This window comes from Necator americanus, chromosome IV, assembly GCF_031761385.1.
Source record: "Necator americanus strain Aroian chromosome IV, whole genome shotgun sequence".
Lineage (NCBI taxonomy): Eukaryota > Metazoa > Nematoda > Chromadorea > Rhabditida > Ancylostomatidae > Necator > Necator americanus.
Genome location: NC_087374.1, coordinates 25,884,661 through 26,028,839, shown reverse-complemented (window position 1 = coordinate 26,028,839; position 144,179 = coordinate 25,884,661). Strand labels below are relative to the sequence as shown.

The window sequence follows — 144,179 nt, the reverse complement described above, 5'->3', positions numbered from 1 at the left end:
GCACGAATTCGATAGAGAACAATGAGCTGCATGTGTGAATACGTAGTTATTATCCACATACCCTTATTTTTCCGTCATGTTGTTTCTACGTACAACTTTTACAATGCGCACTATCCTCCATTGGACGTCTCTAATGTGTTTTCGATTGTAGTATTTTTGATACGATACTATAACATTTTTTGGATGAGAATATTTTGTTGTACTAATATGTTACTTCCTAAAATATTTTGGTGTCAAAATTCCGGCCTTTGTGAGTTAAAAATATATTAAAACACTTTTGAAGGACTTCAAAATTTAATTTTGGCCACTTCCAAGAATTCCACAATGAACTTGATGAATATCTTCATATAACGTTTACTCGCAATCAATGTAGTACTGTGAGTAGTGTGAAACAATGTCAATATTCGTTTTCACATAGATTTTTTTTTGCAGTTTAGACGCTTTTTTTTACAAGGAACCGTTATCTTGGACTAGGCTTAAGTATTTTCGAAGCACTATGTGACTTGTTAAATAATGGAAAGTAGTGCGCTGCCAAAAGTTTGCAAAAAAAAAGAAACAATTAGAAATTTCGATCGAACCACTATGAAGAGATCTAAAAAGAAAACAACTCTTTTGAGGGTTCTTGTTGTTCCAGAAAAAGTGCCAATTTTGTCGTGGCTTCCATAGAAATATTACAAGTGAGTTCTGCCTGTTTCGCAGTGCAACGCAATCCAGTAAAGTTAGCTCTTTTTTGATAATATTTTGCAGAACTGCTCAAAAATTACGGAAAATTTGAGAACAGCATACGTGCAGACCTGGTCATCCGTTTCCCGCCGCAGGAGCGTTTACAAGTGAATTTGCTTCAAATTTTGTGATTCTGGGACTATTTGACATTATTTGGTAGTCTCGCTAATTTATTCTGCGTTGTTTTCTCTACTCTTTCAGCTGATAGTAATAGAAAAATCAGTTTCTAAACGACTCTTAACATTTGAAGTTGTAGCTGAGCTATCGTTAGTACACATCTTCTGAATTTCTGCTTTAATGTCAGTGTATGTTGCAAATTGAGAAATATCTTCAAGGCATAACCCCACGAATCTGGAGTGGTATGGATTTTCCATGGATTTTACCTAAATCGGGTCGTAGATTATGAATACGTGGGTGGTTCCACTCATTTCTACCTATATCTCTGGCAGCGCAAGGGTGGCACGCTGTAATTGAACACGTCGTAAGAAACAGCGTTCCGGGGTTGCCCGTTTCCACTGATACATGAAGAAATGGGGGGGGGGTTTAACCTTCCCCACAATCTACGACCCCGTATAGGCATAACCCACCTGAAATCCGCAACACTCCAGATTATATGGTGTGATGCCTTTAAAACAAGCCCTCGCTACTGCCGTTTTTGTTGAATGACAATAGAAGAAAACTTAAGAGTGAGGAAGTAAATACGAAGCTAAGTAGTCAGAGACTATCTGCTACAATATAACTAACATTTCTTTCACAATAATGTTTTCTTTTTAATATGCTATGTTAATATGCTGTCGGACAAACAAAATATATGTTGGAGTCAGCAATATTCGTAGCATCTTGTGTTGTTGCTGTCCGAGATACTACCTACTTTATCGGCAATTTAACCAAAACTTGGGTAGTTAAACCATTAACAACAGCCTCGTCACTAGCAATGGGAATTACATACACTACCGAAGAGTGTAGGGGTAAGCGAACAAGGGATATAAGAAAGGAAAAGGCACTTTGATGTAACAGAAGCGGAGCGAACTACGATGAAGCCCACGAGAAGCACATGTGAGAATATAAAGAAACTTCTGATCGGTCACCAGACAGCATTGTCTGAAATGAGTCGTGGTTTCGAGGCTGAAACGTACTGATCGGCACTGAACAGGGTTAACTGAAGGTAAAAAGAGTCATCTTTACGACTCGAGAGATAAAAAAAGCGAATAAAAAACTTATAGGAAGTGACAATTGAACAAAGTAAGACTTATTAAAGTTTAAAGGAAAAAGTTCCTGGCATTAATCAATCCGCTTGGGATGCATCCCCACGTTCACTTCAATTCTGAATCGTTTGAGGTTTACAAACGTGTGACTGGTCTATACAATGACTTGCGGTGGCTAGCCGATGTGTCAAGTCAGTGCTTTTATCCTCCCAGACAGGTCTGGTACCAATTTATCGACCCATTCGAATGAAGACTTAAACGTTAAAATATATTTTCACAGTGATATCTTCTTTGCAATCCGTTCGGGGACCATTAATTTTGTGGTGTGCGAATATGTACTGTTAAATGAAAAAAAAGAGGTAAGACTGTTTCAGTCTAATTGGAAACAGCAGGATCAATAGATGCACAGCTTGGTCTCTAATTGTCCACCAAGCTGGCTTTTTATTGCGTTCCTAAAGACTTCCGGTACGCGTGTGTGCTTCTGCTCTTAGGGGCGAAGACGAAAGCTTGCTCCCCCTAGTAGTATCCTTACACCTTTTCTCCGTACGTTCACATGCAAAAGTCATGTTTCTTGTTGAGAAGCTGCGTTCACAACTATCTGAGGTATAGTTACGAAGGTTTTCTCATAATTATTTGATATGTTCGTTTAATTTTGTGAGGACTCCTTTCAATTCAATTTTCAGGCATCGACTGTTGCTGTGCACATCGCTCTCATTCTTGGTGTAAGTGTCTATACGCTGTTTGGTGCAGTTACAATGCTAACACTGGAATCTCCAGAGAGAGTGTAAGTTTTTTTCATTTTCTTCGACATTTTTTTTTAGTACGTTTAATAAGAAAGGTTTATTCTTGGTGCTCTCCGTTTTTTTGTTCCTGCCATTTCGGGAGGTAATGCCTTAAGATCATTAGCTGTAGCTGCTGATCATTCTGTAATCAGTGTAGCGCTTAGAAGATTTGAATACTATCACCACATTCAACTCCATTTGAAAACCGTAGAACATTTTAGAAAGTGTTCTTCATGCTATATTACATCTTTCATTTTTCGAATCCTCACCGTTTTAATAAATTATTCTCCAGTGTGAGAGTTTATAGTCTCAAGCGTATTTCCAAAAATATGCGGCTGATAAATGGATTATTTTATTTGTATACATGCAAATTGCATTCCTCCTTATTCTTTCGCGTTGTTTTTGAAAGTAATAGAATTGAATTGTTCAGAAAATGGAGGGGAAAGTTCGAGGCGAAATCTAAGGGAATGCAATTTGATTCTATTCATTCCTTCTATAAACCCTTACATATGTATGCTGATGTGCTTCGGTTTAGATATTATTTATTTCTTCCTTATTTATGTACAGATATTCCGCAAGGAAAATGGGATGAATACGTGCATATGCATTCATTTAACGAGCAAAATCTGCTATCTTAATTATTAAATCCAAACTTTTCAATATGTTTGGTGATTAATCATTATTGTAATCATATGAACTAAGGTCACTGTTCAGATGAAACTCACATTTAGGAGAGCACAAAACAGACGAGATGTGAAAGGAGAGGAACGAGATGTCTTCACACGTGTCTACCTTGGTTCCGAAATCGCCGCAATGGATCCAGGGGTGAGAAAGACGCTATGCTTGTATGCAGTATCTCTCGATACCGATCTCGATCTCTCCACTGCCCATTAAAAATGAGGTTGTCGTCTTTTCAAGCAGTATTCTAAACTCTCTACCAATGACTAGATTCCAGCTCCCATAATAGATTCCGTCCGGACGAAATATATCTGCGCAAGTTTGACTTATGTGTTCCTCGTAATTGAACTCAGAGACCCTGTAAGAAGGTGCTGCTCCTGTAAAACTACTAAGGTCATGGTTCTTTAAACTCAATTCTTCCTTATCCTGCAAAGCAGCGCAGTCTTAGTAGTTGTATTTTCTAGTTTGATCGTTCCAGAATTCCCTCCAGGATCCTTCCCACGAGGCTAAAATTGTTAGTTTTACCAGCATATAAATAACATCATGGGATGCAACCAGAGTAGCAATATCTCGTAGCAATTTACGAGCAATGCAGCTTCTCCTCAGTTGCATAAAAGGATGAGTAGGAAGAAAGAACCGAAAGAGAAAGATGAAACGTATTGCAGAAATAGCTAACTTTTTTGAAAGATATTTGTCCCAGAAATGTTATATCTTGGCGATTAATGAAGTGTTCTGGAGACTTTATAATTATACTATAGTGAACTACTTGACTTTATCGGCGAGCTGGTATTATTACCTGACGTAGTTTCCGGTCGCTCGCTCAGAATCCATCCATGCATCGCTGTTCCATATCTCGTGATCTGAGTGCCTTAAACGCATCACCCCACGAATCTGGGTGGTATGGGTTTCCGATGGCTAAAGATTGCAGAAATGGATGGAATGATGCTCATTTCTTCCTAATCGCCGTAAAAAAAGGCCCGGAAGATGCGGCGCGTGCACAAGGCTGGCGCGCTCCAATAGGAACGCTCCCTCGTGGAAAACAGCGTCCTCGAACCCTCGAGGTTCGTTTGGAGCGCGCCACCCTTGTGCACGCGCCGCATCCTCCGGGCCGTCTTTTACCGCAATTAGGAAGAAATGGACGGAATCACCCTCTTCCCCATAGTCTACGACCCTGCATAGGCATAACCAACCTGAAACCCGCACAAGCCCAGATTCGTCGGGTGATGCCTTTAACAATATCCAGCAGTCCAGCGCAACGAAACAGGGAGTTTTTTTAAATCAAAGATTCCATGCTCCCCTAGATATTTGACCTATTCAGGTTGGGCTTTGACAGCGTGCTGGACAACAGCATATTCTTGCAATATCTGGGTAACTTCTCCCATATAACAGCAAGTTATATAACTCACATGTAACCAGGGCGTATACTCAATTTACTACTACTGATTTCATTTAGTATAAGAAGGCCACCGCAGTCAGGCTCACACGCATCAATAGCAGCCAGGCTCTTATTCGCGGAACTGGTACTGTACTCTTTATATTATAATACCGGAAGGCTTACGTTATTACTGTATAATGAAAGGTTAGGCGTGGACGTGATTTCTATGGTTAGCAATGCATACTGGTAGGAAGGAAGGACTAATAAGACCTATTCTGTATCAGAAGGTTTCGGAACATCCTTGAAGTTTCCAAACAGAAGCATCACACGTGCTTCACTTTGCCCCTACTACCCCGATTTTCATCACTTGATTAATGATAGCCCTCTATTATCCAGGTGCACAACTGCTTGATGTACGCTCTTGAAGAAATAATGGAGAAAACGAAATGTGACGATCATGAGCTCGAGCATCTATCCATCGCCAGTATTGACAATTGCTACCAAAATTTAAACCTATCTCCAAATTTAGAGATAGCTTCTGTGCCTGTCACGTCAGAAGTAAAGGAACTTGACGGTATGTTGTGATTTCTTGTCTTGAAGCTCCTTCAAAATTATTACAGAACATGTAGGATTTAGTTCCAACAGTGGAGCAGGAAATTAAAGCAGACGTGGAGAAATGGTCTTTTGGGAATTCACTTATCTTCGCATTCACCGTCATTACTACAATTGGTGAGTAGATCTGAAGAAGAAACTAAACGTGTGTGAAAACCAAAGTGAAGCTGGACACTTGATTTCTTTGTCAGGAACGACTGGTTAGATAAGAAGGGTTTTTTCCTCAAAGTCACCGAGAAAAGAAACATTTGAAGTTTGGCTATTCTGTGTGCTGTTGAGGTTTGAAAAGACGCTACACGATTATGGACCTCGACTCCCATGAATCTATTTGGCTTCAAGTTTACTCGAATATCATGGGGCTGCACTGAATGCAAACGTGCAGGCAGAGCAGAGTCTACTCAGTTCAGCCAGTTCAACACAGGTCATCTGCACATCTAGCATTGGCGATAGAAACATTCTCCTATTCCATATGTGTAGTATTATTTGGAGATAATGAATATATTGAGTACAAAAGAACTTTCCTGTCACAAAAAAAAAACAAAAAAAAAACTTAGAAAATTAGTAAAAAAAAACATGACAAATTACCGCTGAAAAATGTGCGGCTCATTGATGAACGTTCGGGTGTAGCCCAGTCGGTAAGAGGTTCCGCTGTCTGCACGATTGATCAGAGGTTCGAATCCGTCCTAGTGCTCACCAAGCCTTTCACCACTTCGGGGTCGATAAATTGGTATCAGACTTGTCTGGGAGGATAAAAACGCTGTCTTGACTCATCGGCTAGCCCCCGCAAGCCATTTTAAAAGACCAGTTACACGTTCGTAAACCTCAAACGATTCTGAATTGAAGTGAACGTGCAGGCGCGTCCCAAGCGGATTGATTAACGCCAGGCACTATACACTTTATCCTTTGTATATACATAAGTGTTCAAGAAGAAAAACAGTAGTTATTCTAACTAACTTCTGTCGATTTTAACTAGAATACTAGAATACTATTCTGGTATTCTAGTTAAAATCGAAGAAACAATCTAGCCACATAAACTAGAATACCAGAATAGTATGACTAACTACAAATTTCCAGGGTACGGCCACATTGCGCCAGAAACATTTTACGGCCGCTTGTTCTGTATTGTATATGGGTTAATTGGAGTTCCTTTCACTCTTCTTACTGTAGCTGATTTGGGCATGTTCCTCTCAGTAGTGCTCAGGAAAGCGACGAACCTTATTTATGATGGGCTTCGCTCTTGCACTGGATTCTTTTGGAAGGTGAGAAATACTCTTGCAATACTCGAATAGGCAGTAAAAAAGTTATCGCCAAATCTTCTTTAGCTACGACCTGTTAAAAGCGATGAAAAGGATGTCATCTTAGTCACAGCGAGAGAAATGAAAACAGTCGAAGAAGACACGGAGAGAGAAAAGGGTGGGCATGACTCGAGGTAAGTGCGGAATGCGGAACATATATTCACAATGATTTAACAAAATTGACAGTTCTTTGGTCCCTTTCTCCTTACTACTCTTCATATTATTGAACTTGAACCAATGCACACCATTTTATGACCCCATCTTTTGAAAAGGTCAGGACCAATTTTCAGTTTTTTTCCATGTTCGAAGTGCGATTGCGCGTCTCGGATGTGAAAATAGCTTAGTAAAAATATCCAGAGAATAAGAGGCTGGAAAAGAACGGTACATAGCACCGTTACTGCAAGGTCAGTACGTAACGTTACATGGGATCGGCAACCGGACCCTGTTACGACTTTAGAACCAGGGTTGTTCTGGCCTCGGCTACTCTGTTAGTCTGGCGACTCGATCTATGCACACGTGCGTGCAAGGGTCCCGAATCACGCTTACCATGCTCCATCTTTGGAAGTTTCAGAGTTAACCTTTTCCCTAACCTCCTCTTCTTTTCGCTAAGTGAATGGCTGCTGCAGATATCGATTTCGAAGGCTTCATCATGAACAGGATCTAGATAAATCGAGTTATACATTGATGGACAGACACTACGCGATTGAAAAAAAGTTGTAACTGTAAAAAAAAGTGCTGTGGTGTAAACTTGGCCGTCGAAAGCTGCAAGGACAAACAAATCATGCGGGCTGGCTGCGGATGAGTTTTGAAAGAGAACACAATTTTGACATGAGCATTCTTGAAATCTTAAGGCTCAGTCAAAATTCTCTGTAGGAGTGTACACTGGTCCAGTTCTATTTGAGGTTCTATAATTATTTTTTTCTTGCTGGAATGTGTTAGTTCACCTCCTAAAATGCTCTTCACTGTGAATAGTGTGCTAGGATTTTCTAGAGGAAAAAAGCGCAAGCTATTGACATTATTTCTCTAGTTCTGCAATCTTCTTCCCTTTTTTAGGGAAGAGAAATTTACCCCTGTTCCAAAAAAAAGTATATGATCTTTGTATTTTTTTGAGTGCACTTTTAAACTAGAAACGTGAACGATAATAATCGCCCCGTGCATGCAGATCAACCACAGACATGATGCTGTTATCGACACATTTCTCATTTTTATATTCCACCGAGTACAATTTTAGGCACGGCCAGTTGTTAGTACTTGGCAAATTTAAATTTTTATCCCAGTACAGGGAGGAATGACATTACATTTATTTTCGTTGTTAAGGAAGACAGCTGAAGCAATAGCACTTGGTCTCACCTTTGCTGTTTATCTACTCCTTGGCGCAAAAGTTCTGTCCGTTTACGAGCCGGAAATGGACTTCTTCAAGGCCTTCTATTTCAACTTCGTGACGTTAACCACAATTGGGTTGGGGGATTTCGTCCCAAGGAGGTATGTTTTGAACTTATTAATTATTAATTTCTCTATTCTCAAGGAAATGTTATGTTATATGTCATAGTTTTTCTTTTCCTTGGAAGCTCATTTATGATTTCAGTTTCGACTACCTTTTCGTGACACTTTGTTACATTGGCATCGGATTAGCGCTGACCACAATGGCCATTGAAATGGCAGCAGATCTGCTCCGCAGACTTCACTACGTTGGGCGTAAAATGGAAAATATGGCAAATGCTGTGGTTTGGTTCGGAGGAAAAAAGTTGGTGAAGCTGAGTAGATAATACAATACTAAGCTTTTATTGAAATCCTAATTTTTCTTAGGATGACAATGAAACGGCTTGTAAAAAATCTCGGAGACCAGTTCAACATTCCCGAAGAACAATTGGCTCAATTCAACTTAGACGAATTTGTTGAAGCCGCAATGAAAGTGGAAGCAGGCGAAATCAAAACGTTAAGGGTAAATACGTTAAAAGTTTCGTTAAAGGAGCTTCAAAAAATGGAGGTAGGGTTGTTGCTGGCTATATCGATGGACGGGGCTTTCGTTTCAAGTGACTCCATGATCATGGCCTGTAACTCCATTATCCTGAACTGCTTTCTGATCATAGAAAACATTAGTGCATTTTAGAAGGCGGCCTCACCTGTTGTATTCCGTGATGACGGTGTTTTGAGCTACAGTAAGCTGCGCAAATCCAGTGAGAGTGACATTCGCTTTGCCGATGAACGTTTCAGCAAAAACCGCGGTGAGTTCCCTCCAGTGAAGACGTTGTGTTAATGTGAACAGTAAAGCCCCATTTTCTGGGAAATCTAGTTTTCTTGAAAAGATCTTCTATCATATGATAAAGATATAGTCATAACTTACTAAAGGGGCACAGTCGCTCAGTGGTAAAACGATCCGACTAAACGTTCCGACCTTATTTCTAGTACTTACCCCACTTTAAAGGGAGCATACCACGAATCTGGGGTGGTACGGATTTCGGGTGGAGTATCCGTATATGGAGTCGTAGATTATGGAGACCGGGGTGGTTCCGCTCATCTCTTCCTGAATCACTCATCATCACTGCAACCAGCTCCTGAATGCTGTTTTGTACGATGCAGTTTTTTTCTACTGCAGCGCGCCACCCTTGCACGCGTAACGTCCCTTACTGCCTATCGGGGCAGTTCAAATTGATTTTCGACGAATCGCAGGGCGGAGGCGGTGCAAGGGGTGGAGCGTTGCAATAGATGGCGTCGTACAAAACAGCATTCTGGAGACTGCTGTTTGCAATGATGCAGGGAGAGACGAGCGGAACTACCCCCGTCTCCATAATCCACGACCCCCTACACGGATACTCCACCTGAAATCTGCACCACCTCAGATTCGTGGGATGATGCCATTAAACCCACATGATTTGTTGATCTCGAAGCAAAGCAAGACGACCATGGCACACCGCAAAGGAATTGATTAGGGCCGAGTACTTCTTGTTACAAGGAATCACTGAATCAATTCATAATGCCTTATTTCTAGTACCTATCCCCACTTTAAGCTTAACATTCACATCGATGTGCAACAGCTATTAGGTTCTTCGGGTAGTGTTGCATCAAAAATTTCAAAAATCTTTCTTGTAACTCTATCTAAAACAAGATTCAGTCATAGCACCATGAACATCCATTAGCTTCCCCTATCAAGAGGACAAATCATTGATGCTCTCCACTACAATTCATGAACTTGCAAAACGTTCCAGCGCTGCAGTTCAACAAACCATTCAGAGTTGATTCGAAACTTCTCTGTGTAGCTTATTGTTAATGTATTCAAATATGAATTATTAATTACCAGTCTGGACGTCCGGAAAAGGTCCTTCAGACTTCTTCTTTTTATTAATAGGGTGTGGCGCAGTCGGTTAGAGGTCCGCTGTAGCCACACGGTCCAGCCTATTGCTCACCCAGTCCTTCGTCCCGGGATCGATGAATTGGTACCAGACTTGTCTGGCAGGATAAAAACACTGACTTGACACATCGCCTAGCCCCCGCAAGTCATCGTATAGGCGGCCACACATTCGTGAACTTCAGACAATTCTGAATTGAAGTGAACGTGGTGGCGCATCCCAAGCGGATTGATTAACGCAAGGCGCTCTATCCTTTATCCTTTATCTACGAGTACTAATGCCAACATGTTATTGACCATTGCATCTACAATTAGTGAATCATTTTAGTGCTTGATGATTTTTCAGACTTGTTGACTCTTCAAGAAGATACTTTTCGCACAATGGAAACACTGCCAATTAGTCACGGATTAGACGCTCAAGTGTGTTTTTTTTTCAATTTTATTACAGTGAGTACGACTGAGTGTCACCTAGAAAACCACCAAAAAATACTGCGTGATTACTTGACATACATCTTGTTTCGTGACCAAACTTACGTCAACTTTACGTGTTCAGAAGTGGTCCACATTTTAGAGGTCTTTTTATCCATTTGTTGAGATAGAACGTTTAATCGTACTCGAAGATAATAGGATCCCTGATACCTACACCTTCTAATGGATAAATTTGAGCCGAATATTGAAAAACGACGTTTCTCCGGTTATGCTACATTCCATGAAGCAGAAACGCTCTGAGAGATAATACAAATATGATGCATTATCATGTTTTGTTCAAAATTGAAGACATGAAGCAGGCGCTAAAATCAAACTTCGAAAATGGTCGACTGCAGGTCGCCCTCAAATCAAATAAGATGCGTACTTGGGGGTGTACTGGTCATTCCTTCCATTGTTTTTTCGAACTTGAACTTGAATCGGAATTGATTTCAAGGAAGGGTCTCTACAGGGGAGCGCATTTTCATCGAAGTTCTTGTCTAAGTAAGTGCAAAAATCGAAAGCAAACCACTACCTGAGAAGTAACTACTGATCCTGTTTTTCAGGTTCCTCGCCTAGACCTTGACTATCCAAACTTGACCGATTCTTCATTGCCGACCTCCTTTGATGAGGAGTATATGAAGACGATGTCAATGACGAAAAGAGGAACTTAGTTTCTACATTTGGTATGCGCAACTGAATCATCACCATGTTCACTCGCATATCTTTTGAATTTGGGGAACGAAATTGTGAGCATGTTGGATTTGCCATCACTTTAAGATCCGCACGTTGTCAACAACGAAGTTTTCAGTGGCGATTGCAAACACGTCCAGTATTTCTGTACATTGCCATGAGTGAATAAATATTTCGTCCATCCTTGAAACAACTAAAATGAATCGGGTGCGCGACAGTTGCACTTTGACCCACGTAGAATCCTGAAAATGAATACAATCGAATTGATGAGCTGATCAATGACGCCGTGCAAGTCATAGTCTAGGTGCGGGAAGAGGTAGAACTAACGTGAGGACTTAAACTTAAAGTCTTTAAACGACTCCATGCGATCTGTTGCGGATAATTATCAGTAAAGTAGCTAACAATCGTCACCAGAGAAAGACAGAAAATTATAATTCTGGTTTCTTTCTGTCTGCGGTGTTGTTTCCAGCCATGGCAGTGGAAGCGCAAAACATCTGTAAATTTGAGAGTCTAAGAGGCGTTCATTTGCCAAATGAGCCAACCCTTTGCACTTATAAAATTGACGGGAAGAAACTGGATAGAGTGGGTTATTGGTGAAACTAGTCGATAATGCCATACCTCACAAATGTGAGTATGAGTAACGAAGTCCATCTTATGAGGTTTCGTTTTATCAATGCTTTAGATAATAAGAGTTGCCTCATTGAGTACTCACTTGCATGAAATCCTCCATTTCTTTCTCGTTCCTGGATTCGCGGGTGATGTTTTTTTTGTTTCTCTATAATACTTGCAAACTACGTCACAACCCTACCTGCTCGTGGAAAGAACGCAACAACTAAAAATTCACAAGAAATAGCCTTCAACGACATCTGCCATGACCGAGACTATCCATATATTTATTAGGACATAGAAATTCATTTATCCTCTTTTTTTGACAAGCGTACCGTTGTTAATGAAGGGTTTCGAAGAGACTGTCGATGATTGAAAACCGCCTCGGGTCAACCAAAACTTTCATGCTACCGGAATCGATAAGTAGATCTTACAAGATATAATTGCTGGCTTATTCTGTATCCTGACCCCACAGGTCATTCCCAAGGCCGCATATGGGTTCCCAAACCTCGAATGATTCCGAATTTAATTTGAACGCTTAAGGCCTTTTTTTTAAAAGATTGTAATAAATTGCAACCACACTGCCTTTTAATCCTTTCATTGTTTATTTTCAGACGACGAAAAACCTCCGTAAAGGGGTAAAACACCTCAATCAGGAGAATACAGCATTGATGCTGCAGATTTTTCAGTCAAAAGGGTGAATAAAACGCCAGAATGTCGTCGCTTCAAAACTTCAGGTGTCCACAGAAAGCAGAAACACGACGGAGCCGATTTTGGAATCATGGTCCAAATCTTAGCGCACAAATCTGAAACGTTGGCTCGAAAATCGCTGAAGGCATTTTGGACCCAAGGCAAAAACTCTAAAATGAACCCTAAAGGCGAATGCCTCTTGGCTACGCAGGGACTCGCACCATAACTCGGACGGCTATTCTGATCCGAATGAGACATTCGAATCATTCGCTCCCGCGACTGATTAATCAGCTATCCCTGCTGGGCGTCTCCGATCCAAGGTGAGCAGTCGCTACGTCAGTGGTTGAAAAAGTAGGCATAGGATTTGCCTGTTTAGTTGTGGAGAGATTTGGTCGCGAACAAAATTGACCATTTCAGGCTTTGAAGAAGGCAATTTTGCCGAAACATTAGTCATTGAAAATCATTTAACAACATCGTGTATAGCTCATCAAAAATCAGTACGACATCTCACTTTGCCGAGATTCATTGAAAGCAGAACATTTTAGTATGAACACCATTAACGCATCGAGCATTAACACTGTCTGTTTTTATGATTGAATTTTAGAAACTCGGTCGCTCAATGCGTAAAAAAAACTGCGTTAAAGGTATGTTTGAAGAGAAAAACAACTCAGCTGCTTGACCTATTCTAAAAAGTAGAAGGAATAAATAAAGCAGGTATTGCGCAGAATTCCACACATTATTGCTTTGATCACGAGTCTCACATTGTGACACAAAAATCAAACGATGCGATCGTGAATAAGTCGTTCGGATAAAGAGAGAAGCAGCGGAAAAATAGGTGTCATGTTGGCGGCAGGTGTTCGTGCAAATCTGGTACCGCAGAGATGTCCGTGAGCATCATTGTGTATAATCGTTCGTTGCAACCATCGTATCGACAACATGTTCCTTTCTGAAACTACATCCACCTTCATCTCCGACGGTATTGTTTAGAATGGTCAAGTTTTAAATGGAGAGAAATTTTCCTTCTTCCTGTCAGTGGAAAGTCCCAAGTTCTAGGTCGGTGGATCAAGGAACATTTTAGACAACAGAGATCTGTATAACTAGCTTCACCTTTGCTCGTTTCACAAAGTTAATTTTCTATCCTGTGTTAATTTTTTTCTGAATAAACGAGAAACAACAAGTTATAGCAAGAATCGGTTTTCCTCAAAAAAAAAACGCACCAGGAAAAAGTGCAGAAGAGACCGACCTTTGAATCTTAATCTCAGTTCAGTGGAAAAGGAGTAAAAGTCGGCATCAGAGCGTCGAAAACTACTCTCAGATAAAGAAGGTAAGAGGAAAGAAAATTCCTAATTTTGCTAGCAGATAACTGTGGTGAAGTAAAGAATTTCCGATCAGAAGGAACTAAAGTATTTACCACTCCTAAGGACTTCTATCACTATCTCTAGTGTCAACTTGCTATTCTGAAACAATGTGAAAGTAATCTTCTGCCGAGTAAATAAATAAAAGAGACGAAACAATCAGTTGTTCACTTCGATTGTCAATGACTTGAATTGAATAAGTGCCCATATACTTATAGTCGACTCAAAACGACATGAATCACGAGTGTAGGAGGCAGCAGTTGGGACCTAGTTGGGACCTCCGCAAACTGCAGCGAGGGATGGTGCTAGCAAGGGCTTCACAACGCTCCCAAGCGCTACGCCTCACCGAATCGCCTCGACAGACGTCACGTACGCAACTGCGTAGGTGTTCCGTGTCGTTTTGACCCTACTATAAGTAATAAAATGTTGCCAAAGCATTGCTAAGACTCGCCGAAGCATTGAAAATTTGGTGACCCCAAATCCTAGATCCTTGGTCCTAGATATTAGTACACCTGTCAGGTATGCAATGGTTTTTGAAAAAGAATGTGGGACAGGACACAGTTAGAACATCCAGGAAAATATGATACTGACATGCAAAGGTCGCTTGAAAACAAAGTTGAAATTGAGGACAACATGAATGACGAAACTATGACATATGGGTTGAAATGATCGCAGCGTATTCAGTTTATGAATTCAAATCAAACGCTGACGTAAGTGCACTAACAAGCGACCTATGTTTACGTGGATGAAATCCCTCAGTTCCCGTCGTTCTGATATAGTGGGATGTTCCAATCAAACCATCAGCTCTGACTTTCTTATAGTAGAGTCAAAAGGACAAGAAAAAAGTGCAGTTGTGTAAGCGTGAATGCTCGAAGCAGTACTGTGCTGATGGCAGTTAGAATCGAGATGGGACCACTGCGATCTACAACGAGAAATGGTGTCAACAAGGGTGCCCCTAGGTTCTAACCACTACGCTCCGCCGCGCTGTTTCGAGCGCAGCCTCCTACGCAACTGCACCGTCCTTCATGCCGTTTTGACCCTACTATAAACAGGTTTACTATGACAACTGACATCCGTCGTTGTCTCAGAGCGAAAAGCTGAACATGTCAAAGAAGGCTTACCAAACAACTCTTCGCTTTTTCGCAACCAGTCCTATAAATTGTGATGGAATCCACACCAACATGTTGTTGAATGACTCTCTTTAATCTGAAAGTATGGAGTGAAATTCGTTGAGCCGAAACGCCACGTGAAGATGTTTGAATGGCTGGATTCGAAGTGTAGATGCAGGCTTTATATATAGTTTGGGGATTCCAAGTTTTTTGAGAAAAAGGAGCGGACCAGGCTATAGATAGCGGCAGTGTAATGCTGTCTTACATGGGCTTATCCAAGATGCAAAATATGAAGATTTTTTGTTCCGTATTTTTTTACTACCCTAATCCTGTATACAACTGCAGGAAGAGTTTACTTCAGTAAAGAAGTGCTCTGGCAAAAATCTTTGGATACGCTGACATTTTCGAGCAAGCGCATCGAAAGACAAAAGACATCTAAGAGCCGATTTCTTCCAAAGATTAGAAAGATTCCATTAAAACAGCGTTCTGTGCTACTAGGAAAATGTTTAGAGCTGGACACCTTCGAAAGTTGAACGATCACCGAATCGGAAGTGATCCAGTTTAATCCGTTTACCTACATGTTAACTGGGAGTTGAGACAACTACATCATGACAACTGGTTGAAAATTCGCTGGTTTTTCAAGTCGCGATGATAAAGTTAGTGTAATAATGAATAGAGAGTGAATATTGGATGTATTGAATTAAACATAAAGTGACCGTCAAAAATAACGAAACTCGAAAATCTCTTGCCGTAAAAATTCCGTTGATAAATAAAAGCAGCAGTTCTTCCTTTCTACAAAGACTTTCTTCTCGATGCTTAGCTACCGATATTTCTAGTGTGGTAGGAAATGATCATTAAATGATTGTTGCCAGACTTTTCTGTGCAGCGAAGTCGGTAAGAAGTCAGTTGTGACTCGATGATCGCTGGTTCGAAACCGCCCTACTGCGCCTCAAGTCCTTTATCCCTCCGTGACAGATGAATTAGTACGAGACTTCTCTGAGAGTATAACAACACCGTCTTGATACATAGATTAGTCCCCGCAAGTAGTTGTAAGGTTGTATGACTCAAACAATTCTGAAATGAAGTGAACATCCTAAGTGGATTGGTTAACGCCGGCCACTTCTAAGGATAAGGTTTTACTCGGAAATGAACTGTCCTTGCATGATTTTATATGATGAAAATCACATGCATCGCAGAGGCAAACTTCGTTTCGAGTGTTTTTGCTTCAATACAGATTCGGTTCCGATCCACTTGTTTGTTTCTTCGTTCGTCATCTTCCGAAATACTCGCCTCTTCTATTAGATTCTAATTTGAATTAATAAAAAAAAGTGTTATAGAACGTCTTTCTTGTATAGAAATATTTTTCTATACGATTCCTTCCTATAACTATTTGGAGCGAAGAATTACTCTTTGGACGATTTCGTCTTCCAATCCGTCTACGGTAAATTAACGCTAGAATTTGAGCCATTATCGACAAGTCAGTGAATATTGGAAGGTGCCCCTAGAGAATATTCCAGTTTATTTTAACAAAAGTAATGCAATTCTTACACCTTAGAAGTGAGTCACTCCAGAGTATTACAATCTTCAAAACTCATCAGTATCGAGTCAACGCAATCATTCCGTAACAACCTTATGAGAGACCTACATTTTCATCATCAACCTCCGATCGATTGTATGGGCAGCGGAACCTCTAACTGACTGTGCTACACCCGCAGTCTACACACAATTACTAGATCACTCCATCTTTAATTCTTAGACTTCTGGTGACCCCGGCAAGATACATTTGTTCTAATAAACTAACGCAAAGAACCCTTACGTATTTGACGATTCAAAGTACGGTCTTTCCCGAAAATAATTCAAGCAAACTGTATACATTTCAACTGCTTATAACAGCATAATTTTCTTCTAATTGCTATCTTTGAAGAAGTAGCAGTGTTCTGCAGGCCACCTCATAGCTGACTTTTAGGTATTCCAATTTACAACCTGCAAAAGCGAACAATTTGGTCTGGCGCACTCGGGTAGAGGTCCGCTTCAGCTACACGATAGACGGTTCCAAACCGTCCTAGTGCGAACCAACTCTTTCATCTCTCCGAGGTAGATAAATCAGTACAAGACTTGTCTTGCAGGCGGACCACAAGCAGGCTGATACAGCAGAGACTTTATCCTTTGTATTAAAGGCAACATATCACAAAACTGAAGCGGTACGGAAACCCCGTGGAAGTTGGGGTTGTAGATTACGAAAGTTGGTTGGTTCCGCGGATCTTCCTCTAATTATAAAAGAACGGCGCGTAAGACGGCGTACTTTCCTACGAGGTAAGTGGGAGCCCAGCCCTGTGCACGCGCCGCATTCACGGGCGATCTCTCGAAGATCAATGATACGTCCTCATTAACCTACTCAAGTGAAACCCATGAATAGGTTACTGAGGAGGCCAGAAGGTGTGCAAGATGTACGTGTTCTAACGTTCCTCGTAGGAGAAAACGCCGTTCCCACGCCGTTTTTTTAGGACTACTAGAGGATGTTGAGTGAGGCCACGACTGGGTTCCATAATAATCCATAATCTACAACCCGAACCCTGCGGGTTCCCTGGCGTTTCCGTACAACGTCAATTTCGTGATACGCTGTCTTTAAAACCTGTCTTTAGCTACGTCGAGTTGGGTTTTCTTTATCACTTTCTGACAAGTTTCGAATTCTGGAATTTCTCTTACGTGAAACAAACATCCTGTTCCGGTTTGCATGGCAAGATTGAGTGGTCATATCTTTCCGTATCAAGTCCTTTTATGTCTACACCGTAGTCTGAAAAATCAACAAGGTAACGACATAAAATAAGCAGCCAAAGGAAAACAAAGTTTTGTTTTGTAGTGACACCCGAGAAAAATGGCATTTTTCACGGGTGTTGCCACATTTCTGGATTTGAAGGCAGCATATTACAAAATTGACGATGCCTTGAGTTCAGTTTGTAGACAACGGCAATGAGAGTGGGTCGTAGATGCAGTGCTCTGAGCCTGTGTAGAGAAGGCGCGAAGATGCCGGGTACATGAAGATGTGTATCCAAATCACCCTATTTTGACAGAGAGATCTAGCAATGCCTTCAAGATGAGTTGCGCAGCTAACTACAAGTTTCTGAAGATCCTTAAGTTCGACTCTTTTGAAATCACTTGCGTTTCCACCTATTACTGCTGTTCAGGGACATAAGAAAGTAATAAGGGACATACGGCTCATGTAACAGAGCTCATCCACAAGGCAAGTCTGGCAAGGTGGCCGTCTACTATGATACCCAGCAACAGATACTGCAGGTTTTACGAATACCCCCGTTTGCTTACACTTATTAGAGCGAAGATTATTATAATATTATTGTTAGATTATTATTATTATTATATTAGATTATTATTAGACGTAATCATAGGTTACAGCAACCTTCGACACAAGATTGACACGATGTTGAATTTTCGTATTGGTTGGATCGAATATGACAACATCGCTGTCGTACTCGAGTTCTGTCAGGGACAACCTTGATGGTGCTAAGACGATGTCAGCTGGACACAATCAACTGTTCTCCGCATGAGGTTATCGATGCTGAAATTGAAGAGGAAGTTTTCTCACAATGGCCTTTGTCTTCCTTCAGTTACCGCTTAAGATTAAGAGATATGTCCGGATGATGTTCTGACTGCATCAGTTTGCCGCTTAATGTCACTGAAGGCGGATAAACTTTCTTGTTTTTCTGTCGGCCCAAACCGCAAAAGCGGCTTCGAGGTCCAAAAAACCTTGCACACCGGCTAGTACGACGAAGCAAGACTCACTGATCCAACGTTATTTCTTTGGCAATGCTTGGCAAGTCCGAAATAATCAGTCTAGAACTATGTGAGTAGCAAATTCCTCGATAGTTCTAAATATCCGTGACGGATAACTTCTTGTGGAAGGGAATTATGAGTGTATCAGCGCCGCTAGTTGTTTCTACGATGTGTATACCGGAAATAGGCAAACATCAATAGTGTCGAAAATTTCCTGAAGGCTTCCCAAGACACACCGTTATCCGGAATCAAAACCAATCGGGGATCGAATCGGACATCTCTAACTCGGAACTCCTGTAAGACATAACATACTGATGCACACAATGATGCAGTTTGAAAACCAACGGGGTGCACATGGTATACGTGACACGGTGCGCGACGAAAAAAAATCTTTTTTGGGTCTTAGCCTAATTTTAATTATTAAAAAAGCCAAAGATTTAAGATAACCCTCAAACCCCGGCTCCAGAGCCATCAGGATGGTCCTGAGGCGAAAAAGGTTTGCCGTGGGTGACACCTTCGCGAGTTTTGTACTGGGTTGGCCTAATTAAAGAAGTTAGGGGGTCCTCGAGAATCTTCAAGAATCAGTAGGAATTAGCGTTGGACGGACGGAGAGACAATTTTGCATTTTATACTATAGTGGATAGGAATTAAATAGAACTAGTATCACATCTAACTTTAAAAAAACTACTGCAAAATATTAATTTGCCGTGATAGGAGTAACTTGTTTCATTTTGTTTTGCAAGTAGAAACCGTCCTTAATAATGGTTCCAAACGACTAGAAGACAGTTGCGTTGATTCTGATTACTCTGCAAGGGTATGTGGAATTAATTTTAGTGACTCGATGATTCAATCCACCGCACTGATAAACTTGTTCGGACTTTGAAGAAAGATTTTCTACTTTTGAGACGTATGAGGGGACTAGTGGAACCTGTGTTTGAAGAGAAAAGGAGATATAAATTTAGAATGAAAAGAACTTTCCTAACTTAGAAGTTGATGTGAAGTAAGTGAGTGGACAGAAAACATAAAATTTCCACTAACTTTCTGAATTACTCACTAATCTACACAGACCTCCTATCTTAATGTACACCTGTTTCACACATTTTAGAGAGAAGATACTAAGGCATTTAGACGTCTTAACACTTTTAATCGATCTGAATTCACAAGCAAGAGAAAAAAGTGATATTGAGCACTCACATGTCCAGCACTGCAGTGTCATTACTGCTGGAGTAATCACTGCCACTGCAACTAACACAAGCATGATTGCAGGAACTGAAACTCCAGATGTATCAACAAAATCCTTTAGTATGCATGAAAATATATCTGAAAAGCTGAAAGTACACGAATGAGAATGCACGGCCAGGTTGAGCATTCAAATGTATGAGTGAGACAAAGAAGTGTGTAAGGTAGAAACAAAATTTCAACCAAACCGTGACTAGCTAGTGTACCTCGTTATTGCGTCGTAGAAGAATAAAACCAAAGCCAGCTCTCTTAACAAAGGCTGTTTTCCAGTGCATCATGGATACTAAAATTTACGAAGCGGTTAAAGGAAAATGTGCATTATCCTTTTCTGGATTGATGTACTTCTGAGCAAAGAAACCTTCTGGATTGTGGATAATCGAGAAAATTTGCTGTCTTTGGACCTCCACGGCCACACTTCTTTATAGCAATGGAATGTTTCTTGATTAAAAAGAAAAAATAAAGGATAAAAAAGGATAGAGTTTCTGGCGTCAATCAATCCGCTGCGCCCCCACGTTCACTACAATTCAGAATCGTTTTGGGTTTACGAACGTGAAGCTGGCCTATACAATGACTTGCGGTGGCTACCCTAATCAAGTCAGTGTTTTTATCCTCCCAGATAAGTTTGATACCAATTTATCGACCCCGGAGGGATGAAAGGCTTGGTGAGCACTAGGGCGGATTCGAACCTCCGATCGATCGTGCAGGAATCGGAACCTCTGACCGTTACACTACACCCGCCCTATAAAGAAAAGAAAAGAAGTAGAGAATTATAAATACCAGTCGTCTCACTAGTTAGATGGTGATTAGTTGCAATGAGAAAAAATGAATTAGGACTACTAGAGCTTCATTTGTGAGTATTTCTCTCACAAATACGAATATTCGAACTTTCAAACATACCTGTTCTCTGAATAATTGGATATACGAATTCACGCAGTTACATACATCGCCGTTGTCTTTTCTTTTGATGGGTTAAGGAACGTCAAAAGGCTTTGCAGTATCTCATTCTGCAGTTTTTGCCCAAATCTCTCTCCGATTTTCTAAGCATTCTGCTATCTTCTTCTTTGTCTTTTTTGTTTTTTTTTTCAGCATAGTTCGTGTACAAAAACCAAAGGGAACATGTTAAGCACAAAACTAACTGAGAATTATTTCACGCAGAGATTCTTAGATATCACAAGCGAGCGGTAGCACTTTCAAAAGTTACAATTGCACTGCAAGGTTAGGTTGTGCTAGATTGGTGTGAAATTTGCCGTAATATTTTGGTAATGCATAAAACTCTTATGATACGAACAGTAGGGGAGCATCAGGACGAGAGCTGTAGTTGCCGTTGATAGGATTAGAGATATCTTGCAGCTGTAATGAGAGTACAGAAAGATTGTATCGGTAGCATCTCGCGAGGAAACTTTGTTAAACGACGTTTTCTTTCTTTTCAAGTACGCCTTGCAACGGTGTAACGCACTCGGTAAGAAGTTCCGCTGTGGCTTCAGCATGATCGATCGGAGGCTCGATTCTGCCCTACTGCCAACCAAGCCTTTCGTCCTTCCAGGTTGATAAAATGGTATCGGAGTGGACTGGGAGAATAAAACACTGCCCTGATACATTGTCTAGCCTCCGCAAGTCAGTGTACAGACTAGTTACGTGTTCGTCAAACTGAACTGAAGTGAACGCGGTGGCACATTCCGAGCGGATTGTTTAACGCTAGACCACTGTACTTTATCCTGGTCGATACAATATACCTCCTCGTTTTTTCGACAAAAAAAAAACAAAACAGTTTCACTTATCACCAAAGTAAGACCCAAGAAAAATACCAAGAAAAGTCCTGCAACGGAAAATTTTTGTAACATTTTTCTTGGAGCACTATTCTGTATCGGGAATAATATTCGTAACATATTGATCATAAAACGCGCCTTGATTTTTGCGCAATTGGCACCAGAAGTTATTTTACGTTTCTCGCATAGGAACCACCGTGGCTGTATTGTATCCAGTGCAGTGCTCCTGTATTATATTTACGTCAGGTATAAGTTTTATTTTCCTACGTATATGCTGTGTTTTATACACGTAATGATGGGCGGATGTAGCGCAGTTGGTATGTGATTACGCTGCGACTGTGTGTCAGATCGACGGATCCAAATCGTCAGCCAAGCCTTTCATTATTTCGGGGTCGATGAATTGGTGTTGGACTTGTTCGGGAGGATAAAAATACTGAGTTGGCACATCGGCTCGCCCCCGCAAGTTATTGTTTTGGACACGAGACACGAGTTCGTAAACCTCAAGCGATTGATTCTGTATTGAAGTGAATGCGTTGGCGCGTCCGTAACGGATTGACAACGCCAGACACCTTATCCCTCATTCTTTTATACGCAATAATTGATACCTCTCAACGGTGTCGCCAATGTATTAACAGTGACGTGCTATTCCGGAATAATCATGCGTGCTATGAGAGAATTGTAAAAAAAATTCTGCTTAGCTTAGTTGATTCAGAAAGGAAAAAAATCGCAAAGATAACTGAAGCATTCGAGATGATTACAAAGATGAAGTGCTTCCAACACAAATCTTTTTTGACTTCATACTGACGTCATAGTATTCGATGTCACGTGTTCTTTTCTTGTGTGCACAGAACGTGGAAAAAGGTTTGCTTCCGGATTCCTACTACTCACATCATCCTTACAATAGAAAAAACAATTAGCTATTGACAACGTTTTGCTGACTTCATCGAGTTTTTCATTCCGCACTATCTTTTTTTTTGAAACAAACCAAATTTTCTCCATCGATCTAAAGGTTTTTATAGCACTGTTTGCACTGATAAGAATAACTTTTATGAAGGACTAAGCTTCCTCTTCCAGGGAAGTACGGGAAGAAAAAAACTTCTACGACTTTTAGTCGAAACACCAGTGAATCTGCTGCTCTCCACATGAAAAATTTCCAGAATTTTGCCACCACTGCGGGAACAAGTAACAGAAAGTAATTAAATGATGTGGAGGGGATGCATAGATTTCCTTAATTTTCAAATTTACCGAGATTATTTCAGGTTCGATTGAGTTATAAAGCATCAGCGCAAATGCTCAATTATGAACTGATAACGCATTTGCCTATCGACGCGTGATTACACATGTCCGCACTTTAAACAATTCCTAGCAAATTTTTCTTATGCTCTTAACGTTGCTTCATTTGTGAATATTGAATTGAGATAAGGTTTCCACGAGTTAGCCACCAACGTCATGCAGGGTTTATCGTGCCCAACTAGAAAGACCACTTAAAAACATGCTTAGAATCTTCTGGTGAATCAAATTTTTATCAGCATTTTCGGTTATGCCTTACTGCTGTTTCCAATTTTGAAGAGACTCAAAAGGCCTTGAGCCGTGCTTCAGAACTACTATAACTTATAAAATTTGTTCCTGGATGAGTAAGGATGCATAACCATGCAATAAATTTTGTGGAGTGCATAGTCTGTGTTTGGTTATCTCTTCCTCTATGAGTCAACTAAGGTGCAGCGTTTCGAAATGTGTGAACAAACAGAAGAAATTGGCCTTTGGACTTATTCTGACTATTTTTCTTGAGGAGCGCATTGTCGTAGGTCAGATAAGAAAAAGAATGACCACTCCACAACCTGCACCAGCACCTCCGTCTTATAACGTGGGTTTTTATTAGGATTTCTGTACTTCTAGGATTCTGAAAGTACATTGCTGAACGTATTTAGGAGGCACTATCTGCTCCTTCAGCACCTCCACCAACACAAGCAGGTGGGTCGAAAAGTGTGGAGAGTTAACTGCTCCCACTTCTACACCTTTTATTTTATAATTTTATAATTTTTCACAATTTACAACTGCAATGCCTTCTTTGCGTGCTTTTCTTAGACGCGACGCAGAGTGATTATTGGAGGTCTAACTATCAGATTCCGCTTTTTTTACCATATTCGTTCTTCCGGAATCTCTTCTGAATTCAGCCAGGATTATCTTTTCTAGTTCCAATTCATTTTATCTGTGCGTCAGTGTTTGCATTCGCTTATATACATTTCACTATGTTCACATTTCGTTCTCGATATAATTGCAAAATCGTTGAAGTGCGCTGCCATTCATTGATAGCGTGAAGATATTATTCAATTTTTTTGCAGGAATTATGAGACGTTCTCGTTATCTCCACTAACTGCCATCACCTGTCCATATCTGTAATTTTTCTGCTAATTTTTTTTCTCTCTTTTTCTTTTTAACGAACATTTTATTCTGTCCATGCGATATTGAAAATCCCTCTACTCGACACTTGGCTGTTCATGAGACTCCAATAATTTTTGTTGGTTTCTTTTCCACTCATTATTTCTGTTCAAAAATTTGGCTAGCAACCCAGAACATCACATACTCATGTCGTAAACTACAACTAAAATAGGAATACAAAAGGTCGTTTTGAAACCTACCGTTTATATCAACACTATTTATTATTTACTCAATGTTATATAATATTACATATTCAGTATTATTTAACACTAATACTAGCTATTGCTAATTTATTTGTTGACATTTTTATTATTTTAGCTTTTATAGATTAGTGTTGCTAAGAGAACTGGTGCTCAAGAAAGGCAATAATTTTTAAGAACAAAAACGGTAGGGTAGCTGCTCCTTGATAGAATCTTGGATGGGTCTTGATAGAATGTGTTTATTGAAACCTCCCGATCCTCTTTAATCTCCTTGAAGTGAAAGATAAACAGCATATCCTCATGCTAGAAACGATCATTTTCCCCCGAAACCACGTTTTTCTGCACCGGATTCGATTTCGTCTTTTACGAACTGTTTCTGCCCGGCCATAGTCCCTCCAAAGTAGAAATTTCCTCAATTTTTACATAGCGACTTTTGGGAAATAGTTGACATAGCTTCCTGAGCTGTTTCCTAATTACAGATCACCAGCTTTATGTACTCTCCAGATTAAGTACTGTGTCCGTAATGATTTCTCCTAAATAAGGATCGTCGCGTTTATAACTCCAGTGTACGTGAAAACCTTATAAGTGCAGATTAAGTCTAGAAACTTGCGAAAGAAAAACCACAAATTTATGAAAATAATACTTCGACTCAAAGTAACTGTCACATTCGTCATCAAAGTTTACATCCATACATTTGCTTTAAAAGAAAAATAAATAGGTAGAATAAGTAGGATAAGGGAGACAATTACGATGACAATGAAACCATCGCCAGCTTATTTTTTCAACCGTGCCATCGAATGTAAAGTCAATGATTCCTGCATATTTATACTGGATAAAAATACATCCATCCAATCGCCATTTATTCACCAGAACGTATCCATCAGGATGAATTATATCCGATACAATTCTGATCGGTCGTAGGCTACTTCAAAAACCCATTCAGCAAGGGTTTACAAGACTCAGACTTTGTGCAGTGTTCATTCGTTGCGATATGCACAGTACACATAGTCGTTCTTTAACAAATCACCAAAAATATCTCTTTAAAAAATAAAATAAACCAAACTGAAAATAAATTCACCTATATGTAAATAGTTAAAGGCATCACCCCACGAATCTGAGGTGGTGCAGATTTCAGGTGGAGTATTCGTATACAGGATGGGAGACTATAGCGAGGGAGGTGATTCCGTCAATTTCTTGTTAATTGCCATAAAAAACGGCCTGGAAGATGCGGCGCCGCACAAGACTGGCGCCCTCCAATCGAACCTCTTGTACAAAATGGTGCGCCAAAACGAATGAAGCCGTATCTTCCGGGCCGTTTTTTGCGGCAATTAGGAAGAAATGGACGGAATCACCTCCCTCTCCGTAGTTTCCCTTCCTGTATACGAATACACCACCTGAAATCTGCACCACCTCAGATTCGTGGGGTGATGCCTTTAAATATCTAGATCAGTCGTTGCTGCAGATGTATGGGATGTTATTATCCGTTCACAAATCTATACTGTACAAAAATGTATCAAACCAACCGCTATTTATTCACTAGAGAGCACCCTTCTGGGTGAATTATATCTGATACGGTCCTAGGGTACGTCAAAAACGCAGTCGGCAATGGATTACAAAATCAACTGCTTGCATTTCAATAGATCGATGAAATAAACATCTTGGGAGGAGTAATAGCTATTCGTGACCTGCATATCCGAAATCATAATGGAAATGTATACATTAGCATATACATGCTGGAAGTTCTTACAAATACGATGTTTTACACCAAATTGATATCGCGGCACCGGTGCTGTTATTATTTTGAACTATGAACAGCATGAGAATGCAACTGTTCTACAAGCTGACTGAAATTGACTGAAACTTTTTCGATAACAATGCTCCTGTTTGGGCGGATTTTCATCGAATATAGGCATGTAAGCCTTGTAGTACCAACTCATGTGTTCACTACAGTAGCGTACCGTAACAACAAGGATGAAATACAGAAGTCATGAATTTCTAAGACCACTCTTATACTTGTAATCAGCATAATCGTCCGTCGTCTCCATTGCTGCAACGACTTCGAACGGTTGTACGATGGAAACTTCTATTTATCTGGTAAATACGAGGGTCATGCGCAGAATATGCGTTGAACTCAAATCAACGAATGAGGAAGAAAAAAGTGTGCAAAAATGGCTGGTCATTTGTTTTAAAAGACTGTTCCTTACTTTACTTTTAGTAAAAAAAATGTCGTGGATATTAGTTTAGTGGATTTCCACGAAATCCAATAAATTAGTGTATTTTTCTCTACAACTATAGGTATAAGTACATGGAAGCCAAAGAGCGTAAACCATTGACTCATCAAAAGTTTATGATTGGGAGGATTGATTGCCTTTGTTTTATCGTTTTATATGTACACATGTGCATTTTATTATCGTCACCTATTCGGATTACTCAGAATATGTAGTTAGAAGCACAGCTAGAAAGTCATAGAAATGTTCAAGAAGCTTCCTTGAGTGATTTTTCTTCAAAAATTTCTGACCATGGTATCTTTTTAACCAATGATATATTTCTAATTACATAATATAACTACATCTTCAACTATCTGTTCAGCAATCCTTTGTGTGTGAATCCTGGGAGCATTTTCATCCTTACTTTCACCCTCGTAATCATTTTCTCGATGAGTTTCACTTTGACGACCCAGCGCCCTCGCATTATCTTTGCTCTGCTCCTGCTTCCTTCTGCTAAGGGAGTGCTCCGTATAACTTCTCCATCGCAAAGACGCTTCCAATTCAGCTCAGCCGGTACCACAGCCGCAGATCGTGTACACCCAAGCGGGAGTCGCATACAACGTGCACCCACAGCCAATAATAGTCACGCCACACGTAATTGTGATCAAAGATGCCTACACATTTCATCCGTACCCGGAGTACTGCCCAAAATGTCAGGTACGTGTTTTTGATGCAATATTTCTTTCCTGATTGCAACGTTTTTAACCTCACTCGTCATTGCAGACGATCGCCACCACTCGTCGAGTCTGGGTCTCAGGTTCGTGTGCTTGCACAGTGCTGATCCTATCCTTATGCATACCTTTCCTGTGGCCAATGTTATTCTTCTTGTGCACACCTGCTTTCAAAGACGCTCATCATTACTGCCCGAGATGTCTTACATTACTTGCGATTAGGCGACGATGAAAATTCATGGCTTCTTTACACTTTTGTATAGATTGATTATCCTCTTCACCATTTCCTACTCTCCAATCATTCCTTATAAAGCTTTTCAAACTTTGCTCAAAACTGTTTTCTCGTGTATTCTTGATCCACAGACTTTGTTCGGACATAGTTTATCACTATTCGAATCGGTTCAACGAATAAATTCGTGTTTCGATAGATACCGTGTTCTCCCTGTATGTCTCTGTCTCCATACTTCCTTCTCAACCTGAAGCATTGCTCTGAACTGTACAAAAATACGACATTGCTGACTTTTCCATAAAACTCATAAATCCCATGTTTTCAACCCACTAGTGGATAAAAAGTTGCAAATGAAAATATTTGCTAATTCAGCCGCTATGCGCAGAAAGTTTGGAGTAGTATGAAGAGAGCATGTTCCAACCCGAAAAAATGAATGTAATGCGGTCACCCGAGAAAAGAAAGTTACGAGAGCAGAGTTAATGTGAAATTTGAAACATTTTCGCACACAAAACAGAGCTGACGGTTGATTTTAGACATATAACGGAATTCTGGTAGTGAGGAATATGCATACTACATATTAACTTTAAAATATTCGCCTACCAAAAAAGGAAATTATATTCTTATGGAGGAGCAAAGGAGTATCCATCCGGAGTTTTCACAATGATGATGTTGCTCTTTCTGCTCATTCTCACAGTGAGAGCGGGCCCCTTCTAGACCTTTGTCTAGTACTCTTGTCTTTTACAAGTACATAGATCCCAAGAAATCTGAGAATATTCTATTTTCAGCACATAATTCGAAACACTGCAACAAACACCACGCCACACTTTTCATGAGCTTCCACATTGTGATTCAAGTGGTTCCGACCCTGCGCTCTAGCAGGGCGGATGTGGCTTCTATACTTTTTGTCGTCGACCTCTGTATAGGTAGGTGTCCAGTTTTCAGAGTAGGCAAATGGATACTAAAGATTCACTCCCGGTATCCTTGTCTGCCGAAAAATACCTGATACTTGTAAGATCTGAGAACATGAACATTCTGAACATTGAATCGAGGACGTCAGCAACACATTTCATTCTCACCACCAGTTTTTTCAGCGCAATGTTGGTCCACCAACGCAGTTTGTTAGTAGAAATAGGGTTAGTTCCATGTGTTTTGAGTTGTCGTAGGTCTTATTGAACATTGTTCAGTGTTCTATTTTCGGCATTGCAGTTCATGATATCATGAGTATTCGAGCTGTCGAGGAAGACTTTGAGCGATGTCTTCACTCTGTCTTCGAAGTTGCGCTCAGTAGCACTTAGGCGTGCTCTCTTGAAATAATTTATTTCGAATTTGTTATGACTGCTCTGTCGCTTATTCCTATTGGCGTGCATGCGTGGACGTGTCCTCTTCCACCTGAGGTTACCGGTACGTTCAAAGATGCTCGCATTCTATCGAAGATCAAATAGCCTGCCAGTAATGAATTTAACGTGAGCAGTTCGCGAATGTGGAGAGAAACTACTATTCAAAGTAAAACCTTTCTGTCAGAACTCAACCACTGAATTACTCTCGGGTTGAAATGAAGACCTAACAAACCATGGATCTGATCATGTCTCAAGTCCAAAAATTTGATTGGGTACATATTAATTAATAGTAGTAAGTGCCATTATCAACTTAAACTCATTAAAAAGTTACTGAAAAAACTAGCGCTCCCAAGGGTCAGGTATTTTGCGGCAGAAAAGGATACTGGGAGTGAATTATTAGTAACTATTTGCTTACTCTGAAAACTGGGCACCTACCTATACATACACCACGCTGCCAGATAACACGTTGATATTTTCTTTGCATCAAAAATACGATGCATGATGCAAAAACTTTCAAATCATTACTGAATTGCGGAATGTTTTCAGATTTCTGAAAATTCACATATTTTTGGTACACAGAAGTCGAAGACAAGAAGTATAGAAGCCACATGTCCATATCCTTAGATTTCTTGAGATTTATGTATTTGTGAAACACAAAATTATTAGACAAAGGTCTAGGAGGAGCACATTTTCACAGAATGAGTGAGAATGAGCAAAAAGAGCAATATCATCATTGTGAAATCCGGATGGATGGACCCGTTTCGTGATGTTAGCTCCAAGGTGAGTTAAAGTAAGTTTTTTTTGAGATGGGAGAAAATGTGAAAATTGGAAAAATGTACCTTTCCTTATCTCTCCAAATAAAACTGTCTGCGTGAGGCAAAAGAACAAGATAAGCAGGCTTAGGTTTAAACACTGTTCTTCGCACTTCTAGAAATTGCTGTGAATGTTCCACGAGTTGGAGAGATATCTCGACACAACAGTAAAGGAGAATCTCCCTCCTTTTTTTAGTAGAACTGCGAACAGCTTCAGATGTTACAAATTTGGAAAAACTGAACCGAATTTGAGTCACCCTTGTAAGCTATTCTTGTACACGATAGATTCGAGATACATATTGAAAAAGATTTCATTTTGAGAGTGTTTTTCAATTATATTCGCGCACTATGAAAACTTTGTTGTTCTAATTCCTTCTGCGTTCTTTCGTTGACATTAATTCTACTGCTAGAGGGGTTCTCTCACGTCCTCTTTCTTCTGTATTCTGTTGTCAAAATTTTTATTCTGATTTTGCATATTTTGTTAGTCTGATATTCCAGGTAGTGTGCTCGGGAATTCCGTGGAGAATGCCTCTGAAGAAATGTTTGGAGCATTCTGTCCCTATATTTCTCATTTTTCGTATTGGTAAAGTTTAGAATTTTGTGGTAGCCACGCGAATTCCAGAAATTCTGCAGGCACATAGTTGAATAAACTCGGACTTTCAGGAATGTTTAAGCTTTGTTTCTAAAGCCGCCTTGGAACGAGCGAAGCGATTGTCTTGGAAAGCCAGAGAGAACTACCTAAGCAGTGTGATTAGAATGGCGTCTTATATTCTGCAACAACGGTGATCGCGAATTAGGAAAAAAAGGACCAATGCGAAGGTGAAAACTTTGGGAAATATATCATGACTTGAGCTACTTATCAGAATGATAAAATGATGGGCTAAGTTGGTAGTTCGGACGAAAAAAAAAACGTCATGCCGTGTGAGTGGAGCAGTGCAGATCAGCAATGCTGTCGGCGACATTGTAGATCCGAATCGAACTTCAAAATGGGATCAGAGTTAATCGCAAAGCTGATACAATGCGCTTGCGGTAGCGATCAAATTACCATCAACTGTAGGTCTCTGAAGAAACATTATTGTTCAATTGACGTGTGAGGGCCGTCTATGACCGGACCGTTTTCGTACACTGACATACGCTCATTTTAAACCGACTCTATTCTAAGAGTATGTAAGAGTTTCATATCGAAGTCGCTAAAGAAGGATTATTAGCGCTCAAAGCATGATCATTTGAATCGGAGACGAAGGCAGTTGACTACAGGCGGACGAGAAATGGAACCGCGTTTGCAACAAAGAACGAACACGCAACGATCAGGATGTACGTGCTTCTCATATCCTCGAACCCTCACGCTCCCACATTTCGGACCTTGTAGACCACAGCGTCTGCTTTCGTTTATGCTTGATGTTTAAATAAACATATAATTCATTCTGTTTTTATTGCACACGAAACCGATTGCCGGAAGAACGCAACCGTATACATGCCTAAAATCTTACTTTTCCGACTTCGAGTTTCGCACGGGCAAAATCCTGAGAGCTTATTAACGTGGTACATCTGACGTACACCAGGATTAGATGTGAACTTGAACATTATACAATGTCCGCCTTGCTTACGCGTATGTAACACATACCTCACCAGGTATCCCTCACCATTTTCTCAAGAATTATGCAGGTGACGGTTGAATTTTCTAGTACTGTCGTAAAGCTTGAAGTGAGTTTGATCACCAGTTTTTACTTTTGATATAACATACATATACACTTTGATATAACGGGAATGTTATTGAAGAGAAACTGATAATCTTCGAAAGAAGCATCTTCCTTATGACCGTTTCTTTAGGTCAACGAGGAGCTAAGGTTGAGCAGCTTAGTTATGGTCGCCTTTTTGAAGCTTAATATTTCTGAGTCACCAGAAGAATTCAATATTCTTAAAGGCGACAGAGTTTTGAATTTAAACAGGGAGAAAACACTGAAGGTTTCTTACTTGACGAGGACGAGGGTTTTCATTCTGTCTCGTTCCATATACGAACAATAGCCTACTACTCGTTCCAGGAGCTCAATATCTGCGATGGTGACACGCTCGTAATGTCAAAGATAACATATGTAAATGAGCCATTATCCTCTCATTCAGAGGACTCAGGACAGTTGAAGATATGTTCAATATTAAGCCGGAAAATATAAGTGAAAGTGTCGTATTAATGTAACTTTTACACCAGCGCCTTAACAATCTCATCAAAAGCATACGAGTGTCAGCAAATAAAACGATCACACCATACGAATCTGAAATTTCGCGACGTGCCAGCACGGTTAGTTGTCATGCACGGCTGATTTCTTTCATTTTGAAGGTTAAAATAGTGTCACCTGATTATCCGCGTAACGAATAAAAATTGCTTGTGGTGGCTGTACTCTCCCTGTACTATTTAGAATAGTGAGTTTGTACTTTTTCATATTTTCGCTCCACTGCAGTCAGTGCACCTTTTCTTTGCAAAGAGCAGGCTTCCGTCATGTGGCTAAACGGACCTCTAACCCACTGCGCCACATCCCCCACCCCGGCGGCAATTGTGCAGGGAAAATTCTTTTTCAAAACTGCACTTGGAGCGGCAATAAGATAGGTATAGAATGTAGGATAACGATTAAACCTATTCTATTCAATCTTAATTTGAGCAGGGAGTACCAGTTTAGCTGCTTCCAACAGTTAGGGGAATGACAGGGGACGAAAGATTTGTGCTGAGTTTGGTATGCTCAAATAAGTTGGACTTCGATTCAAAATTGCTCTAAAGGTTTCTGGACGAGTGTGCGGCTTTTACAACAAATTGTAGGGCGAGCAGATCTATAGAGTTCCTTTCCTCCTAGAAAAGTCTGGAAATAATTGGTTGACCACAGATGAATGAAAGACTTTATTGGCTTAGGGCAATTTTGAGAAGACAGTCGCAGCGGAAACTTTTTCTGCAACCGTCCCAATCATTGTGTGCAATGTAGAAAAATCCATGCACAGAAGTTTGCAGTTATAAATTGACGCGAATTTCTAGTTGTACAATAATATGAAGAAGAGGAATCTCCATGACGAGGTAATGGTGCATTTTCCAAGACTAGCAGAAACTTACGACGGAAATCCTGAAGACTTGGGTCAGTGATACCCGATGGCATTGTTCATACATACATTTTCAGAAAACACAGTTCATGTTTCTCTGATTTAACTTCCAGGCGGATTTGTAACAGCGTTTCGGGAGCATGCTCTAAAGCAGAGATCACTGAAAAAGTGGAGGGAACGACTACTGGACAAGTAAGACTACAGAGTTTGCCCATCTTTTTGTAGGCAATAAACCAGTGCATAGGCGTCTAGAAAAAGCAACGGTCTCTTTTCCGGAGTGCTTTGCGAAAACCCCTATGTTGTATCTGCAAGCGAAATTGAACGAAACTGACGTTATTGCGTTGGTGGATACTGGTAGTTTTGATATTTGTGAAGAAGTGCACTTTAGCTCCAGAAGGAGAATGTATTTTAGTTTAGGTGCTCAAGCTTCTATCATCACTGATGAAGCTGTTAAAAAGTGCAGCATGCTGGAATTTGTCGATAACCGCTTTTGTGTGTTTGCAAATGGAGTAGGAGGCACGCGATCGACATTAGGACGAATTTTTGCTTGTTAGTTAATCAATTTTACGTAAAGGTTTACAGAATATTTAGAATGGAACTGGAGGAAGCAGTCGATAAAATACCGTTATGTAAAATCTAATTGTTTTCAAGCTTGTTTTTCTGATTGCAATCTCCCAACGACTTTCTTAATTCCTGCCATACAACCCCAGTTTGTATTATAGTGTTAGTTGTTTTTCTAAATTATTAGGTTGTTCGGATATAAACGAGACTTTCGACTCAAACTTTCAAACATCACAAAATTTTTTAAAACAAGTCTTTATTCCAAACAATATTCTCCACAACTATCAACAACGCTTCGCCATCGATCATGCAGGTTGTGGATGCCGTCCTCAAAGAATTTGGTTGGCTGTGAGTCGAAGTATGATGCGACCCAAGATCGGACTTCATCGATATTGTTGAACTCTTTCTCCGACAATCCGTGATGCATCGATCGAAATAGATGGTAGTCCGAAGGAGCCAAGTCCGGACTATACGGCGGATGCGGCAAAACTTTCCAGCCCAACTCTTCGATTTTTTTTTCGATTTACGGACAGCTTTATTTTCATCACTCATCTTTTGAAGAACCATTTGCCGCACTGATTTGTCTTCCCGATTGTATGTAAATGCTCGTCAATTGTCGAATTCGAACATCCGAACTCCAGGGCAAGTTTTCTTGTAGTTTGTGTCGGATCATACTCGAACGCCTTCTTCAGTAATTCGTCGTCTACCACTTGAGGACGACGTCGGTGTTCTTCTTCTTCTAAGCTCTCATTTCCATTTTCAAAGCGTTGAAACCATTTGTAGCATTGACTTCGCGAAATCACATCTTCAATAAAATAAATAAACAAAAAGTAAACAAACAAATAAATAAATTTTTATTTTTATGAAATAAAAAATTTCTATGAAGTAAAAAAATATTACAGAAATCAAAAATAAACAAAAAAGTAAAATATACAGGAAAACGCCAGGAATAAAATGGAACCAAAACTGTCCAAATTGCTGTTCGAAATTCGTAAGGTTTCGAAAGTCTCGTTTATATCCGAACAACCTAATATTTCTCTTCAATAGATGCCCCACTCAAGAAGGAATTCATTGTCTCACTGTGCGACTGTGTTCTATTTTAGAGCACATTCATGAAGCCTAAATTGGCCCTTTTCTTATGAAGAGGAAGATAATGATAATAAGATAAGATGAAGAATCTACTTGTTAAACAGCTTGACAATGCTGTGAACATACTCAAATGGAAAAAAAAACAAAGTCGAAGTCGGAGTTTCAGACTTCCGAACCTTTTAGCCACATGGGGGAGGGAGAGGAGGGAAGCGAGGTCAAATTTTCTACATCCCTTTGTTTCAAAGTGAGGTTACCACATTTTTAACTGCTCGCCACGACGCAACGGGAACGATTTCCAAACACGCAGGCCTCTGAGACAGAGCTCTCTGGTGACAGTCTGTTCATGTCATGTCAATCAGTGAGATTTTGTTACTAAATGAAAGCACCACCCGTGTCATCGACGTTACGTTACGCTTCTGATTGAGAAATATCGTGAACACAAACACCGTTGCACATCGCCTTAAAGCCAGCATGCCACGATCTAGGTTGGCACGGATTTCAGGTGGAGTATCCGTATTCGGGGTCGTAGATTATGAAGACCGGGGTGGTTCCGCTCATCTCTCCCTGCATCACTGCAAGCAGCCAGCCCCTGAATGCTGATTCGTACGAAGCCTTCTATTGCAGCGCGCCACCCTTGCACACGTAGCGTCCCTTTCTGCCTATCGGGGCAGTCTGAAATGATTTTCGACGAATCGCAGGGGGGAGGCGGCGCAAGGGGTTGAGCGTTGCAATAGATGCCGTCGTACAAAACAGCATTCTGGAGGTGGCTGTTTGCAGTGATACAGGGAGAGATGAGCGAAACAATCCCCTTCTCCGTAATCTACGACCCTGTATACGGGTACTCCACCGGATATCCGCACCAGCTCAGATTCGTGGTATGCTGCCTTTAAAAGACCAGACTTTTTGCTCTAAAATCGACTAGACAACAAAATCCAGAAAATTGAGAACCGTTTGATCCTGCTTCCTGGGGATATTCTTGCGTCTAAAATTAGCTTTAGAAGATGTGAGTGATCTTTCTGTTAAAGATATGCTGCGTTTAGCTTCTATATCTTCGCGGCTGACATCAACACATCGAAATAGAATTTATGTAAAGCTACGTAACCTTCCGAAAAAGATTTTCTTCTACTTCGTCAGCATTTGTCCTGCTAAGTAGTGAGCCCAGCATTTCTGGTTAGACGATGACATTTCACCGTGTGTTTGTTTTTCAGAATGCATGCTCTGCTTCATATAAGCGTGAACGAGGTATTTTCGTTGCGATGGTGACGAAGGAAGCAATTTTCAGCCAAATCACTTTCATTTCGGTCATTTCGAGATGACGTTCCATTTCTTTGGTCGCGGTAGATCTGTTGTTGTACAGAATTCACCTTACCTATGTGCTACTTTCTCTCTCTGCTACGATTAGCACTATTAGTAACTCTTTGGATGTGTTTTAAGCATCTATATGGCTTCACGACAGTGACGTTATGGAATAATACGAGCATAGCCTGTTTGTGACCTGAGAAACGCGACAGTTTTTTCACTTTGGAAACTGAAGTCGTCAACTGTCGTAGTTTGCTAATTTCTACGTCAAGAAATAGAGAGAATAGAGAGTTTGAAAAATAAACCAAGTTATTAACAAGGACAAAAAAAGCATATCTACGTTTTTATCGTTCTTATTACCCTCATAACGAAACGTTGGAAGGTCTGTATATTTCAGGCGACATTCTGGTGGCGGGCATGACTCTGCTGTGTGCGTTCGACGTTCTTCCCGGTGATGCGTGCAATGTTGATGTAATCATTGGGGTTGATGTGCTCAGCAAGAATCAAGCCATAATTGATGTAACGGTTTGTGAAATTAACGAATTGAGTCCTTTTAAACGCTAAAACAGTTGCATACCAAAGTATGTTGTATTTTTGAAATAAAAAAAAACATTTACAGTCAGGGGAGAAAAAGGACGAGATTTTTGGAAGTTTTCAGAATCGAACGATTCGATTTGGAGATCGTGGATCCGCTAACTTCATTCAGCTGGAAGACGCCGAGAAATTAGAACCTTTCGGAGGTATGATTACCGATGGCAGACCAAGACCAATGGAGAACACAACTAACTTGAATGATGTTGCAAAGAAATGACGCATAAAGTTTTATCTGGTCTGAAAAAAAGTTCTGAACAACACAATCTGCTTTAGTAGAATGAAACACGTATGCATTTGAACCTGCGTTAGTGCACAGATATGTAGTAAAAGCCAAAGTTAAAGGCATCACCCCCATGAATCTGGCGTGGTATGGATTTCCGGTTGGTGTATACCTATTATTATTATAAATCGAGTCGTAGATTATGAATCCAGAGGTGGTTCCGGTCATCCCTCCCTGCATCACTGTAAACAGACGGCTTCGGAATGCGGCTCCTTACGACATCCTCTATTGCAATGCGCCACCCTTGAGCTCCACCCCGCCTGCGATTCGTCGAATAAAATGAATTGCCTATCGGAGCGTCCTAATGGATTTCCGACGAACAGCAGCCGGGGGTGGAGCGCAAGGGTGGCGCGTTGCAATAGAGGACGTCGTAAGGAACCGCATCCCCAAGAATCTGTTTTCAGTGATGCAGGGAGTGATGTGCGGAACCACCTCTGTATTCATAATTGACGACTCGATATAGGTATACTCCAACGAAAATCCGCACCACGCCAGATGCGTGGGATGATACCTTTAAAGGAAAACCGACTTTCTTTAAGAAATGTTTTTAAACAGCAAGAGGAACGTTTCACACCGGGTATCTCAGAAATGCGTGTGGTGTTTTCTGCATAAAATATTTCAGAAATGAAACTCTTTCTTCTTTATTTAGACATAAGTTACAACGTTCCTCCTGATATCTTCTCAAGAGCATCCCAAAAATTGAAGATTGCACCCCGTCCAAAGCACATATCAGCACTCTTTAAAATTTTCCGATGCTGTGCTTAGTCCAACCACTCTTACTTCTCTTGACAGCGCTGTTTTCTGCATCGTATAGTCTTCTGGGACAAATCGCTCAACGTCGGGCCGCTAGTTATCGTGGTATTAACGGTACTTCTTCGCAAGTATACGGAAAAAAACGCTGATCCGGTTTTTTTTCTTGCTTTTTTCCTCTGTAATTAATCCATTCTGCTTCACACGTGTGAAAATGAATCGACTCGTAATGACGAGATCCATCAACCCTACTTACTTTCGACTTTGAAAGCCGTCTACAAATGCACTAATTTTCTCAGTTACCAGTAGCTGCAAACTACGTATAAAGGTGACTGACCCTTGAGGATATATCACATTCAGTGCAAAATGCAAGAAAAGTGAAGTTTCTTTGCAGGATTCTGAATTCACTCAGTAAAAGTGTCAGCATTATACTCTCCCTTCTTGGTCTGTAATCCAGTATTGATGGACACCAGTTATCTCAACTTCCTTCTGTATACATCGTCTTTTAGACCTACCGAGGTTCGGTAGGTTCGTTCGGTAACTCTGCGACATCTCCTTGGAAACCGTACCGTTAAGCTGAGAAGAACTGGGGCTGATTGGCGAATGTAGCACAGCTCTACATTTTGGGGGATTTCTAACAGAGGGATGTCTTTCGTCAAGATGTAATCGATCTGAAGCTTAAGAGTCGACGTAAGTCCACTTGCGCTGCTCTTCGAGTTTGGAAGGTCTCTTTCCAGGTAAGCTCTCACAGCGTCAATAAAGCATTTAAGCGTAGACAAAACGATAATATGCGTCTGCTTCTAAAAGTCTATTAGATGACTTTCGTTATCCAATGCTTGCTTCGTTCTATAATACCATTTTCTGTGCACATGGGATTGTTGTTCGCCCCATCCGTTCATTCGCATCAATTTAGACAACTGCAGCCAGTTGGCTTGGTATCTTGCGTGCCAACACATTGAGTTTATTATAATGACGTTATTATTTATTTTATTATGACGTTGTTATAGTTCCTAGTGGTTTTCGCAAGTGCGTGAGCGCTAACGAACACAGCAAACAGTGCATGCGGATATGGCAGTATCGTGGCCTAGTAAGGTTCAGTTGACAGTGAGCGGCGATTCAACGTTACGAGACGGCTGTGTGTTGTCAAATATTCCATGTTCACCTCAGGAATTTGAGCTATCAATATATGGATTTTTGTTGCACGACAGCACCTTTTTGCAAAGTAGAGGAAATGTTTGTCATATAACAGTGCGGGTAACATGGCAAGACGTATACTCAGATGCCTTATTTTGTTAAGTGAAAGCAGAGCCACCGCATGCTGCTAACAATCAGACTTGCACATGCGGCCTTAAACTTGACTGTTTTCCTTCGATAGCTCACCCCAACTACCAATACAAGCATTAGAATCGTTGAGATAAAATGAAGTAAGCACCATCATATATGCGATAGATTCCACCATGATTTTAACTCTTAACTGTGGAGTGCTCTAACTGTTGTAATTACTATTGTAGACAATATAAATGATGCGTAAACTTCTAGATAACGAGAAGTTCGACTTTCAATGACCTCAGCATTTCGAGATGTGTTGATTTTTAATAAGCTTTACACGAGGTTGTTAACAAATTTGAGCGTTAATGGGTTGAACTAAACTACTAAAAACTTGTGATGTGTTAAATAAATGATAAAGGTGAGAACGGCAAATTGTAAACTGTCGAAACCGCTGGAACAGAAGTGATACATCGATGTGTGTAATGTGTACCATCAACCTGATCCTTCTCCGGCATTTCTGCCATATTTCTCAATTATTGATCCGATCATTTCAACACTTTCGAAAACGACTGTTGAATCGTTCATCACGTGATTTTCTTAGAAAGCACACTTATACTAATAAGTTGCTGTGTTATTTTTTGCATTTTCAAGCAGTTTCTACTTTCCCTTCCAATGTGTGTCGTTTTTTAATATATTAATATTACTATATTATTGTTTTGATATTTGATATTATATTTACGGTTTATAGGTGCTCCATTAACCTTTAATAAAAGGAGAACCTTATACTTGGAGTGGGCCAAGTGAAACACAAAGCCAAAGATACGAACGAAGGCGCGCTGCCACACTACCGAGGAATTGAATTTGTTCAGTCCTAATGGAATGATCCTCAGAGTCACGTCTTTTGTGCACCAGCAGCATAACTGGATAATTTTCTCTCTATAGAACAATCATACTGCGGATCACTATAACAATCAATAGAATTTTATTAGTGGCTTTTTATGTGTTATCTGTATTTAAGCCACCTCTGGCTAAATTTCTTTTACTTTGGAGAGATCTTTGATACACAGTTGTAGAATCTATAAGAAAGAAACCCTGAAATGATGCTAAGACCTTTATTACCAAAATTTGTCTAAGTCGATGTCAGAAACTCTATTGCCAAAAATTTGCATCCAATCGTTAAAATTGTTTCACTCAGAATTGCTGCTAATTCAGAGCACGCAACCACTGGGCATATACGGGAGAAATAAATGCTAGTACTTGGGCTGGGAGAAGTCGCAGCACTCCTTTGCGCTGTGCTCTATTTCGTCTACAAGTTCTACTCAATCACACTTGCCTTCAGCCTATTATGCTTATTTCTGGGAGTTTCGTTCAGGTGAGTCGCTACATATCGCACTTGACTTACTTCACTTAATCGGCGGGTAGGTGTGACGGCCTAACGCAGCTATCCGCATCTTCGCCAGGGTGTGTCGGATATGTTCATACTTCACTATTAGGGAAAAGCTCTCGAAAAAATCGTTTTTTTGTGCCTCTGGTGTAGACTCCTATTTGTCTACACAGCAACAAAGATGTAACGTAGAGCTAAATGAATTTGAAGTCAATGACGGCAACTTCCGATCTTATTCCATCAACAACGTTATTGATCTTTTTCTGAGTAGTTCCATCAACTCATGGAAAGTCATCTTCTTTTCGTGGGTTTGAAAAATAAATAAAAATAAGATGATCAGTAAAAAATAAAGTGAAATGGATGGAAAAGTTACCTATTCAACATGTAAAGATTTAAGGACAGTCGAACATGGAGACTACTGATCACCTCATTATTTGTTCTGCACATGTTGGGTATTTTACTTATGTTTAGTTGATAAAGAAAAAAGAGTATATTAAGAATCTATGTAAGAAAACGAAAGTTGGGTTCTGGAAGCGACTTGACCTTATGAACCCACGTTTCCACTATTGTATTGTTGTCTCTAGAATATAAATAAACAATATAAATGTTCCAGATGTGTAATGGTCTTATTAATGAAACAGTTGACGAGTACAAATACTTTGTTTGACAACTCATTCCGTGAAGAAGGTTGTAATACGAAAAGTGGCTAATTAGTACCTTTGTACGTGTATGGGCAGAGCGACGAGAAGAGCATGCTTAAGCTGTGAACGTATGCGAATTTATTTGCAGGTTTTTTGCCCAGATAATAAAAATAAATAAAATAATAGAAAAATAATAAGTAATAGTAATAGAAACGAATAGAATAAATATGGACTAATTCAAATTTGCTCGAATCGCTCGAGAACGAGTTCAAAAACTTCATGCTTCAGCTACCTAGCTTATGGAAAGACCTACTGGCGCAGACAAGCGATTCCCGGTCCAGCCGCTAATATTCTTACCGGGAATGCTAAAGAATACGCGAAAGGACTTCACACCATAGATGAGAGATGGATTGCAAAATACGGGAAAACCTACGGGTAAAAACACAAGCCAATTTTATTTTGCTTTACTTCTTCGAGTAAACTTTTCAGGATGTTTCTAATGTCTTCACCTGAACTCGTATCTATTGATCTCGACATACTTCGCACCGTGCTGGTCAAGGAATTTGATCATTTTACGGACAGAACTGTTAGTCAGTTTGTACAACTTTTTAAATTATGGACAAATTATTGCCATACTTAATTCTTTCCTACTAATTCGAGGTACTAATGGAGGAGTATTAACGAGGTGTAGGGAGGAATACGAAGGAGTAATAGGTTGAAATCCTGATTTCCTGTAATGAGAAGTAGCAAAACTGCCCGTTTCCAACACACCCTCGCCTTTCCTCGGACTCTTAGAAGTAGAGCAGAATTACCGTTCCTCAAAAATAGCAGAAAAGAATGTGAAATTGTTCAGAGAATGAGATACTATTGACTGGTCAGCCTGGCTCCTTTGGTGGCCCTATAATTTGTATTGCGCTGCGACCAGGAGCAACAATAAACGTACTTTGTTCACCTCCCTAACGAAAACCATAGTAAAAAGTGCAAGCAGTTCTTACCATTGGAAAAAAGAGTCTCTTTTAAGAAGAGGTAAGAACAAACAATGAAGATTTTAAGTCGAAAAGAAACGATTTTCATGACAGAATCAAGTGAGAACTACTCTGCTCTATAATATTTTTTTTGTTGAGAAACAAGCACTGGTTCATTATCAACTGAACTACCATCATTTGTGACTGATTTTTTTCGGAAAAATCTAGATTAAACAACAAAAAAACTGTCTCTTACTGTCCAAACTCAGAAAAAATCTAAAGTTTTTTAGTACGATGATGATCACGTTAGAAAAGGGAGATAGTTAAGTTGAGATGAGATGAATAGAACATCTTGAATCTACTTTCGGATTTCTGTAAATGCTTTTGTGCTTAATATACAGGAGGAATTTCTTAAAATGCCTATGATGTGAGTTTCTTTCTTTAATTTTGACTGCAAATTTTTGGGATTTCAAAATTCAATTTTTAGGGGTTTTTCAAGGTTTTGAAGGAAATTTTCATTAAGAACTTGCTCAATGTGGATCCGTCAGATCAGAAATCTCTACTGGCCACTTCGCTGGTTTCATTGAAAGGATTGTACTGGTCGAATGTACGCAGCCACGTGGCTCCAGCTTTCTCTACGGGGAAGATAAAAATGGTTGTGGTTTATTATGTATTTTATATTTATTACCTATTATTTTTCATTTATTTGTTTATTTTATCTTTTATTATTTATTTGATAACTAACTACAGCGTCAGAAAACTGACCATTTTATAATGTTCATCTATGCACTCATGGAAATCAGGCCTTAGATTCGGTACTTTCAGATGACACCAATTTTTAATGAGTGCGCAGAAATTTGTCTAAAAATTCTGGACGAATACGAGGCAAATGGACAACCAGTTCCAGTACGAGAGTGAGTTTCATTCCACCTCGAGCGAATCGTTTGATTTGATTAATAGATCGTCTCTTTGTCACTTCTTATTTTACTTATTTTCTATTTCGGCTAATATAGTGTATCATTTAGTGTCATAACTCGTCTCACACTTGATATGACTGCAAAATGCGCTTTCGGGTACGATTTCAACGTCCAACATAACTCATCATCGCCTTTCATTCAGTTTGCCAGAAAATTCTCCGAGTTTGATCTTCGCTCACCCGAAGTGACATTTGTTAGTGAGTTAACCTACTTGCTTACGTCGTTATCTTTATCTGTTAACGGTGAGGCGGTATACTTGTATCATTGCTGAGTTTAAAGGCACCATACCACGAATCTGAGGTGGTGCGGATTTCAGGTGGAGTATTTGTACACGAGATAGTAGATCATGGAGAGAGGCGTGATTCCGTGCATTTCTTCTTAATTGCCTAAAAAAACGGCCCGGAAGATGCTCGCGTGCACAAAGCTGGCGCGCTCCAATCGAACTCCTTGTGGAAAATAGCGCCGGAACGTTCGAAGCCGTACCTTCCGGCCCGTTTTCTACGGCAATTAGGTAGAAATGGGCGGAATCACCCTTCCCTCAATAATCTACGATCCGATATACGAATACCACTCCAGATTCGTGGGGTGATGCCTTTAACTGGGATAACTGTTCTCGCACAGTACCTAGCAGTAAACAGCACTCGGGACTTCCACTAATTAAATACGTATCTGATGCAGAACCTGACTAGCATACATAGATGTATAGGATTTTGCAACTGAAAAGTCAAGGAGTCAAAACTTCAGAAAAAAAAGTTTATTTCTCTTAGAATTTTTGTGGAAGTTTTTCAACCTTATCTATCCTCTCGACAAATGAGAGTAGAAGTATGTATAGTCCTCATTTCAAAAATATTCGTTTTTCTTTTCGTTAAAAGACCACCTATTCGTAATGCTCCAAAATGAGCAAATCGTCAACATTTTCATTCTTGAAAAATTTTTGACGAGTCCACACTTTACTTTCAAATGATAGTTTTGCATTATGTAAATGATATTCTTAACTCGAGCCAGTGTGCGTGTCAAATTTTCCATTGTTTCCCGAAAAGTAAATTTTCGCCGTTCAGTTCTCTTCCCAAACATCGCTGCCGCCTTTCAAAAGATTACCGGCGTGTCTGTGCTCAACAATGCTGCAAATAAGTTCTTCCTTAGCGTTCTCGAGAAACTTTTTGAGGAGAGGAAAGAACGTAGTGATTCGGTGAGTGCCTTTCAAATGACTTTTTAATCTCGATCCAGAAAAGGTATGCTTGAATTAACGGAACAATATTCGTTCGCTCGTTGCAGATCCACAGCGACTTTTTTCAAATTCTACTTAACAGTCTTGTCGAGGATGACAAGGAAAGGGTAAGAGACGAAGAGATAGAGTTTGATCTCCAACGCACAAGCAAAGTGTTGACAAAAGGAGACATTCTTGGTCAGGTGAGAAAAACACAAGAAAATTAGGATCAGGTTGAGCCGCATGTTGCGGTTTCGACAAGCATAACTCATTTGTACCAACCCAAAGAAAGAAGGAGGATCGTTTAGGCTTTCATGTTTGTTTTGGCTGGATTCGAGACTACACCAGCTGCTCTTCACCTAGCCGTCTACATGCTGGCAGTACACCAAGACATCCAGCAACGTTGCAGAGAAGAAATTCAAGCGGTTTGCAAAAACCAGGTGAAGATGACATGAAAAGCTAGACTAGCATCATTGAAATTACGGTAGATTTATGTATTTTATTGTTGACTACTGGAAGAAAATGATCATTAGTAATAAGTGAGGACTGAGAAAACACGATGAAATCTAAAGAGTTTGCAAAGAGGAGGGAAATTCTTCCAAACATAATAATGACTGTTTTCTCCTCCATTATATTGATTCACTCGAGGTAACTGAAAGCAATGAGCAGCATTAGTAGAACGTCCGCGGACAAAAAAAAAGAGATTTTTCTTTTAGACTGATATCACACCCGAAATGTTGAATGAATTGAAGTATTTGGATCAATGCATTGCTGAAACATTGCGGATGTATCCACCAGTTGTAAGGTAATTCTAAATTTTACAATACATACACTTTTTACCGAGGTTCTTCTTTGTTTACGTAACCAAGTCATTTCGGACAGCTCCAACACCCATTTCCAGAACAAACCGCCTCTGTACAAGCGATGTTACAATCAATGGAATAAAAATGAAGAAAGGATGTATTTTTACTCTTCCAATACGAGCAATTCATTACTGCGAAGAGTATTATCCATCTCCAAAGATGTTCGACCCGGAGAGGTTTGAAGCTTATTACGTTCATCTGATTTTGTTTTTGTTTTCCAAGACTATAAGGAAGAAAATATATCCGTAAATATGAATAGTGATTCTATTTGAGCCCATTCCACCCACATCGGGTACCCCAAAAAAACCCCCAAAAAATCCAATTTATCTTCTAATTAATGGTTTTCGCAAGACTCCGCAACGTATAAACGTTTTTTGATAATATGAAAATAGTGCAAATAAAAGTGCTTCTTTCATAATCGTCTCCTCATGTATGTTTTTTACGCAAAGATGATTGGAATTTTGCGTTATGCGTTTGCGCAACCCACTAACATTTCACGAATTTACACTGATAAACAGATACAATATTTGTGAGCAGCCCCTTATTTAATCCAAGCTAAGGTAGAAAAAATACCCTGGATTTTTTTGGGGAAATCGCTAGAATATATTGTTCATTCATTGTAGATCGATTCAAGTAATCATTTTTGTATAAGAACGTAAATTAGAGATGGACAATAGAGAATCGTTCGACTCGAGATCACCTGACATACGTCCCATTTGGTTATGGACCAAGAAATTGTATAGGAATGAGAGTTGCGCAGATGCAAATGAAGGTGGCACTGGCGCATATTTTGAGGAGATACGAACTGCGACCTGGTGAAGTGCTCGTGAGTGAAATATTTCCGTAGATTTATTGACAGATTTTTAGCCAGCAAAAATGATACAAATAATACGGGATTTACAGGATCTACCTCTTCAAATCAACACTGTGGGCAGCATGAGAACAGTGGAAGAGCTAAGTGTTATACTTACCAGGATTTGATGGCTTATTCTGCGATGAAAACTTCGATTTTACTTTCATGGTTACAATAAAGTTCTACAATTCTATTTTGTTGCACAGTATTCACATAGCACTATTTATCGAATTTTTGGTTCAACACAGAAGTCTTTGAGAGTGGAAGTAGGATAGGGGAACGGTAGTGAAGCTCACGCGGATTTTTTCTGGCTCTGAGACATTACGTATCCATGGCATGAGCCAGCACGCCCGCCGAAAACACTCAAGGCGCTTGAAGACAACATTCTAGAAGCTGTTCTGGCTATTGAGACGAAAAAAACTACAGTGATAAGGAATTATGAAATGAAGAATGTGTAATGGGAGGGATCCTTTTCCTTAAGAGTTCACACCTTTTGCGATGACTTTTCTTAAGAGAAATGGGTGGCAAGGATGATCGGTACTTCCGCTTCGCAACAATTGACAACATCAGTAGGACATTGCGCTGCTCCTGCCTTATGTCATGCCCATCTTACCGCTCCAGCTCGCTTACATAGTATTAGCAAAAAGCATAAAACTTGCAGTTCTGAGATAGCAGGGAAACGGCAAAGAGGCTCCTAACGGATTCTTCGCGGTGCCCCCGGGAGACTACGTGTCCAGTGGATGTGCCAGGGGATGCGCAAACATACCTCGTCGAGGTCACGCTGCAGTCGTTCATGGAGATGCAGCCAGCAGTCCTAGCTCCTCTGACAGCTTTTCAAATTCATAAAGAAGACTATGATAGATTTCAAAGAAGAACATCATGATCGAAGTTTGAAACATTCCGATTTTTCTGTTTGTTTCTTAATTTCTTACTCTAACTTTCAGCTTCCCATTTAAATTCTTATTTTACTTTTTAGTATAGTAAAGTTAACAAACAAACGAGTTAGGATTTATTCACATTTGATTCTCTCCCACTGATCATCTGATAAAATGCGAGAAATGGCTAACCGGAGCAAGGTATATTCGCACGTAAATCCTAAGGACGTAGATCCGATAGATAGTCATCACTACACTCATTGTACTACTGTATGTACTATTGTATTTGTCAGTATCGATTTGTTATTTACGGATATATATCACGCGATTTCTCCCCAATTGACGCACGAGTGAGAAGATAATGGAAAGAATAAGACGTTATGAGAATTGAACGCTAAATGATGACTACCTACGTGTTGTATTTAAACAGAGCAGACTCTAAAAGATTTGTTGAATTGTTTTTATTAAAAAAAAACTCGCTTACGGCTTGTATTCGCTTTTACACTCGACACTCTCGCTTTGGATTGCTGACGGTACTATTCTAGAAGTGAACGGAAATTATCACTTCCTTTGTTCTCTTAATGGCAGAGTATCACGTAGCTGGCGATGTTGGGACTTCTGCAGGCGCATACACAATGCGGGGTGTACATGGGTTAAAGGCATCACCCCACGAATCTGGTGTGGTGCGGATTTCAGGTGGAGAGTTCCTATACGGGGTCGTAGATTATGAAGAGGAGGGTGATTCCGTCCATTTCTTCCTAATTGCCGTAAAAAACGGTTCGGAAGATACGGCGCGTGCACAAGGCTGGAGCGCTCCAGTAGAATTCTTGTTAGAAAATAGCGCGCTAGAACGCTCGAAGCCGTATTATCCGTGCCGTTTTTTACGACAATTAGGAAGAAATAGACGCAATCACCCTTCTCTCCATAATCTACGTTCGTTTCTGTTTAGAAATAATCCACCTGAAACCCGTACCACCCCAGATTCGTGGTTAAAAGTATGAGTGTGGCACCTATCAATTCTTTCTAATCGTCGTGAAAAACTGCGTGGGAACGAGGTTAATTCCTACGATTTTTAGAACGCGGACCTTGAAGCACTCTCCGTCCTACCCAGCCGCCTATTTATTGGTTTCACTTGACTGGGCTACTGAGGGTACCTCGATTCAAACTCGTGGATACAATGGTGGTTATCATGTACCGCGTAAGAACAAACGCCGCTTTTCAGGATGATCTGTCTCTTCATTTCCACGAATTCCACTTTCTGCTATGTAGCTAGTTCTGTGTTTCTTAAAGATTTCTTAAGAGCAAATTTCATCTTTCATTGCCAGTGAGGAGAGTGGGGCTTAGTGACCGTAGAGGATATGCCTGCCCTGGCCCATTGACAGCCTATTCCACATCCACAGGTTCGGCTACACCTGATCAGCCGTGTTTTTCTAAGGACCTCGAGTGCTTGAAAATAACCGAGGTTTCCACACCAGCGAAACGAAGGAGTAGGCTGCTGAGGGGACCGGAACCAGTACAAGGATGCGATGCGTTCTAACGTTTATCATAGGAATTAAAGCAGTTCCCTTTTTTAAAATATGACTGGGGAAAATTTAGCGGGACCAAGCTCGTTTCCGTACTCTACAATCCGAGCTCTACGTTTTCTCTGAGGTTTCCGTACTACGTCAATTTCGTAATACAGTGCCTGTAACGTTCTAGTCCCGAGCACGCACGAATTTCTTGCAAATGCAGTCGTCAATATGTATGTGATCATGACAACATAAGCAGTTAGCGCATAGCTGAGATGTAACTTGGAAGCTTATTTGTTCTTATTTCAGTTTACAAAGAAAACCCACATGTGAGTTTGATTGTAACGAGAGCGAACATTCGAAAACAAATCACTAATTGGCCGAAATTTTGTCCGTCTATCGATAAAAGGCCCCTTGGAGAAGAGCGTATGAAACCATTTCATTGCCCACCGTTCCTCTTCCAGTCGCTCTGTCATGTCTTCAAGGTCTGCCTTGTGTTAACTTTGGCTATGATGCTTATAAGGAGTAAGCAAGTGGATCATTAATTCTCATATTTGTTATAGGAAACAAAAGATGCATCCTCGAAATAAGATCTTCTTCGAGCAAATACTCCCGCACTTCTTGCAAAAAACTAGAGAATTGTACTTGAAGCGATCACTGTTCGTGCGTATGGATGCAGTAAAGGTGTTGGAGGGTATGGTGGACGTTCCTATCGAAAGAATTGAAAATGGAATGTTTGACAGGTACTGCTTACCGTAGAATTGTTTTGCACCACCTGTTTAAGATCTCCTATTATTCCACTTTCCGACCACCTATTTAAAGGCGGCATACAACGAATCTGAGGTGGTGTAAATTTCAGGTGGAGTATTCGTATACGGGGTCGTAGATTAAGGAGATGGGGGTAGTTCCGCTCTTCTCTCCCTCCGCCTCCGCCCTGCGATTCGTCGAAAATCAATGCCCCGATAGGCAGTAAGGGACTCTGCGTGTGCAAGGGTGGCGCGCTGCAATAGAAGGCATCGTACAAAACAGTATTCAGAGGACGGCTGCTTGCAGAGGATCAGGGAGAGATGAGCGGAACCACCCCGGTCTCCATAATCTTTGACACCGTGTACGGATACTCCACCTGAAATCCGTACCACCCCAGGTTCGTGGTATGCTGCCTTTAATCAAACTTGGTGGAGATACCCTCTAACTACAACTCGGAATCGTTTGAACGCGTATGCAGCCCTATTGTGAGTTGCAGAGGCTATCTGGTGTATCAAGTCAGTCTTTTTATCCTCCATACAACCCTGGGACCAATTTATCGACCGCGGACTGATGAAAGTTCTGGCTGGACGGTTTCGAACCATCGATCAATTGTGCAGCCACAAGCCGACTATCCTACCGACAGCGGCACACCCGCTCAGTTAGTAATAATTGAATAATTAAATAATTGAAAGCGGCGTTATGCTCTATTCTTATACTTATATACTTATGTTCGTATACTGAGAGGCCGATTCAAAATGGGATTTTCAGCATTGCTATGCCAAAATGATTGATTAAATCATCAAAGTGAAAATGCGTTCCTGTTTAATTTTAAAGATGACCCGATCACTCAAAACATTTTGTAACTCACTAGCATGTTCAAACTTTGCATGGATTCATCACCATAATACATGCAGTTTAACCAACTTATTCGTAAGGCAGCTTGAGAGACGTAAAATGTAAAAAAAAATAATATAGTGAAAATGGCATGAAATTGTTAGCGCAGTACAAAAAAAGTTAAGGACTGAGTCGACTTTTCGTTTACTAGCCTAATGTTACTTCCGCAGTAAACGATATAAATTTGTTGTTTGCTACTGGAAATCTGAAAGAAATGCGCTAGCATACTTCTGAGAATTTCTATGAGACATTCGGATACTGAAAAAGGAAGTCCTGCTTATTTTCGTAAGCTTTATTTTATTGTCTAAGATGTCTTTCCAGCAACGTCAGTGTTTTTTTACCGCGAACAATGACTCGACAAGCTGCATGATTTGGGGTCCTAGCAAAGTCTGAGCATGTTCTGCGAAATTTCTGCTTCTCCAGAAGAAAAATCGGAATTGTTCGTATACGGCGTTCAAACCTTGAACAGGTATAAAGCAGTTGATAGGAGGTTCGGCTGTGACTTCACAGTCGACAGCTCGGAACCGTCGTAGGAAAATCAGGACAATTTGCAATCGAGTCGATAAATTGGTACCACACTTGCCTGAAAGGATAAAACACTGACCCGGTAGCCCCCACAACCCTTGACTTATCCCAAGCAACACCAAACACCTTATATTTCACCCTTTGGTATTCGGACTTGCAGATCGAAGTCAAATATCAAAATTCTCCGAATATTGCCGCTTATAATTGGCCTTTTGGCTCTACGAAGACCCGTGAAGAAAGTAGATGTTCCTTCTGTCCTTTCGTTCTTCCCAAATCCATGAATACAATTTATTTTGCTATATAATTCAAGTTTGACCACTTTAAAAAGCACGACTAGTTGAAGCCGTAGCAGCGACTGTGTATCAAAATCGTTCGTGGTCTTCGTTAATGGAAAATGACCTGGAAAAAACAGATCAGTGCTAAATTCTGTTGCGAGCCTTGAAGTTTCAAAAAAAAGTCGCTGGGAGCAAACTGTTTATACTTCTTTTTTCAGGAGTCAAACACTGGTAATTCACGTCGCTAATACCACCTTTTCAACGATGGCAGTACAATGCTATACGGCCGAAACAGAACAGTTTTACGCTCCATACTGCGACGATGACATCATCGCTCATGCGGTCGTGAAACAAATAAGCAAAATTTTAGGGGTTTATGAGGAAAACGTCACCCTATTCGATATCGATGATGATCGAAAAGTTTTGCGAGTGCAGCGCAATGAAATGGCCAAGTCTTCGTACGAGGATTTAACATTAATGATCCAAGAGCTACTGAAGTTCTATGTCGATTTGAAAAAGCCAATTATATCGATAGAGCAAATCTTGTATCCGGTGGAATTTTTCGGTCCATTTAGAGTTATCGTAGATCGAGGAAAGGAAGCGAATACGACCACGGTAAGGATTTACAGCCAATTTGGAACTCTTTGCGGAAAACTGGCGAACGTCCGTGCTGGTGATGAAAAACAAGAAGAAGAAGTCGAGAAGAAGCAGAAACACGACGAAAAGCTTGACAGCGATAGCCCAACAGTCAAGTGCATGTTGAAAATAGGAATCGATTGTTCGAAAATTGACAGAAAAGAAACGTTCACTTCGATGGGACTTGATTCATTGAAGATGGCAGAGTTAGAGATGCAAATACAAAAGGAGTATCCAAGCTATACGATTCCTACAGGAGTACTGCTCAGTCATCCTACTGTAGAAGAAATGGACACTTATTTATTTTCATGTGCTTATGAGATGAACTTGAATATAAATAAAGATGTTTCTGCTTATATGGATTATATCATACCACTGTCACCTCAACAAAGACGTCTAGTGTTTATGTGTGAACTCGATCCTGAATCAAGCGCTCAGTTCAATGAACCTGTGGTGTTCTCAATGAGGTCGAAGTCGTTTGACGAGGAGAAATTCGTTTCGGTTTTGAATCTCATTGTGATGAGGCACACTATTCTGCGGACCATCTATATTGGAAACAATCAAGTAGTTTGCTCCGGTACTGAAGCATTCCTAGCTAATAGGATGCTGGACACTGAACCAAAATATTTCGTAGCACAACCGATCGATATTAAGCGTACAAGTGCGCATTTTGCCATTTTCTCATCGCCAGATCGGATCGTTATTTGCCTCGTTTTCCATCACGTAGCTGTAGATGGATACTCAATTAGTATAATTACAGAAGAGATGAAGGCATTTTACGTCGGCGAGGAATTGTCCGCTCCTTCCGGCCAATATAGCGACTATGCGAAAAAATCATCTCAGTCCCTTTATCAGCTGGAATTGGGCAAATGGAGGGAAAAACTGAAGGGAAAGTCTTTTCAGCTCCTTCCGACTGATCGGCCTCGTACTGCTAAGCAAACTTTCGATGGTTCTTCCATCCAGAAATCCCTGCCCGTTCACCTCCATGAATCACTGAAAAAACTAAGAAACCTAGGGAATTGCACTGATTTCTGCATTTTAGTGGCTACATACAAGTTTTTGGTTTATAAAACCACAGGCATAGGTGATTTCCCTGTCGGATTTCCCTCCTCTTTAAGAGGAGAGGAATTCTCAAGAACAGTTGGTTGTTTTGTGAATACGTTGCCATTACTGGGAATCGTGGATTCTTCGGTAGCGCCAGGCGAATACCTCAAGAACATTTTCAAAGCGATCTCTGAGGCCCGGAATATGGATGTACCTTTGGATTTGATTGTAAGCGAGTTGAAGTTAGAGCGGGATGACGCGGTCTCGCCCCTCTTCCAAGTTTTGCTCGTCATGGATATCGTGGATGTGTCATCATCAGATGATGACATTGTTTTCATTGATCTACCGTCTCGTTTCTCTAAATACGAACAGATATGGTATTTTCAGAGAAGTGGAAAGTCATTGAACATTAAAATTGAATATAACAACACCTTATTTTTTGCAGAAACCATGAATGATCTTCTCGATCGCTTTATCTATGTCCTAGATCAACTTGGAAGTTGTTTTCCCAATAAACACCTGAAGGAAATTACGCTCACCACCAAAAGTGAGTTGAATTCGATTCACATCCGCAGAGCGGCTAATGAATGGGATTATCCCATGGTTACAATTCTGGAAATGTTTCAAAAAAACAAATCCACAAGAAACTCAATCAACTTTAAAACTAAAAGGATGACATACGATGAGCTCGACGGACTAAGCACGCAGGTTGCTAAACAGATTGCCAGCGTGTACTGCACTCATTACGGAGAACTGCCATCTCGAGACAGATGCGGAGCGATATCCATGGAAAGAAATCTAGACCTGCTGGTTGTCGTTCTTGCCGTGTGGAAGTGCGGTCTACAGGTGGTACCGCTCAGCCTGGATTGGCCAATTCAACGAATAATGGAAATCCTAGAGATGTTCGAGAATCCGATCTTGATCAATTTCTACTCTGAAAAGGTTACAGAAGCAGCACGAGCGGGACAGCGATACCCCGTTATTGATAGAACCATTGGAAGTAGTTCCCAAACGAAAATCTTCAATTTGATGGACACCTCGGACTTGGCCTACTCAACCTGTACTTCCGGGACGACAGGAAAGCCGAAAGCAGTTTGTACGGAGTTTTCAGGTCATGGTAATCTCGCAATGGCTTACACAAAAACGTTTCACCTCAGCAATAGTTCTTGCACCTATCAGGTGGTCAACTACGGTTTCGACATTTTTTTCGCGGATCTCTCGGAGACATTTGCAAACGGTGCTTCCATGGTCCTCGCCGCCGAACTCATACCGAAAATAGATGAGATGCGGGGCGTCACAAACGCTTATGTGATGCCTGCATATTTATCCGCGTTGTCCTCATCAGACATCGAGCAGTTGAACTTCTTGGAGTCCGCTCAGTTTGGAGGTGAGGCAATCCAGCCGAATGCGCTACAGGATCTTCTTCACACCGACGTACACCTCTATCAGCAGCACGGAGTGACGGAACAAACTGTGTTCACAACTGCAAATAGAATGAAGGTACGCACACCAATCGCAGAAGTTGGCCAGCCGTTCAGTAACCTACATTGGCCTGTGAGAGATCGAGATGGTCAACTGCTCCCACTAAAGTATCAAGGAATGGGCTATGTGAATGGAATAGGTATCACTAGAGGTTACTACAGTATGCCTGCCGCCAATGCTAGTGTAATAAACTATGGATATTTTGGGAAAGAATTCAAAACAGGAGACATTTTTAAGTATCACAATGGTCGTTTACATTTTCTGGGACGAGCAGACCTTCAAGTTAAGATAAGAGGAAGAATTATAGATTTGGGTGAGGTGAGTCCTTTCTTTTATGGAAACACGTTTTCTTTCAAGTCGAAGAACCGAGAGAATCTCTTCCAGCCGAAACAAGTGTATATGTTTGAGTAATCAAAATACTTGCAGACATTATTTTGAGATAAAGATGGCGTAGGCATTTAACAATAGCAACATTTGAAGATGAACAGAAAACGTATATTAGTCCAACCAATAAAATTGCAAAAAATTTTCTTTTTTCACGGTTGAAGTAGTTTTTTGCTGATTCTGTTTTTCGCTGTTTGTTTGCTTGATAGGGGAGGAATCTTTCTTTGTTCTCTTCTACTTTTGTCCATTTTTTCTTCGCACATCCTCTCTTATTCTGGTAAAGCAAAGCAGCTAATGATCTTCGTTAGGATGCCTATACGGGGTCGTAGATTGTGGAGAAGAGGGTGATTCCGTCCATCTCTCCCTGTATCATTGTAAACGGACGAACCCGGAAAGATGTTTCTTACGACAGCTTCTGTTGCAATGCGCAACCATTGCGCCCGCCCCGCCTATGATTCGTCGAAAACCACCCGTTCGGACAAATCGCAGGCAGAGCAGGTGGAGGGCAATGGCTGCGCATTGCAACAGAAGCCGTCGTAGAAACTGCTTTCCGGGTTCGACCGTTTTACATTGATACAGTGAAAGATGAACTTAATCACCCCCTCATCTCAATCTACGACCCCGTATAGGCATCACCCGGCTGAAATCCATAGCACCCCAGATTCGTTGATAAATGCCTTTAAAGTAGAACAGAACTAAATTAATGTGCCTTTTTCAAGTCTTCTATGAACTATCAGATTTCAGATTCAAAAACAGATTACAACGCACGGAGATGTGGAAGCTTCTTTCATAACAGTCACTGAAAGTGCAAAAGCGAAAGAACTTATAGCATATGTGATAGCGAAGAACATCAACATTTCCGCAAAGGACCTAACGAATTTTCTTCGCATTCGTCTTCCAGCCTACTGTGTTCCAAAATGCTTTGTGTTCCTTGACAAATTTCCATTGAATCAAAACGGCAAAGTTGATAAAAGTCGATTGCCAAAACCATCGCCTCAAGCTATTTTCGAAAAGCTGAGGCCTGCACGAGGAGATTTGGAAAGGGAAATAGTGGACTCTTTCAAAAAATACACTGGCAGAGCGCACATGGCAAATGAATGCTTTTTCGATTCCGGTGGAGATTCACTAAAGGTAAGTTACTGATTTGTGTTTTTTGGACCACTGTTTTAAAGACAGCCTGTCACGAAATTGACGTTATATAGAGATCCCAGAGAGACCGTAGAGCTCAGGTTGTAAATTACGGAATGAGCTGGCTCCGCTGAATTCTCCTTCGTCATCATAAAAAAAAACAGAAACAAAAACAGAAACATGAACGGAACTACCCCGGTTTCCGCAATCTTCAGCCCAAACTCTACGCATTTCTTGGGGTCTCCGTACAACGTTAATTTCGTGACACATTTTTCCTGCCTTTTACCACTATTACACCTCCATGCTTCAACAGTTTCTCGTAAAACCACGTGACCACTAGGATTTCCAGGATTGGTCACAGAAAGCACTTTTGTGTCCAATTTCTTCAGACTTTCCTAATAGGCTCGTCCCAACTTGAATCGGTTGTAGCGGAGTCGGTAAGAGGTTGTGTTGTGTGCGCACGATCGCTCGGATGTTCGAATACACCCTAATGCCAAACAAGTCTTTCATTCATAAAAAGGATAAAGGATAAAGTCACTGGCAATCCATTTGGGATGCGTCAACGGCTTTTACTGGAATTCGTAATCGTTGAGGTTTTGGAACGCGTGTTGGCCTATACAATGACTTTCACTCATAAGGGGTCGATAAATTGGTACGACATTTGTCGTCTAAGAGAATAAAATCACTGACTAGACGCATCGGCTTTTCTCTGTAAGATTTAAGGCTTCATCCACGTTCATGAACCGCAAACAAATTCTAAGGTTGAATGCGTAGGCGCATCCAAATAGGGATTGATCAAAGTCGTGCACCTCATCCACGTCATATTCCATTATATATCTGTTGTTAAGGATTGGAGGATATTTGACAGGTAGTAAATGATTAGATCAGTAGTCGACTCCAAAAATAATTGGAATTTTTTTCTACATCAAATTTATATAGAGAAAAGCATCAATTGTAACCGAATGGTACCAAAAAAAGAAAAATTGCAAGTAGATTAACTAGAATTCTTGAAAAGAACCTAGCGAAAGGTCTTTTTTCGGCGAAGTTAAAAACTGAGCATTTCTTAAACACTCTCATATACACCCAGCATACTTTGAAATTGTCTGGAGGTTTTCTTTGATCCCAATATTTCTTCTTTTCGAGCTGATCTTGATCATCCATGCGCATAGACCATTATCGCGTAATTAGAGGCATCACCCCACGAATCTGATGTGGTATGGATTTCAGGTGGAGTATTCGTATACGGGATCCTAGATTAAGGAGGGGTAATTCCGTCCATTTCTTTTTAAGTGCTGTAAAAAACGGCTCGAAGATATGGCTTCGAGCGTTCCGGCATGCTATTTTCTACAACGAGTTCGATTGGAGCGCGCCAGCCTTGTGCACGCACGCATCTTCCGTGCCGTTTTTTACGGCAATTAGAAAGAAATGGACGGAATCACCCACCTCTCCATAATCTACGATCCCGTATACGAATACTACACCTGAAATCCGTACCACCTCAGATTCCTGAGGTGATGTCTTTAATAAGAGTAAGAGGTTGATGAAATGGTTGATGAATGCAAAAAAATGATAGATGAATTGTACTTTAAATATTGTTCAACATCCTCTGGAAAGGTTGCTTTTTCTCGATTTTGAAAATTTCTCCACAATTTCTTTGCAGGCGATGCTTGTTGTCCAGGACTTAGCAAGAAAAGGACATTCTCTCGATTTGCAATCTTTCTTTTCTCTACGTACCGCTGAAAAAATTGCTGAAATGTTGCAGCAACGAAGCGGTCACTCAAAGAAAGCCAAAAACAGGACTGATCAACCTCTTACCATCGAAACCCACGAAATTCCACTTTCATCTCAGCAACGAAGGTTATGGTTTCTCGCACAAATGTATCCCGAAAGAGATTCATATATAATTCGTATTAGAATTGACATGGAGGGAGAAATGAAACTCGACAGACTGCGGGAAGCATTTCAAATGGTCCTTATGGCTAATCCCATGGCAAGATCAGTCGTTCCCAACGCTAGCCAGGATCCATCATTCATTGTGATGTCCGGGACAGAGTGCTTTCATGCACTTACCCAAGAAGAGGTGGCGGATCCACAAATTGACGGGAATTCTTTGATAGTGACAAGACTTTGGAAGAAGAACTGTAATGATTGTGAATTTGATCTCAGAATTCATCACATCATTAGCGACGGTAGAAGTTTAGCGATTGTTGGTGAAGACTTGGCAAAAGCTTATAATGGCGAAAAACTTCCAATGAAAGATGTAATCCTCGAAAATCCGGAACATTTTGATTCTATGGAGTTTTGGAGAGATTATTTAGCAGGCTATAATCTCTGCCCAGTGGGAAGTGAAGGCGATTCCAGGGTCGTTGAAGCTGAAGCTGGATACGTCGACGTGGATCTCAGTTTTGTTGATGAGTTGAAAATTGACAAATTTTGCAGTATTCATAAATGTACTATGTACCATATTATCGTGATGGCATATGTTCATACTATGCGCATGACCTACGACATAGACGACTTCGTTATAGGAACCACAGTCGCTAATCGAACTCCGGAGAACATCGACATCGTTGGGTTGTTTGTAAACACGATTCCATTACGGTTTAAAGAGGAATTTACTGACTTCCACCGTCAGTTACGGTATACTGTCAGTCAAATACTCGCTGCTATGGATCATCAAAGCACACCGTTGGCTAAAATTATCGAAGAGACGGTAAAAGATCGTGATGTGACAAAGGCACCGTTGTTTCAGCATGTTGTCACCTATGAAAGCACATCTCTTCCGCAATTACCAAAGATGGAAGGACTTCTTACAAAATGTCATGATTCAAGAACTCATTTCACACAGTTCGATCAAAGTTGGATTTTCCATCCCGGAGAAAATCTTCATCTCACCATACAGTATGACAAAAGTCGGTACCTACGGCGAGAGATATCAGAACTTGTGCATTTATTCGAACGTACACTAAGCAATATTTTTATGTACGGATCTTTGTGCTCCTTACGTGAGCAGCCAAGGACTTTTTTGTGCAACGATACGCCAAGAAACAATGACTTAGGACGGGTTTTCGCTAGGCAATCGGCCATGACTCCCAATTTGCTTTGCTTAGAAACCAAACAAGAGCAATTACTCTATAGTGAAGTGTTTAGTAACGCCTCTAGGTTTGCTTGGCACATGCAGTCTGTGATAGTGAGACATTACGGGGTGGCGCATCTTCCCGACGATATTATTTGCATCATGCTCAGGGAATCCGCTGATAACCATGTTGCTATTGAAGCTGTACATATTATAGGGTGTTGTTACTTGTGTATTCCACAAGACACTCCATCAATCAGATTGAGGTATATAGTAAAGGACTGCCGCCCTCTTCTTCTTGTCACCGACATGAACTTGGATCCCATGGAGGTCCCAATTCTTCCGCCTAAAATCGATCGTATTGTTAGATATTCGTTCCTTAATCAATGTCGTTCTACCTACGAATCATTGGCATATCTCATCTACACCTCCGGTACGACCGGCGTTCCCAAAGGAGTTTGTATAAGTCATCAAAGCGTTCTTAATATGCTGGAACATGCGACACGAAATTATCATTTCCGGCCAGGAATAAGAGTGCTGCAATTCACAAAGAGTAGCTTCGATGCGAGTATTAGTAACACTTTTGGGGCTTTATTGAATGGTGGCTTCCTAAGCATCCGGGATGAAGAAGCGGACGTGGTGGAGGATCTTTCATCGCGCCTACCAATTGCTGTGCTCCACATGACTCCCATTGTAATGGATATTTTCGATGATCATGACCTGGAACGACTCGAAGATGTGGAGAAATGGAGCTTCGGCGGTGAGACGATCTCCGAGCGAACGCTACATCGGATGCTTGGACGAGGAAATCGACTAATACAGTTATACGGACCTACAGAAGCTACATGTTATCAGACGCTGCTCGACATGAAAGTGGGACACGAATCGATATGTTTGGGACCCATAATCTCAAATGTTTCTTACGGTCTATGTTCGTTCAAGAATCACCAGATACATCGGCATAAATTTGGCCAACTTTTCTGCGGTGGCGAAAACATCGCAAGAGGTTACATCAGTAGAAATGACGCTGGGTTTGTAGCTAACCCACTTCAAACTTTGAAAGATAAAGCGCTGGCAAGAAATTCTAGGATATATCTTGTAGGAGACGAAGTCAAATGTGATAGAGCGGGATATTTATACTTCTTTGGACGTAAAGACGACCAACTAAAAATAAAAGGTTATCGAGTACAACTTTCTGAAATTGATGCTGCCGCAAAGTCACAGAACGTTGTCGAAAACGCTGTCAGTGTCATTCAGAAGGATATGACAGAAGCGAACCACATCGTTTTGTACTACACAGGACAGGAAGCACAAAGTAGTGAGCTTGAGAAATCACTTGCACAAAATCTCCCGAGGTATATGATTCCCAGCATGATAATCCATCTCGAGAAGTTCCCAGTTACAAGTAGTGGAAAGGTTGACAAAGCAGAGCTCACAAAACGATGCGATATCAACAGTTGTTTGAATCGACCTGCAGAGCCAAGAAACAACATTGAGGAGGTGGTTCTGAAGTGTTATCGAAACGTCCTCAAAAATGAGGACCTTACTGTCAGCTCTGACTTCTTCCAATCTGGTGGCCATTCGCTCCTAGCCGTTAAGCTCGTCAACGATCTTCAAAAATCGCTCAACGTCGTTGTTCCACTCATGCAAGTGTTCGTATTTCCACGCGTCAAGGATTTGGCCGAATATCTTGTCTCGACCAAGGGAATCCAGACCAGAGAAAGCAAGGAACGTCTACATCCGGATGATAGGCCTACTCCTTCGCAAACCACACTTTTGCGCTCGTATCGAAATAAACAAATACGAATGCTTTATGATATCCGTCTTACTGTCACTCTCAGAAAAGATATCGATCGAAGCATCCTAAGAAACGTCCTTAGTAGTTTACCGATGATTCATCCATCATTGAGAACTCGCTTCACTAAGAATGGTAGAACTTTCGCAAGAGAAGTTTGGTCGGGAACAGAATGCTATCAGAATCTTTCCGAGGAGATTGGTCACGGTTTAGATCCTTTCCTGGAACCTCCTTTTGCTGTCTCATTCAAAGGGAACCAGTTAATGATGACAATTAATCATATAATTACTGACGGTCACTCAATGCAGTTAATTGTGAATAGTATGATGTGGTTATTGAATGAAAAACAACTCCGTATGGACAATGGATTGTTGTTCCATTCATGGCTTCTTCAACAGTTTGATAAACATAGAACGGAAGATGTCAAATTTTGGCAGGAAGAACTACAGAACTTTGTCTTCAACCAACTACCGACAACTCGTCCACGACTGATTACGTCTACCAATGAAGCGGGGTTCTTTGATCTCCACGTGCCCAACCTCTGGCCCACAGTTAATTCCTGGGTTATCCAGCACAGTTGTACTCCTTTTGCCAGTCTTCTAGCTCTATTCTCACGCGTACTGCAATCGCTCAGCTATGAACCGGCACTTCCCGTTGCGATCGGTTTCCCAGTTAATTTGCGCACACAGCAATACTTCAACTCTATCGGCTACGGTATCGGTACGGTAATGGTGGCAGAAGACACTCGAGGAACTCTAGCGGAAGTGATCAGAAAAGTGGCAATGCATGTGGCAATGGCAATTTCTCATGCATTTCTTCCATACGACGAAATGGTCAAATTGTCTCCGTCGAGAAAACTGTTTGGTGTAATGCTTGTGCTCGATGAGTACTCTATCAGTGAAAACGACATTTTTACGGTAGAACCAGAAATACCTACAGCTACCAAATTTGAACTCACAATCTACGTGCGTCTCCAAGAGAACACCATCAGAATAGAATATAACAAGTCGTTGTACGATGTCGAATTCTTCACGCTGATTGCAAAATCCATCAACGCTGTCCTTTCTGACTGGGAATGTACCCCTCAAAGAACGGAGTGTCTTGCGGTGAGCAAGAATGGATGCGTCTACGACGTCACAGATATCCATAGACTTCTGAATCCTTTGCGGATCTCCAATATTCGTATTTCAGTCACAGATGGCAATGAGATTCATCTATGTTGCACTAGCAATATGAGTGCAGAAGCGATAGGAGAGGTTCTTCGGGAGCTTCCACCTCGATTACGGCCCTGTAAGGTTATAGTTGAGCCCGAATTTTTCTTTGAATTCCCACTAAGTAGGCAGCAACAGCAAATGTATTTTCTCACGCTTCAAAATCCGACTGGATATGTACTACCATTTTTAAAGAAGTTCCCTAAGAAAATTCAGCCTTCCTTCGTGCACCAAGCGCTGCTTTACGTAATTCAAAAACACGAATCATTAAGAACAGTGTTTTACGAGATCGAGGGAGAACTGAAGCAAATGGTGCTTTCTATGACCGATGCTTACATTCACCTGACCGTGGAACACAGCCAAGATCTCAGGAAAAGTACGGCGCAAGTTTGGACACAGCCATTAGAGCTCCACAATAAAACTCTTGTAGAAGCGGTTCTATATGACACGGCGGATAGTTTTGTAGCGCTGCTACGGATGCACCATATTATTTCAGATGCCTGGTCTACTAAGATTCTTGAGGAGGACCTTGGAGAAATAATTGGCAAACTGGAGAGTGGGACCCTCCCAGCTGTCCATCGGCAGAAACACACCTACAGAGAATATTGCGAAAAGAAAGAGTTACCTGCATGTGTTGATGATAAGTACATTGAAAACTTGATTAGGGCGCAAGACTTACCTTTGTTTCCCTCTGAGGCAAAAGTGAACGTCGTTTCATTCGAATTCCCACAGGAAAATGCTCATTACTGGGCGGCCCATCGCGGTATTTCCATCTTCGTCGGCTTCCTGGATATATTGGCGAGAAGCTTTGTCGAGCACTACGGACTTTCAAGCATAAACATAGGTTGCCCTTATGCAAATCGAACAACAAAAACGAGAAATGTTCTCGGTTGCTTTCTTAACAACATTGTCTTCCATATCGATAAGCCAAAAGATGGTGAAAACTCTTATCAAACTCTTCAAATCCATGTGAACGATGTTATCAAGAAAAATATTCCCTTCACCGACCTTACAGGCTACGTCTACAAGCGAAGCAAATCCTTTCGGTCCATGTTTCAGGTATATTTCAATTGCCGGTATGACCTAGAGTATAACGTAGAAGACAGCGGCGAACTGCTTGATCTACTTCCCATGAGATCTGAGTTCCCAATAGAAGTAGATCTGGACAAACGATCAGATGACTATCGTGTTACATTCAGAATTCAAGAAAGCGTCTCAATCAGTGCGTGGAAGGAGTTCGTGGATAGCTTCCGCGCAAGGATCGTAGAGGAAACTTCACCGCAAACACAGCGCCTCACATTGGCGCAATTAAATCGTCCTGTCAGGCGAATTCTGGAGACAGTACTGCGTGCTGCTCAGAAGACTCTTGGCACGAGCGTCGTCAATCAGAGCGACAATTTTTTCACTGCCGGTGGGAATTCGCTACAAGCAATTGCTTTTGTTGAAATGATTGAAGAGGAACTTAATGTGGAGATAGACATCTCAGATGTTTACGATCTTCGCTCTTTTTCCGAGCTTGCTCTCCGTATCGAAGCCATCGCAGAGCCACAGCAGCAAAAAACGGTCATTTCTGAGCCTCACGTAAACAGCATCGTATCTGCATTAAGTAGTGACGAGCAGAGCCATCAGAAACCGAGGCAGCGCTTGTTAGTCGGTACCAAGCCTTCAAACGTTGCGGACATTCCGTCAATAGACCTAACGACCTTCCTTTCCAAATGCTCTTCAATGTACGCGTCTAAGGCAGCACTTTGTGAACCGGAGAGTGTCCGTCTCACTTATTCAGAACTATTGTCTTCGTTGGAAGCGCAGGCCTTCTCTATCAGGAATTCCTTCTGTCAAAGGAATGGAATAATTCTTACTCCTGACACCATCATTCCCGTTCTTGGTCAACGTTCTTCGCTCACAATTATGAAGTGCCTTGCTGTTTTGATTGCCGGAGCCGCGTATCTTCCCATAGACATCGATACACCTGCCGCAAGAATCAAAATGCTATTTGAGGAATCCGGTGCAGACTGCTATATTGGTCCGTCTCTTTCTAATGCCATCATCACACCTCTTGAACTCAAAAATAATTTAAAAATTAGAGGACAGAATCTAAGAAGTGGAAACACGCGAGGAGATATGGCGTATGTGATCTACACTTCAGGAACTACCGGTACTCCGAAAGGAGCCTGTATAAAGCACGAAGCGGTTGTCAACATGATGGCTTCAGCAACGAAGAATTTTCGAATGCAGTCGAAAGACGTCGTATATCAGTTCACAAATTTTGTCTACGACAATAGCGTGCTTGAAATTTTTATGACTCTTTGCAACGGAGCGCAGTTGTTTGTGGACACAGTGCCGTTCTCCCCAAGGAGATTTGCTGGTTTAATCGATAAACGCTGCATTACTCATTGCCTCTTTTTTCCAGGTGTGGTATCTACATTTAGAGATGGAAATTTTAGAAAACTTGCTAATCTGCGGTACTGGATAGTAGGGGCGGAAAAATTGCCTCAAAAAATGCTCGATCACGCCATTGACTGTGGGATCAACGTTATCCAAAACTACGGTCCCACCGAAACAACAGCTTATGCATTAACAAAGCACATGCGAGCAGGAGACGATGCGGCGAATCTGGGCAGGGCAATTCAGAATACTGAGGTGCGAACGGATGAGAGAGATGAGCTCTGGATCAGAGGAGTTGGAGTAATGCGTGGGTACTTAAACAAGGACAGAGGTTCCACGTTCCGAGTGCACAAGAACGCTTACTGGTATCCGAGTGGTGACCAAGTCCGTATCCTACCAAATAATGACGTGATTTTTGTTGGTCGTCAAGACAGCCAAGTGAAAATTCGAGGACATCGCGTCGAGTTAGAAGAGATTGAATCCATAATTTGTAAGTTGTCTTATATAAAACAATGCAAAATAATCTGGCAAGAAAAACAACAGGTTCTCCTGGCTTTCTGCACACTTGACAGTGGCGACAGAACGCTAGAAGAAGGGATACTAGAACACTGTAGAAGTCACCTTCTGAAGCATGCGGTTCCCAACCGCGTCATTCTTCTCGATGAGTTCCCGCTCACTAAAAACACTAAAATTGACGTCGATCAACTCCGGCAGAAATGGGAGCTCTTCAAACAGTCGTCGGCAAAGCTAAAAACTGTTGAAACCATCCTAAAGCATCCCGTTGATCCAAGTTTAAGCCTTTTTGAAAACGGCGGTACTACATGGCAAGCACTAGCTATTGCAAGAAATTATTTGATGGAATACGGTCATGTCCTGGAGGTACCTGATTTGATGAAATTTCCTCTAAATAGTGAGTTGCACCAGGATACTCAGAGAAATTCCTGCACAGCAGGTGATGAAAAAGTTGAAGCAGTTCATGAACGACTGAAAAAGCTCTGGTCAAAAGTTCTAAAGCATAGTTCTTTTGCTGCAAACGACAATTTCTTCTTCGTTGGCGGTAACTCTCTTCTACTCCTAAAACTTCGCTTTGAAGTGAACAAAGAATTCCAGGTTGAACTTGGTATTCAGGAATTCCTGAATTCATTGATTTTCAGCGATATGGCTGAGATGTTGTGCAATCTCAAAAATTCTTTGAAAATTGCTGCTTTGGTTCATGATCCTCCACAGCCCTATTACCTTTTGGTGTTCGTTCATCCTCTCTATGGAGGTGGCGTTCCATATGCGAATCTGATCAGAGCGCTTAAAGAGCATGGCCGCTTCTGCATACTCACTGTTCAACATCCAAACAGTTTCGGTTATGAGAGCGACGATCCTCAATTTTTCGAAAGTATTCAATCGCTTGCAAGACGGTATGCGATGGAGGTATGTGAATTGTGGTTCCATAAAGAAACTTTAGAGAAAAAAGTAAGAGCTATGATGAGGAATTATAAAACGTTCCGGCACAAGGTACGCAGCAAAAAGATGTGAATAAGCTTCAAGATGTTGATGACCGAACTTCGGTATAATCCTCTCACTGACCTCTTCTACTAGCTCGACAAATTCACATCTCTTTCTGCAAAATAGAGTTCTAAATTAAAAATCGTAAAACAAGGTCAATAATACTTTTAAAAAAAAACTTAGAAACCTAAAAGTGAGCCGAAATACAGAGCAACAAGCTTATAGTTTTGATTTTTTGATCTTCGCTTGTTTGGAGAATCAGCTCCGAAGATCATAAGCTCCAAAAAGAGAGAACCAATCAATTTTTCATATCTCATAAACGGATGAAGATATCGTCTCGCCTTGAACATTTGAAATGGATGACGTTTCATATAAACTAAGAAATCTTCAATTTTTTATTTTAGCGCTATGCACTTGGGAAAACAAAATTTTATCATTCCTATCTTTCCATTCTCGATGAATCCTCCCACCACAAATTTTCCGATAGAAGTGGATTGTTTTTACGATGTCATGTGTGTGAAAAAGCGCTACCTCTTTGGGATAACTAGAAGCGGACTAGGATTAAATACAGTAGACCTTCAACCCTATCAGAACAAACAGTGAGTTTGCTTCAGATAAATGAATACCTTGGTCGATGTGCGAATATTGCACTGATTGGTGCTTCATTTGGAGGAACTGTTGCTGCGGAAATGACTAACTACTTGAACATCAGCTGCGATCTAATTGTTATAGACAGTGGGACTGAATACAGTAGTCTAAGAGACTATTCGTTGCAGGAGCACGTAGAGGTTCGTCTCGAAATCAATCTTTTTCGTTCCCACACTATAGTGTTAGAAAATGTAATAGATTGACACACATTGCTCGTCTCAATATAGTCGGGTCGAAACGACATGAAGTGAAGCTCGGTGCGGTTACGTAAGCAAAGAACCGGTGCGGCGAGGCGTAGCTGTTAGGATCGGGAGGGGACCTTTGCTTACACTACTCATCGCTACAGTTCGCGACGTTCCCATCTCGATCCCAAGTGTTAGCTTCACGGCGTCGCTTCGACCACAGCTGCTTACCCAACTGCTCCAAACTTCACGTCTTTTTGTCCCGAGTATACCAGTTTATATTACACCAATTTCGCAAAATTAATACCAAGAGACTAGATTTTTGGTGTGCGGTTCTTCAGGCGATGAACTCCACCTTGTCAACCTACGAAATCGACTCAAATACACGTTTCTGGATGCAAGTGAATTCGTGGGACTTGCTGCGATTATTGAGTGTATATGACCCCGACACGAGAGTGAGGAATCTAAAGAGCCTCCACGTTCTCTCCATCGATGGGTCAGATCTCGGCTGGAGCAGGTTTAGCAATTTAGGACCGAAGTTACTTGTTAAAAAAAAAACTAACGAAAACAACATGATGCAAATCTTCCTACGACTTTTATATTGGATCTTTGTATATTTTCTTCTTTTTTCATGAAAAAGAAATTGAGATATTTATATTTTATTAATACAAATCAAGGATTAACAGTGTAATCATCACCATGAGGAACATGTAGCACGTAATGGGAAAGTTCTAATATTCTTCTTACAGAAGGAGGGGGGATGAAAAGTATTTGGGCACGTTTGTGGGCCCATGGGTTCTTCGAAAGTTTTTTCGTTGTTTCAGGGTCTGCAACAGGTGACAGTCGGACGCAGCAAGGTTCGATTTAGAGGGATGGGGATGGGGGTGAGGGTGGAGGGGCACTGCGCTCCAACCCGCGTCCTCCAGGAAGTGGCGCGTCACCTTTATTGTGTGAGGTCTCGCGTCGTCCTACAGAAGTGCGACTTCGTGGAGTTTTTGGTTTTTTTCGCGCACTGCATCGACCAGCTTTGTGGTTGCTTCATGCGGTGATTGATCTTTACCATCTCATTACCCTCCAGCAGCTTCAAGAACAGAACACCTTGCGAATTTTAAAGAACAAAAAATCATATGTAGGGAAAAAGATATGCAAAGACTCAGTAGTCACGGAAGTTCTGCGTCATCCTTCTTTGCTGTTGGGGAACAACTAGACAATTCAGACCGTCAGCTGTGTAAAACTTCTATGTTACTTAAGCTTTTTTCAGGTTTTCACCAGTAACTTCAACAAGAGCACTCGCTGGAACTCATGCTGATATGCTGTCCTTTACGTACAGTGGAGAATTGGCTAAACAGATCGCCGATCTCCTGAAGAAAGAAAGCCAGCAAACTAGAGGCATTTAACTAGTGTTCAGCAGAAGACAAGGAAATCCGACAAACTGCAGCCACTTTGTGTGGAAATTTTCCGATTGGATGCCAAACAGTCTTTATCTAGAAGTATCAATTTCCTTTTTTTGGGTGTAGGTTAATTTCGCCTTAGAGAGGGCACACAGTCAGCTCCCTACCTGCATTACAGTTTTGTGTTCAGGAATAGAGCTGCGTGACTTGACAGATGTATTATATCCAAACGTTCTATTGCCCTCTTTTTCGAAATAACTCAGGCCCTTTCCATAGAAGAGGCAGAGCTGGAAACTTATTCTGCAAGCACACAATAAACGAAGCAAAAACGCCCAACACTTATCGGTGCTGTTGCTAAGGGTAGCTGTCAAAGATGGGCATTCCAGAACTCGTCCACAGTTTCTAGGCGGCTAGCATTGTAGGCACGAGCAGAAGTAGGTGACTGTCGCGTATTGATTTCAACTAGTTCGTCCATCGAGGCGGGAGTAGCGCAGTCGCTTAAAGGTTCAGCTGTCTACACGATTTCGGAGGTTCGAATCTGTTCTAGCGCTCACCAAGCCTTTCATTCCCCTAGGGTCAATGAACTGGTACCAGGCTTGTCCGGGAGGATAAATACACTGACGTGACATATCCTAGCCCCCGCAGTTCATTGTATAGGACAGTTACACGTTCGTAAACATCAAACGATTCTGAATTGAAGTGAACGTGGTGGCACATTCCAAGCGGATTGATTAACGCCAGACACTTTACACTTTATCCTCCTATTGTCCTGATCAATTCTTCATCATAGTGTCACAATCATTTGCTTACTGAAATATCTTTGTACGTTCAGACGCATATGCTTTGTCCCATTTGGGGTATTTACCGGAAAACAAACAATGGTGACGACGCCTTAGGGCATTTGTTCTCAGTAATGCGAAGTGATACTTACTTTCAGAATTAACTTTTCAAAATTTTCGCAGTGAACGCTTTTGGGTTGATGGTGTCTGAAAGATTTCGGACCATTGATCGACAAATGGTGTCACCACAGAATATAAAAATAACAATTTCTGTTTTTTTGACGGACAATCCCTTGGCTCCATGAATGATGAACAACGTTCTGACAAGATTTACGAGAGTCCTTTCAGAGTCAGAACTTAGTCGCATGCTGCTCCACAAACACGGTAGCGCTGACTAATCAGTTGTGTAATATACATCGTTTGTGTTGGAATAAATCCCTCAGATCTGACTCATTGCTAGTCTGGATGATGCGCGTCTCTCAGGAACACCGTCGTCAGGCATTGTACTCCTCATGGTAGGTCGATCCGAGCTTACCTCACCCCATCTCAAGAGCTTACAGATTGGCAGGGTGAAATCGAAGCAAAAAATGTGCAGATAGCTTAGCCTTTTCCTCTCCATCTTTTATTTTGTTCAAGTGATTGAAAAAGCATGGGAGTTTTATGGGCAGCGGATGAAGAAATCATGTTTGATGTAGGGATCGTTAGTCGAGTAACGAGGAAAATGTAGTTTGCAAATAGTAGCGGTTGGACAACGACAACTTTTGTATCAGGTATTTTTATATCACTGCATTTTGCGTTGTTGAAGGCTTTCCTATAACTGAAAGTTGACAAAGTCCAGTAAAACGACAACCACTGCATTCTACCGAAGCACTTCCAAAGCTGCTGTAACTGCGAAAGCGCGGGGTGCTTGCCTAGAACTACTCATAGGTACAGTTCGCGCCGGTCCCACCTCGATCGGAACTGCTAGTTCCACCGCGCCGCGTTCAAGCGCCAGTCGCCTACGCAACACCTCCAAGCTTCATTTCGTTTTGACCCAACTATACCTCTCTGAGCATAGTCTTGATCTGTGCTGCTGGTCACTACTTTCACCCCTGCGAGAGAAATCCGGGTTAGTTTTTCAAAAGTTTGGATGCATAGTAGCTGGAAGATGGGAAGGTTTGATTCTAGCTTCTCTGTTGTTCCTTCCTTTTTCATGATGAGAAGGGGTGCGAGTCCTGTGTTCGTTTAAACGAGGTTAGAACGGTGTTTTGCGTTCGCAAAGTCGTTTTGTGGCTGGAGTTTCCCACTAGCACCTTAATGATCAGGACGCGTTCGAGCCTGAGAGTATGCACTTCTTTTTTCAAGAAATTCTCTTCTTCTTTCAAAATGCGACCTAACTTTATCCCTGGAAGCTTCGATACTCGTTCAGCTCAAGAGTTTTGAGGGTGGATTAAGTACATTCTGCATGAGATCAAGTCACGCATCAAATATTGCTCTGCGCCTGATTTTTTTAACTACTTAAACGTGAAGCAGTAGAGGTGAAGTTTCTCTTTTACGGCGTATATTCGCATATTCATCGTTATATGGGTAGCTCTGAATTGTATTGACGTTGTGGTTTGAATCAAAAAATTTATGAAGACTATGAGCTCTGTAAAACACTGTTAAGTACGCGATAAAGAATTTCTGAAATAGGAAGAACGGTTCTACAAACACGATAAAAGTTATGTGACTTTGGCATCTACCTAGGAATCCATACAACACCGCCACTAACTTGTGCAGCAAAATTCGTCTCCAACGGAGTAATTCGTAGCAAACTGTCAGAATTCTTAAGGAAAGTCAAACTTTGAAAATAAAATCCGGAATCAGTTGAGCCCCTGATTTCAAATATAGTGCCAGAATTTAGTTTCGACAAATATGTGGCCAGAAAACAAGCAATGTTTCTCCGACCTTCGTCAATTACTTGCACACCTCCACAATCCTGCCACTGCCGTATCCTGTGGATACATCTCCGTACTTTTTTTATGGCCTCCTTTCAGTTACTACCAATCTTCTTGAAATGATATCCCTGTCATTTTTGTTTATAACATTTTATTTCGCTTTGATAAATAATGAAGTATTTATAGTAGGTTCAAACGGCATAAAGCACGGTGCGGCTACGTGAGAGGTTGCGCTCGAATCTTCGCGATTGAGCTAAACGGTGTTCGTAGAATTAGCATTATTTTCTCAAAATTAGAGAAGAATTCTAACTTATTCGTAATCATCAAGTCATTTAGAAGATTGTGGTGTCCCGTTTCATAGATTTGAAATTCCCATTGTTTTCAGAAACTGGTGAAAGTGCCACTTTCAAGGTCAATAAAAGGTATACATTCTTAGCTGTTAAAAACTTAGCAAGAAAACTTTTCAGCGAACTATTTGCCCTTGACACAGTTCAACGGTTGTGTGGTTGAACATAAGTTTTCTGCACCCAATTTTACTGCAACTTTGAAAAAAAAATCCTAAAAATGATGGTTGGGTTTAAAAAGTAGTTGAAATGAATACATTGTTTCGAAGGTTCGTTCTCCAAGAGCCTGTCGATGGTGCAATCAAAATCAGAAGAATCAAATCAAAAAATCTGATGTTTTGTGATTTTATAGTAGGGCCAAGGTTATGTTGTATTTTGTGCAGCAATTATCTGTTATTATCTGTTATGTACTATCTTTTCTGATGTCTGTTTGCAACCTTTCAATCATTTTTAATACATCAGCTTCGTCCCACAAATCTTCCTGTCCCACTTGGTCACGGGAAGGCCGTTGTACAGTAAGTGATGAGAGAAGCTACCAAGATGTTTGTGCCAAATAGAACAATGTTGCAATGCCTGATACCTCCGGACCACCAGTTGTTAGCTTTGCGCCGCTAGTAGTAACTAGTAACGATGCCTCCGCAAAACCCGCAAAGGTCTTGATATCGCGCCAGCTCGTTGGTCACAGCAATGCATTCTTCTTTGCGATTCATGATTGGACTTTTGGCCGTGATATAAAACGTTTCCAATGTTTTTCGCGCCAGAACGTGTGATTCGCGCGCTAAGATCGCGACAGCTATCTTGAAAGGGATGTTGTCATGAAAACGCCTGCGATGAACACCTAAAGGGGACGATGTTTTAAACGTTAGCCAGAATAAAGATCAATAACAATCTTGGTTCTGCTCAAAAAGTAGTACACAATCAATCTCCTGATAGTAATTTTCTTACTTCTATCCCAGAAACTTAAATTACTCCATATTGCTGCTCCATATTTCCTCAAATTCTTAAACATCAACTTTTAGTGTAGTTCATATTTCCTGGTATTAATATCGATTGATCTGCCATAACATTTCTGATTCATCGTGTAATCCTTTCGCTTGCAATTCTCTTGCTAATAAATTCAACCAATTGAAAAGACTCAGTACTTCTCCACTCCCTATTTGGCTGAGCTACTCTGGATTTACTCAATGATGATACGTGTCTGCATGTGTTGACACTGCGCACCTTTCAAAATTATTCCAAAGGTCAGCGCACTATGAGGGGACCACTCAAACTAGATGGTAACAAAAATACGGTTCGACTTTCAATAAACTTCGGGATAGCAGGCTGTGCTATTGATTTTTAATTAAATGTACACGAGGTTTTTATTAATTAATTTTGTTGGCTAACGTTTTGGCTAATCCCCTTCTTCAGAGCTTGAAATGGGCGATTCAGTTTAAAATCTAAGGGACCCATTTCCTCTACAATTCCTCTACAAGTAAACAGAGAAACTCTAAGCCTAATTTTTAACCACTGACGCAGCAACTGCTCACTTTAGATCCGAGACGCCTGGCATCAACTGCTGACTGGTTGATCACGATGGGGAATTATTCAAATGTCTCATTCGAATCAGACGAGCAGAGATATCATGCGAGTTCCCGGGTTATCGAGAAACCTTTGAGGTTTCTGAGGTTCATTTCAGGCCTTTTGGCTTGGATCCAAAATGTCTGCAACTATTTTCGAGCGAACATTTTAGATTCGTGCGCTAACATTAGAACTGTGACACCGACATTAGGGCTTTTCCGACGTAATTGTCACCACAGTTTATGCAAAAAATCAAGAATTATACAGTAATAACAATAACAATAAATACAATACAATAACAATAACCATAACGATACACAGAATCATTAAACTGGGTCTCAAACAGTGTCCTTGTTTACCTGTGGGACAAATAATGCATTTTGGTGTTGTACGGGTAGTATCATGCAAGCGATTGCGATCTAGTTGACCCTTTGAGTTGTTCGGTGGTATTTCCACAACCGAAACGGAGTTGTGTAAGTCTGCTCTCCTCAAACACCGCCTAATATACATTTTGGACACTGACCGCGTACGGTTGCTGATCTACTTCTCTGTGTTTCCGCTTTTTTCTCCTTATAATTTGGTTTTGAAAGCATTATTTCTTTACATTTTGCTTCCACTTGTTCATCCTATCCCTGGTTGTACTAATTTGCGTCTTTTCTCGCGTTTATTGCTTCCGTTAACGTTTCGCGTCCATGTTCCCATGTTTTTCTGCTGCAAACCGTTACTACTGATTATTGATAATATTATGCCTGGATCTACTCAGCGCACTCTTCACAGTTCTTCTCGCAAACCTAGAGAGCCTGTTAGCAATTATTAAGCTATTTCTCAGACGGAAAATGATGCGGCTGATATCCAAATGCTTTCTTGTGCTGATATCATCTACAAAGTCTGGACAGTAACACTGATCCTGTCAGAAAGAAGATGGGTCCTTCTCTGAAGACAAAGATCACAAACAAATTGTCTGATGGTTGATGCTGAGTTGATGCTGAAGAAAGAGGGCGCAGTATTGTGATATCTGGTTTATCCGAATGGGATGTTCATAAATCTTTGATGGAAAGGCAGAGGGACCTCGAAGAAAAGATAGCAAATGTCCTTAATAAGCTTGAAGTTAATTGCATAACTGAAGTAGTGTATAGGTTGGGTACGTTCAATGGTAACAAACCTCGCCTTGTTAAAGTTGTGCTTCCTTTTCGTTTTTCTGGGCTAAAGCTCTGCCCAGAGCACTCCTCTTGCGCCGCACCAATCTTTCGTACATATTCATACGCAAAACCGTAAGGAAAGCGGAACTATGAGTCAAGGGACGTGGTTCGTCTAAGGAATGAACGATATACGTGAGTGAGTGATTTACAAAGATGCGCTTACACGCATCTCTGATCTCCCTAACAAACCAATGACGGGAAACTTGTGAGCCAGCGTGGACCTCTCTGCAAGTCAAAATGCATTTTTTTGACGTACGCAGTATGGTAAACAAATAACACTTTTTCATTCTTGTTTTTTGTACGAACCTGATATCTTAGTTGTTACTGAAACATGGGCGGTACAGAACAGCGGAGGTGTCTGCTACTCAGTTAGTGACAAATTTCTCGTTGTTCCCATTCCTTTTAAGCGTAAAATGGCAGCTGAATTATCGTGTCTTGAATTCTTCTCTGCTTTTACACCTCAAGTTGGTAGCTATCTATCGCTCCCCTGATTCTTCTAGGTCTGATGATGATAGTTGTTCAATGCTAATTTCGAACTCTGCAGCTCTCCACCCAAAATCATAAGTTCGGGCAACTGTAATGTTGACATGAACAAGCATAACAATCTCACTGCTAATCGCTTCAAAGCTTTTTTTCAAAAGCTGTGATCTACTCCAAACATTGAAGTTTGTTTATATTCTTATTCTAGGCCCGTTCTTTCTTCTAGATCAGTTGTCAGTGATATCGAAATCCTGTCCCTTTTGCCACTTCCGATCATAACGTTGGTACCTTCGTGTTCGATTTTAACACCAAAGAATCCTTCTACCTACCCCTTCCAGATTTCACTCGAGTGAACTACTCCGAATATCACAAACTACTGGCCTGTGTGGACTACCTGAAACTCTTCGACGGCAGACAATGGAGATTCGATCAAATCTTCTGTCAATAAAAAAAGCAGCGCACTTGTTGAATTCTTCGCTACTAACCATTCACTAAGTTTGGATAACAGCTTTCATAATCTTTCATTGTCGACTACTGTTTCCCCTGGCTTTCAAGTTGCTCAAAAATCTTTCGACTTTGTCACCTATCCAAATAAAGTTCTTAACAGTCCCAAGCATTTAAGTCCTTTTTCGTGTCCCTACGATGACATTCCCCAAGTAGTTAAACGAAAGTGTGCACATGTTTTTTTCCTTCCTCTTGCTCATATCTTTGATGCGTCGCTCACCTTATCAAAGTTCCAACATTTTGAAAGAGGCCCTTATTACTGCGAGACTCAAGAAAAGCAATTCTAAAGTTCTCTCGAACTTTCTTTCTGTCAGTATTGTACCCTCTGCTAGGTAATTTTTGAAAAACGTAATCAACGAAAGAATTAGTGATTGGCTATCAACAACAGATGTCATTGCTTTCAAACAACACAGTTTCCAATCTGAGTCCTCCACAACTTCTCTATTGTCTGACTCGGTTAATAATTGGATGACCGAAGTAAACAAAGGGAATTCAGTTGATGTAAAATTATTAGACCTATCTAAAGCGTTTGACATGGTAAACCACAGAAAACTTATCTTCAAACTTGAAAACTATCGAGTTCGTGAACAGCCGCCCAACTGATTCAAATCGTATCTTCAAGAATGAAACATGACTGTAAAAATCTATAACAAGCGTTGTGCATTGAAACCCGGAGTTCCGCAAGGTAGTGTACTCAGACCGCTTCTCTTCTGGCGTACATTGCTGACCTTCCCAGCTATTTAAAAACGCATCCTGACATGAAAATTCAAACGTTTGCAGACGACATCAACATATACCTTTCGTATCGAGCTACCAAGCAAACTTCCGCACGCAACACTGTCTCCTTTGCGATCCAGAGAATGGTCTCGTGGTGAAGAAAATGGGATTTGTCTTTGAATTTTTCCAAAACAGTGGCGTTGTATTTCGGAGAGGCTGCTCAGGCTCCCTATTTTTGCAACTCAATAACTACTCAATATCAAGAGCAAGTTCGAGATCTTGCGGTAATAATTAGTAAATCATTCGAGTACTCCAATCATTTTGACTTGGTTACCAAAAAACCTCTCTCTTTATAGTAGCAATAACCCTGCAGGAAAAGGAGTGTGCACGATAGGGACCCTGGCCTACTGATATTATACTCTAAACTCAGGCCAAAAATCTTCTTTACTATGTTCAACTCCTTTTCCTGCAGGGTTGCACGCTGGATTAATTTACCTCCTGCCGAAATTTTGTCTACCTCAAACTCAAAGATATTCCAGAATAGGCTATCCAAATTGACTGTCCGTAATATTCTAGACATGAGCGTAGCCTAAAGTTCATTGTTTCAGAGACCGCGAGCAAGTTCCTTCTCTAACAACAACCACAGTAAACATTAGTTAGTCCATCTTTGTAGCTCACAGTTCTAGTTTCTTCATCTTTTTCTTGTTCTTTCATGGAGCTAGATAGCTGGAATTCTGCCTTGAAATGCTCTTTTTCAAGTTCGTCCCTATAACTGGTCCTTATTCTGTCTTAGTGGCGGTTAACCGTTCAAGAATAGCAGAGTTAGTGAGCCCTCCCACTTGAGGTCTCCCACCCGTTCGCCCAAGCCCGTTGACGGACTTGTCCGTTCTGTATTAAGCTGTTCACGCAAACCTCGGTCACCGTTTAGTTGTAGCGTTCTGGGTTAAGAAAAAGAATTCCGCGTAAAGATTTCTCACTTTCTGTACCAGAAGAATGACCTCTCAACCCATCACACAATGTGCTACCTTTATTCATATAAGTTGGGCGAAATTCTAGTGAGCACTGCTGTTTCTTGTTTCTGTTCTCTGTTTTATGGCACACCTTTAGGTGTTTTAAACAATCATGCTAATAACTGGCTTAGTCTGTCACTTGTGTGCATATGTCTTTGTGTGTGTGAAACGAAATTCCAAAAAGGGGTGCGACGGGTCCACTGGCGTGGAATTGGTGCGCCGACACCAGATAGCTATAAAATGGAGTGCGACCGGCGTCGAATTTGTGCGCAATAATTTCTTCTGCATGTCACAAAAGTGAATGAGACGTTGCAACCGTTTCATACCCGTGGCCACTGCGCGCGTTGCTTTTCACCTCTAAGACACCTCTGCGTGTTTACTTTCTTGCACCTTTGCCTCAACCTCGTAATATGCCTTTTTCAGGAAGTGGAAACATGAATGAAAACTGCTGCTCAAATACTGCCCAACAGTTTACATGATGTGACGTGGAACGTTATCTTTATCAGCACGATGGTGTCGTTGACGTCATTTTATGTTAAAACATCATTCTGTGATAACTGTTGGGGAAAATAGGAAAAAAACCCATATTTCGAGTAATATTTTCAAATTGTGTCTGTGTTATGTTGGTATCGAAATAGTATTTAAAGCTGTCGTTTGAATGATCTGCAAATGTGGAACATTTAGAAAAAAATCTTGCCCTTAATTTTATACAAAAAAAGAAGAAAGTATTGCTAGAAAGGCACCAATCTAATTTCACAGCAATATTACTATTATTATTATTTAACAGTATTAATTTTCATTGATCAGTGAACGCGACCGAAGCGAACGCCACAGAAAGTCTGAAGTCCGGCGTTAGCCGGACGTTCAGACTGGTAGATAAATAAAAAAAAATAAGAGCGCTTATTTCATTGGAGATGTAAGGAAAGCACGAAGGTGTCTTATTTGAGGTAGGAGTTTCAAACTCTCGTGCTCGTGTACTTCGGTAACGTCTTGTTTGAGACGTTCGGACCTCATACCTTTTAACCATCAGAAACAGCAATTTTACGAGCCAACCGAGTTAACGACTTTTTTCTCTTCTCAGGTCCTCTGGAAACGGTTTTCGCCATTCACAGTGATAAACAACAAATCAATACGACAAAGATGTGGTTGTCTTCGAGGTGTTTTTGATCATCCGGTGGTCTTCATGCCTACTTTCCCGATGTATGCCACAAAATAGTGCTATCTCAAATCGGCCTATACCTATTATTCACCAATTTACACATTTTTATTTGTTTCACGCGAATGGGTAGGGATTAGTTGTTCATCTCCCTTCATCACCTCCAATCGTTCCAGGCCATCATCGTTACTGAAATTGTTGCGAATCTCTTCCAAATATACCTGAACAATACACAATAAGACATAAGTGCAACCTTGTCGACGCACCATTGTTGCACAGTGACGACATTGCAGAAGAGCTTTGTGCGTTAGTCATGTTACTTTTCTTTTCGTTGAAGTAATACTTGTATAATCTTTACTGGCATTCTTGTTTGGGTATCGATTGGATATTTTCGTCATAACCAAATCTTGATTGAAAAATAAGACTTTCACTTTAATGAATCGTCAAATTGGGTTAAAGGTTAATTAGGAAAGGTACAGGTGAGGGTGCTCTACGGTTCATATTGTTGTGATAACCAATAATGATGATGACGATTTTATCTTTTAGAAAGATACTGTCTGAAGCACATACTTGACTTAATTTACTTTATTAGCTGGCAAGTGTCTGATGTGATTGCACTCATCTTTGCTGAGGCATGTCGCCTTTAAACACAGCTCTCAACCTTCTTGATCTACAGCAAGACCTCGCGCCGAATCGATTCATTCGTCGCTGTTCCATGCCGTGAGATATTTCCGTCTCGCGCGAACTGCCTATGGGCGCCGAGTACCCGAGTCGACCTCATGTCGACAATGTTCGAGAGTTCAACGTAACGAAATGGAGAGTTGTTACCAGAGATTCTCAGCTCCTTCTTGGTAATTGACTCGTGTTAGAGGTGGTAAAGTAGCAAGAAATTCACCCAAGATCTACAATGTTCGTAGTTCAAGACCTACAATGTCCAAAGCCAGCCTAGTTCTTCCTATTTCCGCAGCTGGAAAATTTGTATTCGGTTTGCGAGATTAAGGACATTGATATGGTAAAATTGGTGCCACCACAAGTCTTTTTTGGCCCACATATGCATTCACGAACCTTTACGTTTTTAAATTAAAGTTGATCGCACATACCGAAGAGATTAATCACCACCGAACACTGCATCCTTTATCCGTTCTTAGATCTGAGCGTAAAATCGTAGCGACCGCCATAGTCGCCCGTTACCGATCGATGGTATCAGAAATGAAATAGTTATACTCTGTTTCCGTCGCGAGCGTCGACATAGTACAGCGAAATTCATCATCCTACATTCTTCCAACATTCTTCCAATTGCTTTTTTTTTCTCAAACACTTTTTCTGGTTCATTCTGGTGAATTCCGAACACCAAGCGTTCTTCGCGAGACAACAGCTGCGCAGCACGTGCTCAATGATAGTGATCATCGGTCGCTCACAACAGATACGTACCTGTTGGGAACGTAGTTTCAGTAATGATCGTTAACGCCGGCGGAATACAGTCGGTACCTTTAGCCTTTGGTAGTATATAGATGGCGTTTTCACCTACTGGAATACTTTGCAGCCATGAAAACCTCATCATCATAATCGGTCGGTCGGCCCGAAGTTACAAATTACAAATTAAAAATCAACCTATCGCTGACAGTTAAAATTTTGCTGAGTAGCTGGTTGGCAGCCGCAATAAATCAATTCTTTCGAGATAAGCAGTTTTATGTTATCAACCAGGCTTGAAATGCAGATAAGCTACTAGTAGCTATCGAACATTGCTCTACAAACAAGAGAAAGATATTTATTACTGTGCAATGCTGCATGGTAGGTTTGATCTTGGAGTGTAAACAAAAGCACAGTTACCTCACGTGGAACAGGTATTTCCAGACGCACTTTTGAGCTTTTTGTACCACACAATGTCCCTAAGTACCCGCCGATCTCATCGTAGTCCCACATTTCGATCATCTTTTTATTGATACTTTGTTTGAAGCATCACCAAAGTTACCTTTGCAAATCTTCATCTCGACTTTTGAGATATCCCGTGGACTTGATGTTCTATTTATTCATTTATTTTATATTTACTTTTTTTATATACATTTTCTTCTACGCCACAGGTTCAGTGCAATTATGAATCAGTGTAAATAAAACCTTTATTGCAGTCTTTCTTCCTGCACGATCTTTTTAAAGCGAATTTCTAGCCGTGTCTTCCACGCGTTAAAGAAACTTTTCTAGGAAGTTGATGCCCAAAATGGGAAGAGCTAAGATTTACGAAAACATAAAAATCTCTGGAACGACTTTGCTCTGTATGTAGACTTGTCGTCTGTCATCATCTCATCTGTGCTTCTGGATCGTGTTATGGGTTCCAACTTCTGGTTAGGAACCTCAAATCGTAGTATCTCAAAGGAAATGAAAGAAGTAAAAAAATTGTTGTCCCTTCTACTTATAGCTAATATTTCAGTACACTGGGAGAAAATTATTCATCAGGGGAATTTATTATTTATTAGGAGAAAATTATTTATTATTATTTATTGATACTTATTTAGGGCAACATATGTAGCCTTATGTAAGTCACTCCTTCAGCTGTTGTTATTCTTTAGAATGTAGTGGCAACCTTATTTGGTAAAAAAATTCGATTAGAAAAAGGATGAAGTATAAGAAAATCCATTCTAAGCTACAGGAAAAGCTTTAAAAACCGTCCCAAAATTGTCTTTTATAATCTGTTTAAGAGTAAGCTCGACTAGTCTTTCTCGAGAATAAATAATTCTTGTGTATTTTGACGTACTACGTTTGAACTTCAAAAAAACGAACGATAAAACACTCAGCGACTGGCGATCAATAACTCATTATCATAGGTTTTTAATTATGCCTTTTTCAGCATAAACGAAACTATGTGTTTGCCTTATGGCTCAGTTTTTCTGCACATTTTGACACACTCTTATCACGTGGTGATCAGCAAACGCAAAGAGGGCGACTTACACGTTTACAGGCGTGCTTCTTGAATTCGTCCCACTCGGCTGCCAATTCCGATGAGCGGGTCCGGATCTCCGTCGAGTTCCGCTTCTTCTCCTTCTGATTTCCCGTCATTAATTTCTGTAGTCGATCGTAAACATGCAGTTTATGGGATTTTTCTTCTACATGGTGTTGGAATGCTTATGTCATGGAATATGTTTATCACCATAGCACCTCAGGTGACTTCTAAATTACTTTTTAATTTTATTTTGTTGTTATTATTTATTATTTTACCATTATTATTTTGTTATTATTATTCATTATTTTACTTTTTTTGTTATTTTTTAACATAATGAAATATTTTACCTTAACGAGTCGCTCCTATTTTCTTGAGCAGAGAATATAAAAAGAAATCCTCATTCCCTTGTTGCTCCTACACAGACGACTTTATCTGTTCTTCAGTATTATGTAGACTATTGGTTCACTGTTGATGGAAATGCCACGGACTATGCAGAAAGTTTCATGAGTGTCATCGGTGTCACCTCACAGATCCCAAACGTCGGCGTTATGTTTATAAATATGGCGATTACAGTCGCGTAAGTTCCAATGGATTCGCTTTGTTTCCGTCACTGTTTTGAAAAATAAAGTGTTCCAGAGGATCTATGATGATGCGCATTGCTGTTCCATTGGTTATCAACTGTTGCTTAGTGATGGTCATCATTTTACTTGTCATTTTTGTTCAACCCAGCGATAACGGTGATTTGCTGCTGTTTTTTCTTTGTTTAGCTAACTGGGTATCAGTTAGGAATTTAACCAGTTATTGGAGAAAGACAGGGTTTGCTTTTCTGATTATTGCAATCTTTTAGTTTCCATTATGTCTTTTCGTTACCCTATCAATAACGTACAATTTGTGTCAAAATAAGATGAAAATTGAGAGGATACACTGCACCACCTTCATCGATCCCTACGGGGAACCGCCTAGCGCCTTAGAATGACTTGTGGTGGCTAGCCGATGTGTCAAATCAGTGTTTTTATCCTCTCGGACAAATTTGGCGGCAGTTTATCGAACTCGGAGGGATAAAGGCTTGGTTGGCATTTGAGTGGTTCCAAACCAGTGATCGATCGTGCAGTCGTAGCGGAACTCCTGCGGTACACCCGCCCGAGATATATAGGGTTAATCCTAGTACCACAAAATTGGCATCAACGTAAAAAATTACGGGCAGAGAATAGAGGAAAAGGGAGTATGTGTCAAACATAAAAAATATGTGTCGGTAGTCTCACCGGTTTGAACCGTTTGATGTCGACTGCACTACCAATTTACGAGTAAAATCAGAGTGTGAGTGCAGTTGGAAAACTGCTCCATGGGTCCGCCTAACAGAGGGGTTAGGGGTTTCGCAAAATTTCTGTCAAATTTGTATATGTGTATGTATCAATTAGAGCTGGATGCACAAATACTCTTAGATCCATGAATAGGTTCAGTTCCACTGAAACAAATCCAAGTAGGTGTACGCTTATCGTATCCTATAAGAGCTATTCATCGATATCGAGTTGAGAATTTTTACGATGGAGCAATCAAGAGCTAGGATTCGTCGTTCATCTTTTGCTCCATTTACTATGAGCTGTGTTTTCCTTAACAACTTTCTATATATTTTCCTTTTTTTACAGTAGATTAGCAATGCCGGAGTGCTGTGCATTTTGTGAGATGACTCATCTTCCAGACTCACAGCGTAAATCATCACTCACTGAAAGTAAAGTGACACTCTGGCTGCCTAAATGAGCTCGGTCTAGTTTTGAGGTGTATTTTCACACTTTCTAGAGTCATTCACATTCATGTGATGTTCGTGTTCGAATGGTCAACCTAAAACTTGGATAATTAAACTGTTTATCTAATTAATGCAACCAACATTGCGCTAAACCCAGAAAAATACAAAGCAAAGAAGTAATAAGAAATAAATGCACCATAAATAAACACAATAATGCACAGAGTAAAAATGCAGGAATGCTCAACAAGAGAAATAAGTGATGCAGCATGAAATCGTTCATCTTTTATATACACTGCTTGTTGCCATTCCAATGGAATCTCAGCTCAAATTTATCACAAATAATCTTCCAAGCTGTACTAATCATTCCCACAATCTTTTTCCACAATAGAATGAAAACACGTAAAAAAAAACAACACAACACATCGCTTTAGATCTCTTTAATCCTCTAATCCTTTTTTCTCTCAATCACCACGGTGTTCGTATGGTGTCCACTTTTCCCTCATAATGATACCACTGTACTGTAGAAATAAGTTTTTTTTTTCAAAGCGCAGTCTCTTTTACATGCAGATTTTATTTCACCCCCTCAGCCATACATAGGTTTTTCTTTCTGCAAGCAGTTCTAGGGGACCATTTCTCATTTTAATGCAAAAAGAAGGGATTTTACGGGATATCATGCCACTGAACAGGAGACATTTCAGACGTAATTGGCCTGTTTCTGCGCAAAATGAGACAATCCCATGAATCTTCACAGGAGCAAGTGCATCATGAGTCATCCCTATAAAAACATTTCACCGATGTCAACATTTCAACGAATTCTGGTCTATAGAAACACTCCACTGAGTGTTCTATGTTCTCTCCGTAGGAGTGCTCAAAAGTGCAAGTAGTGATGGAACAGGATACATTTGGAAGCGTCAAAGGTAGTGCTTACAGAAATTTTGGATAGAAAAGTTCAATCAATAGAGCCAGAACAAAAACCGACAGCGCATCTCAGCCAGTTTAAGGAATAAGGGATAAAGTATGTGCCTGGGGTTCATCAAGACGCTTGGGATGCGCAAACACGTCTCTTTAAATCCAGAAACCGTTCGAGATGTTATGAATACGTGAGCATTCTATACTTTGACCCCAGGGTCGAGGTTAGTCGATCTATTAACTCAGTGTTTTTATCCTCATAAACAAGTCTGGTACCAATTTATCGACCCCAGAAAGATGTAAGGGTTGATCACCTCGGGCAGTTTTGAACTCTACTTTGTGTTGCAGTTAAACCACTTTCTACTTAAACTACATCTACATCTTTCGACCAGAAAACTCACAAATAGTGTTTTTGTGAGTCCATTTCTCCTTTTCCATTTCACTAATGTTTTATTTCAGATCGAAACTGGTTCTACATTGTTACGCTTATTATAATTATGCTAATGAACCTCTGCAATGGTGTTTATCAGAACTCGATCTACGGAGTCGTTGCCGATTTCCCCGACAACTATCCAAATTCACTTATTATTGGCAATAATTTGTGTGGTATTTTCACCAGTGTGATGAGTATATTCACAACTATTGGTACGATTATTACTAAATTTACGAACTGTTCCAATAACTGTGGAGATGCTTCAGTATCGCCCAATGATATCATGCTAAACGCTTTACTATATTTCTCCATATCACTTGGAGTTCTTGTTATTTGTGGATTATCACTCATTGTTCTCGTCAAACTGGTTTCTTTTCTGAGTAACTCCACTTTTATCCCACAAAATTCTGACAAAAGCAATTTTACAGCCGTACTATAACTACATCATGGGAATTGGTGAACGTGCTCGGCAAGACGACGATGCTGAACGTCCCAACCTACGGCAATACCTGGAATGCTTCAGCTACGTAGGTTAAAAAAGCCGATAGATAGAAGTTAGCTCGTTTGCCAACTCTAGCAATATCATGGATTTGTTGTTAGAATTTGTGGTAATTTTTAGTAACAGCGAAATTTAGTGTTGGGTACAACTATTCAACAATTTCTTCGTCTATTTTGTTACACTGATCATCTTTCCTGCAATGATGTCAGAAACTCCTTTCTACAGACAGCCAGGCGAGCCATGGGGTTCTGTATTCCCAGGTACGCACTGAATTCCAGGTATTCTAACACCCGCAATCAATTGGTGTAGTTCTCGACAATACAATTTTCATAGAAAAATGTTAGACTTAACTCACATCGTTAAATTCTGAGAGAAATCGAGCGCAGGAAGAGCGAAAAAGTTAACCTAGTCTAGCAAACGTGATAAAAGCAGAATGAAAAAATTTTCCAGCTATTTAAGAATACTTCACTGGAGGAGTAAATTATATTATTGAAAAGTAGTAAGTATTTGAGTAGTGTCAGAAACAGATATTTGAATATTTTTTTAGAAATACTAAAGAATTTTCTGTATCTTTCGGTGTCAAAGCCGATTTAACTAATCTCGCTAGTATAGTTCTATAGTCTTTTTGAAAACTTGTGCTGAAACTTAAAAACTGACAGATTAAGCAAGTAGCTACAGAGTAAATAGCGTTAATAGGCGAGAATCTCAACAGAAAATAGACTTAATAAGTTCAAAAGCTGTACAAATTTATTTGCTGGAGTAATCTATTCATTGAAGTCTCATAGAATGTCTAAAGAAGAATTATTGCAGAAAATCTCTACTTCGCCATAAACACGTTCCTCAATTTCAACGTATTCGCATCTCTTGGCTCCCTGTCTGCCAATTATGTACAATTTGTTAGTATTTTTCGGTAGATTTTCCCGTTGCTAGAAGGAATGAATTAAGCCACTATAGAATGGATTTTTCAGCCAAAACCACCTTTTCTCTGGATTCCAGTTGTGTTAAGATTGTTATTTATTCCGTTTTTTATGTTCTGTAATTATCAGCCGGCTGGTAAGAACAGAACACTGCCGGTAAGTCTGTCTAGTTATTATGTTGTAAAAAAAAATACAAAAAATGAAAAAAGAAGACTACCTGGAACTGTGTATTAGGAAATTTTTACAATTTTTACGCTCATTGATGAAAGAGGGAAAAAGAGAAGAAATGTTAGAGAAAATAACATTTCCATGAGGAAAATTTCCTAGAAGTAGTGTCTCCATTGCACAATTATCTAAGAGTATAGCATTACACGCAGCTTTGAATCCATTATCTTTCATTATTGGAAAAAAAAACAGGTGGATGGAACAGGTGTACAATATAATAAAAAAATATATAGTATATGTTATATAATAATAAGTAGGTGATGGATACCAAAAGAGATAATTTCAGCTGTAGTAGACCAGGATTGATAAGGAAATTTGTATTCTAAAATTGTCAGATGCAGTACCACCGAGGATTTTTTTCTACCAAACACACGGTGTAAAGCTTTTCTGAGCCAACAGCAAAATGAAGGACATCTTCCGTTATTTGAGCAATGTCATGTTCTTTTTTGTTTCTATGCGCATGCATGTTACTCTTAAAAAATGCTTAGATATAGTCCGTGGCAAATTAGAAAAAAACAGTGTTGGACCTGACTACCGTAATCGTACAAGACAACTGCCCGACATTTCCTTGGGAACGTTGTCTGAAACGTTCCATTACAGGTGTTTTTCAAAAACGAATGGTGGTTCACTATTGCTGGATCCGTGATGGCATACACTTGTGGATACTTCAGTAGTTTAGCACTTATCTACACGCCAAGGTATACCCATCTATTTCATTAAAACGTAGTCGATAGTTTTCTTCTCAGACGAAGATATTTGTGTACGTTTGGCGACAAACGTCTGATTACGGTTTGATACACATCGGGGGCTCAATGTGGTCCTCCACAAATGCTCAGCAAATAGAAGAGGCAGCACGTGTCAAGCAGAGAAAAAGAGTGTGTTGCGGTCGCGTCACGCACTTACAAGTTTGAACACCTCTAAGGGCAACTTTATGCAGGGTGGCATAGAGAAACGATAAATTTTGAGTGTAGTAGCGGCACCTCTGGGGAGTTGCTGGACAGGTGGGAGTGGCATTCTTCAGTATACAACTACTTCTACACGTTTTTTATTATACACTTAGTTAGTAATCATGGACCAGTGGAACGGTTCACAACGTGCATTTACTGTGAAGTCACCTTAAAAAAATGGTAATAGTGTGGCGGCTGCTCAACGGGAATTCCGATGTCATTACAACTTGGAAGCATCATTCCACGAATCTGGAGTAGTGCGGGTTTCAGGTAGGTTATGCCTATAGATTAAGGGGGCCGTAGATTATGGGAGGACGGTGATTCCGTCCATTTCTTCCTAATTGCCGCAAAAACGGCCCGGAAGATACGGCTTCGAGCGTTCCGGCGCGCTATTTTCTACAACGAGTTTGATTCGAGCGCGCCAGCCTTGTGCACGAGCTTCATCTCCCGGACCGTTTTTTACGGCAATTAGGAAGAAATGGACGGAATCACCCTCCTCTCCATAATCCACTACCCTATATAGGAACTCTCCACCTAAACTCCAAACCACCCCAGATTCGTGGGGTGATGCCTTTAATTCGAAAAAAAAAAGTTGCACAAAATGATGTTTATTGTCTAGGAACATTTTGTTCAGCGTAATTTTAATAAAGAGGAAGATGACAGCAAGAAGCCTCAATGGCTAAAAATTTCTTAAGGACACCCACAAAATTCTGAAAGAGATGGTACTGATATGTGCTGTAATCCTGTGTTCACAGGTCCCTTTTGGTTTTTTTTTTACCGTAGTAATAAACGGACTTCGAAGAGGTGCATAAGTCCCATGATACTTGCTATAAATAAAAACATCTATGATTAGAAGATTGTGTTAAACTTGCTTCTAAAAATTTAAAACAAAAAGCATAAATAGGATTTTACCTGATGTCAGCAATGTTCTCAGACTACAATGCATATTTGAATATTATTGTGGATATTTAGCGTCGTACCAACCTGTTATCAGAAAATCAGTGGAATGGCAGCCGCTATAGCGCTAATGTTAGGTAAGCTGTTTGTAGTAATTTCTGTGTGAAGATGGAGATGATCCATAAAATTGGGCAGATTCAGAATGTTTTTCATCTTTCTGACGTAACAGGATTTCTGCATATCCACGGCATGATATCTACGAATTAGGGTCTCATTGTTTTGGACAACTAGTTAAAGTTTTAATTTGCACTATACATTAACCCGACACCTCTATGAGTTGTTTCACAAACCGTCTCCTCTCTTTATCTTTTGATGGACTTACGATTGGCGGAGTTCCAGCCGATTAAAGATACGTTCTTTCCGTATTTTTAGCCGGGAATGCTCCTTCTTCGCGATCTTTTTTTCCCAATTGGAAGTCTTTCGAATACCGACATAAAATAAACCGAAATTTAATGCGGCACATGCGGGTCGACATCGACTTACTAGTTTGAAAGTTTACGGGGACAGGGACTTCTTGGTGGATTTCAAACAACCGATCTTTCTCACGCAGTTTTTAAGATATTTAATGAACCGATCGCGGTCTCGGTGTCCGCTATACTATTCTCCTTAACGCCTAGCAACCGAGCAAAGGCTTCCAACTAAACTCATCGTTTGCGTTAATTTTCGGTATTGGGACCTTCCACTCAGTACATATGGGTATTCAAAATATAGTTTACACGTATCGCGGTGAAAATGCACAACTTCTTCCAAAGTTCCAGAAATTTGATGAGCATTCAGAGCCGTCAGTCTGCACAAGCACAAATCATCTTAACGTTCCCTAAATAGTAGCGTATGTATGGCAGAAAAAACTCATGGAAAAATCCATGAAATGTTCACGCATCTTATTCTCGCTGAGGGGGAAAAAGAAACCAACAACTTATCATTAAAGCTAGCGACGCTAATCTATCAATGCGGCACGGTGAGAAAACACTCGTGGTCTTTTTAATAACTCTGCAAGTTGTACCGTATAACATGATGTAAACTTTGGCCCTATTTCCGTTCTTTGAACGTATACGTGTAGGAAGGTCGCGTAAAGAGAATAAACATGGGTACAGATATTTATGCGAATATTAGGGAAAAATACAGACCTTTCAGAAGGCTGAAAAGGTGCAAAATGAGAAAGAATTTTTGTTTTTAGGTATTGTATGTGGTGTTGCCTTTACACCCGTCATCGCCAGAATAACAGAGCTTTTTTAATGCTACCTTCAATGAAAATACGAAAAAGTCTTTTTTCAATATTTTAAGTGATCTCATAGTTTTACGGTATGATCTTTGACGGATGAAATACTTCACTCTGCAAGCCAACTATGACGTATTGAGTTCAAAAACTGTTTTTAGGTATTTTATGTGGTGTTTCTTTAACGCCAGTTATCGGCATCATCACAGCTGCTCTGTAACGTGACCTCCGATGAGAGCCGAAAGATTTTCCAATATTTTAAGTGGTCTCACTTCTTTTGATATGATCAATGGTGAATCGCAATCAATGCTTATCTCATTCTATGTACAATATTTTGTAAATGAATACTGCATAAAAATGGAGCAGGTTCATTGCGAGAGTAAACCATGACTTGTTGAGCACAAAAGCATGTAGTGTGGTTTATTTCTTGTTTAAATTTAGGCGCAGTTATAATTAGAACACTACTGCGCAAAACTTAAGGACGATAGTAATTTTCGCAAGATGTGTCACTGCCAACTAACATATCTCGATGAAACTTGGACCATACATAGTAAGAACCGCTACAGTGTAACACAGAAGGTGACGTAGAGAAGTACGCAATGAGACGAACAGAAAGTGACACTTTCATTCAAAGGCGATATTTACAGTGAAGTCACCGCAATTTGCGATGGTCACCTGGGCATTGCAAAACATGGTTCCTAATTTTTTTCCTAAACGCGGTTCCTGGTTTCGGTGATTACCACGGACGGCAAAGCATGCTCTGCAGCGAGCTCCCGTGCTGTCTTTCCCCGTTTCCTCAACTGCCTCGTGCTGGTCGTTGAACGAGCCAACGGTGTTGTTAGTATAGTAGTGTCAAAACGACATAAAGCGCGGCGCAGTTGCATAAGCGGCTGCGCTCGAAGCGGTGCGGTGGAGTGTTGCGGCGAGTGGGGACCCATACCAACGCCTCTCCACCGTGGAGCTCGCAACGGTCACACCTCCATTCCAACCGCCATCATCACCGCGTTGCCTGAAGCGCACCCGCTTACGCAACAACACCGTGCTTCATGACGGTATGACCTGCCTGTATAGTAGGGTCAAAACGACATCAAGCACGTACGCAACTGCGTACGTGCTAGGCGCTTCGGAGGAGCGTAGCGGCTAGGACGTGGTCTTTGCCCTTGCCGGCACCACTCATCGCTGCAGTTTGCGACGGTCCTAACTCGGCTACAACTGCTGCCTCCACCGCGCCCTTTTAAGCGAGTACGCAAATGCACGGGGACTACACCCGTGATTCATGTCGTTTTGACCCGACTATATGACATGTTTTTTTTTACCTATTTCGTCCTCAAGTCTATACATCAGTGTACAATCACTGGGTGTATTTGATTACTTCGACTACTTCAAGAAACTGACACCTATACAAGTATCAAATCTGTACAATATTGAAGTGCTTTTTTTCTCCCGACCTGGCATATTTATCATGTATATGTTGTGGACTCTGATGAAGTTCTTTACAAGTGGCATAGATATTTATTGAGGTGCTCTAACACGTTTGCTCTGCGGAGACCAGATCAATCATCAGAATCGAGACAAGCTGAAGCAAATTACGAATCATTCAAATTTCTACAATATCTGTTTTTACCACAATCAGAAAAAAAGAAACTATGTCAGCTGAAGAAATCATTGGTTTGGTTAAATTTAAAGTGCTGGTGTTTTCAAGCCTTGCAGCATAGACAACCGCACTAGTTAAAGGCAACATACCACTAGATTGACAACGTTGTGATTTCTCAAGAAAACGTTAGTGTTCAAGTGTGGATTACCAATATGAGCGTTATCACGCTCTCCCCCAATCTTGAAAAACGGCGGGAAACGGCTTCACTGACCGTTGCGCGCGTTGGAACGCGCCTCCTCTGTACACGCGCCACTTCTCAGTAGCATCCCTGGTTATAGTTGAATCTTCGATTATAGGAGGGAATCTCATTGATTTTCGACCGCTCGTCAGCGGATGCATCGCGTGTACGGCAGTTCTAACATGCCTCAAAAGAACGGCCAGTAAGAATGTTTCCAACGCTGTTTCTCAGGACGATTGGGCTAAATGAGGATGATCAGCATGAGTTCACACTCGCAGTCTACACGACGAACCCCATCTTTTCCCAGAGAGACCCAAACATCATCAATTTCGTGGCATACTGTGATTAATTTGATTGCAAAAATTCATCGCACATGAAATTTTCGATTTTCGACTATGTTACTACCATAATCAAGAAATACAGAGGAAGATACCATGCGGAAACAAAGAAATAAATCAGAACAAGCATTATTAATATCCAGAAGCCACGTAGTCTCTTCTATGTAGAAACTCTCTGCACCAAAGTGAAATTCTTCGTAGGGTCGCGTAGGCGAGAAGCATGACGAGAGAAACGCGAAAAGGCAGTACATTAGATGAATCTGAGCAGAACTATACAATCAAGGGGCCGCACAGACACGTACGGACAATACAAAGAAAACTGTTGATTATCACTCTTTGGCATCGGAATAAACTCGTAAAATAAGGAAAGAAGGGATTTTCATCATTGAGAAAAGCTACGCTGAGACCGTACAAAGTGTTTGAAAACACAATTTTCAACTTCCTTCGACAGTTTTTTTAGCTGCATATTTGTCAACCTTAGAGTCGCCATTTTCTAGCTTTGTGAGATAGCTGACGGGCAAATGTTGAAACAGCGGGTCACGAATGCGATCCAGCTGACTTCGAACTTCTTCGACCTAGAAAAAAACGCCTTTAGTAGCAAAAATCTCAAAATATTGACGCATATCATAAAAACCAATCATATGTCATAAAAGTGAACGGATTGTATTCCTTAAACTGGTGATAGGAACAAACATCTTCAAAATGAGCAAAAGTGGTGATTTCGTTTTTCTACATTTATAAGTTAGATATTTCATCCATTAATGGATCTCTGAAACAGTCCACGACATTGCAAGGCCGGGTGCTACCAACTCCATAGCTATGCTCGTTATGTATCGTACTTCCTATCACGATAGTTCTTTCACCGAAAAAATCAAGCCTCTTCAGATTTGTGAACTATCCTGTGAGTTGACGAAGTGATGTAAGAAAGGTGACATCACAGCTTCGCAAAACAGAGGTTTTTAAAAAAAAATCACCTGTAGCTGCACATTAGCAATGCTGAGTCCCAGATAATTGCATTCCAAGGACGTTATGATTTTTGACGAGAATATATTGTTTGGAACGTAAAATGATAGTTACATATTCCTAACGTACATATTATGGCAAAAATTTTAGTATCTCTCATAGTCACAGTGCTTAAGCTCTGGAGATGTTGGAAATTTGACTAAAGTAGTACGTTTCAACTCCAAAAACGATGGGCATTAGTAGTTTGAGATTTTCTTAAAAGCTTCTTAAAGGGATTCGCATCTCTTTCTTCTTCTGTAGAAGAATAAGCGATTTTACTGTACAAACTTACTTCTCTGCTATCCTTCACAAATGCATCAAGAGATGCAAACTCACACGGTAACCCAAAAATCATTCATTTTTTAAAGAAAGCAAGGAATCAACATCAAGCTGATCAAGATCAAAAAAAGTACTTATCAGCAGTTAGGAAAAAGAAAAACTTACCTCTGTTACCAAAGCATTGTATTTTTCAATGTTAAAGCCCTGTTTTTGAGCTCTTTTGTAGAAATGTTTCGTGAAAACGCGATCTCGAGCAGAAGGGTATTCGAAGGCCTGAATTTAGTATTTTCACACAGTAGTAACACTAGGAGTTTTATTTCAGTTATCCACTTCCCCATAAATAAGAACTGGCATGTAGAGACATTTTTAAACCCATTTTGACTTTTGTGTTAAACAGTAAAGCGCATTTTGGGATTACTCTTTCCCAAACGTTTGGGAATATTCTCCCCATAAAGGACTGAGAATCCTAAAGCCTTCGAAACTCTAGAGCATACGCAGCACGTTCTTGTGTATTTCTAGCATAGTAAACAGGTCGGTTGCATCTCTCACCATAATTCGTCACTTTTTTAAAATTATAATCTTTATCCTGCTATTTTCGATAGAGGAGGAAGATATAGGATAAAGTGTTGGGGTTAATCAATTCGCTTGGGATGCGCCTCTTCGTTCACTTCAATTCACAATCGTTTGAGGTTTACGAACGTATAGCTGGCCTATACAGTGACTTGCGAGGGCTAGCCGATGTGGTTGTGACTTGTGTTTAGGGCGGATTCGAACCTCTGATCGATCCTGCAGACACTGGAATCTCTTACCGACTGCGCCAAATCCGCCCTCTACTTTAGAAACCCATTAATCTACTTCTACTTGGGTTGGTGTAGCGCAGTCGCTGAGAGATCGGCTGTAGCCGCACAATTGATGGTTCGAAACCGTTTCAGTGCCAACCAAGCGCTTCATCTCCACGGTGTCGACAAATTGGCACCAGTCCTGTTTGGAAGGATAAAAACACTGACTTGATCATCGGCTGATGCCTGAAAGTCATTGTATGGGCCAACACGCGTTCCAAAACCTCAACGATTACAAATTCCACTAAAGCGCATTTGCGCATCCCGAGCGGATTGATACCCAAAGACTTTTACTTCACCTTATCTTTCTCCTTTCAGTGCTGCAAAGTGTTCGTAGAGTTAAATAATCGTTCCAACTTGAGTGGAAGAAATCTTCCAAATCTTTTTAGCAACATCACTCCTCGCGTTCAATTCAACATTCATCGCATAGAAACAAGCACACATTTAGATTTGATGACTGGTACTTTTTAAAGGCATCACCCCGCGGCTATGAGGTGGTGCAGATTTCAGGTGGAGTATTCGTATACGGGATCGTAGATTATGTAGAGGGGTGTGATTCCGTCCATTTCTTCCTAATTGCCGTAAAAAAACGGTCCGGAAGATGAGGCGCCGCACAAGACAGGCGCGTTCCAGTTCAACTCCTTGTGGAAAAAAGTGCGCCAGAATGCCCGAGTGGTATCTTCCGGGCCGGTTTTTACGGCAACTAGGAAGAAATGGACGGAATCACTCTCCTCCTTATAATCTACTATGCGGATACGAATATTCCACTTGAAATCTGTACCACCTCAGATTCATGGAGTGATGCCTTTAAGAATTTTCCACTCGGCTTGCCATGTTGGGTAGTTCAGAAATATAAAAGAAGCAAATATCCCTTATGGCAGCAACAATTTCTTCAAATGTGCACATACCCGTCAAATGCCAAGCAAAAAGAATTATCGACAGCTCTCACACACAGCTATATGGATCTGCTGCCAGAAATGAAAGAGGTTATTTTTTGTACGCGTATTAACGTCTTCGAAGAGCTCTACATACATGAAAGATGCCGTTTGCTAATACCATGGTAACAATTATGCTAGAATATGTAGGGAATGTGCAGCTGAAGGAATATTTATGTTCTAATAAGTATTATTCTCCCATAATGCATCATTTACTTCAGCTTCTTCGCTTAACTAAGAATCCAGCTACAAACCGAGGTTCGCTCCGTGAACTCGAGAACTAGAACTCGTAACAAGGTGTCATACAAGACGTACTCCGCAGGTGTTCTCTTGTCTACGCCTTTCATCATCGACCCCCCGGTTAAGGACGCAACCTAGTTTCCTCTTCTTTGGGTTGAGCCCCTTGTACTGCGAGGAACGGCAGATCCTCAGCTACAGCCCTGCTGAGAAAACGAAAACTACACACCTGTCTAGTGTAGAGATAGTAGCCAAACGTTGCAACCACGGTCGCATAAGTAGCAAAGTACGTAACGGGCTCCATGATGTCCCAAGAGTATTCCCACCATGTCAATCGAGCAAATAATCCTTAAATGGAAATGTCAGATGAATTCCTTCAGAAGAAAAAGCCTTTCAATGAATTACAAAAGAAAGGATTGACGAATTTTGTGCTAAACTTTTTCGCACTCCTAAAACCCCTAATTTTCACCTATTGGTGGGTTAACTTCAATTTGTGGCCCGGTTTACTGCAGAAGGCAAACCGTAGGGAAGAAATGTACTGAGAAAAGACTAACACACAAAGTAGAACGGAACTATAAACATTTGAAATAACATTGTTGCACTAGAAATAGGCATGGAAGATTCCACCAAACATAGAGCATGAACAAAAATATGAGGTATATTAATTCTACCAGAAGGTAGCAACTCACCTGTTTGTATGCCCATTGCCGCAAATCCCGTCCACATAATTCGCTCCGCATGTGCTTCACAATCCTTCTCTATCTGTAGCTTTTGCTAAAAAAAAAAAACAGACACAATTCTGAATTATATCAGAATATTCCAGTAAATTCCAGTTACCAGAATAATGAGGAATTGTATAAGTGAAACAAAGGGAGGAAATGAAGAAAGCTTAAAGGCATCACTCCACGAATCTGAGGTGGTACGGATTTCAGGTGGAGTATTCGTATACGGATGGGAGACTAAGAAGAGGGGAAAGATTCCGTCCATTTCTCCCTAATTGCCGTAAAAAACGGCCCAGAAGACACGGCTTCAGGCGTTCTGGCGCACTACTTGCTACAAGGAGTTCGACTGGAGCGCGCCAGCCTCGTGCGGCGCCGCATCTTCCGAACCGTTTTCTTACGGCAATTAGGAAGAAATAGACGGAATCACACCCCTCTACATAATCTACGATCCCGTATGCGAATACTCCACCTGAAATCTGCACCACCTCAGATCCGTGGGGTGATGCCTTTAAGAAAAGTCACCTCTTGAAGTGGTCGCAGTTCACTTTCAGCTCTTTCCAGCTGCTGCATCAATCGTTTTTCTCTGCCTACCTAAGCAAATTGATCAGGAAAGAGCCTGCTTGGCTACGTCTTAACGGAATTATGCAAAAAGTGTCGAAGTTGAATCTCACCTTGTATTCATCTACACATAGAGAAGCATGTAGAGAAGCAACCGTTGCACGCAGGTCATCGATCTGTCGCATCCTAAAATAAAGCTTTCACGGATTCGGTAAACTTTTAGAGTTCTTTCGTGTTTTGGTTTTGATTATTCAACAATTACAATACCAGTCAATCGATTTACGACGTTTAAACAAATAATCGCATAATATTCCATTTGAACAGTCGAATCGCCACTTGGCTACGGCTATATCAAGCGTTTCCAACAAACGCCATCAAATTCTCTTTCAGTTCGAATATTCTCTACCATACGAGAACTTCTAACACTGTTCCTAGCATGGTTATTTTGCGAGCGTTCAGGATATAATTTAAAAATTCAATTCAGTCAGCTGGGATTTTTTTATTCGAAGAGCTCAATATTTGAAGAGGCTAATATCCATAATATTCAAAAATCCATGCTTTCAAAATCCCTATTCAAACTGTCCGAACCTCCGAAACTAACCATTTGCCCAAATATTCGAGCCTTCAAAAAATTTGTTCATTTAAACACACCCGAGACAACGTTCTGACTAGCATCTCTGGAAAAACATATTTGGTTCTCTCTAGGTCATATAACATAGAACAACTCGTTTAACGACTCAGAGATTTTCGCTGATCCACAATTACAACTCGAACGTTGCAAACAGTGTCAAAATCTAGTATATAAATCAAATAAGTTAACAGCTGACACAACAAAAAATCACAAATGTTCCGGTGACACAATGCAAGTTTCTCCGCAGCTGCTAATTTGAGTGGATGTTTAGATCCGATTGGCAACTAAAGCTTATGTACTTTGCACAGGTTTATGGACTTAAACAGGCAAATCGTCTATCCACCACGTAAAGATCACGTAGAAGGCAGCGACAAGATTTGAGGGAAGTGACGTATCAATAGATACCAGGGTCGGTGGATCGACTGCGAAACTCAGAAGTCTAGAACTAAGCTACGGCTCGCTGGATGTACATGACACGCTACAGTACCCAGTTCATTACAACAAGTACAATCTATAATTGCCACACTATAGGAATTATTCTAGACCTCAAAACACCAGAAGTAACAGAGATCTGAGTAACAGAGTAACAGAGATACACCATGTCTGCGCAACCACCTACAATGCTTGTCTAGGATTAAGGCGCGGGAACTGCACGATTTTAGAAAAATGCTTCGACGAATACATCAAGGAATATGGAGACGACGTTGATGAAAAAGTACGTTGATGAAAATTAAAGACCTCTAGCAGACACGCATCAAAAAGCGTTAGATTGTTAAATAGATCACGCTTTTGCTATGTCAAAATGCAATCACGTGGAAAGCCATAAAGGAGCTAATCCTGAAGTTACGGTTGAATTAACCTCCTATATGGTTAGCACGAGAGTAACGCAGCTTTTCATAAGCACTAGAAATTTTTTGGATCCACGTGTGAAAACCAAATTGAATAAAAAGAAAAAGGATGCTTCTCAATTGTTGAGGAACTTTCATTCTATTCCGAATTGTTTTATTTACTTCTACTATTATTTAAGGACATAGTAGAGGTCAAAAAAACCTATCGATACCGCAACTGACTCCGCCAACGTGTTGTTGCACTGTTTCAACTTGTGGCTTAGTGGTTCAAAGTGTGAGCATAAGAATATCTGCATGGGTTAGCTTAGTTAGATCGCATAAATTGCAGCTGATCTTCGTAGACTGTGAAGAAGATGAACTCGCCGAGACGTGAACATTGAAGTCAGCATTAACTTTTGTAAACAACTAAAATCTTAACGAAGAAATGCAAATGTCTTCAACGCCATCTTTTTGATCTTTATCTCTCCTTCAAAGAGAAAAACTATCTCCTAAGTGATATGCCATCGTCTAAAAAACAAATATTTGCCGCACCTGTCACTTCCCAAGTCACCATCGATTCTTTCGGAGGAGATCACTACATCATAGTACCGATCATTTAACCTCAAACGAAATCCTCCAAACAACAATAGGTGCTCGATCGATGTTGATGTTGCTACACGCACACCATCTGTATTTTCGATAAAAAAAAAGACTATTTCGAAGAGAACGCTAAATGTTTTGTGGCTGAACTCGCACCGTTAGTGTACACTGCAACAAAGTCCAATCCTCGATCCTCACGTTGCAATTGTTCGCAAAAAGTTCCAACATTGTCAGTAAGTGGACGGAGGGAAAATTGACAGGCTTCATTCCTTGACGGTAGTGTAACATTGAGAAGGGGGAGCCCTCGCTCGAAGCGCACTGTGATCGTGGAGTGAGCAGCTGGCAATGAGGAGGAAGACGGATTCGTACAGTAGTACTGAAAACAAACTATAGTGTTGTGTGGACAACTGGCCGTTGATCGCACAACGCTGACCTTGAACGTGCATTTGTTGGACGTCTTCCTCAGAGACCCCGTGTACGCTCCAGAAAATACTCGCTGAACATCGAGACACTGGAGACGTTGGAGGCACAGAAGTGCTGCACGTTTCATCGCCATCGACAACACCACAGAATCATAAGTGGCCTGTTCAAGGAAATTACATTTTAACGAGAAATCCATTCACAAACAAACATGAGCAACAAGAACGGAAAATAATGAAGCTTTGAAAAGGTGAAGACTATGTGAGAAGTAATCACTATCTGAATTCGTACTACGGTACAAAACGTGGATGCTGGCGAAGAAATCGATGTGAAACTACATAAGTCAAATTCACGAAAAATGGAGACAGGATGGGATCCAGAAAACAGCGACGTATGTAGGTAGCACTTTCAAGGCATCTCGATGAAAATTGGCAGACATTCAGCGCTCCTTGGCTACCATGGAACTACACGATTTCACTGAACTGTGTGCGTGGAAAGTCGTTTGTAATATGAAGCTTCTACTCCTTTGCAGCCAAACACACTTACAGCACATATCGGGCAGCGAATAAGAGAAAAATAGATAGTGTAATAACAAATAACGGACATAAAATAGACACATTATTCCTATTCCCATTATTTTAGGTGAATTGCTGGAAATCGGAGACAATGTGAGTGCCACTTCACAGCTTCAGCTCTGCAGACAAACGTAAGTTGAAAAGCACTGGGAGTAAGAGAATTAGTTAAGTGAGCATTATTTGTTTTCGGTAAGATAATAAGAAAATAATTCTAAACTGGATCCGAACCAAGCACAGCTAATAACAAAGACACGATATCAATACATTAGGCCCATAAATATTAAATGGTGCTGGGTATTCGCGAACCAACCAGCCAGTAATATGGCCTATAAATTCTAAAGAAGAAGTACAGTCATCCTCAAGTTCGTCAAAGGAACACCCTTAAGTCTCACAATAGAACTACTTCGTAATAAGTGCCCAGGATGAAGAAGAGAAAAACTAAGGTGTTCATAAAGTCAAGTTGATTGCGGTTCAAGCGCCCTTGAAACCTCGAACAATGTACGGCAGTTTAGGGAAGTAATGCAGTTGACCATGAAGTCACTGATGACGCTATCAAGGGATGCTATCAAGAGAGATATGAAAGAAGAATGACCTATAGAGGCGGTAAAAATTTTAAAAAAGTTCCTGGAACTCATCGCTAAGATCTCACAGAAAACAGGTTTCATTAGAAGCCCCGGATAATATGATGCGAAATTATGCTCACAAAGATAAAGGATAAAGGATAAAGGATGAAGTGTCTGGCGTTCATCAATCCGTTTGGGATGCGCCTCCACGTTCACTTCAATTCAGAATCGTTTGAGGTTTACGAACGTGTATCTGGCTTATACAATGACTTGCAGTGGCTAGCCGATGTGTCAAGTCAGTGTTTTTATCCTCCCAGACGAGTCTGGTACCAATTTATCGATCCAGGAGGGATGAAAGGCTTGGTGAGCACTAGGGCGGATTCGAACCTCCGATTGATTGTGCAGGAAGCGGAACCTCTAAAACCTGCACTACATCCGCCCATATGCTCACAATGTAGGAAAATGTATTATGACAAGACAGATATAAAAGATTTTCTAGCACTTTTCACCTTACACGGCAAATGGGCCATTACATACGTTTCTCTTCACACAGGCGAAGGGGTTTTTGGAAGATGAAATGATAGAAATCAGAGAATTGGTGACATCATGCCCCAACATATTCAAAATACACATAGAAAAACCACCACGGTCAGGGGTACCGTTATTGCATGATAATGTTGTAAAAAAGAAAAAAGTGTCCTCTATAAGTTCCAACTAGAAATGAATGATAATTCGAAAAAGAAGAGGCATTCACGAAATGCAGGGAAAACCTCAAAAAGAATCTAAAGTTCCGCGAATGGTGGCGATTTCACCTTTTGACGCACAAATCATAAAACTTCTGGAGGAAGTCCATTGCTTTTTTTTAACGAAAGCAAAACTATCGCATTCAACAAATGAACTCGGATGACGATGTAAATGAAGCTGATTGAAACTGGTGCTTTCTCAACATCCTAACACAAAAATGCGTGCTGAACAGATTCCCAAACGAAGTACAAATAAAAGTAATAAATAATAATAATAAACACAAATAAAGTGCATGTACAGCGTGGAAATGAATCCCTCTCACTTAAAAAAGAATGTATACGATTCGAAAGGAAAAATTCGCGGAAAATCTGATAGATAATTGTGTAACTTCGGATTAGCGAGATGAAGAGCCCTGCAATCGGCTTTCCTCTCACTGGCCCAGATTAGTTCTGAAAGTCTAGTAACATGAGCTACACATACACCGCTTTCTCTTTGAATAGCATCTTCAAGCCAGACACACAAAGCCGGGTTATTTTACTAATGGCATATTCACATCTAACAAATTTCTATTTTTTTCGAGAAACTTAATTTATTTTCAGTTAGATTTTTTATAGGGAAAATGGTTGAGGTTTTTTGAAGTTAAATCAGTTGAATCTTCTCGGCATAATTCCCGCATCTATGTATCACATTCGAAAAGTTTATGTCAACAAGGACGTTTTATGCAGAACAGAACTGTTTAAACGAAATACGTGAGTCGCTTTTCACTTTTCAGTTCGCCGGAAAATACTGCGAAGGGTGAAGGCGGAAATTTATGGTGTCCGTATATGATACCATATCCAGTATAGCAGATAGTGTAACAGACCGGAAATGCTATTTAAGAAGGTGAGGTTTTGATGAGAGGGCAACAAATGCAGCCCAACACCACGCTCAGAGAACAGCAAACAAGTTCAAATTAAGAGTTCTGCTTCAATAATTCATGGCCATATGCTTACCCCATGCAAATGTCTATAGAATTCTGATGCGAATGAGTAATGTTAATGGCGTAACACAGAAGATGGATGTTTCCAATTCAAACAGCAGCGCCTATATTATTACCACAAAAAAAAACTTAATATGAGTGTCATATGGCTGTGCATGCGCGTCAATACGACTGTAAACCGCACAATTTCTGTTCACAAAAAGATTTTTACCAGTGACAGCAAAAGCTTACGTACAAAAAGTGAATCTCCGCCAAATACTTGAAGAAGAAATCATAGAAACGAAGGACAAAGACGAGCTTCCGAGCCTTCTCGAAGGTCTTGAATCTATCTCAGAGATGGAAAGCAGTGAGCAAAAAATGAGCAAAGAATGTTCTGGCCGAACAAAGGCGATGAACTTCAAAGTTAGGTCCAGTCTAGTGACGCACAACAAAAAAAAAACAAATTTCACAATGTGGTCTACAAAGCGTGAAAATATCCCACAATTTTATTCCCAATTCTACCCATCACGAAACAACTAGTAAGTAACCAAACGGAAGAATCCATTTTCATCGGTAACGAAGAATAAGAACGAGGAAGCCATAGATAAAAACGTTAAAACACAAAAAGTAAAGTTCAGAGTGAAGAAACCAACTCCAATAACTAAAAATAATCGAGTCAAGAATATATTATTACTAAGTAAATTAATTTGTGACAAATTACTTTTTTGAGGCAAGATTACTATGAACGTACAGCTGCATTACGACCTCGTAAACAAGGCGGTACGTCTCAAGAAAGCAGAAAAACAATTGTCTTGCGTATCAAAGTATCAAAGACTGCAACTGGCAGTTTTCTACCGCAAAATTTTGAACTTTGTTTGTCGAAAAAACGGGAGAAATACGTATATGGTAGGTTTAGAAGTCTGCAAATGCATCGAACAGTCCCACTCTAATCGATCCTCTAAGGAGGACAAAAACAACGTCCTGAGGTATTTCGACTAGTCGATTCGGCAACGCATAAAACTGAAGCCTGCTAGGGCTGAATTCCACTACAATTCAATCTACAATTTAGATGCGGAAGGTGATTGGAACGATATAAAAGTGATACAAATCGCCAAATGGCATCGACATCATGTGCATCGACGACAAAGAAATCCTTTTAAAATCAGATCTGTCATTCATTATGGACTACAAGAAGAGCAAAAATTATAGCATTGTCTGGTGGTTGTCTGGTGTTAAATAGTGGTTATTTCCAAGTTCCTCAGCGTATGTATTATACATAGCTGTTAACAAATCTCGTTGCAAGAGCACCCGCCAAATTCTGACCCAATCATTGCAGATGTTTGTATATGCAATTTCTCTTTTTCTCGATTGGTAAGATGTTTTGTTCGGTAAAAATCGAGCTCTAATACGGGGTAGCACAGAGAAACGGGAAATATTGGATGTAGCAGTGCAGCGCTGAGAAGTTGGTACATTAAGATTTCTCGTTTTCCGGTGCCAGTGTGTATCAGGAAGAAATACTTCGAAGTGTGTAAAATCGTGGATAACAAACGGATCAGTCCTCAAGTTAAACTTAGCAAGAGGCGTGAAAAAAAAACAAGTCATTAAATACTCCTCACAAGTATTTCGGCAGCATCTCAGAAATCATAAAATAATTTCAGCATGGATTGCAATTTAAATAGTTTAGACTTTCTGTTGATAAGTACTGTAATAAGAATTGTATTCAATTTATTGGGATCTGCTCCTAAATCAAAAAACTGAACTGCTTTGGTCACAGTATGGAAATCAAATATGGATGTCCCCAGAGACAAACACGTTTGGCCTACGAGCGAGAGTTTGCAATAAGGATCCCCTTTCCTAACGCATGGTTGGAATAAAAACGACCGTAATCTTTATCTAATAATCATTTAAAGGAAGAAACATCAGCGATAATAAAGGATAAAGTGTCTGGAGTTGATCAATCCGCTTGGGATGCGCCACCACGTTCACTTCAATTGAGGATCGTCTGAGAATGTGTAACTAGCCTATACAACGACTTACGATTTACGAGAACGAACGATTCGAACCTCCGATCGTGCAGGCAGCGCAACAACTCTAACCGACTGCGCTAAACCCATTAGTGATAAAAGTAATACAAATCACTCGCGCTAGGTAGTCAAGGCATTTTTGTCTTGAGAGCAGTGTTTTCGACTTCAAGGTGAGCATACACGCCGGAGTATGTGATCCGACCACCATCACTTTCGAACGGTTGCCGAAGGGATCTTCATCACTTGAGCTGCACCCCATGAGCCAAACTCCCTTCACCTGAGGAGGACCCGGCTCCTCACTTTCGCACCTATGAAGGTGAGTCTGTTAGCTTTGCTCAAGATCAAATAGAAGTTGACAGAGAACAAAAATTTTGTACGCTCATTGAATGTATGTGAAATTAGGTGACGATCTAGATAAATTGACAAAAAAAAAATCGCGTTTTAAAACAACTGAGGTACAGAAACACACAAACGTTAAGAAGGGATCAAAAGCAAAGCAATTTCCTTAAAAAGAACTTCAAGACTCCTTATTTATTCAGAACTGCAGAGAAGTAATTGGCAAAGAAGATTCCCGTTAGTATGTGGGAAAGAATGTGACGATGAAATTTTTCTCGATTCAGAAAGACAACAAACTTCCCCGAATCAAGAACACGGAACATTTTGCTCACTTTAGTCGTTCGTTTCAGCAGTGATCTTAGCACAGGTGCCGATTTGTAAGATAGGATTGAAAAAGGAAGAAAACGTAAAAAAACTTCAAAACTATTTAGTTGTTTCATTTTATTGTTAATACATCAGTTTGAAACGGTGATACGTGAGATTAAAATGCAAAACGGTGACCTGCATTTTCCATAGAGCAAAAAAAAAGATTAAGCAAAGAAAAAACAAAAGAAATTAAGAGAGAAACGCGAAGTTTTTTTAACGGAAGCAAACTAATCGCTAGTGGCGAGGAATGTGGGTTGCCGCGTAGTTGGCGGCATCCGAATCAATCAGTCGCGAATAGTTATAATGGTGACAACAGAAACCAAAGAACAAGAATAAAGAAGCGGGCATCGAACACGTGAGAAACATCACCAGATAGTAACTGACAGAAGAAAATAATTCAAAAACTAACACATATATTATGTTTCATTTTCTTCCGCTTCAAAGTGATAGTTATGTTGAATAAGTATAATGACAGAGATTGATGCTTAAGGAGGAGATATCGATGGTTAAAAAAACGCATAGTGGATATTTCGAGTTCTTGCAGCTCACAATACCGAGGCGCTCAGCTCTTGTTAAGCACAGAGAAATGTGTACCTGATTGTTTTCCTGCAAATGCATACGGATTTGTAGGCCAGCACAAGTGCATTCTGCAGTTTCCATATAAGTATCCTATGAAAAAAGCGGCAGCAAATTTAGTTTAACCTTGAAGTAAAAAATATGAATAGTATGCGTGAATAATGATTTTAAAAGAATTAAGTAGTAGAAGAGAAATGATTCTAATGAGGAGGGCATCAAAGATCATACTAATAGGAATTGAAAATTGAAATAAGAATAAGTGTTAATAATACCTATCACTACTCTTTATTGAAATTTTAAAGCTTTAATTAGGGAGACATTTAATTCTTCTAGTGCCAAATCACTTTTTGGTTATTAGTTACTTATTTATTCATTATTTATTAAACAGTAGGACTTTCTTCAACTCAAAAATAGATGAAATATGTCTTACAACCAAGAAGTTTTCTCAAAAAAAAATACATGTATATTCAACACTCCCGTGTGCCAGGATTCAAAATAAAGGATGATGTGCACGGCGTTTATCAATCCCTAAGGGGATACGCTGACACGTTCGACTTCGGATTCCAAATAATTGCCAGAATTTTTTTCCAAATAATTCTAAGAATACCTTGCTGGCTTCCACTTCGAGGTATTGCTGTGTACATGTGTATTCTATCAACTGGACCCACAAAAATTAGCATTTCAATTTATAGTCAAACTTGAACGTACACGAGAAGGGAAAAACTTCGAACTGTCTCCCATTATGAGTGTGAAGCTCTCAACAAAACAGTCATAATTCTACCAGAACAGGTTTCACACCCTTACATAGAATGAATGTGAGGTTCTTGACTAACAGCGTGATGTTGCCTGGAAAACTCGAAACCTCTCTACTGAAACACAACACACGGAACAGCTGCTGAGAAAACATTTCGGTGGAGCATAGTGGCAATAGAAGAAATCCAATCACGCGACCCAGCGTGGTATAATTTAATCCAAAGAGTAAGTAAGCACCACGAAGCTATCTCTAAAAGCAGATATTCTGGTAGAATCCGCAGAGACAAAAACGAAACGGCAATAAACAGGGTATTGGTGGATGTGCAGATTAGAAACAAAGAAACGTGCAGTAACCACATTGCACACGCTATAACACATAATTGTTCATTTTGAAGCAAAGAAAGCAATTTGTGTTCGTCATCGGACGCCTGCCCAGTTGATGAAAACTAGCTGGAGTTCGCAAGCGGAGAGCCAGCAAAGAAAACGGCACTGAGATGATTAGAAACAAAATGAGTTACAGCCGCTGCATCTTGTGTTCCGGACTTCTGAGAAAACGAAACAGAACTGAAGACAATTCTGCTATGGGACAAAGTTACAGTAGAGCTTTAGGAATGATTTCTTGTAATACTATTCTCGAAAGGCAAAACAAGAGTGCGACAAGGAGTTAGTCTCGACAATGTGAAGTAACCATGACCGTAATCTTCGCGAAGACTCGTTCTTATTTTAAAAAAAACCAAAACTCTAGCAACTCATATTTCACCTTTCAGAATCGAATTTCTGTTATGATTGAATAGATGAGAATCGAGCTGGAAAAAAAAAAACCATTTCATGACGAGAAAAGAAATGGCATGGGAAGCGGATACGAATGCGGAAGATTTCATTCAAAAAAAAAATCAACAAAAACCATCAGCAAAACTAATCCATAGTGATGAAGCTCTAAAAGGTATGAAAATACCCTACTTCAAATATTTTTTGAAGTCTCAAATCCAAAAATTGATCAAGTCAATCATAAAACTGTGGCACTCCTCCCCACATGCTGCATCTGTTAGCGAAATAAGCCGGCTTATAGACGTCGGCGTTCCGGAAGAGTGTTCTTCCCATGCAATCAATTTCTCATGAGACTAAGAAGTATGTTAATAGTAAATTTTTTCCATCTGATGAAAAGATGCACGCGAAATTAGCAAGAAACAAATGTGTGTACGGTGAAGAAAATAAATAGTTATCTCAATACTATAGTACTATAACCCCTCAGAAAACGTTACGAACAAGTTGTTGTAGGAATACTCAGGAAACGACTATTGAAGAACTCATTAACTCGAGAGCACGAGGTGTACAGCATCGACCTGCGTGTATCGCCGAGAAGCAGCTGACTTCAAAGTCCGAACACCATCAAAAAAAAAAATTGATCAATTGTGTCGTTGAGAAATTCCAGCTTCCGCTTTCACGTTTTTCATCGTTTGGCGCTGATGTATTCCAGGCGTCTTCCCACAGTTCATCGGTTACGTCTTGGTGCAAAATGACAAAAAAGAGGAGTAAAATAAAGAAGATAAAAAATTTTGAGAAATGCAGTATCTTGAAATTATCCACGTAAGCATTGAAAAAAGCGTTGAGAATGTCTACTTCGCAATACCGAAGAGAAATTCAAGAGTTAAAAAATCTATACCAGATTCTCGAAAGTTGCTGCGGATACCAAGATTTGGAACACTTCTTAGGTAAGTCTAAATGAAACCGCGAACCTGGTTATAGGCGTGGTTGGACTTCAAAGCTAAAAACAGAGGATCAACGGCCAAAGAAGAAGTTCCAAAATGGAAAAATAGAGCACAAGAAAATCAGGCAAGCGAAGAACTTGAGGTTTTCGTAAAACTTGTTCTGCAATAATTAGCCGAAGTTACGGCACCAAAATCTTTATCTCCGCAAACTTCTCTAAATCCATCCAGTCATTGTCAGAAAAAAAAATGAAAAAACGATGCAAAATCGTGTAATGTCACAAAACCTTGCATGAGCACAACATTAAACCTTCACAGTTATACCAAAAACTAGGCAATTTTCAAAGATATCACTTTCAAAAATACAGTTTAAAAAAGAACTATGCGAAGTACCGGATTCTTTTCTTCATTGAAGAGGACAAAATAATACCGAGAAACAATGAATAGGACTATCTCATTTAGCTAACACTTCGGCGTTGTGTGTATATGTACGAGCAGTACGACTCAAAACAACGAAATACTGGGCCACATTGATGAAAATGCTGGCTATCTCTAACTGAAGTGATCGATAACTGCTCTTCTTGGTAAACAAAAACAAACATCTATGTAGCTGCGGCATTGTCGTACACAGAGGAATACAAAGAGATCAAGTAGAAGTCGTCTGATCGAGAGATTTTCATCTTCAAAAATTTTTCATTCGGAAATATTGAAATGTTATTTCATAGCATTGTAACTTTATTATTCTTAATTTAATGGACATAATAACAAATCATAACAGCGCAAAGGAAAGAAATGTATCAAAATCTAATACTAGAAGCTGTATTCTAAGTGAAAATCTCGTTGTCAAGATCGTCATCTCAACTTGATGCAGACTTGTGGTTATTAAATAACTGAAGCACCCTATTTTGCATCAATTTCACCCTCATTTTCAGTTCTGGAGGTTTTATCGTATAATGATGACCTTCAAATCCCTCTTTTGACGAATAACATGAATAGAACTACACAACTTTGTTCCTAAAAGTTTCCTCTGTTCCTTTGTTCCTATTTCGTAGAAAAAGCTGATCTTCAAACGAAACCGAAGGAGAATCACATACAAAAATAAAAGTCTAAAAAGTTGCAGTGGTGAACGAGAATCCTAAAAGCTCTAATTAGGAATGAAAGAACTATTCTCAGTTATCTAGTTCACTAGTTTGTCTCCACCTCAAAATGGTAAGAATGACACACGTGTGTAGATTATTACTAACATTTAACAACAATGCAAGACTCAACTTCGTGGACCTTCGAAAAAAAGATAAATAATTCGGTCGATGATCTTTGACTGGAATTAAACGCAGTGAAGTGACCAACCTAATGGATTAGTACAGTGCTACATCAGAAAAAACAAAACATTTCCTTCAAGCAGGTTTTCCTTTTCTTCGAACATCAGGAACAAGACGGAGAAATACAGCAGTAAAATCCGTTCTTGCTAGAAAATAAATCGCTTATACGCCGCAATGTTTGCGGCACACATCCCCCTTTCTTATTTGCAACATCATGTCGATCTTTCAATTTTCGAACAATCTCGCATTTAAATGAGTTCAATGACATGTGTTCAAACATAGAATACAAAGTTTTCTTCCATCCCTCTAACTCGACCACTAATAGTTTGTGACAGCAGAAAAACTTTAGCCTCATATTCCAATTCAATTTTTTCCTGAACTTTTATCAGAGTGAAAAATTGCGGAATTATTGAATTGAATTTGAAAGATGAACCTGCAAATACAAAACCCGCGTGCAACACTCATTAGTGCAAAAATTATGAAAGGTAACATATGTAGAGATAGATATAAAAAGACTATCGAGAATGAAAAGACCAAACGAAAGTAAAAACATTGGTAGACATGTGTGAGATGGCATTATGAACGCCAAACACGGGACTATTAGACAATATTAGGAAAAATCAAAATAATCAAAGCAGATTTGGATTTAAAGGTTCCAATGTTGGTAAATATCACTCCACAGCAACTCACATCAGCTCTCGACAGATGACAGTCGATATAGCCTGGTTTATGTGGGAAAGAATATAGAATAAAGTGAAGGAGTTAAGAATTGATAAGCTTTGCCGAATAATACGAAAGAAAAACAGGACATAAAGAAGGTAACCAAAGAACGTCGCACAAAAACCAACGGTTACTTCGCAACAGAAAAGAGGTTGATTCACTAGGATTTCAAGAACCGATTCATTAAGTTCAAAACGCGGTGGAAAAAAAATAAAAGTGAATATGAAAAGAGAATGGAGAAGACAGAAATGATTTGAAGAGAATAACAAATTTCAAGTTGCAATTCCCCTTCGACACGAAAACAAAATACAGAAAACCTGTAACAAAAAAAGATTTATTGGGAGTACAGGCAAACTATATGGGTAAAAAATAAAGATTAGTTAACCATCATACTACATATCATTGCATGCATGCGAAACAAACAAATGACTATCTACATCAATAGCACGAAATGTGCAAAGAATTTCAGAGCGACACTCTAAATTTTCGTGACACCACGCGGTTGTCATGAATAGACCACGAAAGATAGGTAAACATTTACCACCAATGGAAAACGCTACCAACCTGTCATTTCTAACGAACTTTCTCCAACTAATTCTAATGGAACTGGATGACACGAAAGACAGCAGCAAAAAGCAAGCGAGAGAAGTAAGTGCGGTTCTTTTCCGTATAACTGAAATCTGAAGACTACACATACCCCCAAATAAAGAATTCTCTTTATCTCTATACACTTTCCAAATGAAAGAATAACGAGGGTTTAGAAACCCTGAGAAAGAAAGAGGTTATCACATATCACAGAAATCGCAAGATATGGTTCACCTTAAAAAGTGACATCTTCCCGAAATGAACAAGGCACAAGCACAGATAAATGTATAGCATGAAACGTGCATACAGTTCCGTATATAATACATACAGCCAACCCGCAGAAAAGACTAGACGTCGGAAAATTTCGATGAACAAATCTAGCCGAACTGAACGAAACAACGGTTGCGCAAAAATACAGTGACTAAGCATCTCTTTTCATTTTCTTCAAAAAGTAAAGGAATTAGAGAAGTTTTCTTTCGAAGACAATTATCAATTTTCTTACAATTAGCAATTTTCTTATCAGTACTTATTCTTTGGACACATTTCTTTTTCGACTTCACAAAAAATGATGCGTTAGGAAATCGAGTGGCAAAGAGTTTGTTGAAAATGTTCACTCTCAACTCGATGGAAACCACCTTGACAAACTTCTAACCAAGCTAGTTATGGCGCTGAAATGATGCGAGAATTCGACACAACACAGAATTCGTGTTGATGGAATTGATCAAACAGAGGAAGTGCTCAGTGAGAAGGGTAAAGAAGCCAAACTGATCTTCTGCTACCAATGCAGTTTGCTAACAACTGCAGTTTAGCCCAATTAGACTTACTGATTTTAAGAATAATTGTGAAATAATAATTCTGCTTAGTCACCATATTTTTCCTCCCGCTTCTAAGACAGTATAGCTGCAAGTCTTAAAAATCTACAAGAAAGGATTTCCGATCAACTCCACCACTCCCACATAAGACCAACAGAATGGAAAATTTCCTTCATATGGTGATCGTTGAGAGGAGGTATGTGTCGTGGGAATGCTTCCGTTGTCTCACACGATGAATTTCCAACAGATCTGCTATAGCTTTCCGAAGGACGCCTGACGGCCTCATCGCCATCTAAAAAACATAAAGAAACAAAAAATGCACCGCGACGAACAGTTAGCAGAGTAGAGCGTGACTAATATTAATATTAAATATCGCTGTTTTTTTTTAATAGAAAATGAAAGGCATTGCTAAACTAGGGGAATTTAGGACACTCAAGTACACATTATTACATAAGATTATATTATTAGATTCAAGACAAAACTAGAAGACGACACGTTATAACCTATACTGCTTTTACTAGAACAACTGCACTAGAGTTGAATAATTCCCAATGCATTCGCTGTTCCAACCGTTCGTTAAGGAGTACTAAAATACTAAAAGAGGGAATACTAGAATGCAATGCTTTGCAACCAGAGGAAGCAGAAATGGGACTGTACTTCAAACCAGAAAATACGTACTAGCGAATATGAGTCCTTGCTCTGGACCTCCAAGTAATCTGCGGAGATTTGTTCTGATATGAAAGCGAGGTTCAACGAACGAATGCGTTCTGAAAAACCATTTCAAACTTCAGGACGTTAAAAAAATTCAAAAAGGCGAAGTCACCTGAATCGATGAAGAATTGGTACAACATGACCCTCAGTAGTGAAAAGTAGCCGCTCTTGTCGGAGGTTAACAGGATTTTCCTCATCAAACAACTGAAGAGGAAATATCATCAGAACTGGGGAAGAAAAATGTAAAAGTAGACTGGTGCAGTTAACTTATCACACAAACCAAGTAGAGATATTTCATCGTTTCAGCGAGGAAAAATGACTCCATGCGATCTTCGAGACTACCATCGTTTACATTATGAACGGTGGCAAACCCACATTTCACCTGAAAATTCTTTTTAATTCACTCTCAAATCCTTTGTAACCTGAAAAAAATTATGAAAACTTGCTCTTGTTTTACTGTTCAAGGAATCCATAATTTCTCTACCGACATGAAGGTAAAAGGGATTTTTAGTGGCCAAATACAGAAAATATGTTGACTCCACAAACTCGGGCCGTAGAGGGTAAAAACTAACATCAGGGCGTCTAAACGTTCATTGCAATAAAAAAAAATATTTTAAGAAAATAATCAAAGAAACATCCAGAACGAAAAACATCTCACCACAGAAGAGAAGTTTAGAAAACTTTGAAAAAAAGCAGTCCTGAACTTACTTAAGATACCAATTATAACGCTCTGGTAGAACACCGTATTTACTCCACACCGCATAGTAGAACGCATGTTGACATATTGCTTCCTCCAGATGACCAGCTAATACCAGAAGCCCGGCAAAGCTTGCCTCAACAACTATGTTACAAAATTTCACCTAGATGAAGAACAAAAAAGGCATAACATTAACAGACTTGTAAAGAATCGATCCATGTATTGGCAGTGGTACCATCTCGAGCGTCCACATTAACAAATAATGGAGGTTCTCCATCCTGAGAGTTGCACATAATTCTAAAAAGGATGTTGTACTAAATTTGAGGGCAGAAAGAAATCTAGCAGACAGGGCGAAAAGTGCGGCAAACCTTCCACGCCGCATATTCGCGAGAATGGCGTTATATGCCTCGTTGAATAATTGCAGATCGCGCGATTCGCCAAATAAGATATAGGCTAAAAAGTTGCGTTCTGAACAAATGAATAGAAAAAAGAAAGGGAACTGAACAGCGAATGAGAAACAACATCATACTATGGCAAATCTAACCCCAACATCAAAACTACGACGTGCAAAAAACGTAAAGAAAAAGGTCCTTAAAATTCAAAAAAAAAACTTCAAGGAAAACTGTGGTAGCTTCCCATAGTTTCTACAGGGACACACAAATACGGAATATTTTAAGATCAATACCTTTCAGAAAGTATTCGTAAAATGAATCCAGACCAGCGCCAACTCCACTAAGATATCCTACCCATTCCCCAGTCTGAATGTTGATTACATTTCCTAAAACTGATTACGTTTCTCTTGTAAAATTTGACCTTGCGTAGAATTTCAAATGCAAATTAAAAAGTTCAAAAATTCTCGGGTCTTGGAACCTCGGAATAATTCTGTACATGTTTTCTATTAGAGCGTATTACGATGTCCACAGGCGGAATCTTTATAAGCCTGACGTTTTAGCTTTTTCGCTGTCTTCAGAGGCCTAAGTAGAGGTTGACTGGAATAATCTCACGTTTATTCTGTCACGTGCCATACTACTCTAAGTCGATAATCGTTCAAGGTAGTGAAAACGGAAGCCGTTTACATCGTGGTAGGACCCACTGGTCAGTGTACCAACGAATGGTACCGCTGACCAGGGTCACCAATGACGATATAACATTTGATCTATACACGCAATATCAGAGTTATAGGTCACAGAGCAGTGCAAGTGACAAGAACTCAATAGTCATTAACAAGAATGTATTCCTATTAATCGTTGAAGGGTTCTTTTTAAGAATCCAAAACTCTTTCTACTTCTTCCTTACCAATATTTTGTCTCCTAAACACTTTAACGAATTTCAAATCACAATCCGTTTCCGTTGTGGACTTCATGTGCGTCTTCTTGTGTCTTCTGTGCCTTCTGGTTCTATCAAGCTTCCATGGCGTCTCCCTGTCATGATTCAGCAGCATTCACCCCAAGATTTCTACTGGTTTCCTCAATGTGAGTTGAACTGCACCTTAAGCACTGGATCTCATATATTACCCCTACTAGTATTTTTCCTTAAGGAAAATTAGCACATCTTTCAAGAATATCCTGTAATTGTGCTTGGGCAATGCTGCGTCGTGGAGTGGCACTAACTCTGTCACAAATAAAGTTGAGGCAAAGAGAAAGTTTGTTTTCACAAGTTGGAGTAATGTGGTATCGCTCTGTGACCTATATCTCTCTGATATTCTGTGTATAGTTATGTCAAATGTTAAATCATCGCTGGTGATCCTGCACAATAGTACCCATTCGTTGGTAGACTGGGCAGCGTCTGTGGCGTACTACCAGCGGCGCTTCATACGGTGGAACACTATATAAGACTAGCTTAGATGTATATGGCTTTAGTTCCCGCTAATTTGAAAGATCATTGAAAAACAAACTTAGGATGGTGCTGTACTTGATGCAATAACGTAAAATTGCTTCAATTAACCTCTATTTAGGTCTCTGTAGACGGCGAAGAATCCGAAACGTCAGGCTTAGAAAGGTTCCGACTAATAACATCATATACACACTAATAGGAAAAATGCTTTTGAAAAAAAAAAACATAAAAAGAAAATCTACGGGAGAATACATGCAATTTTACTCCTCAGTGAATGCTCAGTTCACCGAAATCCAGATATCCGGAACTTCATGTAAGAAATGTCTAGCTTCAATCAGCGAAACTATGAAGTCGCGCATTGTATGAACAACTCTTATGCAAACTTTACCAAAGGTTCATACCACTGCTGTTGAGAAAATAACGTAAATCACGTAATGAATTCAGTGACCTTACATCTGATAGACTTTTAGAAACACCTTCAAACGAGGTTTCAATGAAGAAGAAGCGCACCTGGTAAACCAGTGTTACTGTCGCGGAGCTCCCACAGTTTCTCGTTGATTCGCCTTGCAGTACGTTCAAACGTCTGAAGATGACTTCAAACAAATTGTCTCTAACAATACTTAAGAACAATCAAGTATATCAAGTGCACGATTACCCCACAGCGGTGCAAGTCAACAACTTACAAAGCGAGGGCGTTGCCCATACACCGACAATTTCCCACCGATAATGAAGATGGATGGCATTATAAAAGCACTTCCATGAAATTTGAAACTTACAAACGACATCGTTTACGTCTTAAAAAATGGAAACGCATCCTTGATCAAAGCTTTTCCGTCAAGTAAGACATGTCAGACAAAGAAAATGAAATCATACTTAATTCTACTTTGAAAGGCACTCGTCACGATTTGTTACAAATGTCCTTAAAATTATTCGTTTTCTGTCAAAACTATAGTTGGGTCAAAACGACATGAAGCACGGTGCAAATGTGTGCGCAGCTTCTCTGGAGACGGTGCGGTGGAGCGTAGCGGTTAGGAGCGCAATGGTACCCTTGCTGGCACCACCCATCGCTGCAGTTGGCGATGTTTGGTACCACCAGGGTACCAGTGCGGCTCCAACTGCTGCCTTCACCGCGCCGTTTCGAGCGCGTACGCAAATGCACCGTGCTTCATGTCGTTTTGACCCAAATATAAGTTGTATGAATTAGCATAGGGTCCAGTGGTTCAAAAAACCACTGGAACCTATGCTAATTCATACAACTTATATTTATTTAAAGATATTGTCGACAGGGGGAGGGTGTAGTGAAGCGGTTAGAGGCTCCGCTTACTGCACGATCGATCGGAGGTTCGAATCCGCCCTAGTGCTCACGAAGCCCTTCATCCCTCCGGGTCCAATAAATTGGGACCAGACTTGTCTGGGAGGATAAAAACACTGACTTGACACATCGGCTAGCCACTGCAAGTCATTGTATAGGCCAGATACACGTTCGTAAACCTCAAACGATTCTGAATTGAAGTGAACGTGGGGGCGCATCAAAAGCGGATTGATTAACGCCAGAAACTTTTAACTTTAACTTTATTGTCGACAGCTGGAAGTGGTGAACTGATAAAAAAAAACATGCTATATTTGTTTCTCCTCTACAATGAGTATTCTTATCGAAACGTAAGGCCTAATCTTGACCGAAACATTATGAGTATTTGCCTCTTAGCTTCAAACAACGCAACGGAAGAGGTATTGCTACCGCGATATCGGCGTGACATCAGCTGGTCGTTTCACATCAAAAGTGCAAGGCTGCGTTCCCAACACAGTTCGCACCCGCAATTGCGACGTACTCTACGAATTTGGTGGCTGTTGACCACGCCTTATGGAGGATCACATCCGCAATAGATAATCGCCAGATTCGTATAGTCCCAATGTCAGGTGCAAACTCTATTGACAAAATAACTGCACTGAGGGAACCTATATCGACGCACGCTACGCCTACTGATGCATAGAAATAGAGCAAATGGCTATCTCCTAATGGTAATGGCTCCGAAGCAGCTATTTTCATCCACCGTTGTTCTGAATGAAGACAACGCAACGTTTATTTTACAAAGGCTCTCGCATATCGCTATACCCGTCCACGCAAGGCGAATCATGTGATTCGTAAAGTAATGTGCTAATTTTCGCACCTTATTAGACGACTGATGTATTGTATACTGATGTATAAAGAATCCCAACAATCGCAGTAATATGATTCGCTAATTACTGCGCATTAATTTACTGGTTTTCATTGTAAGTTTTTCATTATAATATCGCCACGTATATTCGTAATTTCCTACTAATTTCCCATACCTCCCACTGCAACATGCATACACTAACACAAAGACAAATATTTCCTTCTTTTTTAACTTTGAGCAAGAGCTGTTGCTGGAGTAAATATTTTCAATTAAGCGAAACTACTCCAAGTTTCCAAAAAGACACTTGGTTCAAAGTGAACGGAATATGAGCTACTGACTTGCGTTATATATGACTCCTCATAGTCAGAAATTCTTTGATTTTACATTTCAATGACCGTGCTCACTTTTACGCTCTAATGTGACTATTTCTTATCAAAAAGTTACCAAAGATAATAAACGTACCTTCCTAAGCTACCAGAGATAATTAACGTACCTTGGTGTCTGTTATGATATCTACTCTAAAGACGTTCTCAGGATCGGTTTTTAAAAAGAAAGTGCCTTTAACAAATTTAATTATCGAAGCTCACAGAACTTTCGTGGTCCATGCCAATGCTTTCTTTTGAACGTCAGCATAATGTTCTAAAAATTTCAATTATCCTGAGAACTCCACTCTGGAAGGGAATTATCCAGTCCATCAGGTGTCTTGTGGTCATACCGTGAAGAGCCAAATATAACCATGGATAACAGCTCGTCTTTACCATTAAAAGCACAGCAGCCTGTCTTCAAATGATGGGCAAAACTTCACTTTTAATTTTTCATGCACGAAAAGTTCCTGAGCTCAGTTAGAATTTTACAACTCCTCTCGAGAGAAATGTCAAAAAATTCATAAGGAAAATTTAAGTACACTAAGAATCGCAGAACAGCGGAATGAACACCCACTGAATTTCCTCCTTTTAATGAGGGGAGCGTGTGAGTTCGACATTCACACAGATGTACAAAAGTGAAATGAGAGAACGTAAGAAGTAATTTTTCTACATACCCAAACGAACGGAAGTTCAAATTCAGGAGCTAGGTGAAGTGAAGTGAAGTGACGCTTCCTTATAAATAACATTCGAAAGAAAATTTCAGATAATAACCGCGCTTTCTGTTAAAAAAGTTCACTCAAATTTTTCGCCAATCACCATACATCTTGGTGTCAGATAAAACGCCAACCTTGCAAAAATGAAGGAGAAAAACTTCGAGTACGAAAGAAAGAAGGAACAAGAGAAGGAGACGGAGAAATTCTCAACGTAGCTACCCTCACCAGCACTAGCCCTCGTAAAACAACGGACGCTGACTTACTACGCACGTGTTCGGTGTAATGTTGCAAACGTGTTGAGTCGTGTTATCTCACCTGATCTCCTAACAACCTGGACAAAATTCCAAACTCTACTAAAAGAGACCCCGCGCCGGCTGTACAAGTTTCCTCGATGGTGTCAGGAAGAACTCCGTGCACCAAATTGACTCTGGGATACGGGATTCCTAGACGGAAAATTGCGAATAACTGTTCAGAAGAGATGGAAAAAGTATTTACCCGTCTTGGTGCCTTCGAACGCAGGAAGAAGGCGTGCAGCCAAATCATGAGCTAGTGTCAGCAATTCACCATTGTATTCAGGAATGTAAAAGTCGCCTAACATACGCGACTGATCCGATGCAATGAGATGAGCAGACAGTAAGGACCCAATAACTCTTAAAGAAATTGAAAGCAGTGTGGTTCAATGTAATCGATAGTTCTTTTCTAAACCTCCTGTGAGACTCGGAATTCAGTACCTAATAGTGGCTTCAAATACTTGCACAGTGGTATTCTTTTCGAACGATACCGTGTTTATAACGAGAAAAACAGCTCGTCTGAACTCTTCATAATCTCCTGGAAAAAACTTCGTCATTTCTACAAACATTCGAAAGCCTAACGAAAACGGTTTTAAATCTAACAACGAATATCTAATAATTATCATTTATATTTGTCAACATTTAAACAAACACAGTCTCGCTTGCTGCAAGAAAATGCTATCAGCACTGTTTAATGTTATCACCAATGTGAACGTCCGGGTATCCACACTAGTGGTTTGGACTCGATCCTATCCCTTAAGTAATTAATGAAAATATCAAGTAGAAAAAGTATGGAAAAGTATTCAAACCATTGAGGTCTACTCTTGTTACCCAGTCCTGGTACAGAGTTACATGAACAGGGGCGGGGGGAACGCTCCAATCTCATAAAGATTTGAGCAGCGTAGATAATGAAACTTTGCAGAACTAAAACTCGTTTAAAATGTTAAAACGTTTCTTCTGGCCCCCTCACAGTTCATTCAGAGATTACACAACTTTAACTAGTCTATACACATAAATAGTGTGAAAGGAAGGGTTATCCCTTCACTTTTGGATTTTCATTTCTAAACTAGTGCAACTATAGAAGTTTCCCAGTTTTTGTGGTTTTATCGATTTAATTATCCTTCAACATTTTTTTCTTTGAACAGAATGACGAACCGACTGCTACTGTCAGTGTTTTTAACTCTAAGTTTTCCACAGTTTTTCTTTTTCAGAAATATTTACTTCTACATACTTTGGCATAACGAAGTTCTTAGCAACTGATTTCAACGAGTTTCAATTTTAAAACTAGGCCATACTCACTTCTAGACCTTGAAAGAGCAACATACATTTTTCAGTGCTGGGAGATATAGTTAGGGAAATCTGGAGCTGAGTGCAATTGCGTGAGCGGGCGCGCTCGATTCGGCGCGATGGAGCGTAGCGGTTGGGACGAGGGAAGACCTTCACTAACACCACCTACCACTGCAACTAATGATATCCCATAATAAGTCACCTTCACCGCGCCGAAAGTAGCCGCATACGTAAGAGCAAAGTTTCAGGTCGTTTTTAATAAAATATGAAAATAGGGTGTAGTGTACCGGTTAGAGGTTCCGCTGCCTGCACGATCGACCGGAGGTTCAAAGCCGGCCTACTGCCTACCAAGCCCTTTATCCCTCCGGGGTCGATAAATTGGTACCAGACTTGTCTGAGAGAATAAAAGCACTGACTTGCCACATAGGCTAGCCCCCGCAAGTCATTGTATAAGACAGATACACGTTCGTGAACTTCAAACGATTTTGAATTGAAGTGAACGTGGTGGTGCATCCAAAGCGGATTGATTAATCGGCCAGATACTTTATCCTTTATCCATTTATGGAAATAGGATTTCTATGACAATCCGGACAAGTTCTAAAGACTAATCACAACTTCTACAGTTCGTCATTGCAGATCATCATATTCGCAACCAGCATATGCTGAAACCTCTGTTCCTAGGGCCTCATTGTGTGTACGAAGATACTGAATCAAAATAAATAAACCGATAAAATTCACATTTTTCCTTCGAAGTGACTATTAGTCTAGCAAACAAATGTTAAAACCTCAGTCGAGACGTTTCTACTTCTTCTAGATCGAAAGCGGGCAGAAATCAATAGAATCAGTACAGCGGAACGGCGGATTAATACATCCAGGGGAAAAAAAAGACTTAAGGTCCACCTCAGTCTCAGCATGTCTGTGGGTAAAGTTTGGTGTAAATCAGTGTAAAGATCAAGTTGTGGCAGATGCGAAAGACAAACACACTGCACGTTTCAGCAACAAAAAAAGATTCACGATCCGCTTAAAAAATTGCTAAAGATGATATCTAATAAATAGCTATTACCTAGTATGACCAGAGTATCCAGCGAGTCGATCAACGTTAATGAATAGTCACCCAATACATCATTGATATTGATATTGGATCTGAAACAGCCTGCACAATTACAGGAAGGATGAACTCTTCATAATTCGCATGAAACTCACGGATCACCATGATCGTGTCCCCTTCCTGTACAATGAATAGGATCTAATTCGTCAGCAGGAAAAGCATGGCTCATATAGTTTTCGTAACCGAAATAGAACATTTCCCGAGCCTCTTTCATCGCTTCCATCCGATCTGCCTATATTTGTTAGCTTGAAGTAGCGTCAAACCCTGATTTGAGTGCATGGGATCAATGGCAAGAGCCATAGCATTTTTGGTGGCGCCACAGCTGTAACATTTATTGATACAAACAGCGCAATTTGACCTACTCTGGGAATATAAGGGAATAAAACGCAGTTACATCAAAGTCAAACATAGTTACATCAAAGTCATGACACGAAAACAGATAGAAAATATAACCAAGTCTGGTTTTTCATTTGTCATACCGAACATTAGGTTAGGCACACATCGTTTATCATTTATCAACATCAACATTATCAACATCGTGTTATTTCCTATGTAGGGTGATTCCGTGTCAGTATGCTCAGAATGTTGCGCGTAATAACCTTGGCAAGATATGCGAAAGTCACTTCCATCGAAATAAGCGACGAAGACCTGCGGGCTCTTTCTTCACAGGTTCACGTAAAACGTAAAGCGTATACGTGATTCCTTGTGGTTGAAATTTCGTTACAAAAATACAACAAAAGGATATAGCAGAAGGGCAATTGGATCAATCAAATCGATAACCTCGTTTAAAGTTACTATAAAGCTCGCAATCAGTAGATGTCTAGACACCATTTATCCGGTGAAATCGATGAGCGGATTCGAAATATTTCCATGCAAAAAGTAGCCCACAACCAGTATCTGTGACAAACTTTCCTACGCAATTCTCAGTCTAGATCATTCAAATTATCCATGCTCCAGGATTTATATATGGAATATCTCCTACATATAAGATATATCATAGTGCAAAATCATCATAAAAACATATGATACCAACGGGACGTAAAATACCAAAGCTTGACAAATACGGTCTTACCCGAAGACTCACAAGAGAAGAACTTCAGTTTACACGTTTTTGGAATTGTAAGTACTTAGCTATCACTAGAGTCAGTTAACTAGATTAATGAGGATACTGGGACACACTAAAATTAAACGAATAACTATTATCTCCCTAATTTAACAGCTTTTTATGTATAAAAAAACTGGTGGTCGAATCTCTCACCTGGCGAGTATCACCTTAACAGATGTAAATTAACTTTGCTGAATTTTTCTAGCACTTAACGAAAAGTGCTGCATAGCGGTGTTGTGCTAAGGGCAAATGCTAGGCCATAGTGAACACCTAATTATCGAATTATGTTACTTGATCCAATGCGGTAATCTGACAACAGTATTGTCCGTGCAAAATCTGCAATTTGTCTGAGTTGAGGCCTGTTGGAGAACTTTTTCTTAGCACACTTCAAATTGATAGGTACTACAAATTTCTGCTAAGAAGCAACTAGCAGGACAATAAAGTTACACAGTATTCTTTGAAGGCAGGGTATCATCGAAATGACGATGTAGAGGTCTCTCATAGTTAATACAGGGTTCGGGGTGTTGATCACGATTATGTAGATTACCCTGTATTGATTATGAGATACTCGTAACCTACACACCAAACCCGCCAAATTGTTCATAACAGATCCCAACATCGCCAATTTATAAGATAAATATCATACTGCAAAATCAGCTTAAAAACAAATGATCCCAACGGCGCTGCCTTTGAAAAGAACTATCACCTCTTACATCGAATATTGAATTTGTGCTACAAAAAGAAGGAATACAAAGAAAACAGAACATTATGGCATTATTCCTTAGAAACAGAAACGAACTTTTGAGAAAGTAGAATAACGTCTCTGCCAAGGTGATGCAATAAACGGATGCCAAGTTGACTGGTTGTATTTGCATAAAAAACAAATAATGATCATCAAAACCACATAGTTTCCTTTCGAAATCTGGAAAACGAGGATACAAATACTTGAATACTAGTATATAAGTTCTCAGAAACACATAAAAACTCACCATATCTATATTTGTGAAGTACAGTTCCTTAAAACGTCATTGAATTTACGGAAGTGAAAAACCTACAAATAATTACACATATTATAATGTGCACTTCTTTCCACTACAAAAACGCTAAGAGCTCGCAGTCATCAGGAAAGAAAAGAATCCCGTGAAAGTTATAGCTCACTATACGCTTTTATTTGTTCATTCTTTTTTCGAATTCTAACTTAGGCTATCTTGAACAATTTTGAACACGCCTCCAAGCAGGGTCAACTTTACACCGAAACGCAAACTGGCAGGGCACTGGATGGGATAGGTTTCACCAATCGAGCAAGAGTAACACAAAACAGTATTACCAGAAAGCTGGAATCCTGCTAAAAGGCAGCTTTGGGTACCGCGTCGTGCCATGCATCTGCCAGTACCACGGCCACCAACGTTTGCTCCGTTTACGTTCGCAGGTCGCAATTTTCACACATAATATGGAGAGGTGTGATGGGCAAAACTACTGGCTTGAGGAACAGTTTGTGAATTTCTTCTTCTCAAATTTAGAAGTATATCCAAACCTAATTTTTTTCTTGCGTTCCTGACACCTTTGGCTTTCTGCATTTAACTGTGATGAACAGCCAGCCAAAGGTAATCCTCAAATTTGCTCAGTTTATGGAAGGCGTCTGATGGTGCATGAAAAGCTTTAAAGAAAGAAAAAAAAAATTATAAAGCATGGGAAACATTTAATAACCAATATGATAGCAATACTTAAAGCTCTGAGAAAGTTGCTGAAAACAGTACGAAAAGCAGCTATAAAGAGTTCGTTATTGATCAATTCATTGTATGTTCTTTGTTCCAAAAAAAAATCCTGAAAAAAGATTTCCTCAATCCACGATGCGTGGCTGGCGGCTGCTTGAGCCGACTTTGAGGTCAGAATTCCATTTTTAAAGCGCGAAGATCAAAGGCGTTTGGTTTAATACTTTTACGTACTGCTCCTTCTCTATACAATCTTAGTTTCAGTGGTTTTATTGTCCTGATAAAACGCAAAAAAAATCAATGTCCCAAATGGCTCCATTTTGCTCATGTGACACGACCCGAAAAAGAACAAGAATTAAGAGAGGTAGGAAGTCAAAACACGAGTGCAATGAAGAGCAAGAAATTCTCTATAAAATGAATCATAACGTTTTGCCAATATATTTGTGCAATTCTAGTTTGGAAAAACACTATTCCTCAACCCAATATGAAAATGACCCCTCTCCGCCGACCATTCAATGTAAGCCATACACCGTGAACCTACACCATACACCCAGCAATCCGTTAGGTTTCGGAACTACGCATCTTTTTAAATCAGATCAAGCGATTATATCAAACTACGTGTAGAACACTGTTGAACATCGTTCTATTGAAGAAGCTTGTGATTATCTGCACGTGTTTACTGATAATGACAATAAATGAAAGATTGACGATGTTGAGATTCCCCACCCTCCACCGAAAAAAGATAAGAATAGCTGTGTAGAATATAGAATATGAGCTCGAACACATTCAACTTCCCTATCTCGAAAAGTGGCGTGGAAAACGGTCTCATCGATCGAATTTTCCTACGAAGCACCTTGTAAAACGCCAAATCTATATATGCTCCGGATCGCTCAGCAACTTATTCACCGGCTCTATCTGAATAGGTTCTTGAGAGTGTTCGGCAATACCCGCCGAACCTCCACTGGAAGTCATCTCGTAGTCCCATTTCAGTGAAGATATCGTCGTAGAGTCGTAGCACTATTGTAGAAAGACTCAGTGCATCAGCTGACTCCAACACATTGTTGTTGTTATTGGCGCAATACATAGGAACCAGGGTGCGTACTAATTGTACTAATTGTCTACGAAATTGCTACTCGAATGAAGGGTCCTATTGCTTATAAAGAATTACCGTTGACCCGCTATATATTCCCAGACAGAAGCATACAAAGGGAAAATAAGGTGTTTTGTAGAAGAATTCTATCGAAACGATCGTTCCCCACAGCCTTTTCAGGACAATTCCGGAAATTGGCGTGATCACACTCACACTGACGATGTGAGCGCCTAATCCCAACTACCCGTGGAGATATCCCAACATCATCTATTTCATTCTAGGCTGTCTTTAAAAGAGATTAATTGAGAATGTATTCAGCAGATGCAGGACAACTCCTTTAGATTGCCCCTTTTCCCACCCGTTTTCAGTTTTCTGACACATTTTCGTCTGTTAGGATAACGCTCTCGTCGACAATTCGACCCCGACCCTATCTAGCCTGTCGTTATCCACGAATCCCTTCGGCCTCTTCTGCCGCCATTTCCATAGCTTAAGTCTTCTTTGGCTCATACTTAATTCAGACCGACAGATTTCAATTACTATATATATATATATATATATATATACATATAATATGAGGACATCACTTTACCTTGTTACGTCAGCGATATTTCTCATTTTTCCCGCCTGGCAAGTCATCTATTGGCCAGCGCCGCGGTGACAAGGAAGAATAAGTTTTTAACGAGTGATACAGCCGCGACCGCTAGGTCGAGTATTTTCTAGGTTGCGATTTCATTCTCCTATATCCCGTAACATCGGTTCCGTAGTTATTCCTTTCTTCCTGGTCTTGTCGCCAATGAACTACTCTTTGTTAACGGATATACGAACGACCGAAGCGCGTCAGCAGGCGCGCTGAAAGCTGTCATCCTTTCTGTCCCCAATTCGACACTACGGACGCTTTATTTCAACAGCACCACGACAGCTACGGAGGCCGGGCAGGCGATCCGGCACTAAAACCCTACCAACTCCTACCAAACATAATTTCTGGTGTTTCCATTTAAAATTGTGTTTACGGGGGAGCGCAAATTTGTGCTTTGAGAAAGGATTAGTTGGGCCGCTTATACAGATACACTAGAAATGAATCAGAGCACGTGCAGCACAAGAGGACCATAAACGTGATCGTTGGCATATGCTTAATTACAGTATGGGGATATATCGAAATCATTGGGTCACTGATTCGACTGCTTCCCTTTCACCATCCAGAGAAACTAATACGCTCAACTTCAGCGATTTTCTTCAAGACGTCACTTGGAGCTATAATACAATCTCACACGATGTAACATCGGCGTTTCAGATGCAAACGGAATATGAAGACCAGCACTTCTTGCTTACTTTCGATCACTCTTGGTGCATTTTCGAATACCATATTCTCCCGCACAAATATGTTCTAGGTACTAGGCGATAGACGCAGATAAAGGTGAAAGAGAACAAAAAAGGTTTTTATTCAACAACTACTTTAACTACTCTTGTTTAAATTTAAAAAACTAAATTTTCTAAACTCTGGTTTAAAAAGGCATAGAAAACTTTTGACTTCAAATAAAGTCTTTGAGCTTATTGATTTCATGCGAATGGAAATAGTACGTGCAAACGAGCTTCGGCAAACTGATGCAATCAACAAATAACTAAAAAGCAAACTTGGGATAACTAACAAACTTCGGTAAGAATGAATTAGATAGTAAAAAACATATATAGCAAACATAACAAACTAGTTGTTAGGGACATGAGAATGCAACAGAAGAACAAGATTTGATCAAAACCGGACTATCCTCACGCACGCAAGCGTGACCATATTCCCTTATTCGTTCCTATCCAATAAACATAATTTGGAAGAAAAGGTCAAACTGAGAAACATGCAAACAGGTAAAGATAATGAAGTGTAGAAGACAAACCTAGAACTAGCGCTGTCTACAAACAACTCCTTATCAATAATTAATAGGCGGCACAATCTCAATTCGAGAGATTCCAAAACATGGCAGAATCTCAAACAAATACAAAGCACTGCATTATTGAGCACTGGAGACCACGTTCACTGAGGAGATTGAATTAAAAGATTGAAAACTTATCGAATATGATATCAATCCTCTGGGTAGGTTTAAAGTTCTTCGAGAAGAAACAATATTATAGAAATAAATGCACTAGTAACATAATATCACAGATCGTTGTACGATCAAAACTTAAGGCAGAATCGTAAAACTTACCGAGGTAAAACAGCACTACAAGATAGGATCTGTGACTAGAGAAACAACAATGAGGAAGGGTTCAACAATTCGAACAAGTGTTAAGAAGTGTAAAGCTTCGGTAAAGAAATATGCATTCTTGCGAGCTCACAGGTGCTTTTGTATCTCCTCATATATCGCCATGACAAGGGCTCCACCGCTACTCCTAAAACGAATATTATGAACTTTCTGTGAAAGATTATTTTATCGAAACAAAAAAGTTGGAGCAAAGGTGAAGATGGTGAGTACAAAATGAAAGAAGAATAAGCACAATAACTAAGCATAAGCATGATAACAATGAATATGTATGCAATCAACCGCAACCTCTTTTCGATGACTAGATTTCATATATGCGATAGTCGGAACCGGTGCTCCGATCTCTTTGGAATGGAAATTCTAAACATGCGCTTCAAAATCCTAATAACAAGTAAGACTATAAAAAGCGGTCTTTTTTCTGCGAGAAATCCAAATTTATGTAATACTGTAATAGAAAATTATGTCCATAAATGAACTATAAATATTACGCTACGGAAGATAAAAACACCTGAAGATATTAGCAAGAGCTCCTTTGAATAATCCTCGTACTCCTTCTTCAGCAACGATACGTTTTGCTGCAGCGAAAGCTCGACCAGTGCTCAATGTTCCTTTTATCATCATCCTTCTGCGAACAGTATCCCAGGGGTAAGTCAGATATGCAGAACATATAGAAACACCCTGATACAGAAAACATATGATGGATCAACAGTTCATGAGAAGCAAGACGTCACAGTTATTTAAAATAATTATTAATATGAATATTATTACCTAATATTATATTATAATAACTAAGTAACTATATAATAAAAGCCGGAACCACGATAAAAGTGGATATTAGTATTACCATATCTACAAAGAGAAAGACAAATAAAAACTCACCTGGGCAATGAAGAACGAACTAACGAAATGTAGATTTCTCTTATCCTCTTGGACGAACTGTCTTATTGTGTCGTACATACCAAAGTAAACAGCACGGTAGATAAAATATGTCTGAAAAAAGTTCAATCAATCACTAAACTGTGTTTTTTTTTGAGTGGAGTTTTGAAATCGAGCAAGTGACATGTCCAAACTGTACGTAAATTTCTGTACAATTGTATTGACGTACTCCAATGCGGTTTTTATGGGTGAACACAATCACGGACTGAACGGCAGCTACAACAAAAGATATTATTCGCCTCAGGTACCGAGGGAGCAGAGGCAGAGTTTTTAGCTATTGCTAAGGTAAAGGGGGCGCGAGTGAACGCTATAAAAATAAAAGTACACTGAAATATAAAACTTAAGTTTCGAATACCTGAATGGAAATGAAGAATCCTCGGTATAGTCCTACAACACCATCAGACTTGACGGTTTTTTTCAAGCAATCCACAAAGCCCTGCAGAGTGAATATTAAGATTGATGATGGACACTACAAAAGAAAAAAGTGGTACCGTGTAGTCCCTATTTGCTTTATGGGTACCCACATCAACAGACAATCGAGTTCGTATAAAATCAAGAGGGTATACGAAACAAAGAGTTGTAGAACCTGCACAGCCGCCGGCTGCTAAGGACCGAAAGGTGTACTTCCAAAAATTCTAAGTTGGAAGAAAAATAAGATTCCTAAGATAATTAATTTGGAGAGTAAGGAGTGAGCAAATATGATATGCATATCGCAATATCGCAATTTAGTAATACCTCATTGCGATTCACGTTTTCGAGAAGAACCGATTTATAGAGGTCATTGAAAGCGAAATTCAGAGCCTGAAAACAAAGTTATTTCATGGACAAGTGAGGTCAATACACAAGAAGATATACCTGTGTTGGAAAGTAGCGCATAACATTTGTAAAATTCCCTCTCCAGAAAGAAAAAAACCCTTGCTCTTTGGGAACGCGAATGAAAGCGTCGACAATTCCTTTGTACCTATCGTTTGCGGCGATGCTTTTATGTGAATACTGCACCTGAAAAAGGAACTAAACATTTAAAAAAAAATAAATAAAAATGAAAACGAACTGTTCCTGTTACTGTACACATCTTGCGAGAAGAAAATGCTTCATGAAAAACTAATCAAAGTTCGAATAGCAACCCAAAGATTGGGAAATGATAGGGTCGAACGTGGAGAACTCAGAAAACCGATGTGACTCTAATGATGACAAGGTAATACATCACTTTTTTAGGCCAGTAACAAGAACATTAACAGTTCGTTTACATCGATATTTGTAGACAAGAAAGGGTTTGGCAAAGAGATTCGTGTTTTAGAACATGAGTTGCATATGACTACTACTTTGTCCGATGGAAGTATATTACAAAGTTCGAATAAGAGATGCAAGACGATTAACATGGAGAAAAGGTCGCATTCGTGTACTAAATTTCTGCTATACAATCTCTGTGCACTATATCACAAATGGAACAAATTGCAGGTCGGAAAAATTACTCTCCTTTGCTTATTGCTGAACAGGCGGCAGCTGAATTGCCTAAGTGTTCATAACAGCAATGACAATAGCCCAAAGCAAAACTTTAATTCATCAAGAATTTAGCGTAAGGGAAAATAAAATTATATGTTTGAGGCTGTGACCACGTGCAGTCTTAAAAAGTAGCCTCGCTATTCATAGGCGTTTTGGGTTTTTCAGTTATTTTCGCTAGGCCCCAAATTTATTCAACAGCATTGAGAAAAACCTTCTTTAGCTTATGAAGATTGCAGTGTCACACCGGATGCTTGCCAATATAATAATATTGGCTAGTTATTAAAATCTCGAAAATTCCGCAGAAAATGCAATGGCCTTCTTAAGAAATGAACTAGTAAATCCACGGTAATTCGAAAACTTAAAACGCATAAACACGTCTCTTTGATTTCCAAGGTATCCGTATCATTTGTAATGTTCTCAAAACCATAACTAAAAATTCGAAGTAGGAAACCAAAGTAAAGATAGAAAGTCATAACAATGTGTTTCGTCTGAACTCTATAGACCATGCAACTTCATAAAGCTAGAACAACAGCAACAAAAGCAGTTTCCATGAAGTAATTTCATTTCCATGAAATTATAGAAAAACAGATGAATCCCAGACTCAAACTACGCAAGACAAGCAATAGAAACCTTGTCTCTGTTGGCAAGAAGGATCAAAGAAGTAAAAAAGGACATTAAGAAAAATAACCAGGAAGAAGTTCAGCATCATTCAGAATAGTAATGAAGAGATATTGAATTTAATAAACTATACATCAGTACCGTCGTTTTCAAGAAGGATCGAAAATACAATACCAATTGAAAAATCGGTAACATCAGCTCAGGTTTCATCAATGAGATATGAAGAGTTTACTGTGCAAGATGTGCAGATATGAAAGCAGTAACTCTTCATATGAAGGTGAGTAAATTCGCGCCATTATCAAGAAATCTAGTCGGTTTAGTTTTTTTTTTTTTTTTGCAGTCTTCATCATATGGTTCACTCCTTTTCTACTGCGTTGAAGTTGAATGCTTTTACGCATCTCAGAGGGTCTGATCAACGAAACATTGTCCACTTTTATCGTTTATGAAATTCTTAAGGGAGGATGTGCACCAGTTGTAAGAGATTCTGCGTGATGGTTCAGAACTGCTCTACGCTCTTGTCCCCTAGTGGGTCTGCTTCTAGAGTTGTCTGGGAGGAAAGAAAGAGTTCCTTAATACATCGACTGAAGTGAATAAGACATTTTGGCACATCTCCAAGGGATTGACATACACCAGCACTTTATCCTTTACGAAGTTTTGCAACGTTCACTGGTACTTTCCCGACTATGTAACAACATCAATGCACATCAACGGTTTTTAGGTACTACTGACACATTCTCAACAGCATTCTTGCAAGAGAATGATATTAGTCCACGGGTTCTGGCTTCAACTTCCACACACTACTTTGTTACAGTTACATCAGTTATAGTCGCAGTGCGCACTAGAGCCGCAACACTCGGATCCACAGATTGGTAGGAAATAAAGGATAAAGAGTCTGATGCTGATCAATCCGCTCGAAATGCGCAACGCATTCACTTCAACTCAGAATTGTTTGGGGTTTACGAACGCGTGTCTTGCCTGTACAATGACTTGCGGAGGCTAGCCGATAAATCAAAATAGTATCTTTACACTCTCAGACAACTCTGTCACCAATTTATCGACCCCGGAGGGATAAAGGGCTTAAGGGCTTGGTAAGCAGTAGGCCGGATTCGAACCTCCGATCGATCATCCATCAAGAGCACCAGACTCTTAATCTGGTAGGAAATACGGGTATGATATTAATGTCACAAGGTGTGCCATAGCTATCGTTGTTTAAACGCTTGTTCACCTCTGCTTCTTCCAGAAGATCACAGAGCAAAGTTCCTCAAGATAGCGTAAGACACTAACTACATGGCTTCTTAGTGTACACATTTCAAGCAATGGAATAGCTCACTACTTACTGCGCACATTTGAACTTCGCGGTATTTGCTCAGTGTTGATCTAGGAACACGGTCTGTCGTGGCCTCTTGTGAATTAAGCATATAAGGAGACACATTGAACATGCCCTGTCCTAGGTGCAAAAGGCAGGACCCAAACCCTCCTCAGGTGAAAGAGGTCTGGCTCATGGGGTGCAGCTCAAGTGATGAAAACGCCTTCGCCAACCGTCCAAAAGTGAAAGGGTCGGAGCACCGGCTCCGACTATTGCATATATGTGTCCTATACAGTCGTGAAAAAAATGAAAAAAAAAACCACTGAAACTGTTGTTTTATTAGTAAGTCGTTTAGAGCACCTAATGTTTCTTATCGGAGACCAAAAAAAAAACACGAAAGAAAAAAAAATCCAAGGAAAGTAATGTTCTGAATTAAAACCCAGAGCGAGCATTTATCTGGGTGAAAAACTGTAGAGCTTGAAATAACACGCACCTGAAGCAAGAGCTTTACTCTTTCGATTGGAGCGACAACAGTTTTCGATACAGCCGCAGAAACACCTCCAACAGCGAGATCAGTGGCAAACTTCCCAACGTCACTAGGATCTCGGCGACGCACAGATCGCGGCATCCTGAAAGTTAACTCATGTAAATGCAATTCTCGGTGGAGGTATCTAAGTGGAAATGAAGAAGGACAGTGATGATAAAGTGAGGGGAATTGAGAAATTGTTGCAATTAGATGACGTATGTCATCGTATCATGTGAAACTACACAAGCTGCGCACTTGTAGTTCACGACGGCCAGTACGAAGACGAAGAATCGAGTTGACTTTGTTCTTGGATTTTCACGAGGATGTTTTTTTGTTCAATGGGGTGTGGCGAGGTCTCACATCTCTGTAATTTCCTGTTTCCAGGGTGAATGAGAAGAGCTGGGCGAGGATTTTATTATGATCATCTCCAAATTTGCCGTCTCCCAGTGCTCTGTGCTTGCTGGGAGGTTCTCCCTTTTAAAAGCGCTCAGGTATATGCGTCTTACCTGCTCTCCCGTCATAGTTATGGATCTTCATTAGGTCTTCGAGTTCGAAAAACCTTGTCAGCGCATGGCGATCACAGAAAGTTCACGCGTCATCCCTTCTCAAAGTGGGACGTCTTTCTGGACTATGTCTTAGTGCATGGTACATTCCTTTTTTGAGGTGAGTTTGTTACCTCGCAGTGACCGATATTGAAACTGTATAGTTCAGTTCAGATTGGTGGAAAGCAAGAAAGATGTACTACTGAGTAAACGTGTGGATCATCTACATAAAAAATACTTGGGCAGTGAAGTACCATCACTTTCACTTCACGACGTTTGGTCGCTAATTAAACCGTACTGGTTTTTATTTCTGGCAGCTGTCATAGTTAGTACTAACTTTTGCATCCTATTACTTCTTATTTCAAAGTCTCCTTGATTATTATCAGGTCGATGGATGAGGCAAAATCACTGAGTGATGTTAGTACTGTTTCTCCAAAACATAGTTTTAGAGCGCTATTCTAGCCGCTGTTGTCAACATTCAACTTCCAATCTATCTTGGAGAATTAATCGATAAAATTGTCATAATAATCAAAGGTTCGTTGCCTGCTCACCTAATTTCCTCCTCGGAGTGAGTGATTTTCTTGGTAGTAGAGAGATTTCAGATCAGTCCAAGGGAGCAGTGAGTGACTTAGGGATAATTAAACCAGAAGCAGCAAGGCTTGTGCTCTGTTATACAGCACAGGCAGTGCTTACTTTCTTCTACATCAGCTTTCTCACTGTTCTTGGTGAACGTATCGCGGCCGACCTTCGTATCACATTGTTTAGTCGTTTATTGGCTATGGACATGGCTTTCTTCGACTCACAGGTACGTAATGAGAGAGTAAGCTCCCTGCCTTTTTCTTTACTGTAGAATTTTTCTTCAAGAAAACTGCGGAATTGTCGAACAGGTTAAACGTTGATGTGCAGGAATTCAAGAGTTGTTTCAAACTCACCGTTGCGCAAGGGCTCAGAACTATGGCACAGGTTTCTTGCTATCTTTTCATTTCTTTGACTTCATGATAACAATTGGTTTCATAGTTTACTGTGAATCTTTGAAACTTTAGGTGGGTGGATGTGTAGTTTCTCTATTTCGAATTTCTCCCCACATGACTATGTACACTGTGGCGGCTCTTCCAGTAATCATCGCCATTGGCACGTTATTTGGAGCGTTGTTAAGGAGCCTCAGCAGAAGGTTTAGACATTTTAACAGTTCTGACAGCTTTTTCTTCAACTGACGAAATTCATTTCTTTTTCTTGTTTTTACATTACCATCCATAGTGGGGTTCGCGTTGATTCAGAGCGCAAGCACAATCCGCGATAGCTGCCGCAGTCGCAGATGAAGCGCTTGGAAATATACAAACCGTTCGCGCTTTTGCAATGGAGGAACAGGAAGCGAGGTATCTTATTTTGTTTCACAATATATTGGAATACTATGTAGGTGCTTAGTGAGTGAATATGATCTGAAGCCTTCCAAAATTACGTAAGCGGTTGTTTTCGAAGTAGCGCGGCAGGATTCGAAGAACCACTTACGTACTTCCACAGGAGTTTAAGGCGTTTTGATCCGACTGGCTGAAAATATACTACTCTTTTGTCCGCTGTTTCTCATAGTTGTGCCGCTGATCTCAACCAGAGACTTCCGTTTCGCCTTTCTCCCTGAATTGGATGTTACCTTTCACATCCCCCATGCTTATTGCATTCTCTGCTAGGCGTGATCACTATTGGCTTCAAAATATCGCCACCTATTCCTTCTAGCTCACAATAACTACGATCGTCCTTCAGTTACCCATACATGAATTGAGCCTTGGACTTTGTCCTAAAAAGATGTTCCCAGCATTTATTTAAAAAGATCTTTGAGGAGGGTTTAAGGGGGAATTTTAATAATACATTTCAATATTCTCTAAGAAGTAATAAGCATTAATACCTTCTTTCTTCTTGGAAATCCTACCAAATTTATCTCTAATTTTACCTCTTGCCTGTAATTTTAGAAGTCTTGGAATTGAATCCGCAGGAAACAATTTTTTATTTTTCCTCCTTCTAACCAATACAATTCTTTCTGTCTACAGGATTTTTTCAAATATTGTGAGATGAATAGCCATTGGTAGCACCCTTTGCAAGACATTGTCTCTTACGTTTGATACACATCTCTCTTTGAGATTTCTTGTTAATTTTCCGCATATTTTTGTAAACACGCATTAACTACCAAAGACAGCAAATATGTGTTGATAAGCCACTAAAACATAGAGGGTGTACAGATTTCGTTTCGGCGGCCGCTTCGCGGCATGCCACGTTAGAGCACCACAGCCTCGGCGCACGCTTCTACAGCTTACAATTCACTATCGTCAAACCCTTCAAAGTTATGTTCTTCTTCATTCTCTGTCGTTTCTTTGATGTCATTCTTCTTATCAGTCAGCCTTCACTTTCGATATGCTGCTGCTCCTTATTCAGGTTTATTACTACGTTGCTTATATTGCAGATATTTGTTTGTTCTATAAACTCGTGTAGTTTTCTCTTCTCGTGTGTTTTCACGTTCTGTCGTTTCATCAGAGTCGCTATTCACGTCAGTGCTGTCTTTATTAGTAGATTATACGTTGTTCTTCTTTACTCACGTTCTCATTGCCTCGCTGGTACTGAACTGCACTCTTACTTTTGGAAGCTCTATCTTCCAGAAGTAAGAGTACCTTACGGGACCACAGCCGCGCGGGCGGCGCCGCCACGGGAGGACACACAGCTCTGCAGCCTGGTCGGTGCTAGCAGGAGCACAAGTGCCTACACAATGCACAAATCTAGTTTTAGCCTGATACTGTTCAATAGACTCATGTTCTTCTATTTTAGGCTGTTTGAAAGAGAAGTTCGACTAGCATGCTTCTTGCAAGAAGTTTTAGGGATGGGTATAGGACTCTTCCAAGGTGCGTCTTGTTATCTGAAACTCTTGCATCTTGAATTTTGCCTTTTTCAGGAGCGACCAACTTCTTTCTAAATGGAATGGTTCTATCTGTTCTCTACGGTGGATCCTCTTTAATACATTCAGGTCATTCTACATGCTTTACATTCATAACACAATCAGCATGTTTGCAGCACGCTGATGCAATGTTATATGTAAACGATATTTGTCTTTGTGCATTGTGTTTCAACCACATTAATAAGGCTTTAAATACTGTTCGTAAATATCGAGTACCTTTTCAGGTGAAATGACTCCTGGTGAATTGATGTCCTTTCTCGTTACTGCACAAACTATACAAAGATCATTAGGCCAGCTTTCTCTAGTATTCGGGAATGCAGTGAAGGGATGGACAGCTGGTGCTCGAGTATTTCAGGTGATCAATGTGCATCATGCATGTGATTCTTCGACCATCATGGACCCACTACAACTCAAATATTTTGTCCTAATCGGTCTTCAGCTTGTTTCATCTGGGTTAAGGTGATATAAAAGCACAGCTAAAAAAATCGACAAATTGTGTTTCGGGTAACTTAGGAGTAACATTCGTGTTTAATGTAAGCAATAACCTCAGTTCTCAACATTCCAATGAGTCCGGAAAAACGTGTGTAAAAGCGAGTAAAGCGCTAGGTAGATATTTGCGAATAGAGCCATTATGATGGAAAAGTCCGCAAAAATCAGTGAAATCGATGGTACCAAAAAGTGAATCAATAGGAGATTCACCCTATAATCCGCGTCTCAAGGTTCTATTGTTTAGGTTCTCTAAATTAACTCTTTACACTCCTGCTCCACTTTTTTAATTTTTTTAATGTCTTGCTTTCCTTTTTCTTTACCTTTGTAATTTTCTACCTAGCAGTTTCCAAGAGTTCTGTTCTAAAATAGAATACCTGTACATTTTTGAGTATGAGTTGCCGTTTCTGCTTCAGTTCGCAAACTTGCATCCTTCTGTCTGCAACAGCGATGGTGTTTGCATTCCTTACCACTCTTTATGTGGCGAAGTTCGCTTTGAAAGTGTGGAGTTCGCCTATCCAACCCGCCCGGAACATCAAATCTTTGAAAATTTGAATCTCACTATACCTGCAGGACAAATAGTGGCCTTGTGTGGACCCAGCGGAGAAGGTGAACTAAACTATATAAATTTGAATTTTTTCTCAATTCCTCTAAGGGAGGACTCCATTGGACTAGACGGTCGTTCATGGAACAATATGGATATCTATTCTCAGGAAAAACCACCATCACTTCTTTGCTCGAGCGATTTTATGAACCCACATCAGGACGTGTACTATTAGATAACCAAGATTTGAGAACTCTTAATCTTGAATGGTTGCGTGGTCAGGTTGGTTAAATACGTTGGTTCATCAGAAGGTTACATTTGATTCATTGTCTTTTTTTAAATGCAATTAGAAATTACAAGTTCCTATCAAGTTGAGCTCGAATTTTTGATCGGTTCTAAGAGAAGTGTGTGAAACTAGTGAATTGGTAAAGTCGACAGTTTTACAAATCTGTTATTCTATCCGATTATATGTATATATTAACATTTGAAGGAATTACTGGACAGGTGGTTTTATTCGCCTGGAAAAAATCAGAGGAAAATCAAAACGACAATTCTATTCCTTTTTTGTGCAAACTCGGTAGCAATCACGTATACGAAAAAACCCCTGCAGATAAATTTTTGTCTCTTTCTAGAGCCTTTTCGAGTACCTTTTCATTTTGTTAGGTAGTTCTTGAAACATATGAAGATGGTAATCCATTAAATATGGAAACGTGACAGATACTCCTGACAGGTTTTTCTTCACCGCAGTAAATCTTTCTGTACTTACTAGAAGGGATGCAATTTTTATTAATACTTAGTAGTAAGTTAATAATTTGATGCTTGGTGCTTTGGTTTTGATGAAAGTTAGAAACTTAAAGTTCTTTGGAGCAGCTGCAGACAAATGTTGATCCTCCTTAGTTCTTCATACTAACTCATACTCTTTTTATGACCTTGTATATTTTTCTTTATGAGAAAGTTGAAAAAAGAGAAAAAGAGAACCGATCGTCAATAAAACCTATTTTATTGACGTCAAGATGTCTTACATCAGATCATGCACATTTGAATGACAGAAAGTGCGCAGCTTCTTTACTTACAGGAAGATGCATGTGATTGATAGGATAAGTGGATTTATAAGTTAGAAATTGGTGCTAAAGAAGATTATAAAGTTTAGTGGTGCTGAGTTCAAAACAATAGAAATTCATTTCTCCTTCTTCTTAGAAATTAAGATTACAGGAGGATGTGCTCTACTTCAACCTATAGAGTGAGTAAAACTTAGAATTTTCGACTACGCTCCAGAAAGAGCGATAAGTAAAGGCAAAAGTTACTTTTTTGTTGCACTTATAGTTATTTCACTTCGTTCGAGGATGCGCGCCTAACATAACTTTGTTGGAGATCTAATCCCAGATCATTTGCCGTACGAACGCGATCACAGAAGAGAAATCAAATTGTTGTGTATCTCTCTGTTCAGAGTTCTATTCCGTCATTCATTTCCTTTCTCTGCTCATAATTACATGAGCGTATTATCTCACTGGTTTCATAACAACAATATTCACAAATATTGCAGTTTCATTACCGTGTTTCAGGTGATAGGATTGATTTCTCAAGAACCTGTACTATTTGCTACTAGCATTGAAGAGAATATTCGGTATGGAAGGCCTGCTGCAACGGATCAAGAGGTTTTGCTTTCAGTGCAGATTAAGCGAATTACAGTGCAAAGTTTACATACATAATTTTGCATCTACTGTTCTCGCATTCAGGTAATGGAAGCCGCTCAACTAGCAAACGCTCATGACTTTATCAACAGTTTTCCTGAAGGGTACAAAACAATTGTCGGTGAACGTGGAACTCAGCTTTCTGGCGGTCAAAAGCAGGTACTTTATAAATCTTCGTTTCATGATTTGGTTCACAGGGATTTCGTTTTTCTTTAGCGGATAGCAATTGCCAGAGCACTGTTGAAGAATCCTCCCATACTTGTTCTTGATGAGGCGACTAGTGCACTCGATACTGAGAGCGAACGTTTGGTAAGCTAATCCTCCCCATTATGAGACACCATTGATGCTTTGTCGCACATGGTGTTTTCTTTTTACAGAAATAATGTTGTTTGCATTTTTCTACCTTTTCACAATGAATTATCGCAGGTAAAGTGTGTGAAAAATGGGGAAGAGAAAGTGAAGAAATATTTGTTTCTTCTTCTCCAACGATGGGCAACTGAACAGCGGCTTTAGTTTCTTTTTCTTGCATATTCGGTTAGGAGTTTGTCTTGTGTGAGTATCAGAGGCTCAAAAAAATTCTACTTGAGTTCGAAACTATTCACATTTTATTTCTTTTATGTAGACCTTTCTGGAGTTCATATGCAAAAAAGAAATTGATGCATTCAAAAGAACTACTTCAGCCTAAAAAAGCAAAATCGTTCGTGTTATCTGCTCGTTTAAGCGCGTGACTATAAATGGGTTCGAGTGAAACACAACTCAGACATTCCGGAATGATGCGCAAGACATTACTGCGGCATTCGGTGCTGGTCAAGCTATGTGATCTATTACCTCCCGAATGTTTCGATTATTCAAACTTTCATTTTTCAACAAAACTCATCTTGAACGTTATCGAATCAACCAGGTGCCCTTATCTTTTTCTGATTGTGTGACTCTGGCTGTATTCTGCAGGGGTGGACTAATCGAGTAAAGTAAAATACTCCATAACATACTGTTCATCAACCCACCGTAGACAGCAAAACGCTTCTATATCATTAATAATATTGAGACTTTTTGTAATACTCTTAAGCCAACAGACTAACAATAAGTCAGGGGGATTTTTTTTAGAGATATGATGAGGGTTCGCACTTAGACAAACCGAAGAAGTATTCCGAGACAGCGCTGAATTGTTTAAGATGATCAATTTAGCAACACAAAAAAACACATTGTACTTCCGAAATTTGTGAGCAAAAGTTGTGAAGTTACTGCTCGTCAACGTAATTGTATCCGTTAAGGCAGGCAGGTGATGTTAACCATATTTTCCATGCCTTTTTGCTCGAGCGATAGAATTGTGTGACCATCAAGTCAACCATTAAGTGACAATATTATGTTGTTTCATTTCTCAGTTCAGTTGCGTCTAAGTTAAGTTTGCTCCTGCCTTGCACTGTTCTGCTGCTTGGTTTTTACAACTGCTTTCTTCGTTATAGTTAGGCGGATAGTGAGCGTCCTCAGTTTCAAATTAGCGATCACGCATCAGGCTGTTAACAGCAATTTTATGGCCTATCATTTTCACTGCTTAGGTTCGTGATGCATTGGATCGAGCTATGAAAGGCAGAACAGTCCTCATTATTGCACACCGATTGAGTACTATTAAGAATGCCAATCTCATCTGCGTTATCAAGGACAAAAAGGTCAGTTAACACAGTTCCAGTAACTCAGCTTTCCTTTTTTTGACATCATTGTTTCTCTTTGGTATTACAATTCTTTTTAGGTCCTTGAACAAGGAACACATCAGCAACTGGTGCGAAAACAAGGAATCTACTACAATTTGATAAAGTCTCAGTTCACTGAGGCTTAATTTTATAGGTCCTATCTACGCTTTAAAAACACCGCCCATTCTTGAAATCAAAAAGACGAAGGTCCTTGTTGTTTGGGTACGGATTTCACTAGGAGAGGGTGGCCATACATGTTCTGCTTTTCTCACCTCATAATTCCGATGTTCTCTGTTAACATGGAATTCACGTATATATAGAGGTGACCCAACCGCAGAGGTACAATTGCAAAGATTTGTGTTCAGACAGCAGTATCTTTGGCACCTGATCTAGAATTATTTTTCATTCAACGTACACCAACCTTTAGACTAATAGGTATTAGTTATTGCTATTTTAGAAATGGACCTTGAAAGCTAACCACGGGATTTATGCTTTTGGTTAACACGCACTCCCTGACTCTAAAAACCATTGGGGTCATGAAGATGAATGACTACGACTGGACAAGAAATGCTTTAGAGATGGTAGACTTATGTTTGTAAGGTGGGGTCTGCACTTTTTTTGAGAGGGCGACAAAAATATATGCTAATATCGTTAATCTGGAGCTTTGTGACGATCTGATAGACACCTTTCCCGGATACTTCTTTCTGTAATCGTAATTTGTCTGTGTAAAATCAATATAGAGGGAGCTGCGGCCACAGGTTAATCTTTTGCTTTGATAGTTAGTTCTGGTACTCGTTTAAAGGTTTCTGGTAATGACCAAGTCGCATGAACGATGCAGGTTTCCAGTTCATTTACTCCTGTGGAGTTCTTCATACCACTAACCATTGTTGTCAAACAGCATGATTCACGGAGGTAGTGGAAGTTGAAGCACTGTAAACTGCAACTGTAATGAAAATAGGGTCTGAGGCCCTCGGAAAACTGAGTGTTCCACAATCTATTCCCACTTTATGATTATAAGAATAGGCGGTGGTTTGTACTAGATTAGATTAGTCGTCTAATAGGCAACCACTTCTTATAAGAGCATTTCATCAGGATGTAAGTTTTAGATGTATACCTCTCAGAACTTCTCTAAGCTCAACATTGTCATTCTAACATTCTGTTATCTGTGATACTTCTACAAATTTCTTTTAGAAATGTATAGTTCTGGCAGTACTGCTCAGCAAGCTGAATTTGTATGTAGAATAACGCATGTAGTCATAAAAAATTTATTTGGAAGAAACAATTTTGTACATCAGTCGTTGTCAACAAAGCGGTAATGAAAGTTGAAAATCATCGGACTGGACATAAATGCAAGTCAGTAAAGCGGTATTGAAAGAACAGTATGTATAACGAAAAAAACGTTAAACTGTTTAAGCTCGGTATCCTGACTCCTCAACGGCAGGCTCTGAAGCTACGGGCTCGCTTGGCACCGACGCCGCTTCCTCCTCTGGAGCAGGTTCGAATGTGGTCACTTCAGCTTCCTCGTAAGCGGGAGTAACTGGAGCTGGCTCGTCACCGTACGAGTTGTCTCCAGCTTCTCTCTTTGACCGATATCCGGAGTCGACCACTCCTCCTTCGGCTGGAGCGTTCTCGTTTTCAACGGGCTGTGGTTCCTCTTCGGTGGGAATGATAGTAGTTTCTTCAGCAGCCTCACCTCCGTATGGAGCGGATGTAGCGACAGCTGGTTCATCCCCGTAGGCGTTATCGCCGGCTTGGCGAACGACTACTGAAAAAGGTACCCTATGTGTCAAGGATCGTGGAGACCAGAAATCGTGCAAACACCAAAGAATAGTGCAATACGACATACTCTATTTGAAAAGCCTTTTTTAAATGCAAATCAAAGGATTGGTAATAGAAATTTAGACAGCAAGTTTCCAAGTTGCTTCTGAAACAACTCGTGAAAAACACGGCCCACAAAAGAAGTACTGGTCTTCGAATGTTTTATGAAGTGAGTCGAGGAGATGTTGCAGCAAAAGTGGATGTTCTACTTACTGTGACGCTCACTTGATTAGGTAATGTATTAGTAGTTCCTGTTGGTAGAAATGACGGCAATGTCTTTGCCAGCTTAGACTTTTTGCAAGAACTATGATTGCTTACGGAGCGAAAACAAAAAAGAGAGAATACTGAGGAAATTTTCGAATTTCTTTCCTTTTTTTTACTGTCTGAACGATACCAATTGGATTTGTGAGGATGATATTTCTAATCATTTCAACGATGATGGCAAAAATGAATGTTAAAAAAATCCCTGAATGGCTGTTGAGAGCTTCCTCTCCTCACTATTTTGAAACTTGGATTTTGGAACATTTTTACCGAAATAACTTACTGGACTTTGCCGATGCTGCAGCAATAAGAGCGAGGAGGATTGCGGAAACCTTGAAAGTGTTCATTTTGGCTAGGGTGGATGAGGAGATGAGTGGATGCCGTTCTGGGACGTCGACGTCTTTATATACTCTCGCGGCGCAAGTATGGCCTGGAACCTGCTTGAATCGAGGAGGAGGAAATTACGCGATCAAAAAACGTCTGGGTTGTGCGGCATGCGACTTTAACTTTTTAGCCATTAGTTACGACTTTTTCCCCTCTGGCATTGTCGGCGTGAAGGACGCATTAGCCTGGAGGCGCAAGAAGGATGCCGTGTACTACGTAAAACGCGTCTACAGTTTTTAGGAGTGAAATTAAGCAGAGTGAAGAAAGTGCATCGACGGGTTATAGAAGCTAATACGAAATGCTCGACCTCTTCGCTGAACTATAGGCTTCTTGGTACGTTTCACTTCTCATTAGCAAGGCCAGAAACATAATTTGACGGATTACACAGTAAAACAAGTGCGCTTCCACAATTTAATGTCAGGCGTTTTTTCTGGAATGAAAACCAAACATCAGCGTGAACCGGATGTCTTGATGTTGCGAAAGTATGCACTTTTATCGTTTGGCACAATAAACTTTAGTCTTTTGAAAACCAGAAATATGAGAAGAGGCCACAAATTGTCGTATGATGAAAAAGCGGTTGTTGTTGCAGAATATATAGGTGAAATGACAAATAAAACATTAAGAATTCAAATTCTAAACGAAAAAAGGGGACTATGTATCATCTTGATTCGACACTTTTTTCTGTTGTTGTTGGCGAACCTCTAGAAAGGACTGTTTTCAAAATCACAGTCAATTATTTAGTAATGTTTTTTTTGTAAATTAAAAGTAGAGTTCCTGGCTCATTGTTAACGTCATATTCGTTTCGCAGATTTCGTGCACGTTTTTCTGTGCTAAAAGAGAAGATATGTTTAACACTAATAACGATTGGAATTGATCAGATTTAACTTCAAAGTTTGGTAAGAAAAAGCAATAGAAATAGGAAAAACTGGATATTTGTTACAGTAGAGCACAAAAATTTTGCGAAATGTCTCTGACCAAAGCGCATATGAAGCGGTTGTACTTCTTCATAAAAGAGATGGTGCTGAAATTCCATTGCAACAGTGAAAACTGCAAACTGCGCAGTGCGAGTTCACTTTTTTCCTGTCCTCCGAAAACTCAGCTTATTTCCAAAAATTCTGTAAAAATAATGGATGGCGAATTCGAGATATGGTTTTGAACTAGGTGGATTGTTATAAGAAAAGCACCGAATTACACACTAAAAGTAAAGAAGCAGTAGTATGTCTAGTAAAATTGTTGCAGCGATGCTGCAACTTTAGGTGACGCAACAATCTTTTAAGTTGCTCATATTTTTATGAGCAAATGTTCTCGAACTGTTAGGGTTTATTTCTTGTTAGAAGCTTAAAGAAACGTAACATTTATTTTGGTATGTGTGTCAGTCGAACAACTTTTTTGAAAACAATAGGTTTGGGAAATGCTCTGCCGTGACAACTTCGTTTTTCGTTGAGTTTCGCACGCGTGGAAGTCTGCAGAAGAGTTTTCGCATAACTTCTACTTTTTTAACCACATATTTGTTAGGTTACTGTATATTGTTGTTAAAGTTAAATCTTTTATTATGATGTTGATGTTTTATGTGCGTATACGGCAGAAATTTCGTCCCTTTTGTTTTCCAGACCCTTTCATATTTCTTTCATATGCAGCTACATAATTACACTCCGTATTCATATGGAATTATGTTTAAGGCTTACGCCGGCAATGTTCTACATACCCCTTAAATCAAAACGTCCTATGTCAAAGCTATCAACTAGCTGTCAGAGTCGAAGTACCGGCAAAAAGACAAAAAAAATCCATAAATGAGATGCACTAGGATCTATAAGCAAGCAAACAAAATTCATTGTGAGTGAGAAAGTCGGTTTTTGTTGAACATGGAAAACGATCGATCTTATTAATATCCACCAGTTGCTTGTTTGTTCATTCATTTTCATTTGTTCATCTCCATAACTTGGACAAATTCAAAAATATATCACATAATGCATTACAATCCTACTGCTATCAATAATAAACAAGAAACTTCCGTGAATGTCACGTATTTTTAGCTACCATTCAGACTAAGATTTGCAGTGCACACTTTTGTGGGGGTAGACAACCACGCAAGAAACCAGACCGGCTAGATGCGATCTACGATGGAATTAGAACTATGATGGGCTACCTACACAATGCTGAGCTCTGAACATTTTAATGTGCCTTCGGAGATGGATGGATTAATATAGTTCTTCTCTGTTAAGTTGTTAACAACCCGTTTTACTGCTAAGATTTTTCCGGATTCTGAAAAGTTGTTTGATTTCTGAAACAGGATAGTGTGTGCGAAATGGCGACTGGGAGACAATCGTAATTCGCTTGAATTGAACTTCGGGCACGTCCTTTTGCATTATGCAAATTGTTCCTGTTAATTATTCGCAGCGAGTGTAGCGCAGTCGGTAAGAGGTCCGGTTGTGAGTGCACGATCAATGGTTTGAAACCGCCCTAGTAGCCAATCAAGCCTTTCACCCTTTCAGGGTAAATAATAATAATAAATTAGTACCAATTTCATCTGAGAGGATGAAAACACCAACTTGATAGTTCGGCTGGCCCCGCAGATCATTGTATTGGCTATCACACGTTTGTAAATTTCCAACGAATTTTCGAATTCCAGTGAAACTTTCCCATGCGGATTGATATGCCACAGACCTTTTGTGAATAAAATCGCAATGGAAAAGATGTGTCTTCGCGCCCCACAGTAGGACAAGGTAAGCAGTGAAAAGCGCTTAGATTCTGATACAAAGTGACTCTGTCACTGGAGGGAATCTCCGAATGTTCGAGTAAAAGATTTCTTGCTTTCGTTTCCCGGTTCATATCGTACAAATTCTTGTCTAGAAGCATAAGTAGAAACACGATAGTGACGTGCTTGGTGTACACTCGCATTCATTCGCATTTAACGTTTTTGGGAAATGTTCAGACGTAACTTGCTGTTAGCATGGGATTGGTTTGAGAACACGTGAACGGGAGGTAATACATAATTTACAATATATAATAAAGTGATGGACAATAAGTAGCGATTTAGGTTCCAGTAACGTATAAAGGCGTTAAATCCCTCGACATTGTCTTTGTGCTCCTCTTTCTGCTTTCACAGCCCATGCGATCTTCAATGACTCCGGATGGGATTCGAATCTCACGAGTCGTAACGTGTCTACTGTTTCCTCTTTCCTATTTTCATTTGTTGGTATTTTTTTCCAACTACAGATGCTCTTCAATAATACAAATGACATAATGATCAGTGATCATAATGACCTAACTCTAGTCTGTCATCAGAAGACAAGCCTTTCCGTACTCATTTCTGACGGATGCCATTGTCACTTTACAAAATGTTCCAGTTCTCAATGTAAAACGGGAAACATATGATTTGGGAGACGTCCTCCGCTAATCCATTTTGGGAAAAATAGTAGAAAACTTTGCTTCGATTTTCTAGACTGTGAAATGTTTCGTAAGTGGTGCACGAAATGGCCCAAAACTAGATGCTGTTCCGGACAAGAGCTATTAACAAATATTGCAAATGATGCACTTAGAGGCGCTGAAGCATCCTCAGGCGGCATCGATGTTATTTTTTCAAAAGTTAGGAGTTCCAGTTTTTAAGGTATGCAGTGTGTGAGGTTCTGTGTTTGCAGCTTTAAAACACCAAAACAGTTTTAAATTCTGTCGATTTTTCACCAAGAGATAAAATCGAGGTTTCGCGGCATCACGCCTTCCCGCTGTGACTACGCATTGGAGATTTCCTACAGTATCTCAGAATGCTGCTTTGATATCGTGAGGTAGTACAGCTCGGTGGTATGGGAAAACGATTGTGTTCTTGCATTTCAGAACCAACTTCCATTCGGATTCTTGTGAAAAACCCTTGATTTGCTAGACTTAATGAGATTCCTTAGAAGATTTGATGTAATAATAGCAGGCATGGAACCGGTTACTCTGTTCAACTAGTGTAGAAGTGCTTTTCCTCAATGGCCACGCAGTCATTACGAAAATCCGGAAATTTTAACGTAAAAAAGAATCGTGCAGACATAGGAATGAACGCTTTTCAATTGCTTCGACACGTTCACGCTCTCTTTCGGACGGGTCAAGGTCGCAACGAGCCTTATATGCCAGTCCTTCGTATCTTCTAAGACACTCCCTGAACTTCTAAAGGGTAAATATGAAGCAGTCTCGGCAGAAGGAAACCACCATTTTTCATCTTGACGTCAATGTTGTAATTTAACAAAGCCTTGAATTTTGGAAATACTTCCTCAAAGAGAGTTTAATAAGCAAAAGTAGACTAGGAAAATAAGAGTAAGAAAGCTCGGAAAATACAGATTTCCATCGGGACCCAATAGTTTTGATGCGTGAATCACTTTTCATTGTAATGAATAATTTTTTGTTGCCTCGGAAACGTTCGATAAAAACGGTGTAGAAACGACAATAATATAGTTGTGACAGAATATCAACATTTCAATAAGAATTCAACAAACTCTACTCAAATTTCTTTTTCTGCAGTTTTATTTGATTTGACTTTTTTTCTATCTACTCAAGCTCTACTCGAAAAATTCGAGTGCTTACGCAGCCAAATATCCAAGGGGAATACAACTACTACGATTCGATGGTTGGAACACACGAACTGGTTGAGATACTGGATCACAGCACCCAATGTTTGAGATTTTGGAACTTTCTTTCACTTGTAGATGGAAAATGCTTCTACAAACGCAATTAGCGTTTTTTTTTTCCTAGTACCGATTGAT

The 144,179-nt window shown here is 40.1% G+C and overlaps 12 protein-coding genes across 23 annotated transcripts in view; 7 read left to right on the top strand and 5 right to left on the bottom strand.

The window, feature by feature from the left end:
* The window catches only part of RB195_002720 (uncharacterized protein), a gene marked incomplete at both ends in the record, with an annotated part of 11,236 nt that extends 81 nt beyond the window's left edge, over nt 1-11,155 (top strand). The window contains 13 exons of one of the 5 annotated variants that reach the window (XM_064200105.1): nt 2,493-2,531; nt 2,612-2,712; nt 3,442-3,535; nt 5,160-5,337; nt 5,400-5,492; nt 6,450-6,634; nt 6,698-6,804; nt 7,988-8,152; nt 8,256-8,414; nt 8,477-8,612; nt 8,781-8,895; nt 10,363-10,436; nt 11,048-11,155. In XM_064200105.1, coding sequence (XP_064055987.1) covers nt 2,493-2,531; nt 2,612-2,712; nt 3,442-3,535; nt 5,160-5,337; nt 5,400-5,492; nt 6,450-6,634; nt 6,698-6,804; nt 7,988-8,152; nt 8,256-8,414; nt 8,477-8,612; nt 8,781-8,895; nt 10,363-10,436; nt 11,048-11,155 — 1,554 coding nt within the window. Of the gene's footprint in view, nt 1-2,492; nt 2,532-2,611; nt 2,713-3,441; nt 3,536-4,841; nt 4,909-5,159; nt 5,338-5,399; nt 5,493-5,654; nt 5,744-6,449; nt 6,635-6,697; nt 6,805-7,987; nt 8,153-8,255; nt 8,415-8,476; nt 8,613-8,780; nt 8,896-10,362; nt 10,437-11,047 lie in introns of those variants that run through there. The other 4 variants (XM_064200107.1, XM_064200106.1, XM_064200109.1 and 1 more) reach the window with 4 other exon arrangements.
* Nucleotides 11,156-13,308: 2,153 nt separating this feature from the next.
* RB195_002719 (uncharacterized protein) lies at nt 13,309-21,560 on the bottom strand (the record flags this gene model as incomplete). Of its 2 annotated transcripts, XM_064200104.1 has the most annotated exons (4): nt 13,309-13,416; nt 14,947-15,031; nt 19,918-19,962; nt 21,397-21,560. In XM_064200104.1, 4 exons carry the CDS (start codon nt 21,558-21,560, stop codon nt 13,309-13,311), a joined length of 402 nt encoding a protein of 133 aa, XP_064055984.1. The 2 variants fall into 2 exon arrangements, with proteins under 2 accessions (XP_064055984.1, XP_064055985.1); XM_064200103.1 differs by lacking the exons at nt 13,309-13,416; nt 14,947-15,031; nt 21,397-21,560 and adding an exon at nt 18,323-18,468 and having other exon boundaries at nt 19,918-19,981.
* A 1,990-nt stretch (nt 21,561-23,550) lies between these two features.
* RB195_002718 (uncharacterized protein) lies at nt 23,551-27,537 on the top strand (the record flags this gene model as incomplete). Its single annotated transcript, XM_013451595.2, has 4 exons — nt 23,551-23,592; nt 23,657-23,699; nt 27,140-27,291; nt 27,358-27,537. The coding sequence occupies 4 exons, from the start codon at nt 23,551-23,553 to the stop codon at nt 27,535-27,537; spliced, it is 417 nt and encodes a 138-aa protein (XP_013307049.2).
* Nucleotides 27,538-31,342: 3,805 nt separating this feature from the next.
* RB195_002717 (uncharacterized protein) lies at nt 31,343-36,524 on the top strand (the record flags this gene model as incomplete). Of its 3 annotated transcripts, none has more annotated exons than XM_064200100.1 (10): nt 31,343-31,387; nt 31,514-31,648; nt 31,726-31,776; nt 31,890-31,979; nt 32,703-32,799; nt 32,878-32,956; nt 33,009-33,118; nt 33,182-33,313; nt 36,111-36,238; nt 36,372-36,524. In XM_064200100.1, 10 exons carry the CDS (start codon nt 31,343-31,345, stop codon nt 36,522-36,524), a joined length of 1,020 nt encoding a protein of 339 aa, XP_064055981.1. The 3 variants fall into 3 exon arrangements, with proteins under 3 accessions (XP_064055981.1, XP_064055982.1, XP_064055983.1); XM_064200101.1 differs by having other exon boundaries at nt 31,726-31,824; nt 31,887-31,979; nt 33,009-33,104; nt 33,177-33,313; XM_064200102.1 differs by having other exon boundaries at nt 31,726-31,824; nt 31,887-31,979.
* Nucleotides 36,525-39,853: 3,329 nt separating this feature from the next.
* On the top strand, nt 39,854-45,624 carry RB195_002716 (uncharacterized protein; the record flags this gene model as incomplete). 2 transcript variants are annotated; one of them, XM_064200099.1, is made up of 13 exons in its annotated part: nt 39,854-39,978; nt 40,920-41,066; nt 41,121-41,217; nt 42,120-42,251; nt 42,422-42,510; nt 42,622-42,770; nt 43,632-43,762; nt 43,849-43,983; nt 44,089-44,220; nt 44,497-44,585; nt 44,682-44,819; nt 45,310-45,469; nt 45,547-45,624. In XM_064200099.1, the coding sequence occupies 13 exons, from the start codon at nt 39,854-39,856 to the stop codon at nt 45,622-45,624; spliced, it is 1,602 nt and encodes a 533-aa protein (XP_064055979.1). The 2 variants fall into 2 exon arrangements, with proteins under 2 accessions (XP_064055979.1, XP_064055980.1); XM_064200098.1 differs by having other exon boundaries at nt 42,084-42,203.
* Nucleotides 45,625-48,548: 2,924 nt separating this feature from the next.
* Nucleotides 48,549-67,185, top strand: RB195_002715 (uncharacterized protein; the record flags this gene model as incomplete). Its single annotated transcript, XM_064200097.1, has 5 exons — nt 48,549-48,622; nt 50,539-53,800; nt 54,611-54,997; nt 56,655-64,870; nt 67,050-67,185. The coding sequence occupies 5 exons, from the start codon at nt 48,549-48,551 to the stop codon at nt 67,183-67,185; spliced, it is 12,075 nt and encodes a 4,024-aa protein (XP_064055978.1).
* Nucleotides 67,186-79,837: 12,652 nt separating this feature from the next.
* RB195_002714 (uncharacterized protein) lies at nt 79,838-87,846 on the top strand (the record flags this gene model as incomplete). 3 transcript variants are annotated; one of them, XM_064200096.1, is made up of 14 exons in its annotated part: nt 79,958-79,999; nt 80,223-80,356; nt 80,416-80,516; nt 82,892-83,077; nt 83,132-83,232; nt 83,294-83,392; nt 83,501-83,624; nt 84,175-84,260; nt 84,333-84,437; nt 85,107-85,204; nt 86,426-86,487; nt 87,588-87,616; nt 87,706-87,712; nt 87,788-87,846. In XM_064200096.1, 14 exons carry the CDS (start codon nt 79,958-79,960, stop codon nt 87,844-87,846), a joined length of 1,233 nt encoding a protein of 410 aa, XP_064055977.1. The 3 variants fall into 3 exon arrangements, with proteins under 3 accessions (XP_013305919.2, XP_064055977.1, XP_064055976.1); XM_013450465.2 differs by lacking the exons at nt 87,588-87,616; nt 87,706-87,712 and having other exon boundaries at nt 79,838-79,999; XM_064200095.1 differs by lacking the exons at nt 87,588-87,616; nt 87,706-87,712.
* Nucleotides 87,847-90,230: 2,384 nt separating this feature from the next.
* Nucleotides 90,231-101,800, bottom strand: RB195_002713 (uncharacterized protein; the record flags this gene model as incomplete). Of its 2 annotated transcripts, XM_064200093.1 has the most annotated exons (10): nt 90,231-90,371; nt 91,243-91,350; nt 93,318-93,436; nt 93,778-93,862; nt 94,333-94,401; nt 94,482-94,554; nt 96,379-96,514; nt 96,583-96,802; nt 96,860-97,009; nt 101,750-101,800. In XM_064200093.1, the coding sequence occupies 10 exons, from the start codon at nt 101,798-101,800 to the stop codon at nt 90,231-90,233; spliced, it is 1,152 nt and encodes a 383-aa protein (XP_064055974.1). The 2 variants fall into 2 exon arrangements, with proteins under 2 accessions (XP_064055974.1, XP_064055975.1); XM_064200094.1 differs by lacking the exon at nt 101,750-101,800 and having other exon boundaries at nt 96,860-97,045.
* Nucleotides 101,801-109,008: 7,208 nt separating this feature from the next.
* RB195_002712 (uncharacterized protein) lies at nt 109,009-120,140 on the bottom strand (the record flags this gene model as incomplete). The annotated part of the gene is made up of 17 exons (XM_064200092.1): nt 109,009-109,175; nt 109,562-109,650; nt 109,707-109,798; nt 109,875-109,976; nt 110,041-110,176; nt 110,303-110,427; nt 110,492-110,588; nt 110,660-110,744; nt 110,977-111,069; nt 112,635-112,707; nt 115,674-115,801; nt 115,854-116,008; nt 116,090-116,186; nt 117,999-118,078; nt 118,139-118,275; nt 119,948-120,070; nt 120,138-120,140. 17 exons carry the CDS (start codon nt 120,138-120,140, stop codon nt 109,009-109,011), a joined length of 1,782 nt encoding a protein of 593 aa, XP_064055973.1.
* Nucleotides 120,141-124,271: 4,131 nt separating this feature from the next.
* RB195_002711 (uncharacterized protein) lies at nt 124,272-129,190 on the bottom strand (the record flags this gene model as incomplete). The annotated part of the gene is made up of 8 exons (XM_013436257.2): nt 124,272-124,329; nt 124,708-124,877; nt 125,079-125,189; nt 125,491-125,571; nt 125,627-125,770; nt 125,871-125,936; nt 125,991-126,134; nt 129,056-129,190. The coding sequence occupies 8 exons, from the start codon at nt 129,188-129,190 to the stop codon at nt 124,272-124,274; spliced, it is 909 nt and encodes a 302-aa protein (XP_013291711.1).
* Nucleotides 129,191-129,505: 315 nt separating this feature from the next.
* On the top strand, nt 129,506-137,123 carry RB195_002710 (uncharacterized protein; the record flags this gene model as incomplete). Its single annotated transcript, XM_064200091.1, has 18 exons — nt 129,506-129,579; nt 129,629-129,751; nt 129,805-129,955; nt 130,080-130,164; nt 130,233-130,435; nt 130,495-130,593; nt 130,674-130,801; nt 130,908-131,006; nt 132,442-132,515; nt 132,566-132,637; nt 132,793-132,923; nt 133,471-133,663; nt 133,768-133,880; nt 135,161-135,253; nt 135,335-135,448; nt 135,506-135,598; nt 136,846-136,956; nt 137,037-137,123. The coding sequence occupies 18 exons, from the start codon at nt 129,506-129,508 to the stop codon at nt 137,121-137,123; spliced, it is 2,043 nt and encodes a 680-aa protein (XP_064055972.1).
* Nucleotides 137,124-138,386: 1,263 nt separating this feature from the next.
* On the bottom strand, nt 138,387-139,403 carry RB195_002709 (uncharacterized protein; the record flags this gene model as incomplete). The annotated part of the gene is made up of 2 exons (XM_013436254.2): nt 138,387-138,742; nt 139,340-139,403. 2 exons carry the CDS (start codon nt 139,401-139,403, stop codon nt 138,387-138,389), a joined length of 420 nt encoding a protein of 139 aa, XP_013291708.2.
* Nucleotides 139,404-144,179: the final 4,776 nt, after the last annotated feature.